General features: G+C 36.2%; 5 protein-coding genes across 21 annotated transcripts; 3 read left to right on the top strand and 2 right to left on the bottom strand.

Annotated features, from left to right (window-relative positions):
- Positions 1–38,140: 38,140 nt before the first annotated feature.
- Positions 38,141–55,238, top strand: LOC18429752 (serine/threonine-protein phosphatase PP-X isozyme 2). 8 transcript variants are annotated; one of them, XR_016042630.1, is made up of 9 exons: positions 38,141–38,402; positions 39,526–39,678; positions 49,151–49,213; positions 49,295–49,380; positions 49,590–49,665; positions 49,793–50,346; positions 50,595–50,863; positions 54,357–54,435; positions 54,540–55,238. XR_016042630.1 is itself a non-coding variant. In XM_006839035.4 (8 exons), the coding sequence occupies exons 1-8, from the start codon at positions 38,262–38,264 to the stop codon at positions 54,588–54,590; spliced, it is 918 nt and encodes a 305-aa protein (XP_006839098.1). In that variant the 5' UTR covers positions 38,141–38,261; the 3' UTR covers positions 54,591–55,238. The 8 variants fall into 8 exon arrangements, 6 of the variants coding, with proteins under 6 accessions (XP_006839098.1, XP_020520258.1, XP_088705701.1 ...); XM_006839035.4 differs by lacking the exon at positions 49,793–50,346; XM_020664599.2 differs by lacking the exons at positions 54,357–54,435; positions 54,540–55,238 and having other exon boundaries at positions 49,793–49,886; positions 50,595–50,729.
- A 32,627-nt stretch (positions 55,239–87,865) lies between these two features.
- On the top strand, positions 87,866–91,363 carry IQD33 (IQ-domain 33). Of its 3 annotated transcripts, none has more exons than XR_016042628.1 (6): positions 87,866–88,143; positions 88,819–89,187; positions 89,965–90,168; positions 90,472–90,566; positions 90,638–90,751; positions 90,852–91,363. XR_016042628.1 is itself a non-coding variant. In XM_006839034.4 (5 exons), the coding sequence occupies exons 1-5, from the start codon at positions 88,072–88,074 to the stop codon at positions 91,266–91,268; spliced, it is 1,176 nt and encodes a 391-aa protein (XP_006839097.1). In that variant the 5' UTR covers positions 87,866–88,071; the 3' UTR covers positions 91,269–91,363. The 3 variants fall into 3 exon arrangements, 1 of the variants encoding a protein (XP_006839097.1); XR_016042627.1 differs by having other exon boundaries at positions 90,463–90,566; XM_006839034.4 differs by lacking the exon at positions 90,472–90,566.
- Positions 91,364–91,897: 534 nt separating this feature from the next.
- Positions 91,898–104,263, bottom strand: LOC18429750 (mannan endo-1,4-beta-mannosidase 6). Of its 2 annotated transcripts, XM_006839033.4 has the most exons (5): positions 103,712–104,263; positions 101,259–101,456; positions 98,707–98,829; positions 92,928–93,139; positions 91,898–92,815 (listed from the first exon to the last, which is right to left on the bottom strand). In XM_006839033.4, the coding sequence occupies exons 1-5, from the start codon at positions 104,072–104,074 to the stop codon at positions 92,416–92,418; spliced, it is 1,296 nt and encodes a 431-aa protein (XP_006839096.1). In that variant the 5' UTR covers positions 104,075–104,263; the 3' UTR covers positions 91,898–92,415. The 2 variants fall into 2 exon arrangements, with proteins under 2 accessions (XP_006839096.1, XP_088705699.1); XM_088849573.1 differs by lacking the exon at positions 92,928–93,139.
- An 18,548-nt stretch (positions 104,264–122,811) lies between these two features.
- Positions 122,812–123,363, top strand: BAG5 (BCL-2-associated athanogene 5). Its single transcript, XM_006839032.4, has one exon. The coding sequence runs from the start codon at positions 122,812–122,814 to the stop codon at positions 123,361–123,363; it is 552 nt and encodes a 183-aa protein (XP_006839095.1).
- Positions 123,364–124,124: 761 nt separating this feature from the next.
- On the bottom strand, positions 124,125–141,465 carry LOC18429748 (golgin family A protein (DUF1664)). Of its 7 annotated transcripts, none has more exons than XR_016042625.1 (14): positions 141,106–141,465; positions 139,442–139,503; positions 135,338–135,412; positions 134,517–134,598; positions 132,444–132,514; positions 131,869–131,970; positions 131,674–131,763; positions 129,114–129,193; positions 128,970–129,002; positions 128,764–128,844; positions 127,556–127,621; positions 127,340–127,470; positions 125,090–125,154; positions 124,125–124,450 (listed from the first exon to the last, which is right to left on the bottom strand). XR_016042625.1 is itself a non-coding variant. In XM_088849571.1 (14 exons), exons 1-13 carry the CDS (start codon positions 141,158–141,160, stop codon positions 125,097–125,099), a joined length of 981 nt encoding a protein of 326 aa, XP_088705697.1. In that variant the 5' UTR covers positions 141,161–141,428; the 3' UTR covers positions 124,125–124,450; positions 125,090–125,096. The 7 variants fall into 7 exon arrangements, 4 of the variants coding, with proteins under 4 accessions (XP_088705697.1, XP_020520300.1, XP_088705696.1 ...); XM_088849571.1 differs by having other exon boundaries at positions 129,114–129,188; positions 141,106–141,428; XR_016042626.1 differs by lacking the exon at positions 125,090–125,154.
- Between the last annotated feature and the right edge of the window lie 2,714 nt (positions 141,466–144,179).

The following is a 144,179-nucleotide window of genomic DNA, read 5'->3' as shown; positions in this document are numbered from 1 at the left end:
ATCGATCTACACTATTTTTTAATCTTTAAATTTTATAACTAAAGATAAAAATATATTTTAAGGCTATTACAAAGATTTCCAGTATTGAAACCACATTTCTCGACACTATTTGAAGGTGCACTTTCCTTTCTATTTTGTGCAACACATGCAACTTCAATGTTGTCTATTAAAAAAAAAAAATCTAAATTTGAAGATGGAAAATGTTTATGTAGAGTTGAGGCTCTAAATAATCAAATTATAGCCCACCTCAAAAATTTCACTAGAAGAGGTTGTTTTGATGTCCAAATATCCTCAAATTGATCATCTTGACATTAAGATGCATGGACATAAGAAAAAAAATAGATTTCAAGTTCTGGAAATATTGCATCTTGTAATGCATATTTTGGGCCGCCAATTTTCAAGATTTTCATAGCTCTGATCGATCTACACTATTTTTTAATCTTTAAATTTTATAACTAAAGATAAAAATATATTTTAAGGCTATTACAAAGATTTCCAGTATTGAAACCACATTTCTCGACACTATTTGAAGGTGCACTTTCCTTTTTATTTTGTGCAACACATGCAACTTCAATGTTGTCTATTAAAAAAAAAAAATCTAAATTTGAAGATGGAAAATGTTTATGTAGAGTTGAGGCTCTAAATAATCAAATTATAGCCCACCTCAAAAATTTCTCTAGAAGAGGTTGTTTTGATGTCCAAATATCCTCAAATTGATCATCTTGACATTAAGATGCATGGACATAAGAAAAAAAATAGATTTCAAGTTTTGGAAATATTGCATCTTGTAATGCATATTTTGGGCCGCCAATTTTCAAGATTTTCATAGCTCTGATCGATCTACACTATTTTTTAATCTTTAAATTTTATAACTAAAGATAAAAATATATTTTAAGGCTTTTACAAAGATTTCCAGTATTGAAACCACATTTCTCGACACTATTTGAAGGTGCACTTTCCTTTCTATTTTGTGCAACACATGCAACTTCAATGTTGTCTATTAAAAAAAAAAAATCTAAATTTGAAGATGGAAAATGTTTATGTAGAGTTGAGGCTCTAAATAATCAAATTATAGCCCACTTCAAAAATTTCACTAGAAGAGGTTGTTTTGATGTCCAAATATCCTCAAATTGATCATCTTGACATTAAGATGCATGGACATAAGAAAAAAAATAGATTTCAAGTTCTGGAAATATTGCATCTTGTAATGCATATTTTGGGCCTCCAATTTTCAAGATTTTCATAGCTCTGATCGATCTACACTATTTTTTAATATTTAAATTTTATAACTAAAGATAAAATATATTTTAAGGCTATTACAAAGATTTCCAGTATTGAAACCATATTTCTTGACACTATTTGAAGGTGCACTTTACTTTGAATGTATAGAGCCACAGCACTATACAAACCACACCCTTTAAAGAATTAGCATTTTTATTTTTCTTTATAAATAAAATTTTCAAAAATTTTAAAACTTTATTTGCACATTCATGCTTCTATATTTCGTTTATTTCTATTTTACGTTGTATTAAATGTGAAAAGATTTTCAAAATTGCGAACAAATTTACTTAAGTTGTTTACGTATTATTATTTTACCCACTAAAATACCTTTGACTAATTTTCAAGATTTTATTGCCAACTTTTTAAATGTTTGAAAATTTTATTTGTCTAAACTGAAAAAGAAAAAGGGATTGTAAATTTTATTTTTTCTAAACTGACAAAGAAAAAGGTCACAAGTAAATTTCTAATTTTACAATTACACAATTTTAATTCTCCATATTTGTTTATTACAATGCTACAATAGAAAAAAGGTTTTAAAGTATTTATATTTTTAAATTCTAAATTTTTAGTGCTTCTAAATGTCATTGATGACTCTTTGACCTATTTTTTAAATACTGCAAGTATTGTGACAGTGAGGAGCACCATTAGCTTGAGAGAGCAAACAAAGGGCTAATCAGTAAAACCCACTGCTGTTTAGGGCAAGAGTGTGGCTTTTTGTTTGGGTAATTTCCTAGATCCTGAGTCTTATGTATCAATCTCTCTTTTTCTTGTATATGAGAATTGTCTTTCATTGATTTGGATAGTTTCTAGTTTAGGTTTCAAGGTTACTTACACTTTTAAAAGGTGCATCATCTTTGAGAAGATTTTGTAGCAGACTGGTTCACAAAAATGCTTTTTAGTCATATGTTATGGAGTTAGGTGTTTTGGACCTTTAGCAGGAAAATACAATTTCTTTGGGGTCTAATTATGCCTTTTTCGTAATGAGGATTTTTCCTAAAACCCTCAAGGGCACGGTTGAATTTGGATGTATTACTATTTTAAAAAATGGATTGGTTGAAACATGGTTCGTCTGGGGATTCCCACCTACTGATCTGGATTCCAGATCGGCAAGCCTGATTATCTAAATCAACCATTGTTGAGTAAAAAAGAAAGAAATAAAAGTTATATTAAATAGGGTGTGGTTTGTATAAGAAGTTTATACTGTAGAAGTAAGGTGTATCTAAAAAATCAACTTAAAAAGATTGTTCTAGCATTTGAAGCACTTAGGATGGCCAAAGCAATGTAAGTTGCAAATATGATGTAGATCAAGCAAATCTATTTCTATTTGAAAATTCTAGAGATAAAGATAGTTGAGGAGATAGAGATAGTTGCTGATAGTTTTTAATTTTAAGTAATCTTGTATTTGATGTAAATATCTCTCTTGATAAGACTAGATTAGTTCATCATTATCAATAACTGATTAGCCGTATACATTTACGGGACTTTGTATATTCTTGACAATTAATCAATACATAGATATTTTTCTGGAGGATTCAGAATTTTAACATGGTATCAGAGTAATCTCATATGAGCTCGTGGTCCTCTTTATCTCTGACAATGGCTCAGTCTTTAGCACCGAGATTCTAACCTAACAGAGAATGATCTCATCGAGAAGTTTGTCATTGGTGTTTCCATGGTGACTACATTGTCCTTGGCCATTTTTACCCTGCGTTGTACCAAATTTGCAATTGCTTGTGAGGCTGCTGCTTCCATAGAGAGTGGTTGTTGCTCTTCTTTTGAGCCTCGGATTTGAGCTTGACGTAGAGAGACAATTAATTTCCCGAGCTGCTTCCTTGGCGTGTGACCACCAGTTGATTTGCTAGCAGTTTGCTTGTTACAAGCCACGATGTTGACTCTCTGTTGTTTGCGAGCATTTTCACTAGGGCATTGAGCACTATTCCCCCAACGTCATCTCTTGTTTGCTTGTTTGCCCCAAGACATCAATTTGCTTGGTACGATTAGCCCCTAGATAACAATTTGCTTTGCACGATCAACTGTGAACACATGCCCATTGATACATGCTTTGCAAGAGAGCGTTTACGGATAGTTTTGTGTGCCGTCGCAGGATGTCTATTCTCAACAAGGTTAGTTGACAAACTTTTGGTTTTTAAGGGCCTCTCTGAGGCTTGGGAAGCTTGACTTTGAGAGAGAAGACTCAAAGAACAAATTAGAGAGAGATTGGAATCGATTTGCATTTTTTTTATAAAAAAAGTACGAAAACAAAAGGGAGGTGGTCCATAGGGACCATATTATGTCAAAACTCTTTTTTTATGTTCATGAATTATTTATTAGATCCAAATTCTTGATCACGTCTATGAGTTCTTATACAACTTACACATGGCTTCTGAAAAAGGAGATGTATTGGTTATAAAACTTGATGGGAAAACCTATCTCGATTGGCGGTTCCATTTTCAATTTTTTTTTGAAGGGAAATGTTTGTGGGGGTATGTTGATGGCACTGAACCTGAACCGGCTACACCTAATACTAAAGATACCCAACAATGAAATATCAACAATGCAAAAATTGTCTCATGGATCTTCGGCTGTGTAGATCTAGATATTGGAAGGCTAATGAGAGGCTTCCGTACTGTGAAAGAAATGTGGGAATATTTGAAGAAAGTTCATCAACAATCAAATATTGCAAGACGCCTATAAATCGAATATGATATGTTTTCTTATAGTCAAGGGGAGAAAACTATTTAGGAATATTATGCTGGTTTTGTGAACTTGTAAACAAAATATGAATCTGTCAACTTGAAGGCTCTCACTAGTACTTGTTGCATTAAGAGCTTGATGGAGATAAATGGTGATAGGACGGTGATACAGTTTTTGATGAAGTTGCGCCTAGACTATGAGATCGTTCAAGCTAATATTTTGAATCGCGAAACATTAGCCAATATGGATGTCATTCTCTGTGAATTGCTTCGTGAGGAGACAAGAATCACGACACAAGCCATCACTGAGGGAAAGAAAAATGTAGAGTCTGTACTTGTAGCTCAACGAGCTAGAGGAACACCATCACAAAAATACCATCTTTACTGCAATGTTATGAGTGTAAAGAATATGGTCCTATAGCATCCGAACGTAAGGTGGCCATATTATCACAGAATGTCGAAATCCTTCTCGACGACGCAACCAAGCATTTGATACACGAAAACCTTTTTACAGGAAAAACCAAGCTGCTAATGATGCTTCCAAGGGACTAAAGGTAGAGACCCCTCCATTCAACATTATTCATGACCCAAATATGACAATGTCCTAGACATCAGATGATATTCGATAGTTGGTACAAAACTATGTATCTACAGCTATCTCTTCTGCTTTCTCTGCTATTAGCTTGTCTGGTATGAACTCTCACCTATCCCATAGTGTAAATTCCCTTTGGTTTATTGACTCGGGTGCCTCTAATCATATGACTGGAGTGTACACAAGTTCGGCATTTACTAAACCATAACAAGATAATAGTTAGATTCTCACTGCTAATGGGGAGAAATTGAATATTATTCGTACTGATAATCTTTCACTTTCTACGCGCTGCATAATACCTAGCGTTGTGCGCACTTCATCAAAGGCTCAACGTCGTGTGCACCATCCAAAACTTAACGCCACGCGCATGCTATGGCATGCCCATATGGACCGCCATTTCGTATCCCCAGGGAAGTCCATCTTCAGCACTGTAGTCCTCACTCTTCAGGAAGTCGAGTCTCCAATTACGACTCTATTCCCCATGGAGTCATTCTCCTTTCCCCCACAATGGTTTGTGCTGCATGACCTTAAACTGCATAGTCGTGGTTTAGATGCACGATCCTAAACTGCATGGTCCAAACTATATAACTTTAAACTAGAGTTGAGGTCTAGTTGCACGACCTTAAACTGCATAGTCTTCATTGCATAACTTTAAACTGCATAACTGCGGCCCAAGCTATATGACCTCAAACTATAATATATGTCATGTCTGCATGACGTCAAAAGGCTTAGCATCATGGTCCAAACTATATGACTTTAAACTATAGCAAAAGTGTAGTTGCATGACCTGAAACTGCATGGTCGTAGCCGCATGACTTTAAACTGCATAGCCATGGTCCGAGCTATAAGACCTTAAACTTTAATGCATGTCCCTGCGGCAAGACATTAAAACTGTGAAATGAATGCACCTCTTATCCCTAGTCATGTTATACCTATACTCTGGATTGTTATCCCTAGTGCAGCTACACGCAGGCCACTATCCCTCATCTCCAGTAGGAGTCACATCTGTATCACAGCTCATTTTCCCCAAGTGAAGTTAGGGGCATTCTTGCATATTTAATCCCCAGTGGGGTTGCATCTTACTCCGACCTATCATCCTTAGTGGAGTTACGTGCATACCATTGTCCATTATCCCTGTGGAGTCATGTTGGTCCCCTAATCCCTAATGAAGTCTTCTCCACCGAAATCTCTTGTGGGTCTTAACCATTTTATCCCAAGGGAGTCGATTTACGAGCCACAAATCTACTCCCCAGGGAACTTTACCTACATGGTGACCCACACAATGGTCTGTGCTGCATGACCTTAAACTGCACAGCCATGCTCTAGATGCATGACCCTCAACTGCATGGTCCAAACTATATGACCTTCAAACTGTAGCGGAAGTCTAGTTGCAAGACCTTAAACTGCATGGTCCTAGCTGCAAGACTTTTCCAAGCTATATGACCTTAAATCATAGTCGACGTCTTGGTTGGATGACGATAAACTGCTTCGCATAGGTCTAAGAGGCATGACTTTAAACTTGCCCCCACAACATGCATCTTCATGTACGTCTTCCCTAACTGACCCGTTTGGGCGCGCACCACCTTTATTATCTCCCTAGTGAGTTCTTTCATTACCATCATTCATCATTCCTCAGTGAGTCTTACCCATGCTCACAAAACGGCTAGCCATCCCACCATCCATACTCGTCATTGGCTAGTGGGTCATCACTCTCCGCCGTCTATCAATACATCATTTACCTTCCATAGGTGGCCTCATGCCATTTTCCCCAAGTGAGTCAAACCACCACCATGCTCACTCCTTGGCCTCCAGAGGCTCACATCCAACACCACCAGAGTCTAGCTGTATGACCCTAAACTATAGTGCATATCCTGGCCACATGATGTTAAAAGGCTTTGCACAGATCCCAAAGGCATGACCTTAAACACGCCTTCACAAAAGGACGGACATGACGAAAACCCACAAGAGCGTCATGGATAAAATATCAAAGACAAAAAAAAAAAAAGAAAAAAATGGGCATGCATGGTCATGGTCACGAAACCGTATTAAAAAATGTCCAAAAACAAAACCCAAGCATGGTGAAAACCCAAAATGGCACCATGAGCAAAAATAGAAGAAAATGGTGAACATGGCCAAAAGGTCATGGGTAAAAGAGCCCCAAACAAAAGGAAGTTGGTGAAAACCATTTCTATGGCACCGCTTCCCCAGTTCAGTTGAAAACCCGCAAAGGGCACTTGGACCAATAAAACAGGTTGATGTAGCGCCACAGCCTCAGCCTGCACCCAATTGCCAAAACAGGCTAATTTTGGCTAATGAGGTCCATACAAAATCCTCAACTGCCAGCATCCAATCACAACACGAAATGGCTCACCTGGGAGTGAGAGCTTTACAAGATCTCCCAAACTTCAATCTCAAAATAAAAAATGAGTCCCTGATGGTGCAGGCGATGAACAAAAAATCCCTAAAAAACAAACAGAGTCCTTAAGGTGAGGACGATGACCGAAAGATCCCTAGAAAACAAATAGAGTCCCTAGGGTGAGGATGATGACCGAAAGAGTCCTATAAAAACAAACAGAGTCCCTAGGGTGAGGACGTTGACCAAAAGATCCCTCCAAAAACAAACAATCCCAAGGGTTGAGCAAGATGATCGAAAGATCCCTCAAAAAATAAACGGTCCCTAGGGTGAGGATGATGATCGAAAGATCCATCCAAAGTGCTAAAGACCCCCACGAAGGTAAGAAACTGACAAAGCTAGGCAAGAACCTGCCACAGACTTCAGGGTGACTCCTCGCCAAAATCGCTCTCTAGCTGACAGGCTCAGACCTTCAGGACAGGCCAAAAAAAATCCCCCGACTGGACCTGGTAGGATGGGACCCATAGAGGTATCCCGATTGTCAAAAGGAAACCTGGTGTAGCAGCAGACAACGCCGACCGAAGGCTCATAGCACTTGGTCGATAGGAATGATTCTCACCGACGAGGTCTATACAAATTCCTCAGCTGCCAGAATCACAAATATTCTCTTTTCCCCCCAAAGTCTCCACAGATGGATCGGAACAATGCATCCAAATGTCAAAGCATCCTAGTTTCATCATCGCGTGGATCGCTTCTAAGCGTTCACGTGGTCCTATGGCTAGGAAGAAAAAAAGAAATAAAGCTAGAGGAAATTTTTCGAATGGTGTACTTCTGGCTTCTCTTGAAGCACAACATTTGGCGGGACATATTGTTTGAAGATATTTTTTAGCACCATGAGTCCCCGATGCGAAATAAAATAGAGAAGCCGGTCAATAAAGCCTGATAAATAGTAAAAATTTCAACAGTCTCAAATTGGCCCCATAATGAGTCAAGATCTTCATAAGGACTCCAAAACGTCTCATACCAAGTTTCGTCACATTTCGATATGTCTAAAGCAGTACAGACTAAGAAACAGTTTCGACATAATCAACCTCTAACACTCTGAAACGGACCCCTAAAATTACAACCCTATTTTTGGAGAATCAAACGACCGTGTGACCACCGTCATTAGACCCAAAACAGTTGAAACACTCAAGGGTCAAATTTCAACTTAAACAGACGCTTTAGAAATAAGTTATAAGTGAAACATCAAAACAGGGGGAGCCACACGCTATTCCCATGCGGCCACCCTACAAATAATCACCATTAAAGGGACAGTCATGAATAGTGAATTTTGATGCTCATTTCTCACCCATCTCGAGTCGTATTGCACTCACATTTTGTGAGCATGTTCCTCTCGTTGAAACGAGCGTTTTCATATATGGCACATCACGTGACGACACTCGAGCACGAAGAAAAGCTAGAGAGAAGTTGTCGATCCGTAAAGCAAGTTGCAGGAAAATCAGCAGCGACATGCCCCGCTCGAGCGGCAGAATCACGACACTCGTGCATAGGATCGACGCAAGACCAACTCTATCGTGTGTGTAAGGTCCAAGGCTATCACTAGTTCGAATTCCGTACATGATGAACTGTCGGATTTCGCACATGAAGCCGGTGAAGTGACTATAAATTTCGACGTCAAAATTCTTGATTCTGGCCAAAATTCCAAAGTTGCAAAATTCTACTCCGGGCACGAAATCGAGCTGTGTTTGTTGCCAAGCGATCATGACGTCATGCTCAGTGTGATCCAAAGAAGAAATCACAAGAAATCATCAAGGAACAAGCACACCATCGACTCGAAGATTGCAAGATCCATCCAAATTTCAAGTCACATGATCGTGGCTAAAAAACATGATTAATGGCTCGAAGTTGGCATCAAATTGATTGTCATGCCGAGCCCTATAAGAAAACAATCATCTTTTGATCAACTGGGCATCAGAGCAACCCCGGATCATCCGTGGAAGATCACACACGTTCTAGGGTAGCAGCAAGAACTATTATAAAATTCCACAAATTGTTAGGAAGGGGCAAATATGTCGCTTTACACCCTATTTTCTTATTTTATTTAATTCAATGAAATCTTAATTTTCAACGATTAGGGTTAATTTTGATCAATCCACCAATATTTGGGCTTGACTTTATATATATCACGTGCTATCATTGTATTCAGAGGCGGGGAAAATCTTTTAGCAAGGCAAAGTTTTACTTAATAAAATATCTATTTCTTCTTACTGTTGGGTTATATTTTTGAGAGAGAGGAAGGAGAGAGAAACTTTTGGAGCAGTACCCCTAGGTTCAAGGTAAATCTCTCTCTCTCTCTTTCTTTTATGTTCTTTCTTTTCCTCTTCTCTTTCTTCTTCTCTCTCTTCCTTCTGTTTCTTCTTCTTCTTCGTCTGAGTTTTTCTCAAAGGCCATACACGGCAGTGGCAGTGTCGTGCATGCCTCTCTCTTTCCTTCTTCCCCTCCTGTGGTTTCATAGGTCGCCCATGGAGATGGTAGCATCAAGCGCGAGCTCTTTTTGCCTTCTTTTTGTGCGTCTCTATCTCTCGGCGAGGCCTGCAGATGGCGCTGCTCATCGTCATCCATAGATATATCCTCGACGTCTCAGCAAGGAACACGGATAGTGAAGACTATTGCCGTCCGCAGGGTTTCCACCATGTTGCATGCCTATTGCAGACGGTGATGTCCATCGCCATCCGCAAAGGGTCGTGATAATACCCATCACCATTCGCGAGCTTCTCTTTTGCACCCGGTGCGTATCGCCGCTCGCAGGCTCCTTTCGCTCGCTTAGCGCCTATCGCTGTGTGCTGGCTTCTTTTGTGTGCTTGGTGCCTATCACCATCCGCAATCCTCTTTCTTGCATCTCGCACCTATTATCGTGTGCCTCGAAAGAACTATCGTTGCACGCTTCACGAGTGGCTATCGCCATGCGCTCCACAAGTGCCTATTGCCGCCCGCGAAGGGGTGTGCTGCTTGCTCGTGTTGTCAATGGTGATACCTAACGCCGCATGTAGTCCACTGCCCATCCTCCAACAGTGAGCAGTAGTGTCTAGCACCGTCCCAAGGTTGTGACGCTGCTACTCCATGATTGTGGGTGGCGATGCCTAGCGCCGTCGGGACCCCATCTCTTCATCGTCTCGTGCCTTCTCTTTGCTCTCTTCTCTTCTCACTTGACGGAGGGTAGACTCAGTCTAGCATTGCCATAGCGATCTGGTTGTCGAGCAGTATTGCCGTCATGTTGGTTCTGAGTATCATGCCCGTCTTGCTGCCACACCAGATTATGACAGTCGTATCAACCTTGGTTTCGAGTAGTTTTACTGTCGTGCTGATCCAGAGTACCATGCCCGTCTTGCTACCACTCCAAGTCGGTCACTGGTATAGCTATCATGCTAGTCTCATCCCCTTATCAAGTTCTCCTCTTTCCTACTCCTATTCAAACCTTCCACTACATCACCCTAACTTCATCATATGAATGTGCATTGCCCTAAGATAAGGGTGGGTCCTTCAGCCCACTTGTCTTGAGAATTAACCATGTTAATGTTGTGTAGAAGGCAAGGAGATTGCAGATCAAGAGAGGTGATTTCGAACCAGCTAAAGCAGCTGGGGGGCTTTTCTAAGAGGGCGCCCGCGCAAGTCAAACCCCGAGTAAGTCACGAACCCAAGTGAGGTTTGTCCCCATCTCACATTAAAATTTCTCTCTCACCGGTTGGTACACCTGCCCTCATTTTGTGAAGGACGTTCCCGAGAGAGCGATCTAAAGTCTCGGGTTCCTTAAAACCTGAGATGCGTGTCACCCGATCACCTAGATCCGGAGGACGAGATTGAGGCACCGAACCACTTACATTGTGCTTGTCAACACCTCAAGCATTCACATATCTTTTTAATATGGTATTAGAGCTAGCTTTCAAAGATTCGGGACTTGGCGATTAGAGGTTAGTTCTTCTTTCCAATTGTTGATTATTTTTTGTAGATGATTTTTTATTGCTAATAAAAAGGGAAAAAAAGAAGAAGGAAATGAAAGAAAAAAAAGAAGAAAAGTCCTATTACCATGTTGACATCAATTACCATTGTTCCTGAAGTTTTGACCACAAGGAACTATGGAGACTGAAAATATGTGGTTAAGTTATTTGATAGGGCAAGGTCTACCGGATATATTCGGTGGGACATGCTCATGATAGACTTGTGTCATGGAAGAAATAGAATGGCAAGTTCTACACATAATTCATATCTCATGTGAGCCTGATAAGTTCTCCCACGTGAGGAACGTAGAAACAACAAAAGAAGCCCCTGATCGGTTTGCCATTCTGCATGACTATGTGAGCGGTGTTAGGAAAGCATTTATGGAAGCTGAATTACAATTATGTAAACAAGGTAATGGCTCAATCACAAAATTTTCTCTAAAAGTGAAGGATCTTTGTAATCAATTAGAAGGAATTGAGTTTATGATAGAGAATGACACCTAAGTTGCCATCATCTCTAGAAATCCAATGACCGAGTTTGGTGCGATGAGGGTGATAATTAAAAAATCCAAGCCATCTATGTGGAAGAAGCTATAAATCTATCGCTTCAAGAGGAAGCACTACTTGAAATCAAGAAATTAGAATCAAACAATTATCTTAAGAAAGTGGAAGACCGGAATGAGGTCATGTTTACTAATTATTGTAGAAGGCATGTGGTAGAGGAAGATATTGTGGTTCGGGAGGGCTCCCAAATAATAAAATGCCCCCACCACAACCTCACAATAATGAGCAAATTGAGTCTCGTAAAGCCCTAGATTGTTGGTATAACCAAGAAAATTATGTTGCCAAAAAAAAATACAAAGAGAAAAAGGAAGTTTATGAGGATAAAATTGAAGAGGCACTTCGTGTCAATGGTGGGCATGAGAATAAATGTCGATGGTACATAGACTCAAACATATTCAAACCACAGGACCTCTAGAGGCGATCTCTTTACCACCAAAAAAATCATTGTCTGATATTCTAAGAATCTTGATAGATTACAATACTACTTATAAGTCGAAGGCAAGTGAAATATTGCATTACAAAGGCCCAATGCAAATATCAAGCACCTATCCAATGTCTTACGTGTGATTGTGTAGTCACAACCTTGGCAACAACAAAAAGTTGGAAGCTCCATGAGATGGATGTGAAAACAACTTTCTTAAATAGAGAGATTGACAAATAGGCATAAATACATGAGCTCGAATGATATGAAGATCCTATGAAGCTTCATTATACATGCAACTTAAAAAAGGTTTTATTTAGTTTGAAAAATCATTGATCCAGATCATAATCACCCGATTCGAATATGAAATTATCCTAACCATTTCGGATCCCCTAATATATTGACATCCTGTGTCCCCCAATTCAACAATACCGATTCAGTGCCGGATCTATGGGATTCAACATGATTCGTACCGATTCTTTTACTGAACCTGTCGGATCTATGGGATTCAACACGATTCGTATCGGTTCTCTCACTAAACCGGCCGGTGTTTGGTTCTCTCATTAAACTGGTCGGGTCTATGGGATTCAACACGATTCGTACCGGTTCTCTCACTGAATCGGCTGGTGACAAAAAGGGGATCTATGGGATTCAACACGATTCGTACCGATTCTCTCACTGAACAGGTTGGTGACAAAATAGACATCGGATCTATGGGATTCAACACGATTCGTACCAATTCTCTCGCTGAACCGGCCGATGACAAAAAAAACATTGGATCTATGGGATTCAACACGATTTTTACCGGTTCTCTCACTGAACCAGCCGGTGACAAAAAGGACATCGTTCTCTCACTGAACCGGCCGGTGAGAAAAAGGACATCAATCTCTCACTAAACGGGCCGTTGACAAAAAGGACATCGTAGGCCACTCCAGCTTTTCGGTCTTATCGTCACAAATAAGAGTGATGTTGTCATAAGTAACTCCCCATTATCGTGCAGTTACAACTTAGGCATAAAACACATTTTTTTCAGATGAGTGAGGCGTTTCTTTTATGTATGCCTTAAATTTTTGATGTGGGACATGTCCTATTTCTACTCACTATAATTTCTATAGGGTGACCAAATGGAGGTGTCTCAACCATTTCTGCGGATGAATAAATAGAGCGAATAGAATAATAAACTTTGTAAATAATAGTAACTTATGCAAACATAAATTTATTTATTTGTTTTTATTTTTATTAAAATATGATTACAAATTTATATTTTAGGCCATAATGCATACTGGTTTTGGAGATATAGAAAAATCTTTGTTAAAAGTTTATGAATAAATGTGGGGCTTTTGATGTACATAATTTATTGATGCATATGGTGTGTGATTCAATCATTTTTCATTTTTTAATTTTCTCCAATTATATTATATTATTTTTCATTCGTTAGTGGAACATCAAAATTTGTAAGGGTTTTTATATTTATTTTTAATCTTATGATATGAAAGTGTTTCTAGTATTTTTTATGATAATGTTTGATGTAATATTATTATTATTAATTATATATCAATGATCAAATATTGTATTGTATAATAAAATAATTATAAAATATAAATTAATAATTCCAATTTTAGTATATAATAGGGAAATTATCATATATATACTTTAATTTTTGCTTAATTGGAAAAAAATCGTCAACTCTCATAAACCATGTCCACACATTTTTTCTTCAATTTTGGGCCCTTTTTTTTTTATCAAAATGGCATTCACGAAAATCGTATTACCGTGAGCACCATTACAGTAATTTAACTACCGTAATGTTTAGCGCATTTTATACGGCACTTAGAATACCGCAAGGTCTCCAACCTTTATTACGGTACTCGAATTACTGTAATCTCAGGATCCATGGAGTTTTGACTTTCATGAACAAGAGAAAGAGAGAAAGAAAGTGAATTAAAAAACAAGGAATGCGGGTGTTTTGGGTTTTCGCTCCAAAAACCCATTAATAGATAGAGATAGAGAATGGGGGCACCAAATCCAAAGATCTCACAGCTCCCTTCAAGCTTTTGCCCTTCAGCTTTTGCCCGTCTACTGTTGCTCATAACTCTCTGTGTCTCTCTTGCCTTGAAAAGGCTGTTTATGCTTTATTTGTTTAATTATCTTGCATAATTTAATCTGATAATAAGACTGATGGCTCTCTCTCTCTCTCGCTTTTTTTCCCTTTCGGTTGGTTTCAGGTTGTCATTCACGCCATTCGAGGATGTAGTTTGCACATTTGATGATAGTGTATTTGATATTTATCTTGAATTTTTGAATCTGTAATTTTAAGGGATTGGTTTCCTTTAATTTAAGTTTCATATTTATTTGGGTAGAACCTATTATTTAGGATCTAAGTTTATGGATAAATCTTACTTAAATTAGGATGAGGCTTTGAGTCCACATGGATAGGGATAAAAATCAATTTTTAATAAAGTTAAGATGTACTTATCTTTGGGGCTTTATTTTCTCTATAAAAAAATGCTTTTCTAGAGAGAGAAAGCATGTAAGAAAAAAGTAGCCGATACGTGGGTGTACTTTTGGGTTTGTCCTATCTTATTGAGATATATTGTAGAGAGAGAAAGTGCATAAAGAAAAAATAGATGGAAACTTTTGGATTGTAGAGAAAAAAAGTGCATAGAAAAAAAATAGATGGAAACTTTTGAGAGTTTTTTACAGAGAGAAAAAATTGTAGAGAAGAAAGCTTTGTGAGAGATTGAGCCTCTGGTTCTCTCAAGTAAGTTGCATTGTAATTTTCTTTTTTTGATTTAGTGAAAAATGTTGATCGTCTTTGCCCGTAGATGTACTCACATCTGTGATGAACCACGTAAATCCTAGTGTTCTTTTTTTGTTATTTATTTCCTGCTTTAAATTTATTGCTTGTTGCTTGTTTTTTTGCCGATTATTTTTCTCATACTTTATTTGTTAAAATTCAACTCATCGGGTTTAGAGCTTCCATGCATAACAAGTGATAAACACTATTTTTCAACAAGAATAATGAAAGAATTTATTTGAATAAGGATGAAAAATCCACAAAGATATTCTCATATTATGTGGGATTGAGATATTCCAATGTTATACGATTGAGATAATCCCATGTTATGTGGGATTGAGATGGGATTGAGATATTCCCATATTATGTGGGATTGAGATATTCTCATATGTTATGGGATTGAGATATTATTGGGGGATTGATATTGATATTGATAAGTTTCCTAAGGGAAATAGAAAAAACGATTAGGACTCTTGGATTTATCTCATGGTTTTGAGATATATATAGCATCAATATGAAGTTTTTTATTTAGTATGGACTTCTAATCTTATAAATATGGGATGAAAGTGTACAGAATTTATGTGCCCTATTTGGTCATCATATGAGAATGTTGGTTCTTCTAGAGAGAGAGGGAGCTAGAGCTTCTTGTGCATAAGATGCAATTTCCTCTTAGAGAAGAAAGCTTCATTTGGACAAAAACATTCTGATGATGCATCTTTTAGACTCCCGAAGATTGAGAGGCATGTTTCTTGTAGAGAAACAATTCCCATAAAGATTTTGGGTTGTTCCCTTTTTTAGTAAGAGAAATAGTCAGTTTTTCATTGCTCGCGCGTCTCTATCTAGTGCTGTCGATATTGCTAGAAATAAAGAGAATGGTGTTATCGATATTGCTAGAAGTAAAGAGAATGAATGTAGAGTTGTTTAAAAGGGTTTGCTCGATTTGGGTTTTGTTGTGGAGGTTTGTTCCAAAATATTTGATGTAACTTTCATTGGTATAATAGATTTCAACTTGTTGTGCCTGTGGGTGTAGCCCTTCTTGGGTAAACCATGTAAATTTTATGTTCTTGTGGTGTGTATTTCATATTTTATTTCTCTTACTTTATTTGTCAAATATTAGCCCATCGAGTTTAGAGCTTCCGCGCACAGCTAGTGGTATCAGAGCAAATAGAGGGAAGCGCATAGAGAAAAAATAAAGGGAAACTTTTGGGGGTTTTTCGCACAGAGAGAAAATTGTAGAGAAGAAAGCTTTGTGAGAGATTGAGTTTTTGGTTTTCTCAAGTAAGTTGCCTTGTAATTTTTTTTCTGTGATTTTGTGAAAAATGCTGATCGCCTTCGTCCATGGATGTGGATGTAGTCACATCTGTGATGAACCATGTAAATCCTGGTGTTCTTTTTCTGTTATTTATTTCTTGCTTTAAATTTGTTGCTTGTTGTTTGTTTTTTGTCGATTATTTTTCTTGTTCTTTATTTGCCAAAAATCAACCCATCGAGTTTAGAGCTTCCACACACAACACTTATATGCCCCATTATGCCAATTTACATCTCCGTTTATCTTTACTACGATTTAGACAATACTTTTTTTTTTTTTTGTTGGATTTCTCTATCCACTTCTTTCCTTCCTCACTCTTCATCTTTCCTTTCTCTCTCTTCTCCTTTCTTTTCTTCTTTCCTTCCTCTCTCTTCTACTTTCTTTTTTCTCTCTTCTCCTTTTCTTTCTTCTTTTCTTTTTCTCTCTTCTTATTTCCTTGCTCTCTATTCTCCTTTCCTTTCTGCCTCTTCTTCTTTCCTTTCTCTCTAGTTTTGCATCGTTTCATATCAATTGTGTTTTTGTGTTTGTTGAATTTTATTCTATTTTCATTTCATCTCTTGTTTGCAGAAATATTATTCCTTACATCAATAAATTTAGGAACCATCCAGTTAGTGGGGCTCCATTAAAGGTTTTTGACCTCATTCCCCTTCATTTCTACAAGAACTCAGAAGGTGTGGAACTTCATTCCCCTATATGCCTGCAACTCTCTCTCTCTCTCTTCCACGAGACTTCCAATTTAACTTGAACTCAACTCTCTATCTTCACTGGAACACACACTCTCTCTATTCACTTAAACACCCGCTCTCCATGTTTATTAATTCATTTTCTTTCTCTCTCTTATTGGTGAAAGTCAAAACTCCATGGAACTTGAGATTACGGTAAATCGATTATCGTAATAAAGGTTGTAAACCTAAAGGTATTTTAAGTGCTGTATAAAATGAGCTAAACATTACGGTAATTAAATTACCGTAATAGTATTTCACGGTAATACAACTACTGTGAAGGCTATTTTGGTCAATAAAAAGCCCAAAATTGAATAAAAAGGGTGTAGCCGAGGTTTATGAAAGTCGACAATTTTTTTTCCAATTAGACAAAAATTAAGGTATCGTTGTGATAACTTCAGTATACAATATTATAGTTAATTAGGTTGTGATAATTTTGAATGAGTAGAGAGAGTTTACAAATGTTTGATGTGATATTTATTCCACTTTATAAGTTTTTTTTTTAATTTAATAAAATAGAAGTGTTTTTTAGTATTTTTTGAATCATATTTAATGAAATATAATTATATTATACATTGTAATTAATACTTATACAGATATCCAAACAACGAAACAATGGTTCAATATTGACATATTGTAGCAAAATAATAAAAGTACATAAAGTAACAACCTCAAGAAAAAAAAATTTGAAACTCAAAAAACACTATTTTTAGGGATTTTGAGTAAAATTTTGAAGCCAAAATGGCCGATCCGGCCAATTCTCCAATCCAAATCGTCGATTCACCGATCCAACACAGTTTTCTGGGTGGCCGATCCAGGTCACCGATCCATTTATTTAAAACTTGTTTTGAAATAAGCACTTAGAGCATGGTTTAATAAAGTAAGATGGTTATTTCAATTATAAGGATAGTTTCTCTCATCAATCATTCTTCAAGATGAAAATTATTTGTGTGGTGTACGTTGATGATCTAATCAAATGAAGTTGAAAGAATTAAGGACTCACTATCTCAAATATTTCAAATGAAAGATTTGGGAGAAATTCAATATCTTTATGGGATTGAACTTAAAAGAGATGAAAGGGGCATATAGGTCATGCAAAAAAAGTCCGCATTAGATCTACTCGAAAAGTTCGGTTCAAAGCCAATTGCAACACCGCTTGAGGTGAGCCACAAGAATGATGGAGATCTCATTGCATATGCCAGATCAAATAACCTAATTTAATTAACCATAACCCGATCAAACTTAATTTATCCGTCTGGGATCATTAGTAAGTTTATGCGAGCCCAGAAACCATACCCAGATATCCTGAAGCGAATATTGAGGTATATGAAGACAAACATCATTGAAGGCAAGGCATGTTCTATGACCAATAAATTCCTATCAAGCTTGCAAGTCACTATTATGATGTCGATTGGGTACGATGCACAACCACTTGTCATTCAATATCCGGATACAGTTTAAATTTGGCTTTGAAAGGGTGTCGTCGGCAACCAAAAACCAACTTACCGTAGCATTATCGTCCACAGAAGTAGAATATAGAGCAATGATTATGGCTACACTCAAATTTGTATGGTTGATACAATTACTCAAGGAGTTTGGAGAAGCTATGGATTACAATGTTCCAATTCATAACGGATTCAGTTCAATCATGCTAATGTCGAATCGAGTCTTCCATACATGCGGGAAGCAGATCAAATTGCATAACATTATTTTCGTGTAAAGGTGTTAAGCAATAAGGCTAACTTGATCTATATTCTAACGAATGAACAAGCAGCTGATATCATCATTAAAGCATTGAATTAAGTGAAGACAACAAAATTCAAACGAGCCTCGGCACGAAAGATTTTAAAATTTTTTATCAATGCAGGGGGGTGTTAAAGTTAGGCACTCTTAAATTAAGAAGTTCTGTTAGCTGGATAATTAGCATAGGATAAAGTTTGGATCAATATGAGTTCATATGTCAAGGGTTATTTACCTAGAGTTCCAATGGGATAGGATACATAAGGGCGTCTACCTAGTCCTACCAAGGATTAGAAAAAGTGAAAAGTTACATATTGGTGATAGAAGGTGATGTGCGGGAAATTGGGATTTTGGAAAGGGAGAGACGTGAGGCAGTACACATGGGTCAAAGTTGGGATAAAAAAGTGGGATGTCTAAGAGTTTAAGAGAAAAAATAATAGAGTGGCCATTGAGCCTAGAGATAAATTATAGAGAGAATAGAGTATGTAACAGCCCAACAAAAGTCAAAGATTTTTTAAATAAAAAGTTATATTTCGGCTCTAATATTTTCTATAGTGTCCATCAACACCCAAAGTTTCCACACGTTCTTTCGACACCAAGAGCGTTAAAGAAGGCCTATAATCATAAATAAATAATTTATTCGATTTTTTCCAAACAACAAATGCAAAAATTGATGAAAACATAGCTCACTTTGCCTCAACCAATTTGAAAGACATTTCTAGCAAAACCCACTTAAAAGTCCGATCTTCAACCTAATAAATCCAAATTCCGCTTAAAGTCTTTTTTTTTAAAAAAAAACAACAATTCTCTTCCAACTATAATATTTTTTTTTTCAAAATCTGCCAAAACTCTGATAATGTGGTAAAGATAAAAACTAAATTTGGCTAAATCTCTCTCACATCGTCCAAGAACCTCTTTCTTCAGCCGAATGAAAAAAAATGCTAGCTCTCGAGCATTTTATTACAATAAAAAAAAGAAGCTAAAATGGCAAAATGACAACAACAACATTGAAACGATAAAAGTTTATGTAATAATTATAACAAAAAGACTGAAAGGAGGTAATTAGAGTCAAACAATTATCCCATGAAAGTGGAAGACTAGAGTGATGTCTTGTTTACTGATACCCTTGGGTTTTCGAGGCATTGGAAGATATCATGGTATGGGATGGCCCAAAAATATAAAGAATCCAATCCATTTTAACTCACGTCTATATTGTTCTTTTATAAAGAGTCTGGGAGCAAGTGGGAGTAATTCCCTCACCATAAAAAGAAAGAAATTACTCCCACGAGCTCCCAGGTTCAAGAACAAATCAATCGATATCTAGCAAGTCACATGCATCCGGGTCAATTACAATACGCATTATGCATACATGATGCAGGTCGTAGATGAATACTACCAAAAAAGCTTTGAAGAAGCAGACAATTCAAAGTGGCAATGGGTTATGGAAGAAGAGATGAATGCACTTTCCAAATATCAAACATAGGATTTGGTTCCTATTTTAGATGGCAAGAAAGCAACTGGATGCAAGTGGATTCAAAAAATAAAACGTAAATATAGTAGTAAAGTTAACGTTATAAATCGTGGTTTGTAGCTTTCTCAAACTTGGAAGACTATCAAGAAACATTTACAGACTTCAAAGATCCCAAGCACTTAATGAGAAAATATTGATCAAGAAAATTGTATATCCCAAGAATAAGTGCCTATGTCCTTCCCTAAGTATTAAAGCAAGAAGAGTTTGAGAATTTGAAGAGAGCATGTCAGACTTAGCAAAAAAAGGAGGTGTTAAAAGACAGCATTTCTAAGTGGACTGGGAGTCCTATTAACTAAGTAATTAGCATGGGATAATATTTTGGATTAAATTGTGTCCATATGCCATTAGCAGTACGGAAAATCCAATAGGATCTACTGTCCTACTAGGATTAGGAAAAGGTAAAGTGGTAAATAGGTGATGTGGGTGAGTCTTGGGGTTTTGGGTTTTGGAGAGAGTTGTAAGGTGAGATATTGGGGGTTTTGGAGAGAGTTGTAAGGCGTGATATTGGTTGAGAGACTAGAGAGAGAAAATAGAAGAGAGAAGAGAGTGAGGCCATCGTGCCTTGTAGAGAGAGAAAGGATTTTATACAGAGAGAGAGAGAGTTGTAGTGAGAGAGTGGGTGAGGGCAACGATTTTTTGAAATTAAAACATCTCTTTTCGCCTTTTTTTTTTTTTTTTTGCGTATCATATCGTCCCCATCAACATCCAGAGCTTTTGTAATACATTTAGTAACAAGTTCATAATAAAAAAATGAAAAATGCGTTAGTGTAATTTATAAAATATATGGTTTTAAAATCTAGATTATGTAAAATTCAAAATTCATAACAAAAATTATATGATATTTAAATTTTTTTAAAATTAGTTAAAATTAAAGGCATAAGCAATATTTAAAGCATTTAATGTTATTTAAGTAATAAAAAAATGAAAATGCGGATACATATTGATTAATTTTGTAGCAAAAGTCAATAGAATTTATGTGAAGTGTTTAATAATTCATTACAAGCATTTAAAATATTAAAGCTTGAAAGTTTTATAGACACTTTAATTTGTGTCATCATAATCATGAGGGCCTTATTCCAATTATTTGGGATCGACTACACGAATCCTATTCCCCATTCTGCTCCATCAACTGCCACACACTCAGTGAGACCATACGTGCTTATGGGAAACACTATGTATTCAAAATTCATGAATAGTTGCGGCAAAGTTTTATGCTGGTTGCCAGCCTACACAACCCTCCTTCTTTACCTAAGCTTGGGAATGGCATTTACCGGTAAGGTACACCTCAAAAAACCTAAAATTCTTAAGATGTTAAAAAGCCCTAAATATAGTATATATTGTAACACACTATTTAGACCGTCGATTTTTAAGATGTTAAAATCTTGAATCCTCAAGAGAAATCTCTGTGTATTGATTAATTGTCAAGAATATACAAAGTCCTGCATACATAGACGACTATTCAGAACTAATACTGCTAATCAGTTATTAATAATGACGAACTAATCCAGTCTTATCAAGAGAGATATCTACATCAAATACAAGATAACTTAAAATTAAAAAATATCCTCACCTATCTCTATCTCTACACTTTCCCTCAAACTGAGGTTGGGTGAACAACGTCAGTTTGTCAACAAGATAGTCATGACGAGCACGAGTCATTGCCTTGGTAAATATATCTGCAAGTTGTTGTTAGGAGGTAATATATGGGAGTGTAATTTCTACAGCTAGAAATTTTTCACGAATGAAATGACAATCAACTTCTATATGCTTTGTACGGTTATGAAACACTGGATTTGATGCAATACGTATGACGCTCATATTATCAGCATACAATGGTGTAGGAATTCTAGGAAGAATATTGAGGTCTTGTAAAATGCCTCTCAACCAAGTAATTTCACTGCAAGCTGAGAATATTGCTCAGTATTCGGCTTTTGTAGAAGATTTAGATACAGTATATTGTTTCTTACATTTCCATGATATGAGAGAATCTCCAAGAAAAATACACCACCCAGTTGATGAGCATCGAGTATCGGGGCACCCTGCCCAATCTGCATCAGCATAGGCTTGAAACTGGAGAGAAGAGTTAGAAGAGAATAATAGACCTCTATGGCTAATGACCTGAACTGCATGAGAAATATTTGGACGAGTCATAGTGAGATAAAGTAGACTCCCAACTAGTTGTCTATAAAGAGTAGGGTCCTGAAGTTTGTCTCCATCATCCTTTCTATATTTTACATTCATCTCCATTGGTGTATCTACTCGTTTCTCATCAGATAAGTTGGCCAGTTTGATCAAGTCTTTGGTGTATTTCTTTTGGTTAACTATGTATCCATTAGGGAAATAATGAATCTCCAGCCCAAGAAAATAAGTTAATGGATCCAAATCTTTCATTTTGAACGATTGATTGATAAGCTTTTTCAAGTGTCTGACATTATCAAGGTTGTCTCATGTGATGAGAATATCATCAACATATAGGAGAAGAATTATTATTCTTGAAGAACAATGATGAATAAATAACCAATAATCATGAACACTTTGTTTCAACCCAGCATGCAGAACGGCCTGTCGAAATCGTTCAAACCAAGCTCTTGGAGCTTGTTTTAAAGCGACAGCCCCTTGATGGCGCACGTGGCGATAGTCCCTTGATGAAGCTCGTGGCGATAGCATCTCACGTAGTGCACGACGATGGCCCCTTGACGAGGCACGCGGTGATAACGCATAGTGATAGCAACGGGCTCATGAGGCATAGGGGGCGGCAGTTCGTACTTGGGTCTCAAGACTAGTGCTTTTGGACCTATCACTGTCTGGAGACAATGACTGGTGCGATAACGCGTAATGATAGCCCTTGGACCTATCATCGTCTAGAGGCAATGACTGGTGCATCATTCCGAATTTGTGAGAGGTAGATTGCGGCATTGTTGAGTATGAAAGGGGAAAAACCCCATCTTACTGTTTTACCGAAAGGCAAAATAGTGAAGGAAATTTTTAAAGAGAGAGAGACGAAGCTTCTTTCAAGAGTTTCTTAGCTAGAGTTTCCAGTCAAGACCCGTGGTACACAAGCCTTCAAGAGATTTTCGACGAGCCTTGAGTAGGTCACAAACCTTCGCAACGTGCTTGCAGATGTTTTCGGAGAGTGCAAAGCCTTTCTAAGCGGGGAAGAGGGAGCTTCACAGGGCTTCACCGAGTCTTTTCCAGTGAGGAACGACAACCATTGAATCTATTTCCAACATGCGTAGGGAATTCTTAGTGGACTTCTGGCGAAATTGAGAGGGTCGCAATGGTATTCTGCAGAAGTTCTAGTGCACTTCTGGTTGTTTTGCGGTTGCTAAAGATTGCAGAAAGGTCAGGGGACTCTGACGGTCTTTTGTTTATCTGAAGAGAAGAAGGAAACACAGTGGTTCTGCTTGAAACTCCACGGTTTTTTTGACACATCAAGGATTGAAAATAAGGAAGGCAGGGAAATCTGCGGGGTCACAGGGAAACTTCCACGAGAATTCTAGTGGTTTTTCGCCAACTCTGGTAGCGAATAGATGGCGAGGAAGGGTTTCTAACAAACAGGAGTGAGTTCCCGGCGAGAAGAGGAAGCATCGATAAGAACCCGAGGCGTGACAGGCTTGCAACTATCGAGAGAAGGTGGAGAGGCGAGATGGCGAATGGTCGCCCCTCCCACATGTGGTGTCAGTTCACGTCGCTTTGATAGGCTGCATGCCCGAATTTCGAGGGTAGTGGGGTTCGCATGTGTGGCACGTGCGAATAGTTGGAGCAAAGGTGTTAGATGTAGAAGCCATTACCTCACGCCTCGTCCGGGTCTTCGAACGGTGCTTCTGCTACGGCAATAGCCATACCTTCTGTGCATGGTAATACCCTCTCAGTGGGTAGACATCGATAACTCCTTAGTTGTGAGATGGCGATAGCCCTGCCTTCTGCGAACGACGATACCTTCTCAGTGGACAGACGGCGATAGTCCTGCCCTTGGCTGCGAGACAGCGATAGCTTGCCAGCGTTACGTCTTAAGTGACTAGTCGGTGATACACCCTTGTGAGTAGAGTTTTATGTGGCCCTTTAGCGTCCTTTGGCAACGAAGCTTTTTGCTCTAATGGCCCAGCCTTTGGGTGTTATTCCAGACGTGAAGAACCTCCTGCGAGCAGGAGAACTCGGTACTTATGAATTCACTGGCGAAAGCTTGGTGAGAGGTGAGACAAATGGCTCACCGAGGCTTTATGTGAACCCAGGTGGCCTTTAAGCGTCACCTTTGTTAGTGACCCTGTCCGGTTTGGGGTGAGAGAAGATAACGACGACAATATGAATGTAGAAGAAGGAGTAGGCCTCCTGCATTGCCTGCACCGAAATGTAGCCTCAAATAGGGACTTGCTGACTTTAGGTAAGAGGATGGTGAAAACGCCCCACATGAAATGGTCCTCTGCTGGGTTGCGGGTGCAAGGAGAGCACCAGTTTTTGAAGGGTTACTCCTCATGGACCATGAAAGTGCTGAGGCATTTCAGAGCCACTTTGAGACGGGCTTCCCAAATAACCGCCCTCTAGTGCTCGATCATCTTTGGAGGTGAAAGGGTAGGGAAAGAAGCCCCACCGGCTGGGCTTCAGGAACTGTTTGGGATTTACCAACAACTCTACGATGAGCCCAAAAGGGGACGGGTCACCTTCGCCAAATGGAGAGCATTTTTCTATGGCGACTGTATAGATGAAGCTGGTCCGACACCGAGGAAAGGGGAGAAGGAGGTCCCACCAGTTTTTGAGTTGCGGAAGGAGAATGGGCATATCTTCCTGATAGCTTACCTGGTGCTTTTCTTATGCAAGTTTGCTATGGTAAGAGGGGCATACATCATTCATCCAAGTGTGTTCTACGTGGCCTGTGACATGGCCCAGGGGAAAGAGTATTCACTATGCACAGCCAGTTCTGTGCAGCATCTATTATGGCCTGGGAGCCATTTCCAGGGGGAGACTATATCAAGGAGAGGAAGGAGGGAATGGCATAGTAGATGGTGAGGCCTTCCTAAGAGATTTCAAGGCCCCTTTCCTAGTCCATTATGTTTATGGGTGGCTCGGAGATTACTTCCCGGACACTTATCTCAGAAATAGGGTGTTGGAGGATGCCATGTGCCCATTTCTTTTGGAGATTGCCGGACAGAAGGCAGTTTTCCACACACCTAGTCATGCGCGGAGCTTGTTCTATAATGACCATCTTCATATGACCCAGGTAGCCTTCCCAGTTGGAGGCCTTATAGAGCACGCATTTGTTGACAAGCTGGGCCATCACTTAGATGGTGATTTCACCAGCTAGAAGGAGCTGATGTTTATGGTGAGTGTCAGAGGCAGGGTTCTTGCCTATCGCACTATCCATAACGCGAAGCTTAAGGGCTGCTTCCCTCATCAATTCCCCCAGCAACATGGGCTAGATCAAGAATGCTCGTTCTCAGTGTTCTTTGAGAAGCAGCCTAGAAAGGCTGCTCATTAGAAGAAGGACCAATTGGGAACCCAATGGGAGACATGGCTTCCAAGGCATATTCGCACTTCTTGGGCCAAGTGCTTGGAAGCCACGAAGGTCAACAAGTATGTGTTGCCCCATTTAGGCAAGACAGTACGGGCAACCGGGGCCCACAAACTTTGGTGGCGAATCATCAGTAAGGGATATTGGAACATGGACCGCCTTTGGAAAGGGGGAGCAACCGCTGGAATCAAGATACGAAGCAGCGGAAGATGGCGATGACTCCTCCCCTAGGTGAGATATTTACCCTAGGCTTCCCTCATGATTGGTGCACGAATGGGCGACCGCGTCAGATTCCTGAAGAGAAGGCCCTGTCGTGGTTTCTCAATATGGAGGAGAAGATAGAGAGCATTTTTTACAATTTCTCTGCTATTTTCAAATGGAAAGAAAGTTGCAAGGTTGCAGGGTATGAAGGGCGCCCGATCCAAGATTTGAACGAGTTGATAGGGAGTGGCCCTCACAGCGAGCTTGATGCTGGCTCTTCTAGAGGGGGTACTTCTGAAGCTACTGCACCCTCTCAACCAAAGGGGAAAAGAGGAAGTGAGCTGCCCCAACCGTCCCTCAAGCACATGCTTGTCGGGCTTCGAAGAGTAAGAGGCCCAAGCGTCGAGTGATTTGGGAGCTGAAAGATGGCTCCTCGCCGGCTGCTTCTTCTGAGTCATATGTGTCTCCTGATATTTTTGCTTCGCCTTCTGCCCTTGAGGATTCACCTGAACTTCTTCTAGCCCTTCAGAGGCTCAGGCTGGTGCCTTAAGTTCCACCACCTCGATCGAAATTGCTTCTGACCAGGAAGTGACGTCCATGGCTGAAGGAGAGGGCCCGATTTCGATGGAGATCAATGGGGCTGGTGACGCCAGCCTTGATGAGGCAGTCAAGGTGGAGAGGGCTTCCGAAGCCAAGGAGATCGCTGCGTCTACCAAGGAAAGGGAAACCCCAATAGAGCTTGTGGTTACAGAAGAGGCTGATGCCCCGGGGACTGAAGAGGGGCCACTTGAGTAGCAGGAAGTTACTTCCCCAGGTAGTGCAGCTGTGGGGGATGCAGAGGCAGGACACCCTCAGGGGTCGGACTTTGAGGGTCCAGAGGCGGTACCCTTGGCTGTTGAGGAGGCAAGCCCTGTGGAGGAGCATGTAGCCGGAGTCGTTCCCCCAGAGGACAAGGGCGACGAAGGAGAGGGAGGAGGTGTCGAACCTATCACGAGGGAGATGGCGGTTGTGGAGGAGGGGGAGCAAGGAGAAGGCATAGCCGCAGGAGAGGAGACTATCGTGGTACGCCATAAGACGGTAGCTCCCAGCGGGGAGGTCACCCTTGCCTTAACTGAGGTTGCGGAGCCTACAAGGGGTGAAGCTGCAACACTTGACCCCAAGGGGGTCGAGTCGAAAGAGGCCATGGGGGAATATTTGAGTGGAAAGGTTGTTGCTGAGGTACCAGGACAGCCCGAGGTTGCCCTTGAATCTGGGGATCCTGAGACCTTAGTTGCAGTTGAGGATTCTTCTGCTGCGGGCGCTCCTACTGTGTTGCCTAGGCTCACTGTCAACGGAATTTTGGGCATCATTTTTTAGATGCTTCGAACGGGCCTCCAAAAGCTGAAGGAGTTGTCTCTCGAAGAGCTTCAAACAACGATCCTACAGCTAAGGGGGATCGCCTTGGGGAGTGCGCTGAAGTCCTCCCTTACTTTGACAGCGTCGCCAATGAGTTGGGGGATGGAGGGTGGCTTTGCAGGCAGCAAAGACTGCAACGCGACTAAGAGGCTCACAGCTAGGGTCATTGGAGGCTTTCCTGGCACAGAAGCAAGAGTTGGAAGAGGCCCAGGTAGGGGAGATGGATGCTACCATGTCCCAAACGTCCACCCTTGCCGAGAAGGTTGTAACGCACCATAACAAGGTGTAGCCCTGAAGGCGAAGATCGCCAAATGGACACTGGAGCTTGACAGGTTGGAGAAGGAGACAACAGCTTGGGAGGCCAAAGATAAGGAATTGGGCCAGAAGCTGCTGGACTTCGAGTATTCCTTGGGAGAGAAGCTAGTCCTAGTGGAGCTTGAGGCTGGGCTGGTGGTCTAATTGAGAGTGGGCATCGAGCGAGCAAGAGTCTCGGTCGAAGAGTGCAAGGGGAAGGTCAATGAGATCATTGACTGTTTTTTACAGCACTTTCTTTCTATTCTTTTTTTTCTTTATTTTAAAGAAAAGACACCTGTAATTTTCTTTTTGATGAATGAAATAGTCATTTTCTCTGTCTATATGATGAATGTCTTTTATTTTCCCCTCTTCTTCATTGTTTTTGTCCTCTCATCGCTTGTGACGAAAAAGGATAGCCTACTCCTTACTTCGTCTTTTGACAGCTTGTTGTGGCTTCAATGACCTCGAATGAGGCTGCAATTGCTTCCTCACCTCTCAGCTTTTGATTTGACAGGGGTTCGAAATTCATGGTTCTTATGATTTGGTGAGCCCGTTTGCTGTAAATACTCCGATGTGGGGGAGCTTCTGCTTCGATTCGAGGTGCATTGCTTTCGAGCTCGTCATAGGTCTTAGTCTAAAAGACAAAATCCTTTAAGTGCTTTGAAGCCATGCGCATAACCTCCAACTGATTCTGGAGGCTATGAACCATGCTTCTCAGCTCTGCCATGGGGTCTTGTTCCTGAGAGCCAGAGGGCTGACTCTTATCCACCTGTACTTCTTCGAGAACTTTTGGGAAGTGTAAGATCTTTTGGTTGCTGGTAATCTCCTTGCCCAAAGAGGATGGGATTTAGAGTACCCTCCTTGGTGGTTGCTAAGCCAATTCTGCTTCTAGGAGAGCAATGGGGACGTGCAGGACCTTTTGCTGGTTCGGCGTATAGGTGACCCTTGATGCTGAAAGGTCTACCTCTGAGGGTTCCTCGGTCTTAGGAGCTGCTTCAAGCTCGTCATCTTGTTCTGGCGAACTAAGAGTAGAGGTAGAGGGGGAGGGTTCTTCTCCGGGGTATGACATCATGACCTCAGAGACATGGCAAGGTATACTTGGGCAGATAGGAGTCAAGGGGAGGACTTTGTCATGTCTTTCCTCCTTCTTGAACATATATGTGATCATTTGCCTAAGGTCTTCGATGTCATCATGAGACGAGGGTCCAGTCTCTCGCACAGGCTTCCAATCATCATCCTTTAGCCTTTCTAGAGTCGAAAGATCTGTGAAATAGTATTTGGCGTCGGCGTAGTGAGTCTCAGCTGCAGGGAACGGTCTCTTATCAGCGTAGACTGTGTGTTGTCTCCCATCTCGACTGTACTTGAAGCATTGGTGGAGCGTGGAAGGAACCACCCCTTGATCGTGAAGCCAAGGGCGTCTGAGCAAAACATTGTAAGAGGTGTCGATGTCAATTACGTGGAATTGGGCGTAATCATTCAGGTCACCGATTTTGAGGCAAAGGCGCACCATGCCAGCTAGCTTCTCTCCTGATTGGTTGAACCCTTGCACTGTAATGTGGGTAAGAGTGAGGTCGTCAGATCCTTACCCCAGTCGGATCAGGATCCTTCTTGGGATCAGGTTGACTGTCGACCCTCCATTCAGCATAATCCGGTTGATAGGGCAAGCTTGTAGTTCACCATTCACGAAGACAGAACGATTGTGAAACTTACCTCCCAACTGCAAATCATCGTCAGAGAAGGTGACCGCCAGGGACCCACTCAAGATGGTTGAGTCCACCTCAATGGGCTCCAGCTTGGTCTCGTACACTTATGAGTTGGAAGGGACTTGAACCAAGGCCATACGGTAGTCTCTAGACAACAGAATAGATACTTAGAAGGGCTGGAAGCTTTTTCAAGTGCCCAATTACATCATATTTCACCTTATCCTCATCGGCCTTCCGTGCTCCTGATCCTGTCAGTGGTTTAGGTGTAGGAGCAGGTTTTGATTGAGTTTGGTTTGTGACACTGGCTGACTTTGTTGTTCAACAGGTGCGGTCTAGACTGATGGGGAGGCAATAGGAATTTGGATTAAGGATGTGGAGGTTTGAGTTTGAGACTTAGGGGAAAGTGCAGAATCAGGAAACTTTAGGACCTTGAGCTTCTGAGGTGTGGGTTGTAGCTTCTTCCCCAATCTTAGGCTCATTTACCCTGTGCTGGATAGTACTTCCAAGATTTGCACCATGTGGGAAGCCTCTTTGGAATGGGAGTTTGAAGATGGCTTAGACTCGGCTTAGGCTGTCAGGGCGTCGGTGACTGTTAAGAAGCCAGGCGCCTGGGCAAGCATCTTTCTCAGGCGCTTTCGATGCGGTTTGCTGATATTGGTGCATTCGAGCTCTCTGTTTAAAGCATCGAAGTCTGGGCACTGTCGAGCTGCACTTGTGGAAGAGATAGAAGAGGAGGGAGGAGAAGAAGAAGAAGCAAAGTTAGAATGTTCTGGACAACTTTTTACATCATCACCAGGATTGGAAGTGTGCAGAGGGTATTTTAGGTCTTGCCTCGACTCTGATCATTGATGGATGCTTTTAATGTCGTCACTTGTATTAGCTGTGCCCTGAGCAAATGATGACTTAGGGACCTCCTCCTGATTTGACGAAGAGATAAGGCGAGTTGTGGCTGGGATGAAGTCCCGCAAGGTCGGGAGTGGAGGAAGGGGCTTGAAAAATTCTTCCCTGACTGGGGGAAGAGGGATGTGGTTCCTTCGGTGAGCTGACTTGGGTGCTCGTCTCTTCTTGGACCCCTTGGGAGGTGTATGGTCCATCATGACTGGCTGATGAGTGGCCCTAGCTTAGCGGACTTCTTCAGGGTTCAGAGACTTGAGCCTGCTTCGCCCATGGGAGACCTCCCATGCCTGGGAGGTTGAGGGCTCAGAAGGGTCCAGAGTGTCCTCGTAAGGGGCTTGTAGACGGGGGTGATGGCTTGAAGGAATTCTAGGAGGATGGCATAGACAATGTAACCTTCTAAACCATCTCCGTAACTATGACTCCGAAGCCAAAGCATTCCCTCAGCTTGTGGCCTCGTACCTACTGATATGGACACCAAAGATTTTCTGTCCCCTGTGCAAGACGGCGAGGTTGCCTAGAGGGCCTGGGAGTGACGAGACCCTATTGGAGAATCGCCTCGAAGAGGTCCTGTAGAGGCTTAGCACCTTCTTGGGCTTGGGTCGGGAGGTCTTCTTGTACTGGTGGAGTAGGGACCTGAGGACGTCCTTCTGGGTTGCCATGAACTTCTTGGCACTGCTGCAACTTCTTTGCCAAGATCTCATGGAAGCCAGTACATTCGCTCAGGTCGTGGCCTCGTATCAGATGATACAGACACCAGAGATTTTTAGTTCCTCGGGGCAGGAGCTTGGGTTGCCTTACGTGCTTTGGCGTGATGGGACCCTCTTCGATCATCATGGAGAATATTTCACGGAGGACAGTGGATGCTTCGTCATTCTCTTGGATTGTCACCACATGAGAGGCCTCAGTTGCCTCGAATCCTCTCTTTAGCTCCTCGAGCTTTATTTGGCCCTTGTTGCTGAGGGCTTCAATAATGTCCTTGAGAGTGTAGCACTCTTGAGTGGGGTGACTTACTCTCCTGTGATAGGCATAATATTTCTCGTGTGTTTCATGTCCGGTCTCTCTGGGGTTTTGACTTCTGGCAATTGGATCATGCTCTGCTCCAATAGTAGCTGAAGCAGTGTAGGGACCCACTCCTTCTCGAAGGGGTACACCTTGTTCTGGTGCTGGATCCAGTAGTTGCTTCGATTTAGATTTTTAGGGGGTGGGACCTTATTATAGGACTATTGTGTTGCCTGTGCCTTGGTCGTGACTACCCCTTTAGAGAGATCCAGGGTTTGAGGGGCAGGTTTCTTAGCGTCAGTCACGGTAATGGCTGCCCTAATCACCCCTTTTTGCTGGTTGCCTGATTGTTGGAGCGAGAGTTACCATTGCCCCGATCATTTCCCGAGCTAGAGGACTGTTGTCGGGATCCACCATGGTGTTTGGACAGACCTTCAATACGAACTGCCTTAGAGATGAGCTCCGACATGGAGGTTGGATTGAAAGCCTCTATGTGTAAAGCCATCTCAAACACCATATTCTGTATGCAGGGCTGAACCGCTTCTTTTTCGGTCATGGGAGTGGCATGATAGGTTGCCAACTCTCTCCATCTGGCGATGAACTTGTCCACTGGCTCGTCAAGGTCTTGAGTCAGGGTAAGGAGCTCGATGGTTTCTATGTTTCTCTGGATCTCATAGAAATGCTGGTAGAACAACTTCTCCATTTCCTGCCATTTGCGTACCGAGCTTGGAGGCAGCCGAGCATACCGCTGAAAGGTTGGCCCTTCGAGAGTCTCGACGAACTGACGAAGAAGGAGTCACTCATCAGTTGCCGTTTCTCGACAGGCTGCTTGAAAGTGGGCAATATGTTGTTGCGGTGACGTAGTACTATTGAACAGGGGGAGCTACCCTTTCTGATAGTTCGGGGGAAACGGCACCTGGTCAATGTACGAGGGGTAAAGATTTTGATAAAGCGGCACCCTTTGGATGCTCATGACCTTTCTCTTGAGGTTGTGGGTCACCATGGCATTTATGTCAGCTTGTGAGACCGTGTGGGGAGCTGAGCTATCTGGGGAAACCGGTGGAGAAGCTTGTGGAGCTGCATCCTCATCAAGCGGGGAGTCGATCTCATGGAGAGGAGAAGAGGATATGGAAGCTTCTAGACAATCCATCTTCTCGAGAATGGACTGCACCAATTCCTCGAACCTATTCATACGCTCCTCTTGGGCGTCAAACGGGGCGTCGATGGCCATCACACTGACCATTTCTTTTGGTGTTTAGAGCTATGTGAAGTAGTGGACTGCCAAGGTTAGCAAGTTGTCCTTGGCAAGTCAGTCTGTAGGGGCTCAGCATGCCCCGACTGTACCTGGGTCTTGTAGGCTGACCGTGTGAGAACCGGTTCTTAATGATCTTGGGACCATGCCTTCTTGATAGGTCGGTCCTTTTCTGTGATGGTCACCACCGAGCAACGTTCTCTTACCTCTGGTTCAGGTTTCAGAAGTCGAAGAGGGGAAAAGGGGTTATAAGACAGGTGGTTATGAAGAAGGGTAACCTTGACTGCCTTGGGAGGCTCTCTACTCAAAAGTTGCAGGCCTCTCTTCTGCTTGATCGCGAGGCTACAATAAACTCCGCTCTATAATTGAGCCTGGGATCTGGATTGCCTCGTCCTTCTAAAGCACATGAGGGTCGTGTCCAGCAGCTGGGGCAGAGAGTGCGGTCCAGGGATAGAAGGCATTTTGGGTTGTTGCCTTGGAGGCCTACGGCCTCTATCTGCCATTAGACCATTGCCCCGAGTTCCCTTGTGGGGTCTGGGTGGATGTCTAAGCAGGGGCGACTGACTCAAGATGGTATTCTTAGGGAAAACCTTTGAGTACCAGGTCTCGAGATGTTTGCCTGGTGAAGGGAGGGTGATAGGAGAGGGAGCTGGCTCACGGCTCTACTTGAGTCAGGATCGGGGAAGAACCTGCAAGGCTGGTTCGTGTGCACCTTTAGAAGTAGCCATTCGGGTGACTTGGGGGTCAGCCTGAGCTCGATCAGCTGGTTCGGCTTTAAAAGACCAAGACCTATGAGCTTGTGTCTACGAGGGACCAGGTACGAGCTTGTCTCTCATAGGGTGAAGCTGTGTGTGCTGAGAGGGGGGATGAAGTGATCGACCCTCATGTGCTCGAGCTAACGCAAGGCTGGCGTTGCCCGAAGCTGTGGGATGCGGACACATAGTGTGCACAGGGTTTGGCTCGAGAGGGCTTGACCATGGACGCGAGCTCAGGGCAGCGTGTATGTTGCCCCGAGGTGTTGCTCGAGTGGGTGGACCACGAGCCTTTGGGTGTGTGTGAGAGGTGGAGGACGCATGGTCTCTGCCTTGGTGCGTCGAGCTTCAAAGAATAGGAGCTTGAGGTGGTGAAGGAGCATGGGGGGTGGCCCTGTGACGACCCTCATAAGTGATGGCAATCTGCTTGCTTTTCACGAAAGTAGATAAGGCAGCCTTTCGGCGTACCTTAGCAATGTGACCGACAGGGGACTTGTCAGTAGTAGGGTGCATGCGGTGTGTGGTAGCAGATGTGCTACCAATGCGAGAAGTATTGGTGGAGGGTACACCAAGGCTAGCAAGTGGGGAGTCAGGGACCTTAAAGTCCCATCTCGCGCCCATCCAAAAGAGAACCTGGGAGCCGGACTGCGAGTCCTGGCTCAAGAGGAGTGTAGGAAATGAGACTTGAGAGGCTCACTTCCCCAAGATAGTCATGAGTACTGGGATAAAAAAATCCCCAACTCGGATAAACTGGTTGAATAACCCAGATGTCATGAATGCAGTACAGAAAGTGAAAGGTGATACCTGATCAAACAAGGGCGAACCGACGAAGGGGTAGCAAGTCCCTAGTGGAGTCGCCAAGCTGGTTAGGTGCCTCGATCTTGTCCTCCGGATCTAGATAATCCGGTGACATGTGTCTCAGGTTTTTAGGGAACCCGGGACTTGAGATTACTCTCTCGGGAACCTCGTTCGTAGAACGAGGGCAGGTGTACCAACCAGTAAAAGAAGAATTTTAACGTGAGGTGGGGACTAATTTCACCTGAGTCCGTAACTTACTCAGGCTGACTCGCGCGGGTGCCCTCTTAGATCACGATGGAAAGCCCCCTAGCAGCTTCAGCTGGTTCGAAATCACCTGCCTTGACCTGCAATCTCCTTGCTTTCTACAGAACATTACCATGGTTAATTTTCATCACAAGTGGCCCAAAGGACTCACCCTTGTCTTAGGGCAATGCACATTCACATGATGAAGTTAGGGTGATGTAATGGAAGGTTCGAATAGGAGTAGAAAAGAGGAGAGAACTTAATAAGGGGATGAGACTAGCATGATAGCTGGACCAGTGACAGACTCAGAGTGGTAGCAAGACGGGCATGGTACTCAAGACGAGCACAACGGCAATACTACTCGAAACCAAGGCCAATACAACTGTCTTAATCTGGTGTGGCAGCAAGACAGGCATGGTCCGTTTCAGGGTACTAAAGGTTGCTTCTGCCGAAATTGTTTCTTAGTCTGCATTGCCTTAGACATGTCATAATGCAACGAAACTTGGCAGGAGACTTTTTGGACTCCTTTTGAAGATCTTGACTCATTCTGGGGTCATTCTGAGACTGTTGAAATTTCTACTGTTTGTCATGCTTTATTGACCGGCTTCTCTATTTTATTTTGCATCGATGGCCCATGGTGCTGAAAAATGTCTTCAAATAGTGACGCACACAATGAAAAATTTGGGCTGGAAGAGAACTTTTTATTTAAAAAATATTTGGCCTTGGTAGGCTGTTACATACTATTTATGTCTCAATAGTTTTCTTTCTAACGTCATTGGTCTCTCCCATATTTTTTTCTCTAACTCTTAGATGCCCTACTCTCTTAACCCAACTTTAGCTCTCTTATAAAATCCATGCACATTACCTCGCAATTCTCTCTTTCCAAAACCCATATTTGACGATTTTTCATTTTTTCTAATTCTACTACGACTATATAGATCCGCATGCTTATCCTAATCCTAATGAGACTCAATCTAAATAACCCTTGGAATGTAGATTTATCGTGATCCCAACTTTATCCTATACTACTTATCCAACTAATAGAATTGCTTAATCTTAGCAATGCCTATCTTTAACACTTGGAAGCAAATATGTGCTCCTCAAAAATCATGTTGTTGCAATAATTGCTTTGAAGGACACGAGGAGCGCTCTCTTTATAACTTCAAATGCTCTTTTGGAGCACAACTTGTGTTGTACTGATTTACATGCCGTTGGCCACGTTTGCCTTGGATGACTTCTACAACCTTGCCATTGAAATCATCCTTGTTTTCCTTGATTTTCCCAGAGAAATCTAAGCCAAAGTGAAAACAAATAGAGGTTCATAGCCATAGGGGACCTTGAAAAGGTGAGGGAGCGAGAGATGCCTCTTGTTGAGTTTGAAGGGTTGCATAGCTTGAATTTCCAATGCCAGAAACCCCTGTATTGATCAAAAGTTCTGCCTCCTAATTATGAAATTTAAAGCTGCAAAATAATACACAAACAATTGAAAATTTAGAAAATGGACCATTCAGATGATGTGTTGTAAGATGCACTGTTTTGTTACTTGATATCCTTTTTGTATATCCATATACATCGAGATTGATTGGAGGTCTTCAAAGGAAACCTTTTTGGTTGAATTTTAATGTGCACATTCTTTATAGCATCAAGTTAACACCCTATTTAATTTGATAGAAACCCGCCTCAAGAGAAAAAAGATTAAAAGGATAGATGAATAGTTAAAAATGAGGACATATAGTATGCTCTAGAGGGAATATACTATATGTAAATTTACTGCTTTGTGCGAGAGAGCTACTTAGGAAGGCTTTTCTTATTTGGAGATTTTAGATCTACCCACTAACCACTAGATGATTATTTTCAGAAATGGGTTGGATTTTGGATTGTTCAATACTTAGATTTCACCTTCCAAAAATTGGAAGGCTTTTTAATCTGACATATTAGTTTTTCAGGTACATGTAAAACTTTTTGTTGAGTTAGTCATTAGACTGGAGATGTTACGTCTCCAAAATTTATGGTGTTATGTCTTCCCCTACAGCATAGAAGATTTATATTTTCCCTACGATCTAACCGTCCAATTTTGATCAAGAGAGCCACTACCGTTTGATCTTAGATCCGACGTCTCAAAGCATTTTATTTTTATTTTTTTTATAACGATTGTATGAATATGAAATTTGATATGTGTCGTCTTCTCATTGGGGTGCACCTATAAAAAATATTAAAAATAATTTTTTGGTAAAATATAGTGACCAAAATATCCCTTGAAACTTTCAGAGGTATTTTGGTCATTTTATTTTAATGAAAATATATATTTTTATATATTTTTCGCTAGTGCGAGTTTAATAAAGGATTGGATGTCCAAAATTTGGTGTCAAACTAGTTTATAGAAAAAAAATTAAAAATAAAATAGTGTAGAGACATGACATTGTGATTGGGGCAATCTTAACCCCTCCATTCAGAATAGACGGTTGGATAAGGGGAAGTATATAAGTTTTATGTTATAGAGGAATCATAGAAAGCTTGCACTTGTATATTTACTTCCTTTTAGCAAAAGAGCTAGAAGACTTGTTTTCAGTTTTTTTGGGATCCATTTAAAACGAACCTAAGTGAATAGTTTTAAATCCTAAAATTCAAAATTTGACCGGTAAACGCTTAGATGTGCCATCCAAAAATGGGTCTCTCGAGTGTCCTTGAGAGTTTTTTTTTTAAAAAAAATTGGTTGCCAAGATGTTTAGGTTATGTCTCGAAATTGCATGGCATTTGGTGACTAGTGCCTAGGATTAGAATTGGAGATATCCAATTTTGAAACTTTGAAGGTAGAAAATTGAGTACCTGGTAATAGAAAATACTGTGTTTTGTTAACAGTCTATGTGGGGAGTTTGGAAAACTATCTTTGGTTTAGGCTGACATTTCATAAATTAGGAGATTTAAAAATTAGCCAATTTCGACCATTTATTAAGGTTTCCGTTAATGAGAGGGTAATGTTTATTATATTAATGAGATTTCAAAATAATTGCTCATGCATGGTAGGTCCAGTGAAATTGGGACTCTATAGCAGGAAAACAAAAAATTGTATAACGTGAGAGTACATCTAAATATTTCAATTTTATGTTTTTGTAAATCAAATTGAGCTAACACCTTCGACTTCTAAACTTTTTACCATCATGTAAAGATTATAGAGACATAATTTGGAAAAATAAATGATTGAAATGTCCTCATTGACAGTTAAGAGCATATACCTAAGTGTTTCAATTTTATTTTATTTTTCTATAAATTAGATTGAGCTAAAACTTTGAGCAACTATGATTATACAAGAATGATTATACCTACAAAAGATAAATGGTCTCTTTGTAGATAATTCCGTATTAAATCTCTATATCTAGTAATAGCAATGTAAGAGCAAATTTAAGGTGCAATATAAACAATTCCATATTAAACTATGGAATCTAAATGCAATGTATTTCTCATGTTGTATCTATAAACACTAGTCAAACAATAACACTCTGCATGTAATGTATTACGCCAGTAATATATTTCACAGACAATGTATTTCCAGGTATCAAACGGCCAGTAATATATTTCATAGACAATAGATTTCTAGATATCAAACTGCCAGTTATATATTTTGCAGGTAATATATTTTACTGACAAAATATTCCAAGTATCCAAACAGCCAATAATATATTTCAAAAACAATATATTTCTAGATATCCAAACGACACCTAAAGGAATAAAAATAAACTATACTTCCCAATTGAGCATAGTATACGTATCTCACAACCATATTTTATCCCCTCGTTGGGAAACATAATTTATCTCTCCTCCCGTAATCAAAAGATCTATCGGGAGAGATTTTTTTTTAATTTGAAATTTTAAAAACTAATTGAGAATTACTAGATGATTACTTTTAAAAAATATTAAAATTTAAGGTTTTTAACACTTAGATGTCACCATCTAAAAATTGGACGGTCTAACTTTGGTTTTATCCGTTGGAGAGAAGGCCGAAATGCTCCCGCGGTACCACATAATATTTTGAATTAAAAATTGATATAGGGGGCATAAAATAACTTTAGACCACAGTTTGGATGCGTATATAGTATATACACAAATCGATCAGGCGTCCTTCTCTTCTCTCTCTCTCTTACAGAGCCTCTTTCCGTTTGCCTCGAAAGCTTTCGAGGTTTAGAGAGAGAGAGAGGGGCTCGAAAGCTAGGGTTTTAGAGAGAATGTCAGACTTAGACAGGCAAATAGAGCAACTTAAAAGATGTGAACCCTTGAAGGAATATGAAGTGAAGGCACTGTGCCTCAAGGCCATGGAGATCCTCGTTGAAGAGAGCAACGTTCAGAGAGTAGACGCCCCAGTCACAGTATGTATTCTCACAAAACGAAACCACCCCATTTGACTGATTTATAATTTCTTCCTTGTTTACTCTGCAATTTTCTCTTGAGTTTGAGTTGAGTTTTAGGGTTTCATTACTAATGATGGGTATTCTTTGAATTTTTTTTTTTCTTGTTTTATTTTACTAATGAATAAGAAGTTTTAGAATTAGTAGGAGCACTACTGGTTGGATGACACTAGGTCGTGATTTTTGATAATGAGAATTCATGCATATTGAGAAATTGAGAGCTTTGTTTGAGAACAGCTTTAAAAAGTTGGGATAGGTAGGACCTACCTTGTTATTATTGAATAAAAGTACTAGAGCATGCAAATATTTGAACAAACAAACACAAATTTTCTGCACAAAATAGCTAGAGAAGGAAATCCACCATTAAAGAAGAACACAAGCACCCAAATAGAAAAACATAAACTCTAAAGTAAAAATCTCCCTTTCCTTTTTATTGAAACAACTATTTAAACCAACTACAAAGTACTAAATATCTCTACAAGATATTAGACCTTCATTGCTTCAAACCTCACCATCGGTTTTTAATTTACACTTGCTAATACGTGAATTCTTAGGCCCAATTGACCTCTAAGTCCCTAAAGTATATCCCATACTCCCCACTCAAAGAAAAACCCTAATTTGTCATAATTTGTCAGTCCAGGTGCGTGCATCAGTGAGCTGTCATTTTTTTGGGTAAAAAATTCAACTCTAGATCCTTGGCCTAAAAGAATAGCTCTTACCTTTGACCTTGCTTTCTTATTTTTTCGTCTTTGCTGAGTATTGACATTCACTTCCTGTTTTTAGGATATTGAAAATGTATGTTCCATGTTTGTGCAAGAGTATTGTTTTTTTTTTTTTTTATGTTATGGAAGTTTAGTAGGAATATTACATAAATTGGTAATGTCAAAGTTCCATTGGGTTTGGTGATTTAATATCAGTTGAATCTCTATTTTGGGCATGGTTTGATTTGTTAAATAGCTCCCTGGCATCTTGTCGTGTATGCAATGGCATCTTTTAAAACCTTGTTTGGTGATGTGCATATTTCACATGATTTTAGATAAATTATTTTCCACCTTGTCTAAAGTGCTTATGAATTTTTCTTCAGATATGTGGGGATATCCATGGACAGTTCTATGATATGAAAGAGCTATTTAAAGTTGGAGGGGATTGCCCGCAAACCAACTACTTGTTCTTAGGAGATTTTGTTGATAGAGGCTTCTACTCTGTCGAGACCTTTTTGCTTTTACTTGCTCTGAAGGTATAATATGCTTTCCATTTGAACTATGTAAATTCCATTTAATGGTCTTGAGATGTGATGGATGAACTAAAAGATAGCCGATGCCTCTTATTCTTCTTTTCTCGGGTCTTTGTATTACAAATAGTGAAATATGATTGTTATAGCTTAAATGTGACTTTTTAATGATGAATGAGAAAAAATTACAAGCAGTAGTATGCATTATACTTGTTACCGGGTCTATATTCGCTTTAGTTACGATCTTGGTGTGAAATATGAATCACAAATTTTCCCCCTCTCTGCCTGGCATCATGACACCCTCAATAATTACCATCCTCGAGCCTATACTGCTAATTGTACACTATTCCAGGGCTCCTTTTCTCACTCTACAAGAATCAATTTCCTCATCAAATAACCACCCCCACCCACCCAAAACTAAGAATAACTGTATTAACATTTTGTTCAGCACCTGCAATTTTTAGTTACCTAGGCATGTAGGAGTGCTCGTCCACTCTAGAGTCCTACTAGAACCCATCAAATCCATTTCAATACCTTCTTGAAGGGCCATGGCCTCTTGTTACCTCCTTGTTACCTGTAACATAAAGTCCATGTAGAGAATTGTACTACTATCCTTTCTGTCCTAGTCATGTCGCCTTGTGCATTTCATACCTGATGCAGGATCAAGGGGGTTGGCTCCTACAGGAGTGTGCCATGCGAAGTGGGTGTAGAAATAAAGATCTAGTAAGATGCAGAATTCTAAATTATGTTACTACTTAAGAGTTCTAAATTAGGTTCCTACAAAAATTAGGACAGCAGGGTGTTGGCCTTATGAAGGTTTCTAATTAGGGTCAACTTGTATAATGTTAGGTATAAATGAAATAGTACTAGGGTCTCTGAAAGGCTTTAAAGGTTACTGAATTCAGTAGGTCCAGCAAGATAGGAAGATCATGAGATGGATTATAGGGCTGAATTAAGTAAAAGTATGGTTTAAATTTAAGTTCGAAGGCTATAGAGACCAGGTATATTGTTGCAATAGCTATTGTACTAGCTTAGGATTTGGTGAGGTTAGGCTAGCCTTTATGGAAAGGTTTGAATGGGTTTGTGGGGTATCTTGGATGATATGACACACAAGAGGGAAAAGAAAAAGGCTCATGCATATGAGGAAATAACTTCAAACCCACATGCTAGGGTTTTGGAGAATATCTTCATTGATAGAAGATGAGGGGCTGAAACTTTTGGGAAGAATCTCCCAAATCTAGGCTAAAGTTATTGTCTCACTCTTTCTGCAAAAGGAATTGAGAAATTTTTCCTCTAAAGGTGGTTTCTCACCACTGGCCATAGGCCTATAGGGGTTTATATAGAGAGGTCCAAGTTCAATTTGCCCTATACTTGGACTCTTGAAAGCGTAAAAGATAAATTCCTAAAGATTTTGTGAAACTATGCAACTTAAAGGGTGTGTTTGATCACAGGAGTTGTAGTTTCTCTTGGAAACTGGGGGAACTGGGAGGCTTAGAAAATGGGAGGCTTGGAAAATTGGTTGGCTTGGAAACTGGGGACCATTGTTTGGTAACATATCTGGAATACAAGGTACTGGCAGTCTCATTTGTTGGTGATTCAATTAATCGGTAACTCTCTCTCTCTCTCTCTCTCTCTTTCTCTCTCTCTCTCTCTCTCTCTCTCTCTCTCCCCCTCCAAAAACGAAAAAACCAAAAAAAAAAATCCCCACGATCTCTCTCTCTCTCTCTCTCTCTCTGTATATATATATATAGGAAGATACTACAAAACGCCTATGGGCGAAAATGAACAGTGATTTCGCCTACTCACCGTTCAAAGTTCATCGCACGATCACAGTTGTCCAGTAGTGTTTCAATTTTCATTTTTTTTTCTATAAATCAGAATGATCTGAAATTTGGAGCATGTGTTCATAAAAAATAGGCGAATCTATGAAAAATATTTTAAAAATATTTTACATGAAATGAATTGACCAAAATACCCCTGCAACGTTTCAAGGGTATTTAGGTCAATTTTCTTCTCGCGAATTTTTTTTTATATATTTTTATTAGGTGCGTCTCACTAAGATGTACACATGCTCCAAAATTCAGATCATTCTGATTTGTATAAAAAATGAAACACTACCAGACAATCGTAACCGTGCGATGAACTTTGGACGGTGATGAGGGTAGGCGAAAATCACTGTTCATTTTCGCCTATAAGCATTGGGAAGACTTTTCCATATATATATATATATAATAGTTTGTTTTGGTGATTTTATTTAGTTGGGTCTTTTCTTATGTAGTACTCATACTTTCAACTCAATAACTATGCCAAAGATTACTTTCGAATGCTCTAATAATAAACAACAAACTATCAAATTCCACATACGAGTTAAGTGAAGAGAGAGAGAGAGAGAGAGAGAGAGAGAGAGAGAGAGAGAGAGAGATCCACACACAATACACCCTCAATCATCACCTGCAATCACGGTCTTCCTAATTTGAGAATTGATCACCATTGGTTTAATATGTTCTTTGTTGTCATATGCTTCTTTCATTGTTGTCATGCCTGAAGCTGGAATATTGACTTTTTAGGAAAGTTCTATGAAGGCATCATTTGGATAAAGTTGCCTAGTATAAATGTAGCATTTGCAATCTTGACCTTTGTAGCAAATGGATCATAGTTGTCGGGTGCGGGTGCGTTCCCGGGAATGGGAGCTGGCTCGGGTCCACAGAACCGTGGATTGTTGGAAGCTCCTATGGTGAGGATCGACGTTTGTACGATCCTATATCAAGGGACCGGGATCCTTGTCATAGGGAAGCGCAATTCCATGAGGAAGGAATCGTCGTAATAAGTTTTAAGGGATTGCGAATGATGCGTGGGTTCTCAGTGCCATCGGGCACAAACATGAATCAATGCATATGAATCAGTGCTGAATAGATAAAACATCATATGCTTTGAAATTTACACTTGAGAACTGCGGTTCAAGCCCATTGGGAACGAGGATCACAATATAGGGATCCGTGTTCCGTCCAGGATCCCTAGCTAGAATTGTGGGATCGAGGTTCCGGAGCGGGTCCGTGACCTTTCCTACAAGGGTCTAGCAACTATGAAATGGATATTAAAATTGGCTCTTCAGGATAGGAAACTTTGCTTTCCGTATTCGAAAATTGCTCTCCACCACAATCAAATATTGAATGACGATATTTAAGTAACTCTTCCAGCATCCTCAGAGATTGAGTACGTACAAATTCACCAAAGTGGTATTGTATAGCACGATGCATGGCCTTTAATCTGCACATGATAGGGCAGCCTGCATCTACAGGGCAGTATTTTGCTACACTGGATTAGGCCAATTTGGTGAATAGGCATTTGACCGCAAATTTTAATCATTGTGAGCTTGAGTCATTGTTAAAGGATGACTCTTGAATTGCCTTGTATAAAATTCTCGAGTCTGAAGTACAACCTTCCCAACCTGCTAGTACATACTAGGAACACATGTAAAAGTTAACTGCTGCCAATGCATTTTGGGATGGGTCCCCCTTTCCTTTTTCTATGGGTAAGTAATGGGTCCCCCTTCTTATTACAGAATTGTCCATATGTTCACCTCTGAGCCTAAGCTCAGATCTCTGTGCCATCCAACACAATTCGAGGGAGGCAATTTTAAGTGAGCACCAGTTAACAATACTAGCACCATGAATTAGTTCCTAATGCTATAGAAATTTGTCGTATTGAAATATGGGAGAGTGTCTGAGAGCTTGAGAGTGCTTAAGAGAGAGGAGAGAGAGTGCTTAAGAGAGAGGAGAGAGAGTGCTTGAGATAGAGTGCCTGTCTTTGATTGGAGACAACCCTCTCGTGAAGGGGTTTCCTGGATTTTTCAAGAAAGGCACACACCAAGTTGAAGCTGGCGTGCAACTTTCCAAGAAAATACAGAAGTTGGGAGCCCATCTTCCCCTTCTCCTTAAGAACATTACTTTCCCCCATATCAAATGGGAAAAAATAGCAAGGGGGTTGGTTGGAACCCAGCTCCGACTTTACCCATTATCAAACTCCCCCAAAAGGTCTCTAACCCTTTGTCCCTGATAAGAGTGCCCTGTATCAAATGGGGGAAAGTAATAGTAAGGGGGAAGCTCTAACTTTCCTTGGTATCAAATGCCCCCAAAAGGTTTCAGAAAATGAAAAGAAAAAAACCTTACACGATAAGGAAAATAAAGTTGGTCAATGACTTTTCCAGCAGGCTCTCATCCACGATTTGATACTTAAAACATTCAAATCACAAGAACCCATAGAGATAAGGGTTGTAGATCTTGAAGAGATCTTTGAGTTAAGCTTTGATGGCTCCAATCGGATATCCGAGTGAATAACTACATCCTTCGAAAGTGGACTGCATCATTCTCGCCTGGTTGGAGATGACTCGTCCTCGACTTTTCAAGTGATCATGGATGGGTCCCTCCTTGAATCCACTACTTTCTTTTCAGTCCTATTCTTTGTTGCTCTTAACACTTCAAAGTGTATCTCATGTGATAAATAAGAAATAATTAAACTCTTTTGCAAACATTTCAGAAACAGGATCTATGTATGCTGACAAGGAATCAAGATGAGTACGTCTAATTCGCTTAGGTCTTCAATAGTATTGTCTTCCTCCTCTGACTCAATAGTCTTTGAGAAAGGGAATCGCATCCTTTACTTCTTTCTGGGCCAAGGGGTTAGTTTCCTTCATGATCTCGATAACATCATCTCCTACAATTTTATTGTTTTTTCACGTCATCATAGAGGACATCATTATTAGTTTTTTCACGCCATCATACATGTGTCCTATTAAATCGATATTGGATGATTCAAACATGTTCTTTGCAAAGACACCAGCAGACAAACTTCTTCCCATGTCTTCATGAGCTTAATCAAGAGCTTGCTGCGAATGGCTTAAAGCTCCTTCTTGACCAACTACTTCTTTAGGGGCATCTTCATCAGACTGCTCTTTGAGAGGACAAATCTCTTTGTTTGTGACCATTGGGATTATTTGACGGCTGGTTTATATTGGTTCATTCTTCAACCAGTACACTGAAAATATCTTGTATGGTGTTTATTTGATTCATCAATTGCAATTAAAGATCCCCGCTTTGCTTTTGGGAGAGATGAGAGCCGTATGTGCGACCCCTTCGGGTTCACATGGTTTAATGCAACAAAAGCGCCATGGAACAACTTGCTTTTATATCAAAACTGATGTAGACACCTACAAGAGTGTGATGGTGGGCATAGGAAGAAAGTGTCTGGTTATGACTAATAAACCTAGTCAAGTTAGGGTTTAGGAGTTCTATACAGTTTTAGGTTCCTATAAAGTTTAGGACGACATGGTCTTGTGCCTTTTGGAGGTTTCCTAATCGGGATCGAATCAGATTTGGGATAGGGATTGGGTTTGGGACCTCAAGATCTTGACAAGTAGAAATATCCCTATGGTAGGGATTGCAGTCCATACAACCTGAAATCTAGGGATCTCGATCCCAAAATGTGGGGATGCTTGATCCAAACTTAATCGGATCGAATGATCAATTATGCATGACCGAACTCCGTATGGTTAAAAATTAAGCCCCCCAAAGCACACTTATAATGTACAATAGTGTACATTATTATACATTACTATATTGTTATACTATATCAGAATTTTATGCGATATACTATATGCTACTATACTTATAGGGAAATGATCCGGTCAGCCTAAGTTATCTTCTCTTAAAAAAAAAAAAAAAGATCCTGGCAGTCTACTAGCTGATGGTCACGTTTTTTCTACCAATCTAAATCGCATGAAATTTGGAGCGTCCACTTCTTATCAAGGAGCACCTAATAAAAATATGAAAAAGTTATTCATAAAAATAAATTGACCAAAATACCCCTATAACTTTTAGGGGTATTTTGGCCATTTTATTTTTTGCAAATTATGTTATCTTTCTATCAACAGATGGAGTTCCCGTCCCCAGGTAATGAATAAATGGGCTAAGAATCCACCACTAACTTCCTCTTCTCTCCCCGGTGATGGGCCAAGGGAATCGAAGACTCTGAATCTCGTTTTTAAATAATTTTTTTAGATTTGCCTATTTTTCAATAGTAGACACTCAAAACTTCAAGTGAATTGAATTTGTAAAAAAAATTAAAATTAAAATATGAAATGTAATCGCGTCTGTTATATCGGTCTAGATTGGCTGTTGGGCATTTATTGTAGTTGTCAGGTAGCGTGCTAACCTCAAATTCTCCCATACTTAAATATACTATAGACAACTATATAGTTGTATGTATTACAATATAGTATATATGATCATACTGTACCACATTGCTAGACTATACTATATTGCGATACTATACCAGATTGCTGTAATATACTATACTACAATGCTAGGCAATCTGGGTCGCATATTACTCAAGCCCTTGGTCCCAAATAGGAAGGATTGAGATTCCAAATTTAGGAATCGCAGAGTACCGAGGTCCTTTTCCTTGTAGCTCAGGATCGGGATTTCGGAGGGAATCAACACCTTGGTAGGTGGATCCCGTTAAATATGATTCGCTCCATACTTGACTCCTGAAAGCATAAAAAATAAACTCCTAATGATTCTAGGAAACAATGCCTCTGAGAGGCTTCTAATCCAACTGGGATTGAAACCTGGCTTTCTAGAGACCTAATAACTAAAGGAAACTAAAATTGAACAATAAGGACTCAATAATGAAATGAAAGACACTTAAGAAAATAAAATTTCTCACAATTTAAAATAAAATTTCTCACAAATTTTTCTAGGAGTTCAATCACAATTTGAAGCCCCAAAAATGCTTAAATCCCGAGAACCCATAGAGACCTTGATGAGTTTTTTAAGTTGGGCTTTGGATCACCCCAGACAAACATCTAAGTGAAAAGTTGCGTCCTTTGAAAGCAGTTGATGTGAACTCTACTGCGTCTTCCTCGCCACCACGAGATGCATTAAACCCCTTCTATGTAGTCTTCCTTCTACAACTTGATATGATGTCCCCCTTTAGGAGTCCTAGCACCAGAAGATGTACAACTTAAGTAGATTCTATCCTGATGTGATAATTTTTTGCTATTTAACTCTTTTCAATGTACACATTTTACATGTTCTTTGTAGCATTAAGGGAATCCATATAAACACCCCTAACAATATCGTTGTTTTTTTTCTTCTGCCACTACTGCTAGCCGTATGCTATGGGAGTGTATCGATGGAATAGGCACTAACGCCATGTAAATGAAAGACTGCAGTGGTTTAATGATAAATTTAAGTTCCCCTTTTCATCATGGCCCTACAATATATTTCCTTTTCTTTTCTCCCTTTTTTTATAGAGTCCATTAGAATGACTTGAACCCTATGGAATTCTCTTTGTGCATGTCTATATTTAATGCTAAAAAAATAAATTAAATATTGTACATCTGTTTTACTACCACACTGAATTTATGTATGTATAATGTATGTGTGTGTGTGTGTGTGTGTGTGTGTGGTGGTGGTGGGGGGGAGAGCTTCCTAATGCTTCCACACAGTTATAGTTTAAGTACACAAATGTATGGGCCCTCCTGGCCACTCCCTGAGAAGCACTCACTAGGTGGGGAACTTCAGCCATGGGTTGGTGCTGCCACCCCTTCTCTGGCTTCTTCTCCCAACAATTATGGTTAAAGCTCAAAGCCTTCTTTTTTTCCATTTTCCTTCCTACAATCAAGATATGGGAACTGATGAAATACATCCCTGCCTGTGAGCTTTGTTACCATAAGCATATATTTAAGTACTTGAAATACCCTTGCATTGTAATGCAAAACACTTTGGGATAGGGTTGGTTTTGATTGTTTGCAAGGGTAAATGCAAAAGCATATGGAAAGGATTGCACAAAGGAGCATATGATGTGCAATAATAATGATAGATACATATTTATTCCTGCACTTCACCTCCCTTCCACCCAACTGCTTCTACTCTGTTGCTCCATGAAAGCCACACCTTTGGGCGCCTCCTGACTTATGCAATTGCTCCTCGACCAGTTTCTGTCCACTTACTCATCTGCCTCATCCACTGTTGGGCTACAGCTGCTTTTACTTATTAGTGGGTGGAGATGAGAATTCTAACTTCTCTCTGATGTATACTCATGCTACCCCTTTTATTCATGATGAATGCATCTTAATATGTGGAAACTGAGAATATTCCATACTCCATATGGATATGGAATATGGTACTCGGGCACAACATCCACTGTCCATATTTATCTAAGGGTGGTGGTTGATGAATTGTTGCTCATTTTTAGTCATCTGTTCGTTTAGTGGGAACAATGAACTCCCTGGATTTGCTATGAACAACTGATCTTTGGTATGAGTACCCAAAGAGTGTACTCGTACAATGTATAGTATCCGGTCCCATGTCGAAAAATACAAATAGTACAGTGGTAGTATACACTATACATGTAGGAAGATTGTAGAGGAATGGAATTTCAAATGGGCAAGTTCTTGAGGAACCCCCCATCCATCAAACTGCGGAGTTAGTGTTGATTTTGTCCTCCCTAAGGATGTGACAGAGAGAGACATCCATTTCTCTCTCTCATCTCCATGACCTCTACAATACCTACAATCCTCTGAGGCAGTCTCAAGAGATGTCTATTACATCGAGTAAATCCCTTCCTCATGGACTTCCTCATGGAGGTACTGAGAAAGTGAATATAAAAATAGACCTCACTAATCCCATTTGGAGGAAATTCATTATTCCTTGTACACTTCTACTCTCAAATAAGACCTCCCTGACCCCCTAAGAACTATCCTAGTGGAGTTAGCATGCACCAAGAATCTCTGTTGTCATCACTGCCTGACTCCAAAGTTCGCCTTTACTGATCTTAGTGAGAACACCCTGTGCATTTCCTAGTTATATACTAGTTTGTCCCCTCTCAACAGAGGGATGAAGAAATGCTTTGATTAGCTCACATAAACTTGCCAACTTAAGTACACCCATATCTCCCTCCAACCTCCCTTTAACATCCTGGCTAATCTCTTAGAATGTACTACAAATCCTCAATTGAACAAATTCTATGAGATCAACTTTCTACTTTCTGCTAACCCAAACAACCTAAGATTCCTTCCACAAACAATACATTTCTTTATTTCTAGTGCTACATTCTATAGTCTTAACCTCTCAACATTTTTATTGGCTGAATTTTGAAGATTTTGTTGGTTTATTCTACAAGTTTCTTGGTATTGTGACATTGTTGATATTCTTTTGCCAAAAAACTTTTCTAGTATTTTGACATGTTTTCTTGGAAGTATGTATTACTTGCAACAGTTAATCATACAAGCATAATGTTTTAGTTTCTGTTTTTTGTTATAAAAAAGTACATGGCTACATTTGCGTAGGAGATAGGTTATCATTCTTACACTTGAGTATATTCTCTTACTTCTTTGTGTTTCTTCATGGTCATGTTCCTGCTTTTTATGGGTTATTGGTGGTTCGCTTGAATTTCTGGTTGAACTTGTCTTGCAAAGGTGAGATACCCAGATCGGATAACACTGATACGAGGTAACCACGAGAGCCGTCAGATCACACAGGTTAAGATCTCAAAGCCTCATGGTCATTCTGGTATTGAAAAAGTTATGGTACTCGAAGCACTGATTTTTTTCTGCTGGCAGGTTTATGGATTTTATGACGAGTGCCTTCGTAAATATGGCTCAGTAAATGTGTGGAGATATTGCACTGACATATTCGACTATCTGAGGTTATATTGCACCTCTTATTTAGATATTTGTAAATCCAGTCCTAGCCATCATTCTTTAGACGCCTGGTTTATTTATTCTTAGGTGCTCATCTCAATCTATTCTTCGTCTCAAGTTACTCCTCTGAAAATGAAAAGGTTTGTTATTTGCTGAATTCTTCTTATTTTTTACTGTCACATTTGTTTCTTATAAATCTGGTACTTCACTACAGTTTGTCTGCGTTAATCGAGAACCGGATTTTTAGTGTTCATGGTGGTCTCTCTCCTGCCATATCCACATTAGACCAGGTCTGTCATTCTACTCCTTAGAAATCTTCCCCAATCATCATTCCTTAGATGATTATCGTGCCTATCATTTACAAAATTGCGCTTTATATATTACAAAAATTGTCACTTTGCTATTAGTTTGTATCAGAGTTGTTGGGATTTGGGAGTGGGATCAGCATCGAGAGCAAGGCATTGTGAATGACTAGAAGATATCTATGATTGGAAGCACCTGTCCATACCATGTACGTGTTAGGGATTGAGATCCTCAAATGTTGGGAATCTCGATCCCAACCCTGTCAGGATATTGATCCTAATCTTTTGGGATCTAGATACTATCCTTTTGGGATCTCACATCCTTAAAGAGTATATATGTAGTCTGGCTATATATACTCTTTATAGTCTGGATCTCCTTATTTATTGCCAGTAAGCAATGCAATTACATTAAAAGTATAGTTTCATTGCTGGCTGGCGGTAAATGAAGAAAAACATCAGCTTGATCCTTATTTTGGTCTCTAAGGTGGGGATTGAGATTCCAAAATCTAAAATCCAGATCCCTTGAAGATCACCCTTTCCCGAAGCACCGGAGCAAGACTCTGGAGCAGGATCGCTGCCTAGGTTGGGAGACCCCAGCAACTATGATTTGAATAACTTATATCAATGCCTATTCCCTTTCTTAAATAATGTAGCATATTTTTTTACCAGGTTTGCCCTCTTCATGGTTCTTCAACCATGAACTTTGTTTTTGGGAATTTATTTTTCCACTGCATTTTTTTACCTGTAATAAACAAAAATAACTAAATAAATTTATCAATTGTGGGTTCATGGAAGCATTTTGATAAGCATTTTGATAAGTTTTGGTTCTATAACTGTGTTTTTCAGTACTACTAGTGCTTATCAATTTCTGGATACAATGAAGCAGTTAAATAAGCTTTCCTTTGTAATTTGAGCAGATCAGAACGATTGATCGGAAACAAGAGGTGCCTCACGATGGGGCCATGTGTGACCTCCTATGGTCAGACCCTGAGGACATAGTCGATGGCTGGGGTTTGAGCCCTCGAGGGGCCGGCTTCTTGTTTGGGGGCAATGTTGTCAGCTCTTTCAACCACTCAAATAGCATCGATTATATATGTCGAGCCCATCAGTTGGTCATGGAGGGTTACAAATGGATGTTTAATAACCAGATTGTAACTGTGTGGTCAGCTCCAAATTACTGCTACAGGTCCAGATCATAACCCTCTGTATGTGTGTCATCTGTGTTTGTGAGTGTGTGTGTGTGAGAGAGAGAGAGTTCACTTCTTTAGGCTAATTTTGTATGTGTGTTGTATGCGTGTTATCTGTGTTTGTGTGTGTGAGAGTGAGAGAGAGAGAGAGAGAGTTGACTTGTTTTAGGCAAGGAGAAAATTTTCTCTGTGGATTGTTTGAGAGAGAGTTGTGGTGGTTTCTTTGGCCTAATTTTGTGTGTATGTGTGTGTGTGTGTGAGAGAGAGATGTGGTAGTCTTTATACGAAACTGTGTGTGCATGTGTGTGAAAGCTATGCATACATACATACACACACACATATACATACATACTCTCACATAATAACATATATATGGTAAAAGCTAAGGTCAACCCATCAGCTGATGGAACAATGTAAGCCCAACAGCTCAGATTAAATCTGGGTCGATCTGAAAGTCACGACCTTATTTCGTATTTGAATTTTAGTTTTTTTCTTAAAAATTGAAATCACTCAAAATTTGGAACGATTATTCTAAAAAAAATAAGAGAATCTAATAAAAATATCAAAAAATAATTCGTAAAAATAAATTGATCAAAATACCTTTGAAACTTTTCAATGGTATTCTGGTCAATTTATTTTTATGAATTAATTTTTAAATATTTTTATTAGGTAAGTCTTTGATGAAAATAATAGACGCCTACAATTTTATGTGATTTGGACTTGTATAAAACATATTTAAATTATACTGCAAAATGAGGTCGTGACCGTCAGATCAGCCCAGATTCAATTTGGGCTGTTAGGCTTACAGATTTAAGCTGGTGGGGTGACCTTAGTTTTTTCCTATATATGTATATATAAATTTTGGACACTTGTATTGTCTTGTTTTGTAATACATTATGTTTGTAGTAAGACATTTTTGGTCATTAAGAGGGGTATGACATCATCTACATTGGGTGTGACATCACCCACATGGAGTATTAAATGCCACTAGTGTGTTAGGTGATGTCACACCTCATGTAGATGATGTCACACCCCTCCTAATGACCAAAAATACCCTTATTAAAAAAAATGCTCCATATACAAAACAAAGGTATATCATCATCATTATCATTTTAGCTTTTTTCCAATTAATTGGGGTCAACTACATGAATTTTGATTCTCCATTCTGCTCTATTAAAGGCCATATCTTCAGTGGAGCCATAAGTTCTCTTATCTTTTCGAACCATTTCTAACCACATCATTTTAGGCCTACCTTTTTACTTTTTTCAGTCCTTCCTCTTGAACTAACTCGTACTTCTTAGTAAGTGTTGTACTTGGTCGGCACCACGTATGGCGAGCTCCCTTAAGTCTACTCTCTCATGTTATCACCTATTAGTGCCACACATAAATTCTTTTGAATAGATTTATTTTAAATTATATTCCTTCTTGTCTTGCTACTCATCCATCTCAACATCCTCATCTCAACTACATTAATTTTATGGGTATATTGTTTTTTTTCTGCCCAACATTCCACCCTATAGAGTAAAGCTGGTCTCGTCGTTGTCTTATAGAACTTGCCCTTTAGTCTCATTGGTATGCGACGATCACACAAAATTCCAGTTGCACATCTCCACTTCGCTCAACAAGCTCTAATTTTGTGTGCGACATTTTCCTCGATCTCTCTAGTTTTTTGGATTATCAACCCAAGATATCGAAAGTATAGTATTTTTTGTACTTTCTGACCATCAATCTTAACTACTTCTTCGTCTCTATACCTATTATTATAAAACAATGGTGTATAAGTGTCAAAAATCTGTTGAGTACAATTATAAAATGCTCTATATAGTATGAGCACCCTAACATAACCCGTATAGGTTACGTTGAGAAAGGGGTGTGAATTGTTTAAATTATCATAGTTGTCCTTTTAATTATTCCATGTCTTTAAAATGAACAAGGTCAGTTTTGTCATTAGAGAGGTTATTTGTTGATAATTTACTTAAATAACAAGGGTAATTATGGAAGGGAGTACTAAGTAGTTTATTATGCAAATGCTTATGTCTTTTAATATTTCAAATATGCCTTTCTCGAGATGACAAACATACCTTTTGCCATAGAGTATAAATATCATCATGACCCTTCTTAATGACAAAAATACCCTTATTCATTTTATAGAAATAAAATTAAAAAAGGGCCTACTCGAGTAATATTAGCACTTCACTCTTTTTTAAACTTAACCTATAATGAAACAACCTTCAAAAATCATATTAGACCCATTTGTTTAACCCTAATTTTTAAATACACACTTTTGTAATCTAATGAACAATCACAAAAAAGTAAAATTTGAAAAATTTAAAAGCACACTTCAAAAGATGCTTTTTGAGCCCAATTAATATGGGTCGTCTATTTTAATGAGATGCTTAGATCTAGGATTTTAGAAGCATTTTTTTTTCTTTCCAAAATTTTTAGATAGCTTTAACATCATTAGATTAACAATGTTAGAAAAGAGAAAAATGATTTTGAATTTGTAAAGATCTAGATCTTGAAATTCACCAATTGTATAGTCAAGATTCATTGTTTGGAGGGCACTCATTTTGACCAGGGTGCAAATTGAATTTTAATTTTTTTGGTATTGATTATTGGGACAAAGGGAGTTTATGTGCAAATTTTGAGGTCATACAAATGTGTCAAATATGATTTAATATGATTTAATATGATTTTCTAGAAGTGTGGTTTCATTATATTACAATGACACAGGGACATGAAATCATTCCTATATATATATATATATATATATATATATATATATATAAGAAGAGTTTTAAAAACGGCTATAGGCGACTTTGAATTGTGTTTTGTCCCGCTACGGATATAGCATGTCCGTGACAGCTTATCAAGCGGAATTGCAACCGATGGTGCCTTGTCCATGGCGGTCTTGAAACCTTGCTGTCCGGAAAAATCGATAGGCATCGAGCCTATAGGTGAAATCATTGTAGCATTTTGCCTATCGACATTGTGTAGTGGCTTCTATACATATATATGTGTGTGTGTGTGTGTGTGCGCGTGCGTGGCGAAAATGAACAGTATTTTCGCCCATAGGCTTGGCATGTGTGTGCGTGCAGGCGTGCGTGGCAAAAATGTACAGTACTTTCGCCAATAGGCTTGGCGCGTATGTATGTACGCGTGCGTGGCAAAAAATGAACAATATTTTCGCCCTTAGGCTTGGCGCTGTCCAATTTTTTTGGACGGGATTTTTTTTAATGCAAAATTGATGTAAAAAATATACGAGGACTGCCGCGGCTCTTATAGGTCCGTGGTAATTTTTAGGCAAAACTGTTACGAACATAGCATGTCATTGACGGGGGCGAAATACTGTAGCAATTTGCTTGTAGGCGTTTTAAAGACATTTCATATATATATATATATATATATATATATATAGAGAGAGAGAGAGAGAGAGAGAGAGATTCATTGTGACCTCTCTAGTCTAATTATTAGTCATGTGCATGCACTCAGATGTGGGAATGTGGCAGCAATACTGGAGTTGGATGAGAACCTGAACAAGAAGTTTCGTGTTTTTGAAGCTGCATCACAGGTGAGTATTAGGCTTTCCTTCTCTTTCAAATTCGTTTTGGTTTTGGAGTTTCATGCATTTTTTGTTGCACATGTTTTCTTATTTTTTTGAGTGTCAAAATGCAGGATGCAAGAGGGGTTCCTTCGAAGAAACCAGCCCCAGATTATTTCCTATGAATGAGGTGGGGATGTAGTTGTTTGTTTATATACCATACACTGGCACCAGTCGAGAGAGATAGAGAGAGAGGGGGGGCGTGGGGGCGGTGAGCGAGAAAGGAAGGGGAGGCGGGGTGTGCGGTGATTGCCGGCTTTGATACTTGTTAATGAGTGCTTGTGTTTATGAGAGAGAGAGAGAGAGAGAGGTGTGCAGGTTGAAATTTGTCTCCAAGTGAGTGTTTGTGTGAGAGAGAGGAGAGAGGATGCTCGCAGATTTTGAAATGGGTTATTGTCGTTTGTGTTTAAAGTGTCTGAAAGAACAGAGAGACTGCTCTCTACGGCTGTGAAAGGGGTCTTTGCCACTTTTTAGGGTGGAAATTGGCATCAGACCCCAGATTTTATAATCAGGTGTTGTAAGGTGGTTTTCATTGGTTTTCATTTTATTTTACTTTTTTGAATTGTATTTGAGCCTTTTGGAAGAATAGAAAAGTTTCTTTGGATGAAGGTGTGTTGATGAGAAAACCACATATCCTGTTAATTCAAGACACCCCATTTCCATACGTGAACGGATGAATTCCAGGGTTATAGTGAAACAGTGTCTCCTCATTTGTTGTTTAATATTTACCAACACTCCATTTGATATACACGTCAATTTATTTGTTGGATCAATTGGAAGAGTTGTGTACATGGTACCGGTGCTGGTGCTCATATCCTTCGTTGTAGACATCACTTTTTTGAGTGGGAATGGATCTTCTCCGCTACTAAGGACCTGTATGGATGGTAGATTTATGGTGTGAGTACCATTTATTATTTATTTATTTAAGGGTAGCATAAGATGTTCAATTAATTGAAAAAGTATATGTAAGGGTGTTGTTTTAAATTGTTGAATTAAGGTGCTTCTCTAAAATCTATCAAGAAAGGTTAGGTTGTTTTGATGTTGAAAGAACATCTAATTGATCTTGACATCAAGATTTCTAATTTCCTAAAATAGTACGTCTTGCAATTCAAGATTTTTTATACGTTTATAGATGTGGTTGATTTAAATCATTTTTTTAATTTGAAATTTTATATGCAAGTGTTGTATGTAAGAATACAAGATTGTTATTTACAAAATTGTTATATGCAAGAATACAAAATTGTTATATACAAGTATTGTATGTATGTAGGTCTCGCAATGGTCCGGGCTGGGCATTGGGATTTTGGACGGGCATGCTTTCAGGCCGTCTTTTGCGACTTTTTGGCCTGGCCTGGGGTGGGCTGGGCTGGGCTGGGCATAAAAGGAACTGATTCCATTCTGAGCCGGGCATAAAAGAAACGGATTTAGTTTTGGGCCAGTTGTACCAGGCCTTCGAACCTGTAACTAGCCTGAAAGCTTAAATCGATATAACCTTAAATTTAAGCGATATGCCTGTAACTAGCCCGAAAGCCCAAATTGATATAACCTTAAACTTAAGCGTTAGATCGCTCTATCTCTCTCTCTCTCTCTTCGTTCTCTCAACTTGCTCTCTCTCTCTCTCTTCGTTCTCTCAACTTTCTTTCTCTCTCTCTCTTCCTTTTCTCAACTTTGCCTAGAGTCATTCACCCATAAAAAATTTTACCCTCCCCCCCTCTCCGCATGTAAAATTTTACCCTTTCCGCCCCCTCTCTCGCTTTAAACACTAATGAACCATCCCTTTCTCTCTCTAAACACTAATGAACCTTCGCTTTCTGGCCTTTTACAAGGCCCTCTCTCTCTCTGTAAAATCAGCTTACCAGCAAAGCGTATGCTTTTTTTATTTGGTTCCAAAAATTGGCGTAAGCTTTTAATTCATGATTAATTGACGGGTTTTTTTTTTCTCTTTTGCTTTTTTTGTTTGCTTTTGTTTCTTTTGATAAGTTTGGTTTATGGGCAATGATTTCTTTTTTGTTTTTGCGATTTATTTTTTGGATGGGCAGTTGTTTTTTTTCTGAGAAAAAGGTTAAAGATTGTCTTTAGATGATTCTGTACGCTCATTTTCGCAGCTTTATTACTAGTAGCATTTTTTATACAAGCTATTTATCTGTCTACTTTTTTGGGTTTTTCTTCCGGTCTTTAGATCGTTACTTAAAAAAAAATCAGCTTTTTATTTAGAGTAATGATCCAATTTAATCTCGAGGTTCACATCCAAAACTAACGGCGATCCTATGGGGTCCTACACATATGGGTGGGAGAGGGTCCTATAGGATCATTACTATATTACTAACAGTATTTTTTATACAAACTATTTATCTGTCTACTTTTTTGGGTTTTTCTTTCCGGTCTTTAGATCATTACTTAAAAAAATCAGCTTTTTATTTAGAGTAATATCCAATTTAATCTCGAGATTCACATCCAAAACTAACGCTGATCCTATGTCCTACACACATGGGTGGGGGAGGGTCCTATAGGATCATTACTTTATTACTAACAACATTTTTTATACAAGCTATTTATCTGTCTATTTTTTTGGGTTTTTTCTTTCCGGTCTTTAGATCGTTACTAAAAAAAATCAGCGTTTTATTTAGAGTAATGATCCAATTTAATCTCGAGATTCACATCCAAGACTAACGGCAATCCTATAGGATCCTACACACATGAGTGGGGGAGGGTCCTATAGGATCATTACTCCCATAATTATTCGCAATATTTTTTCAATGTTATCAATTATTATAGGGTGTGGTTTCCATAAGGTTGCAACCTTAAACAATCCAACTAAGGTGCACCTTCAAATTTTGTCATAATATATAATTTTGATGTAAAATGTTCTTAGGATTATCTCATAATCTATTTTTATATCTAATTATAAAATTTTAAATTACAAAAATTATTAAAGTCAAGTAGATCTATAAACATATGAGAAACTTAAAAATGGACGGTATAGATAATATGTTGTAAAATGCACTAGTTTTGGGACTTAAAATCCTTTTATTTTTCATGACCATATATCTCGATGTCGAAATGATCAATCAAAGGGTTTTTCAACATTAAAAATACCTTTTTTGATGGATTTTTGAGGCGCATCTGTAGTTCTACATGATAACGTTGCATCCTTATAAACTTTTTCCATTATTATATGCTGTTTTATTTTTGTTGTTGTTGTCACCAGTATGGATTTTTGTTAGATCTTCGGGACTGGTTATGTTAGGACTTTTCGTGAATTGGTGATTTAAAAATCTTTATTTATTTAGTTTCTTGTTGTTATGTTAGAACCGATGACAACCTACTTAGATGATATATGATATGAATTTTATAGAGAGAGATAGGAGTTGTTTTGATGAGGCAAAATTCTTGTGATTCTTGTCTTACACCAATAAGCTCTAATTGGTATTGTTATTTGTCATGGTTTCCTATTGTGGTTATTGTGCTATGTTTATAGTCACATCCACACATGGATTTGAGCTGATATTGAACCTGTTCTTTAAGTGTTTTTGGATTAATTACATGTCTTCTAACACTAAAACAGAAGAAGAAGAAAAAAATGCACCTTAGCTCTGTATTTTAAGGTGTCCACCTATATATATCTTTTTCTATATATGGTTATTCTAAAATGGAAAAGTTTATAGAAGTTTGACAACTTAAAATATAGAATTAAGGTGCACTTCTAAAATCATTCCAAAAAGATTGTTAAGATATTGGAAAATATTGATTGAAAAAAAGAGATTCTCCAAGTCTTAAAAATAGTACATCTCACAACACATTATCTTGACCGTTAATTTTCTAAATTTTCACATGTTTATAGATCTCATTGATTTGAGCCATTTTTAGAGTTTAAAATTTATAATTTGAAATAAAATATATTCTCGCACTATCCTAAAAAAATTTTACATCAAAATTGTATCTCATAACAAAGTTTGGATATACACCTTACTTTGATTTTTTAAGGTTGTAACCTTATGGAAACCACACCCCTCTGGAATATAACACACTAATGGCGTACTTAGAATTTACTACACTAAAACTTTTGACCACAAAGTGCCCTTATGTATTCAAAAAAGACTTTCGACAATAAATAGGTCATGTATTTTAGGAATGTTATATCTATCTTTTAAAAGTCCTTCCAAAACTCAATTTCAAATTAAAAAAAGATTTTGTTGACTTTTAAACAATGAATGAATAATTAAAGAAATTTACCTTTGTATAATAATTTTTTAAAGTATATATATATATATGGATATTCTAAACTTCACAACCTTTCAAATTACAAAGGTTTAGGATAAAGAGAGTTGTGAAAGGTGGATTTATTAATCTTGTTGTCTATTTTTTTCAAAAAAATTACTTTTGTGGGCAAATTTATAAATGTTATTACAAGGCAAAAGATATTTTTGTCATCTCCATAAGGGGTAAAACTGAAATTTTAATTAAATGACAAGGGCACTCTACAAATAAAGTTTCAGGACACTAACTTCTAAAATATCATTGTACTTTTATGAAAATTTCAAATTTGCTCTTAGTTAATGATAACGTTACCTATTTAAATAACTTTTTAATAAAAAATAATGATTGTCATCACAACTCCTTCTAACTTGAAACTTTGTATTTTGAAGGGTTGTTAATTCTAGACAAACCCATATATATTTTGATTGATTGGTTTTAGGTTCAGGTCTATTATTGCTGATAATAATCAGTAATGTAACAGAGTTATAATAAATAAGTAAACAGCAAGCTGTTATATTGGATTAATGATTGTAAAATTCTGTAGTAATTTAAACAGAATAATATGATTCCTATGAAAGGAATTATTGAAATATCAAGTACAATCCACTGAGCGTAACTAGTGTTACCTATTTTAATATTAAATAAAATTTTAAACTGCATGGAATTTTCTCAGAAAAGTCACACTAGCATCTTATTATCATTTACAGAAAATATTACAGGGAAATATTACAGAGGAAATAAAAGCAGGAAAGCAAGAAATAAAACAAAGAGCGGAAAAGCTTTGAACAAGAAAGAAAGCATATGACTTACTGGGTACATATACAGTAACTGGAAAAGAGTTTCCAGTGGTGAGGACAGTAAGAAGGCAAGTTATTGATATTGCAATCACACATTATTAAGAGTAAGGTGAGAGAGAACCTGGTTCAGCTATGAGGGCAATGATAGCTGTGAATAAGAACAGTTGCAGGGTTCAAGTGCAGGTGTAGAGCAGAGGTGCAGGTTTAGAACGGAGATGCAGGTGCAGAGCAAAGGTTCAAGTGGCCTGAGGTTACAAGAGGTCTGAAGTTACAGAAGGTCTGAGGTTGCAGGAGGTCTGAGGTTACAGGAGGTCTGAGGTTACAGGAGGTCTGAGGTTACAGAAGGTCTGAGGTTACAGGAGGTCTGAGGTTACAGAAGGTCTGAAGTTCTAAGGTTGATGAAGGCTTCTGGTAAGGTTTGAGATGTTTCAGGTAAGGTTGAAGGCTTCAGGTAAGGTTGAGAGGCTTCAGGCTTCGGGTAAGGTTTGAAATGTTTCAGGTAAGGTTGAAGGCTTCAGGTAAGGTTGAGAGGCTTCAGGAGGGGAGAAGAGGTTTAGCTCTGGAAGAGGAGAGGAGTGAGGCCCTGCCTCTGAATGAAGGAAGTGCTTCCTTCTTATAGGAGTCGGAAGGAATCCTCCTGGCTTTACAGCTGGCCAGTATTATTAGAAGAGGACAAACAATGAGGTGGATGCCATTGTCGGCAGAGAAAACAGCTAGCAAGAGGACAAATTAGGTAGATGCTATTGTCAGCCATTGTTGGTAAAGTAAGACAGCTGGCAACTATTCGAATAGGACAAAAAGGAAAAGAGAGATGTCATTTGTGGACAGCATATGTGGACAAAGAAAAGAGAATCTCTGGTGCATATGGACAAATGAGAGGGGCCCAGATGTCTGCAGATATGACAAGAGGAGGTGTCGGTGGAATATGACAAAAGTGCTAGTGGACAAAACATGAGCATAGGGGGATGCTCTTTGAAAAATAAAAAGTAAAAAGTAAAATATCTAGGCTCTTTTGGCCTTATTACAATGAGTATCCTTCTTCGGTGGTAGGACCCATATTATCTTTCCTTTTGCATGGTGATGATGATTGTCATGGTCTCTGGCTGAATTCATCTGGATCGTCTTCTTCTGGATCTGTTTCGTCTGGATCTGTTTCTTCTGGATCCTTTTGACTGAGCTGGAGATACCTATTGGTGTGTAGTGGAGAGGACTGAACTGTTTCTTCGGAAGATGTAGGTTTTCTTCCTGCTTCAGCAAAAATCTCCTTCATTTGTTTTTCAAGTTCGTCCTTGGAAGCATGAGGGTTGGTTTGAAGCATATTTCTTAAATAGGTAGGAAAGTCGAATGAAGTGTTTGGAGTATTTGGGTTTTTCTGGTATATAGGTGATTCAGGAGGTATTCTCTTTGGAGTGGCTTTAGTGAGATCCATTTGGAAGATATCCCACCATTTGACAGAGATGGTCTTTCCCAAACGAGGGATGTAAGTATAATCATTTGAAGTATTGGGTGAGATGGTATAATCCCATTTCATAATCCAAGGGATTTGGTATAAAGCTATGAAGTAAAGGTGAGTGTCAACTGTATTATTGGTATTATTGTATTGTATAAATTGTTTCTGCAACTCCTTGAAAGCAGGAGGTAAAATCATAGCAGTTGATCCCCACACAAAAAACCAGTTTTGAAACCAAGTGGGGAACCTTTCGAAAATTGGTAGCCGGAACTGTAAATACCAGCTATGAGTATTGTTGGGGTTTTGGTAATAGAAAAATTTATGCCAAGCTTCTATATACTCAGCGTATTTGAAATATTTGTAAGAAAATTCAGAATTTTGTAATTTCTTCCCATGTGCGGGATTAGAACCCCACTCAGTGTAAGGAATGAGCTTTTTTTTCTGTACCTTTGAATAGGCTATGATTCTGGTATTTTGTTGGAAATAATGGACAACAGAGATGGATCCTGTTTCCATTAGAATTGCTTCATAGTATTCTCTGGTCTTAACCCCATTGATAGGATTAAGATGATTTAATAGGTATAATGGTGCAAGCTTGGTTGGGTCCATGTGAACCTGTTGGTGCTCAATGGAAATATCTATTAGAAAAGCTCTTTCAATGTATTCAGATCTGGGAGTATTGGTAGGAAGAGTAGACTTGGATTGAGCAGGTGAAAAAGTGGGAGTTGAAGTACGAGCTTCTGGGTATGTAATTTGATGAACTGGTGATTGAGATGGTGAACGAATATTCAGGGGTGAGGGTTCCCCTTCATATGGAACTAAAGAATGCATGGGTTGTTTTCCCCGGCGAGTATTGCCTCGGGAGCCCATATTTAAGGATGAAAGATCCTTATCAGAGAGATTATCTTGGAATAATTGAAGTGCAAGTGAAAGTGGTGATTCGTCGTTGGCGTCAGTGTTGCCCCCCCTGCAAAAATTCTCGGGTTAGAAAATCGGGTAAAGAATTAGAAGACCCGGGAAGATGTTCAATGGAGAAATCAAAGGCAGAAAGTATTGCCTGCCATCGAGCAAATATTTGTTTAGAAATCAAATTTTTAACATCTTTTTGCAGAATATCTTTGGCTGCCTTGCAGTCTGTTTGTATAAGAAAAGGTTGGTTTAAAATGTCACTTTGGAATTTGGTGACACAATGAACAATGGCTAATAATTCTTTTTTAACCATTGAATAATTTAATTGGGTGGAATTCCAAGCCTTTGAAGTATATCGTATTAATTGTTCTTTGGAATCTACTTGTTGTTTTAATATACCACCAAGTCCTTTATCGGAGGCATCACATTCAATTATTTTGAAAGCAGTAGGATGAGGAAGAGAAAGGCATTCAAGGGTTTTTACCTTACTCTTTATTACCTTTATTGCTTGAGTATGGATGTCAGACCAAGGAGGAGGATTCTTCTTGAGTCTATCATATAATGGTTTGGAATCCAAAGCAAGGTTAGGATAGAAATCACTTACGTAATTGAGTCATCCTAAAAACCTTTGTAATTCAGTTTTATCAAGAATCTTATCAGGAAATTTATCAGCAAAAGCTATAGATCTATCTATTGGAATGATGGTGCCATGATGTATCATATGTCCTAAAAATCTGATATTGGTTTTGAAAAGTGTAATCTTTTTGGCGGAAACCACTAAACCTGCTTGGCTAACAGCATGGATGAATGTATTTATGTGTTTAATGTGTTGATCAATTGATTCAGAGAATATTAAGACATCATCAATATAAACTATCATAAAAGGGTAGTAAGAGTTGAAAACATCATTCATTATTTTTTGAAATTCTGATGGTGCATTTTTTAATCCAAAAGGCATTACATTCCATTCGTATTGTCCAAAAGGAACATTGAATGCAGTCTTGTATTTATCTTGCTCCTGGATCTGGATTTGCCAGTATCCGGATTTCATATCAAATTTTGAAAATATGCAAGCTTGAGCAACTCTGTCTAATAAATCTTTTTTATTAGGAATTGGATATCTAATCCATTGTAATACTTTATTTAATGGTTTATAATTTATTACCAATCTAGGAACTCCTCTTTCTTTTTCAGCATTTTTGTTAACATAAAAAGCTGCACAGCTCCAAGGTGAAGAACTTGGTCTAATGAGCTTTCTCTGTAGGAGTTCTTCTATTTCTTTTTTACACATTTCTAATAAAACAGTATTCATTTGTATTGGCCTAGCTTTTGTAAGGATGTGGTTTTCAGTGAAAGTTGCTTCATATGGTAAGCTGATACTATGTTTTTTCCTATCCCAGAAAGCATTAGGATGTTCGCTACATATTGATATTTCTATTTGCTTTTGTATTGATTGAATCTTTTGTTGGGTTGAAGGCATTTGTAATTGCTGTTCTATTACTTTGTATTTAATTTCTTGTTTAAGGGTGCAAAGAAATTTTTCTTTACCTTGTAATTGGCTTTTGTATGAAATTGAAATGTATTGGAATATTTTGAATTGTTGATGAAATTCCTTTTTCATCAATAGTTAGAGGATAAAGCAATGTTAGGAATGGAACTCCTAGAATTACTGATTGGCTTAATCCTTTAACCATAATAAATGGTGTATCAATACATTGGTGATTATTACATACAGAGGCGTTGGATAATTTATATTTAATAAATAACCTACTACCATCTGCTGTATTTAATATTTGAGTAGTTTTGTCAAAATATTTGGAAGGTACAAGTCCTTCGTTTATACAATTGAGATCAGCTCCTGAATCTATAAGGGCTGATGTTTCAAAACTATAATTTTTTGCAACAATAATTTTGACTTGGACAAACCATTTTTGTACCACTATTTTATTTATCAAATTAACTGAAGGATTTGGTATTGTTGGTATTTCGCTAGTCTCAATGGGACCAGTGGTTTCTATTGGGTTATCTGTTATCAAATCATTGAATTCTATTTCATCTGTCTCAGAATCTTGTTGAGACATTTGTTGTAATTCTAATATTTGAATTCTTCCTTTCAATTGTACTATTTCGGATTTTATTTCTTTAATCTCTTTTTTGAGATCAGAGATTGTAGGTTCTTTTTGAGAAGTATGTTGATCACTTACTCTTTTGATAATGGCAGAGAAATTATATTCATCTGGATTTTTGAGAATAGGTGATTTTGATTTATTCTTGGTAATATTGATAAATTGGGTGATGATAGCTCGTTTTTCCTCAGGATCAGTTATTTTATCTATAATGTCTAGTATAAAATTATCTTCCTGAGTGAGTGTGTGAACATTATGCTGAGGTAAAGGACAACTACAATCTTCTGATGATTCTGTAGTAGTCTCAGTAGTAGTAGAAGAACTATCTGAACCTATAAGATCAAGATCATTACTATCTATTTCTTCAGTATAAGAACCACTAGAAGTAGAGGAGGAAGAATCATATGATATTATACTTTTTAATTTTGCTTTAATTGAATCATCTAGATTTAATGAATCTATTTTCTTTTTTAATTTACATTGGTGTTTATAATGTCCTATTTTACCACACTTATAGCATACTGGAAGTTTTCTCTTTTTCTTTGTATTTGGAGAAAATTTATTGATTAATTTTCTCTTTGATTTTTTATAATACTCCTTATCTTTATTCTTCTTTTTGGCTTTAATATATTTTTCTTTTTTGTATTTTTTCTTTTTCTTTTTGACGTAGTCAGGCATATTTTTTCTATCTAGGTAATAGCCAAATTGTTCACAAAAGTCTCCAAGTTCTTTTTTCTTGGTGAGCTTTTGTTTGTCTATTTGCCTTTTTAATTTCATATCAGTACAGAGGGCTAAGCCTTCTGCACATATTTCTGCGGAGAGTTCTCCGAGTGTATATGATGAATATACTATTATTCCATTGTGTTTTTTGCGAAGTCTTTCTTTGACTTTTTCTGCAAATAGATATGGAAGACCAGCTATGAATTTTTCCTTCCAATGGTCTAGCTGGCAATCTTCACGTATTAAAAGCCTTGAAAAGAATACATCTTTATACCATTTATAATGAGAAAGGGTAGGACAGCGTAAATTAGATAGCAAGTCTTCTGATCTTGCTGCAAGTAATGAAGTACTGCCTACAAAATGTAAGGTGATTGTGTATATCAAGGTATTAACAGCATCACTTTCTGTATATATAACTTCTTGGTTTTGTTCATTTCTTCCAGTCCATTGTCTAGTATTGTTTAAAATCCTTTGTTTGGTGTCATCATCCACATAAAAATCCCACCATCCTCTTAACCATCCTGTGAATCCATTTACTATTGCTTTGGCAACTTCTTGATCATGGTTGCCTGCCATTTTATTTGCAGAGGCATACATGGTCATGTGTCTCATGACATCTAATATTTTTAATTCAGATAAACCATCGATCTGCCAATTAACTATAGATCTTCCAGAATAAGATACTGCCTGTTGTATTGAATCTTCTTCCATCTGAATGTCAACAGGAGTAGGTCTCTTATGATAGGGTAAGGCTGTTATGGGTTTCCAGTATTTCCCATAAGCTATTTTATTGATGGTATCCATTAGAGGTGTAGTATCCATAAATGCTTTTTCCTGATTTTGGATTGTATCCTCTATTATGGGTTCTTCCTCTGTGAGCATCATAGTTTCATGCTCAGGTATGACAGCTTTACCTTTGTCAGATGACTCAGGTATTTGAGAAGTGATAGTAGATGGAGGAATATGGATTTGAGGTGAAGGTACTCCTTTCAGATCTAGTTGGGATAGTTTGGAGATTAATTGATCCATAAGGGATTTGTTATTTTCTCCAATGTGGAATTTATTCTTATTTAACTCAGGAGGTGGTTTAAATAATACTGACTTAGGTATGGGAGATACCGTAGGTAGTTCCTTGGATACTATTCTTTCTATTCTTTCAGTTTGCTTTCCAAGGGATTGTAGATATAGGTTTGTATAATTATTTTGTTCTACAATATGGGGTATGTACTCTTGTTTTTTATTGATTTCCTTAGGTATGGCTTTATATGGTGTAGCCACTATATCATAGAATGATGAAGAGTGTACAGGCTCATTTTTCTTTGGAATGCCTGTTTTAAGTATAATGCTTTTCTCCGGTGGATGAATACTAGCAGTTGTAGTACCATCAGTACTTATATATGTTTTTTCTTCTATGGTTTGAATTTTTTGAATTTTATCAAACGAGGGAATAGTAATATTCTTTTCTAAACATAGATCTTTTAACCAATGAAAAAATCCTATATTTAATCTTTCTTTGTGTAAGAATTTATTATATTTTTTATGTAATAATTCCATTAATCTAGGTGGTTGAAATCTTTGTAAATACCATTCTCGAATATCTTTATTTTCTTCTGATAAATAATCTTTTTAATAAAAGCTTTATTTATTTTTCTTTGTTTCCTTTCTAGCTTGGCGGCTAGATAGGCTGCTATATATTCTTCTGAGTATTGAGTAGGATCTTCTTCTTCAAGTTGTAAAGTACAAACTTGAAAGTCCTGTAATTCTTCTATACTTGGTTCAGTATTAGAAGTTGTAGGATGAGATGATGTATATGTTGGGATTACAATATTATCTCTGGTTCTATGTGTTCCTTGAAATTGTATATCTGAATTAGATGAACTTATTTGATTATTGGATGAAGATGGATGACTTGGAGGAGGTAATATAATAACATTTGGAGTATGAGAAATTGATTTTCTACTTGGTATCTTTTTCTTATTATTTCTCTTTCTATTGATGTCAATATCATCCTGTGTTTGTAAATCTGTATTTTGGAATTGTATTTCTACATTTCCATCTGTATGTTCTATGATATGATTAGGAATATACTGTTGAGGAATTTCTCTTGGCTGATTAGCATTTTGTAATGCCCATGATTGAGGTAGAATTATATCTGACCATTTGATAGTTTTTGGGACTATCATATTAGATTTTTCTATATTTGTTTGGAACAAAATTGTTTGATCTTTTTGATCAAGTTTCAAGGTATTGGGACTTAATGTATTCATAACCTTATAGTATATTCTATAGACTATAGCAAGATTTTGTGATCCTTGGATCATATTAAAACCATGTGTTTTAAGATTTATTGTTAATATATCTAAGATATTGGGATCTGTTAATGAAACAGAAAACATAGAGAAAATAATTACAAATACCTACACATTGGCCTAATTCAAATAGCCGTGAAACCTTTGACCCCGACCAGGGTTGAACACTTCTGTGCTTGTATGCCTAAGAGATACAAGACACAATATCTTCACAGACTCTCTACTAGGCATGGTAGAATCCAGCCTCTGTAGCGGGCCAATATATTTTAACATATATATATATATATATATATATATATATATATATATATATATATATATATATATATATATATATATATATATATATATATATATAACTTGAACCTTTGTATTTTGAAGGGTTGTTAACTCTAGACAAGCCCATATATATATATATATATATATATAGAAAATCTTCCTGTTAGCCCAAGAGCTTACTGGAAGATATAAGCCCAATGGTCCAGATTGAATATGATTCGATCTAACGATCACAGATGCCTGATAGTATTTAGATTTTAATATTTTTTATACAAATCCAAGTCATTTGAAATTTTTGGTGTGTGTTCATAAAAAATAGACGAATCTTTGAAAAATATCAAAAAAATATTTTACATGAAAAACATTGACCAAAATACCCCAATAAAATTTCAAGGGTATTTTGGTCAAATTTGTTTTACAGATTATTTTTTTTATATTTTTATTAAGTGCGGCTTGACAAGTGATTTGGATTTGTAGAAAAAACATTAAAATTTAAATACGAAATGAGGTCATGATTGTCAAATTGGCTTAGATTCAATCTGGGCCGTCAGGCTCATATTTTTCTGTTAGCCCTTGGGCTAACAATAGTATCTTCATATATATATATATATATATATATATATATATATGGAAATGCCTTCCCAAGCGAAAATAAACAGTGATTTCGCCTACTCTCATCACTGTTCAAAGTTCATCGCACGGTCATGATTGTCCAGTAGCATTTCATTTTTCATTTCTTTTCTTCTACAAATCAGAATGATGTGAAATTTAGAGCGTTCGTACATCTTAGTGAGGCGCACATAATAAAAATATAAAAAAAATCAAACGTGAAACAAATATTGACCAAAATGCCCCTGAAATTTTTTGGGAATATTTTTGTCATTTTTTATGTAAAATATTTTTTTGATATTACCTAACAAATTTCAAGTCATTCTGATTTATAAAAAAAAAAAAAAAAAATGAAACATTACCTGACAATTGTGATCATGCAATGAACTTTAGACGGTGATGAGAGCAGGTGAAATCACTTTCTATTTTTGTCTATAGGCATTTTTGTAGTATCTTCTTATATATATATATATATATATATATATAGATATGGGATAATCTAAACTTCACAAGCCTTCAAATTACAAAGGTTCAAGATAGATAGAGTTGCGATGGGTTATTAATTCTGTAGTCTACTTTTTTAAAAAAGTTACTTTTGTCATCTCCATAAGCGATAAAGTTAAAATTTTAACAAAAAGAAAATGACACTTTACAAATAAATTTCCAGGATACTATCTTCCAAAATGCCATTGTACTTTTGTGAAAATTTCAAATTTTACCTTGCGTGACGGTAAAGTTACCTATTTAAATAATTTTTTAATAAAAAAATTATGATTGTTTTGATAAATACACACATTACAATCCCTTATATCTTAAAACTTTGTATTTTGAGGGGTTGTTAACTCTAGACAAACTCTATATTATATATATATATATATATATATATATATATATATATATATATATATATATATATATATATATATATATATGTGTGTGTGTGTGTGTGTGTGTGTGTGTGTGTGTGTGTGTGTGTGTATGCACTTTAGAACTTTCTCTGATAGTCTTTTGAATTTCAATAATTTTTTTACAAATCATAATGATATGAAATTTTGTAGGTGTGTGCGTCTTAGTGAGAAGTACTTGAATAAAAAAAGAGAGAGAAAATGATTCATCAAATTCGATGTCTCTCCCTCAATAATCGAATGATACCTTTTTTAAAACAAAAAAGTGAATGGTGAATCGGCCAACTCACATTATTCTTGTACGGTTTCCCTTCAGAATATATTCCAAAGATATATTTTCAATCCAAAATTTAGAGTTCAATAATCTCGACCATGACAATGATTTAAATTTTGAAATTTTCTTTTTTTTTAAAATATAAATATTATTTTAAAAATGTTATTTCAGAAGTTTATTCAATTAAAAATATATCATATCACTTGCAACGCTAGTATATGTACATATATTGAAATTTTTGTGTGGTTTTCCACCTATGTTCTCAATCAAAATTGACTGTTTTGCTCATCATGCTTTTTTATCAAGGTGTACCACGTTACTAAATACATAAAATATAAAGATAAAATTACTCAAGTACAACAAACTATTATGAAAATTGAGTGCATTTTTTATAACCAACTATTTTTAACTTGTGCAATGCAATACTGTAAACTGTTGAAAAGATTTATATTAAAAAATTAAACTACTATAGACTATAAAGTTATATATAAAAAATTATTTTATTTTTAATATTTAAAAATAATCCTATATATTACATATTTTATACTCAAGCCCCACTTTTTGAGAGTATAAAATATATTTTAATGTTTTTTTCTATTCATTGGATTAATATCAAATTTAGTATGTCCATGTTTCTCACCATCACATACCAATAAAATTCTAAAAATAATTCAAAAACAATAATCATAGATCAAGGGCTATTATTGGTGGATAATTAACTCGTGATAGAGTTTTGAAGATTACACATCCTATCTTGTGTAAACAAAGTCTTATATACTTATTGAATACAATAATCAAATAATTAAAACTAAAGATTACAAATCATACAATAAAAAAAAAAGATGCAATTGGCATGAGGCCAAGCCCGCACATGTAGAAATGCTGGCTTGGCAATAAATATATTTTGATCATAATTTTAGAGAAAATATAATCTTTAACATGGAGATCATAAGTATTAATAAATAAATAAAATTTAAGAATTAGAAAAAATAATTATATTAAGAAAATATTTGGACCGTTAGTTACAATTGCTTTTAGATAGACCACCTATTTGCTTACATATTTAAGATGGATGCTTTATACCTCTGGACCTCATATTGTACAAGTGCGGTCTAGCCCGCATCAAAACAATTGTTCATTAAAAATCTCTACTAAAACATGGGACCATAATAAATATTGTTGATGAGCGGATTTACATGGAGGTGAAGTCGATTGCGAAAAACTTATTCAGTAAATCTTCTCAAAACAATGAGATCTCTATTTTTTTTTTTTATATATATATATATATATATATATATATATATATATATATATATATATATATATATATATATATTCTCCTCAAACACGAAGGATTTCTCACCTTCTTTCTTGAAATTACGCAGGAGAGTCCAGATGTCATGCACATGTGACATCCACAGTGATATAATTATATAGGTCATCAACGAGAGACGAATTTTGACCCAAGGAGAAATCCTTAGATCGTAAGGGATGCTCGTAGTGGGCCTCCAGGATTCTGGATATATATATATATATATATATATATATATATATATATATATATATATATGAGAAATAAAATGATACTATGAGACCCTCCCACATCCATGTGAATAGAACCTCAAAGGATTACCTCTAAATTTTGACGTTTATCTCTAAAAGAGATTTAAATTCACCGGGAGACCTTCTCGGCAACAAGTTGCCTGGTCATAATTCTCTCTACCCATGCCCCTCTCTCTCTCTCTCTTTGTATTACTTTATCTTTCAATTTATAACTCTCTCTCTATCCCATGCCCCTCTCCATTTCTCCTGACCAGAACACAAACAGGCAGCTTCTCTATCCCGTGCTTCTCTCTCCATTTCCCCTAACCAGGAAGCAAAATGGAAGTAGCTTCTCTAAACTTCCTCTTACGTTACTAATCTGTCCATTGACTCTGCTTTTGTCTCCCCAAATCTCTCGAGATTGTGTTTTGTGATGCTTACATTGACTCTGCTCTTGTCTCTCCAAATCTCTCAGTATTGTGTTTTGTGATGCTTGTGCTTTGTGATGTATTTGCAAAGAAGCAGGTAATATGTATATTGGCTTTGTCCTTCCTATTGCATTGATGCCAAAAGTGTTTTTTGCAACATCGATTCATGGCATGAATGAGCAATCGGGCTTTTGTTTATTGTTGTTTCCCTACATTATGATGGTGGTTTTTGTATGTGTTTTCTTGCAGTTTTCAGTGAGGTGTTGATACGTTTTTTGCTAAAATTATGGGCTAGGATTATTGTATTGAAGTGAATCGAGATGGTGGCCAAAACTTAATTCTAGGTTCAAAGAAATGGCAAGGTCCTAAGCCCTAATTTCATGTTCAAGAACCCTAATTTAGAAGTAGCTTTCTCTAACATGTACTTTCTCTCTCTAACTCCCACTTTCTTCATTATTCTTTCCATTGCCTCTGCTATTGTTTCCCTAAATCTCTATGTGACTTGTATCCCCTCAAGCCTGTCGCTCTATCTGATTAGCAAAATTATTTAGACTAGAGTTTTAATTTTTTATTGGTTACTGGGGGAATGCAGGGGATTCTGTGCTCGATTTGTGTTGTGCTTAGGAAAGCTTGGTAAATATTTTTACGTGTTTATTGGAAATTAGCTACTTTTTTTTTTGTATGGTTAATGGTAGAAGATGTGATGGATTTTTATTTGTTTAGTGGAAGTTGATAACCATAGTATTAACTTTATCGCTTAAATTTATTTTCTATAAACAAGTCCAAGAAACAATGGGTTATATAGTGCTTTGCACACAAATAGTTCAACAATATCAAGATAGTTCCCATTATCAGTTAAGATATGATCCATGGTAATTATAATTTTAATTTCAACTTGCAGCTAGGATAGATCTTTTGATTGAACTATTTTTTTTAAGAGAGGCCACACTCACCTGTAAAACATGTTTAATGTCACATACGAAATAAAGACTATTACGATTTATTTTTGCATTGGCAAGTCATTGATGCACATAAACTAGAAATGATCTGGCAATCTCTGTCCATACATTGACATAAAACAAAAACATAAAGGCAATTGGTCCAATACTGTAGTCATGTGCAGAGCCATGTAAAGAGATCATAATTTAGTATTCCGCTTCAAAAAAACAATTTAGTAGTCACTTTAATGTGAAATACTATTGCAAGTGAAACCAACACGAGTAAAACCAACCAACTAGATAGAGCTTACGTTTTACTTGCATTAGTATTTCACATTAAAGTGACTGCTAAATTTTTTTTGTGAAGCGGAACACCAAATTATGATCCCTTGACATGGCTCTGGACATTACTATAGTATTGGATCAATTGCCTTTCTGTTTTTGTTTTATGTCAATGTATGGACAGAGATTGCCATAGCATTTTCTAGTTTTTGTGCATCAAGGACTTGCCAATGCAAAAATGAATTGTAATAGTTGTTATTTCGTATGTGACATTGAACATACTTTACAGGTGAATGTGGCCTCTCTTGATAAAGTAGTTCAATCAAAAGATCTATCCTAACTGCAAGTTCAAATTAAAATTGTAATTACTCTGGATTATGCCGTAACTAATAATGGAAACTATCTGGGTATTGTTGAGCTATTTGTGTGCAAAGCACTATAACCCATTGTTTATTGGACTTATTTTTAGGAAATAAATTTAAGCCATAAAGCTAATACCATGGTTATCAAATTCCACTAAACACATAAAAATCCATCACATCTTCTACCACTAACCATACAAAAAAAACGAATCAAAAGAAGTAGCTAATTTCCACTAAGCACAAAAAAATGTTTACAAAGCTTTCTTGAGCACAACACAAACGAGCACAAAATTCCTAGCTTTCCCCTACAACCAATAAAAAATCAAAACCCTAATCTAAATAATTTAGCTAACCAGATAGAGCAACAGGCTTGGGGAGTATACAAGTCGTAGAGAGATTTAGGGAGACAATAGCAGAGGTAATGGAAAGAATAGTGAAGAAAGTGGGAGTTAGAGAAAGAAAGTACCCGTCAGATAAAGTTACTTCAAAATTAGGGTGTTTTAGTATGAAATTAGGGCTTTGGACCTTGCCATTTACGTGAATGTAGAATTAAGTTTTGGTCACTATCTCGATTCATTTCAACACAATAACCCTAGCCCGTAATTTTGGCTAAAAAGGTATCCACACATCACTGAAAATTGCAAAAAAACGCGTACAAAGACCACCATTGTAATGTAGGCCCGATTGCCCATTCGTGCCATGAATCGATGTTGCAGAAAACCCTTTTGGCATCAATGCACTAGGAAGCACAAAGCCAATATACACATGACCTGCTTCTTTACAAATGCATCATAAAGCACAAGCATCACAAAGCACAATATCTAGAGAATTGGAGAGACAAGAGCAGAGGCCATGGAGGGATTAGTAAAGTAAGTGGTATTAGGTGAGTGTGATCATTAAAGGCCTTATGAGTGCTTGTAAAATGAAATAATATAGTGGAACATGAACTCAATGGGAGTGTGATCCCTTGTAGACCATACTATGCAAATGATGTTTGCAGATATCAGACTATGCTTGACGATCTAGGCCAGTTGATTGGGAAAAACCCATGTTACCTATGCGTAAAGAACAAACCGAGAATCTAATGGGTCATCCCTTGATTAGATTGGAGCATATGCCCAGATGAGTGAGTCGAGGGACTGTGTGACCCTTGTGTGTGATGGTGACTTACAGAGACGAGGGTCAAAGCCTCATCCATGGACCATCACATGATATGCATGTTGATAGATCGTTCGGGAAAACAAGTAAGTCACTTTTCAGGGTGAAGCGTATGCATATGCAAGAGATACCCCTATGCGTCATAGAGTTGTGGTCATATCAGGTCTAAGTGACCTTGATTCGTCTCTAGGGGAGGACCTGAAATTCACAGACTGAGATTATAACCCTTTAGCTCATCGTCTAGAACTTGGTGACCCGTTAATGATCTCCTGCTTGGACTGTGGGTCATGAGAAATACTGGGTTGGTCAAATAAAACAAGTGTGGTCAGTAGTCCATAGTTAAAGGTGGATTGCCCCATGATTGTTGATTCCTAAGCTATATGGATCATTTTCCCATCATGTTAGTTTAATTATGTTTGTTTTATGATATAAATTATTTTAGAATTATTATTTGAATTTTTATGAACCACTGGATATTTTATTTATATTTTTTGGATTCATAAAATTGAAGATATTGATATTATAATTGTTTAAATATTCAAATAATATTCTAAAATTATTTTATTAATTTTAAAAATATAAAAATACTATGGAAGCCCATTGAGCACATGGGCCCACCATATTTCTAGAAGGTGGGACCCATGACTGCCTCCCTTGGTTGGCACAACCCACCCTTATTCTTTTTCTTATTTTTTGGTGATATGGTATGTGGCCATATGGTTGGAAGTTATTGACTAAATATTGACTTGGTATATATTTGATAGATTTTGTAGAAAGATTGAGTAGACATGTGCTATTTTACGGTATACACAATATTTTGATTATATTTAATTTATTTAATTTCTATTGATGGAAAAATGATTTAGGAAAATGGGATAATGATTCATGCATCTTCCATAATATTGATGGCCCATTTATGGAATGGATGAGTCAAATCTCTCACCCCCAGAAGTCACCCAAGATCAATGGATCATATTCAATCTCACAAACACATGCAAGCCAAAGAAAACCTTAAGAAACACTAATCTTGTTCAAACCCTATAAAAATAGATTGTCTCTACTCAAAAATCTTTACACCTTATCTCTTGTACCTAATTCCATATTTCTCTCATATCCCAAAAAGATGGCACACCGCACTATCTCATCTTTGATCTCTCTCCCACATTGAGAAAGAACCTAAGGATTTAGGCTATGGGTTTCTCCTCTCTCCCATCTCTCAAGTATAGATTTATGGTTAAGGATTTTAGGGTATAACAAAAAGAGAATCCAGCTTTCTCAAACTAGGTTTCTAAGAGAATTCACCTAGGGTTTGAGTTTGTGATCACAGGTAGTGTAGCTCGGCCTAAATTTGCTTTTCTTGGTTTAGATTGAAGGTTGATCATTGATCCGCACCATCGGATGTTAGTGACTAGGTGTGGGGTATAAATAAGCCCAGTTGAGATAATCTCCAACACTCTCTTTTTGTTTCTTCTCATAGTTAATTATCTTGTATTTATATTCTCAAGCATAAGAATTGTGGATATTTTTATTGTTTAAAGAAAATTGGTTTAATGACATCAATGTTTTTAAGATCTTGGATTTGTTAGTTTTATTTTCTTTGAAGCAAAAATTATTGTAATAAGACTACTTATAAGTGATCTTTGATAAAAGTAAAGAAAAAGAAAATAAAATGGATGAAAATAAGAAAAAATATCTATATATTCCCCGACAAGATCGCATTAGTATTTCTTTCATTGGTATCAGAACTATTGATACTTGATGTCATTATTTGTCTTTTCTCTTTATTGAGTCTAGATCAAGCTTGGGAATGATATATAAGAAAGCTAGTGACCTTTGTGGTCAAATAATACGTCCCGGTTAGAGAATTATTGGAATATTCAAATAACAAAACTGCATTTTATATAATGGGTATTCTGGGTTATTTTGGATAAGTGATATGAATAAGATAATAATATATTTTTCTATTACATACTTCAGTGATATTGTGTGTATTTGAGATTATGACCTGCAAAATTTCAGTAGGAGATCCCAAGGGAATTGAGAGTTATGAAATCATAAATGAAGGGTATCAGTTTTGACCCTGCAAAATCCAGGAACTGTCTATTGAGTTTTGTGATTTTTCCTACCAATCATATGATTTTATTTCTTATTGAAATTTTACTATGATTCACAAAATTGAGTTTACTTTTAACAAAAAAATGTTTCTTTATGAAATTCCTTATGATTTTAAAGATATGATTAATTTATTTAAGGGTGTGTAATTGTTGTTTTCTATAATGAAAACTACTTTCATGATTTGGAAATCATGATTTTATTTATATTCTTAACATAATATTTTATGGCTCACACTAAGCTTTTAGACTTCCATTGTGAGTCTAGTTTCTAATAAAATTTATTTGAGAGAGAAATACCTATGGGAAGAGAAGAATACAAACTTTCGATTGAAGAGAGGTCATCCTAAATTTTCTGCATTTTGTTATATTCTTCATCGAGACATGAATAACTATATTTATCAAGCCTACTTAATAGAGTGATATAAGGCTTGTGGAAATATATGTGTTACTATAGGTATCTACTTTCAAACAAAATTGGTTTGAAAGGAACTCTATAAGGGAAGAGATAAAAAGACAATTTTACTAGATAGTGTTCATCATGAAATTCTGCAGTATGATTTATTTTGTAACGTGAATGTCACTTATTTATTTCTCTGAAAAAAATTATTATTTGGATTCATATCATGATGTTATGATTTGGTTTTGAGACTAGTTTTCGATACAAAAGATTTCATGAAATTCTTTGAGCATTGAAAGAAACAAATTTTTTATTGAGAGGTGTTCAACCTAATTTTCTGCAAAGAAAATTGCATTGTGACGTAAATGTCACTAAAATGAAGACTCACTAAATTGTATGATTTAGGGATGAAATTGAGCACTATTTTATATTTTTGAGTCTATTTCAATACTCAAAAGGATTCAGAGATAAACTCTGTATAAGTTGAGCGATATCATATTTTTATCATGGGATGCTCATGTTCTATTCTGCATTAAACTAAAAGATATGGCATGTTAAAACACATATTTGGATTTCTAATTATGGTGACTTTTTTAGAGCTCATTTAAAAGGTTTTATAGTGTGCTATGAGTTTCATAGCAAAACTTCAGAGAGAGATAATACAGAGTTGACGGGATAAGACACAAGTGTCCATAAGTTGCGTGCTCTTCCAAGATTACAAAAGCTTGTCAAACAAGTAAAAGCAATGAATTAATAAAGCCTAGGTACCACACTACATGGTTTTGAGATATGCAATTTATCTCACATTACATGGTAAGGTCATATAGGGAAAAAAGATTCAATAACTTTTTATTTTTTGTTTAATATGCTTTGGTTATATTTTAGTTAATTGTTTTATGAATATGTATGGAGTGTATGGACATTAGGTGATAGGTGCCAATAAATTTGAAAAAGTCAATGTTTTAATACCTTGTGTTTTAGTGCCTCCTTGTGCTAGAGTATTAACTACTTAAGGTAGTAATACACATGGAGATGTGATTTGATCAAAGACTTTGAACCCTAAGGATGAAAAACAAGAGATAGGTGCGGTTCATTCAAATATGTAAGCACGAAGGGAGTGTTCTGATGGAACTCGGTCTTAGTAACCATTATCCCAATAATGTCTATAATATGATGTGTTGCATATGATGATGATCTCTTGATAAAGTCTCCATATGGATAAAATCTATAAAAGCCTAGGTACCGCACTACGTGGTTTTGAGGTATGAAATCTGTCACACATTACATGATAATGTCATATAGGGAAAAATGATTCAATAACTTTTTATTTTATGTTTAATATGCTTTGGTTATATTTTAGTTAATTGTTTTTTGAATATGTATGGAGTGTATAGACATTAAATGATAGGTGCTAACAAATTTGAAAGAGTCAATTTTTGAATACCCTGTGTATTAATGCTTCATTGTGATAGAGTATTAATTACTTAAGGTAGTAATGGACATGGATATGTGATTTGATCAAGGGCTTTGAGCCCTAAGGATGAAATACGAGAAATGGGTGTGACTTATTCAAATATGTAAGCATAAAGGGAGTGCTCTGATGGAACTTGGTCTTAGTAACCATTATCCCAATAATGTCTATAATATGATGTGTTGCATGTGATGATGATCTCTTGATAAAGTCTCCATATTTACCAAAAAAAAATATTTTGTCAATGCTTTAATAGACATTCTTTAGTTATGCTTTATTTTGGATAAAATTATAAGATGATATTTACGATTTGTTTTTGTGGCCATAAACTTGACTTGGTAGGAAATTAAAAAAGAATGCGGTAAAATGATTTATGAAGGCTAAGCATATATTTTAAAATTAAAATTAGATGATTTGAGAAAAATCTAAGTCTATTAATATGATTTTGAAAAAACCACATAGTATTGCAAGATCCATTAAGTCTTTATGAAAATCATTTTAAACTGCCATGCTATTATATATATACCAAGTCAATATTTTTTATTAAAGATAACAACATTGTGTCTTAACGATATTTATGAAAATGGGAGAAAAATTGTCATGCACTGGTTTTTAAATACGCATGTGCCTTGACCCATGTTCTAGTTATTTAAAATCATTGATTACCTAAAACCTTGAACCATAGGGAATGTTGAAGGAATGCTATCATGTTAGGCTTCCTTGACACATGTTGTGTTGATTAGATAATTTGATTTGTATGGATTTACTACTAAGATGACTAGTGTGGTTGAACCTTTGTGGTTCATGAAGGTTTTACATATTGTGAAACTAATGGGTATTCAATTACATATTGCATAAGACTTGTTATGCTACCTCATGATATATACATAAGACTGTTGATAATGTATATGTTATATGTGTAATAATTGAGTGGGAGCTGCTACAGTCCCATGTTTTTTTTAGCTGCTTGAATATTCAGATATACATATACAAGCTATCTTACGGATCTAGATGATGCCAAGTCTACATCTGGATATGTGTTCATGCTTGGAGGGGGTATAGTTTCTTGGAAATCAAAGAAACATGATGTCACGAAATTGTCCACCATGGAGGCAATAAAGATTTTATGTGATAACACGATGACGATATGCATGTCAAAGGAGCTACGATTCCATAATTACTCCAAGCATATAAAACCATGTTTCTATCACCCGAGGAATTAGGTGAGATTGAGAAAGATCGAGATCCAGATAAACTAAATATTTCAGTGGGAGCACCTGCTAGTATTTGACAGGTCAGATGTAATAACAGACTATAATGTTGTTCACCCATAAAACCCATATGTGTGGTGCTGGTTGTATGGCTACAAAAGGGAGCAGTTTATTTGAAGAACTCTTTTGAACCCATGAACATACGGGTCTATGTGATGAGGGTACGTAGTGGTCTTCTGCAACAACATGTCTGTGATTCGCGATACGATATGAAAAATGGGCTACGACTATTTTTGGGATATAATCCGAGCAGGTAAGAGAAAAAGGCATTGCCTCTATAAACCCTTTTGTGAAAGGATTGATAATAGAAGCCATGATTAATGTATTAAGAGATAATAAGTGAAAAATGCTTGAAAGATAAATTGTAATTGAGAAAGAGAGATGAGGATGAGAGAAAGTGAGGAAGAGAGAATCTAAGGCCTTCAAAAGCCAAATGGGAAATATTGTGTGCGTGTGGCCATTAAAGGCCTTATGAGTTATTGTAAAATGAAATAATATAGTGGAACATGAACTCAGTGGGACTGTGGTTCCTTGTGGACTATACTATGCAAACAATGTTTGCAGATATTGGACTGTGCTTGAAGATCTAGGCCAGTTGGTTGGAAAAACCCATGTTACCTGCGCATAGAAAACAAACCAAGAAAGGTTCTAATGGGTCATCCCTTGATGAAGTCGGGGCATATGCCCGGATGCGTGAGCCGATGGACTGTATGACCTTTGTGTGTGATGGAGGCCTACAGATACGGAGGCCAAAGCCTCATCCATGTGTCGTCACACAGCATGCATATTGATAGATTCGGGATAACAAGCAAGCCACATTTCAAGGTGAATCGTATGCATGTGGGAGAGATGCCCTAATGCGTCATAGAGCTGTGGTCGCATCAGGTTTAGGTGATATTGACTCATCTCTAGGGGATGACCTAAAATCCACACACTGGGATTGCAACCCCTTGGCTCATCGGCTAGACTTTGGTGACTCGCTAATGAGCATCTACTTGGACTGTGGGTCATAGAAAACACTGAGTTTGTCAGATAAAGCAAATGTGGTTTGTAGTCCACAGTTGAAGGTGGAGTGCTCCATGATTGTTGATTCTTAAGCCATATGGATCATTTTCCCATCATATTAGTTTAATTGTATTTTTTTTATGATAGAAATTATTTTAGAATTATTATTTGAATTTTTAAGAACCACGGGATACTTTATTTATAATTTTTAGATTTATAATATTAAAGATATTGATTTTACAATGGTTTAGATATTCAAATAATATTCTAAATTTTTTTTATTAATTTAAAAATATAAAAATACCATGGGGACCCACTGTGCACATGGGCCCACTATATTTCTAGAAGGTGGGGCCCATGGGTGCCTCCCTTGGGTGGCATGCCCCACCCTTATTCTCTTTCCTATTTTTTGGTGATATGGCATGTGGCCATATAGTTGGAAGTTATTGACTAAATATTGACTTGGTATATCTTTGAAAGATTTTGTGGAAAGATTGAGTAGACTTGTACTATTTTATGGTACACACAATATTTTGATTATATTTAATATATTTAATTTTTATTGATGGAAAAATTGTTTAGGAAATGGGGATAATGGTTCATGCACCTTCCATAATGTTGATGACCCATCTATGGAATAGATGACTCAAATCTCTCACCACAAGTCACCCATGATCAATGGTTCATATTCAATCTTACAAGGACAGGAAAGCCAATGAAAATCCTAATCTTGTTCAAAGCCTATAAAAAGGGATTTTTTCTACCTAAAAATCTCTACTCCTTATCTCTTGTAGCTAATTCCATATTTCTCTCATGTCCTAGAAAAGGCGCATGCCCCACTCTCTCATCTTTGATATGTCTCTCCAACATTGTAAAAGAACCTAAGGGTTTTAGGCTATGGGGTTATTCTCTCTCTCATCTCTCAAGTATAGATTTATGGTCAAGGGTTTTAGGTTATAACAAAAAGAGAAAGTATCTCTTTCAAACTAGGTTGCTAAGAGAATTCACCTGGGGTTTGAGTTTGTGATCAAAGAGGTTCATGTTCTATTGGTGTGGCTTGGTCTAAACTTGTTTTCCAGATTGAGATTGAAGATTGATCATTGATCCCGTACTATCGGATGGTGGTGACTCGTTGTGGGGTATAATAAGGTCGGTTGAAGTAATCTCCGACACTCTCTTTTTGTTTCTTCATATATTTAATTATATTGTCTTTATATTCCCAAGCATAAGAATTGTTGATATTTTCATTATTTAAATAAAATTGGTTTAGTGGCATCAATGTTTTTAAGATCTTAGATTTGTTAGTTTTATTTTCTTTGAAGCAACAATTATTATAATAAGACTACTTGTAAGTGATCTTTGCTAGAAAAAAAGAAAAAGAAAATAAAATGGGTGAAAATAAGAAAATAAAATAAAATAAAAAATAAAATAAAATAATATATATATATATATATATATATATATTCCCTGGCAAGATCGCATTAGTCTTTCTTTCATTGAGTTTGTGATCAAAAGGGTTCATGTTCTATTGGTGTGGTTTGACCTAAACTTGTTTTCCCGGTTGAGATTGAAGATTGATCATTGATCCCGCACCATCGGATGGTAGTGACTCGTTGTGAGGTGAAATAAGCATGGTTGAAGTAATCTCCGACACTCTCTTTTTGTTTCTTCCCATATTTAATTATATTGTATTTATATTCCCAAGCATAAGAAATGTAAATATTTTCATTGTTTAAATAAAATTGGTTTAATGGCATCAATGTTTTTAAGATCTTAGATTTGTTAGTTTTATTTTCTTTGAAGCAATAATTATTGTAATAAGACTATTGTAAGTGCTCTTTGCTAAAAAAAAGGAAAAAAAAACAAAAGGGTGAAAATAAGAAAAAAATAAATAAATAAAAAATAATATATATATATATATATATTCCCTAGGTAGATCACATTAGTCTTTCTTTCATTGAGTTTGTGATCAAAGGGGTTCATGTTCTATTGGTGTGACTTGGCCTAAACTTACTTTCTCAGTTGAGATTGAAAATTGATTATTGATCTCGCACCATCGGATGGTAGTGACTCGTTCTGGGGTGTAATAAGCTCGGTTGAAGTAATCTCCGACATTCTCTTTTTGTTTCTTCCATATTTAATTATATTGTCTTTATATTCCCAAGCATAAGAATTGTTGACATTTTCATTGTTTAAAGAAAATTGGTTTTAATGGCATCAATGTTTTTAAGATCTTAGATTTGTTAGTTTCATTTTCTTTAAAGCAAAAATTATAGTAATAAGACTACTTGTAAGTGATCTTTGCTAAAAAAAAAAGAAAAAAAAATAAAATGGGTAAAAATAAGAATATATATATATATATATATATATATATATATATATATATATATATATATATATATATATATATATATATATATATATATATATATACATGGCAAGATCACATTAGTCTTTCTTTCATTGGTATCAGTGCTATTGATATTTGATGTCATTAGTTGTCTTTTCTCTTTATTGAATATTTATTGAGTCTAGATCAAGCTTGGGAATGATATATAACAAAGCTAGTGACCTTTGTGGTCAAATAATACGCGTCGGTCAGAGAATTATTGGAATATTCAAACACCGAAAATGCACTTTATACAATGAGTATTCTGGATTATTGTGGATAAATGATATGACGAGAATAATAATATATTTTGCTACTGCATACTTCAGTGATATTGTGTGTATTTGAAATTATGATCTACCTGCAGAGAGAGAAAGTACCCGTTGAAAAACTACTTCCCTTTTTTCTTCCGATAAATTCATATATATATATATGAACGCACCTTACACGACACATGAAGGGAAGAAACGGAGATTTGAAGAAGTGAGATAGAGATTTTTGGATTCAAGTAAACTGTTGTTGAAAATTAAAATTAAGAAAATTATCTAGAAAAATGACATTTCTATATAAAAAATGCCACATTTTCAAGTCTAAACATGTCCCAAGGCATGAACATGATACTGGACACCCATTGGCCATGTGTATGTTCATGTGACACACGTGTCGGGACCCAACATGGCTGTTCATGTTTCATAGTTGTGAATAGATATGGAAATTGTTTTGGCTAGGCTTAAGGATATTTGTTTGGGAAATGTTACACGTGGCATTACTCACATGCATAGATTCTGTCATCAAATCTAAATGGATGGCTGAAATATCTTCAGTTCCATCATCAGCTTTTGAGCGGCAGATATTGATTCAATAGATTAGAATATTTCACTATTATGTTTTATTATATAAATCATTTTTCAATAAGATTTGGAGTGGGCACACAACAAATTTGAGGGGTGTTTTATGACCAAATTTGCGTTGGGCTTAATCCAACTCCCTTGTTTCACAAAACACCCTTTTAAATAGTTAGTACATTCAAGTCCTACTACAACTAAAAGCTCTCTCATTATCTTGCATATCCTCTCTCCGAAACTCTCTTATTCTTTCTCACAGAGACTCTTGAATGTACTTAATTTTAAGGGCAAGGGCATTTTTTAGACAAAAAGAAAAAAGGAATTCGGTTTAAGGGATGGGGTAGATGAAAAAAATAATAATAATAAAATTGTATGGTGTGAGATTATTTATTTATTTATAAAAAAAGTCACAATCATTTTTAACCATTAAATGTTAAATCTGATGGATTAAAGTGTGTCATAATAATAAAAAAAATTTAAGTTGAACTTTGTGCCGACATATTCCCAACCACCTGATTTCAGGTCTAATTATATCAAGTAAACGTCTTATTGTATATATTTCCTTCTTAGCAAGTCGCTTGAATGAAAACAAACATGGTTTTGCCCAAAAGATTTCGTGCTCGCACGAGTATACTGCCCATTTGCACCCTAGGCAAAACCCAATCTAGTACGTGTAGGAATCTAAATTTTGAGGGTGTAACGTCTTTAACTACCAACTAATACCGATTAAAAAAGGAAAAAGTTTATATAGAGACGAGGCTCTAAACAATCAAATTTAAGCCTACCTAAAAAATTTGATTAGAAGAGGTTGTTTTGATGTCCAAATATCTTCAAATTGATCATCTCGACATTACTACGCACGGACATGAAAAAAATATAGATTTCAAGTTTTAGAAATAATGTATTTTGTAACGCATTTTTGGACCGTCAATTTTCAAGGTTTTCATAGATTTGTCGATCTACACTATTTTTGAAAGCTTTAAACTTCATAAATAAATATGAAAATATATTTTAAGGGTATCACAAAGATTTCTAGTATTGAAACCATATTTCTCAACACCATTTGAAGGTAGGTTCTAATTTGATTGTTTAGAGCCTAGGCTCTATACAATCCGCACCCATTAAAAAAACCTTTTTAAATCACTCTCTATGCGCTTGAGAAAATTCTAAAGATTGAATAGAGAAGAAGTATGTTAGAAAAGATTGAAATCCCCATTTTTAAGGGTCAAATATGAGGATTCCCTTGTAAAACAAAACTTGTTTGTACTTTGCACCAAGTTTTTCCAGCTTGGCATACCTGCCTCACCTACAGTAAACCCACCAAGCAAACCTAACGAATTGGACCACACATCCTAAACAACCCTTCCATGATTGAAACAAGGACTTTCTAGGTTATGGTGACTCCAAAATTCTTTTGATGAAACAAATCCTCCATTGTAGGTGTTCAATTTACCAAAGGGAGCAAGTGTACAAAGTGGTCCCCTAGAAGTAAACTATATACACAAGCCCTCGAAAGAAAGTGAGAAAGGTCTGCACGGTTATGTCGGTCCTATAAGCTGAAACTGTACATTTGGTCCTATAGGCAAAAACCAGCTATGGGATCTTCCATGTTCTGAACTTTTACAATCACCTATGAGTCGTTCATTGTTTAATTTACATCGGCTCTTGCAACCTTAGATTCCATTGTCCATAGTGGATAATTAAGTTCTGATCTACAGTGAGATTTACAATCATTTTTAGACATTGGATATGCAATCTAATATATTGAAATGTGTCACAACATTTAAGAAATTTTATTGTATACATTATACCCAATTGATGCCACATCTTCAACGATTTCACATTCAATGGTTAACAATGATTGTGGCCTCCTTGTACCAAAGTAAATGACCTTATGGTGTATGTTCATTTTTTTAGCCTCATTTTTCCTATGATAAAGATCACTTGAGAACTTTGTGGTCCAATTAACTCTATGTAACGTCCTTTATAGGCTGCATAACCAAATATAAAATGGAAAAAGTCTATATAGAGAGGCTCTAAACAATCAAATTTGAGCCTACCTAAAAACTTTCATTAGAAGAGGTTGTTTTGATGCTCAAATATCTTCAAATCGATCATCTCGGCATCAAGATGTTTGGACATGAGAAAAAATATTGATTTCAAGTTTTGGAAATAGTGTATTTTGTAAGTATTTTTGGACCGTTAATTTTCAAGATTTTCATAGATTTGTCGATCTACATTATTTTTGAAGCATTAAACTTTATAAATAAATATAAAAATACATTTTAAGTCTATCGCAAAGATTTCTAATATTGAAATTACATTTCTCGACACCATTTGAAGGTAGGCTCTAATTTGATTGTTTCGAGCCTAGGCTCTATACAAACTACACCCATATAAAATTGATCCAAAAGGGCATAAATTGTCAAAAAATATATATATATGTTAAGCTGAAGGAAAATTGTTTCATGCGGGCTGGGCCGCATTTTTACAATATGTGGTCCAGATCTATAAATCATGCATCTTAAATAAGCATGCAAATAGGTGGTCCATCTAAAAACAAGTATAACTAACCATCGAAATATTTTCTTAATATAATTATTATTTTTAATTTTTAATTGTTTTTTCCATATTCATAATCTCCATGTTATAGATCAGATAAATGATCCTATAGGACCCTCCCCCACCCAGGTGTATAGGATCCCAAAGGATCACCATTAAATTTGTCACGGATGTATAGAAAAGTCAAGTCCTACATCTATGTGATAACTTTTTTAGATATTCATGCTAACTTTAATGGTGATTCTTTGATATCTTACACACATGAGTAAAGGAGAGTCCTATAGGATCATTACTCTATAGATTATATACTCTTTAAAAATAAAGATAAAATAATATAAAAACCTTGTCCTAAATTGAAAAAAGCCTTATAAGAAGTCTAGTCACCATAATTCTGTACTCCCCGGAGTGTACAGTTTATTACTCCGCTCGTATAATACCCAATCGATGCGTACTTGTAGGACTCAGATTCAACTCCTGCACCCAAATTTTAGAGAGGGGTGTTGTTGCTATAAGGTTTAGGCCCTAAACAATCAAGGAAAGCGTACATTTGAATGGTGTCAAAAGATGAATTTTCAATAGCAAAAATCTTTTTGATAGCTCGAAATTTTAATTTTTGTCTCTTTTTATAAAATTTAAAGTATAAAAAATAGTGTAGATCAAGCAGATCTATAAACACTTAAATTGAAGACTTAGATAATGCATTACAAGAAGTACTATTTCCCGAACTTGCAATCTATTTTTTTTCACATTTATACATCTCAAGGTTGGGATGATTGATTTGAGGGTTTTCGACATCAAAACAACCTCTTCTAGTCAGTTTTTGAGATGCCTCTTACTTTGATTGTTCAGAGCTCAACTTTATATAAACTTTTCCCTTTTCGGGTGCTTATATAGAGTGTAGGCTCTAAACAATCAAATTAGAGCTACAAATTTAGTGTCGAGAAATGTAGTTTCAACATTGGAAATCTTTGTGATAGCCTTAAAATATATTTGTATATTGATTTGTAAATTTTAAAGTTTCAAAAATAGTGTAGATCGACATATCTATGAAAATCTTGAAAATTGACTGTCCAAAATCCATTACGCAACACACTATTTCCAAAACTTGAAATCTATTTTTTCTCATGTCCATGCATATTGATGTCGAGATGATCAATTTGAGGATATTTGAGCATCAAAATCTCTTCTAGTGAAGTTTTTGAAGTAGGCTCTAATTTGATTGTTTAGAGCCTCGGCTCTATATAAACTTTTCTCTTTCCTAAATGGATGACCTCTTCAATTATTACCTTAGTGAAAGTAAATATTCAAATCTCAGTGTCTATGTTCCAGAAAAGAATAACACCTGGGCCAATATTTGGGGGCCTATATCTTTATGAACAACTCAAACTCTACATTGTTTTTAAAAAATAATTATCCACTGATTTTTAGGTCGAATCCTTATATAAAAAATAAAAAATAAATATCAAATAGCTCATTCACATTAGGTGAATATGAAATCCTCATATAAATAAAATAAAATAAAATAAATCAAAATGCTAATTCACAGAGGAAGTAAGTGTACAGCATGCTCCCGCAAAAACATAGAACACAATCAATCCAGTAATGAAGATTCTTGTTCACGCCTTCAAGTGCATGAACATTGTGCTCTGGTGGCCAACCAAAATGTGCACACCCCCTTAAATTATTCTCTCCATTTTCTCAATCTACCTTTCCATTTAAGCCAAGTCCAGCTCAAAAGCACTGCACCCTCTGCAACACAAAGCAAGAACATAACGAGCTTTCATCATGACTCTGCCTTTACTTTTATCTTCTCTCCTCTTTCCCATCGCACACTCTTCAACCCAACGTGCAGAATAATGACCTTTTTCTTTTTCTTTCTTTTCTCTAACTTACAGGTTGTTACCTATCTTCTCTCTCTACAATTTAATCTTCTCTCTACCTTTAATTGTGGGGTAGTGTTCCATGCTCAAATAAATAGGTTTGGGAGTTTGTATAGTTCTTGTAACTGTCTGGTGGGAGATTTTATTCAGATAGAAATGTGAGGTATTTGATGAGAGAGAGAAACCCAACAAGAATTTGAGGCCAAGTTTTATGAGAGAGAGATCCAAACTGTAATTTGAGGTCAATTAGAGAAAACCCACGTGAGAATTGAGGTCAATTAGAGAAAACCCAAGTGAGAATTGTGACCGTAGTTCGTGAATTTCGTGATGGGTTTGACAGGGGAATTGGTTAAAAATGTGTTTGTGAAGAGCCGACATGTGGCTTCGAGGAGCAGCAGTGTAAGATTTTTGCACACCCACCCTGTTTTTTTCATCCAATCTGTTTGTCAATTCGTTTTTCTCTTTCATAATTCTTGAATTTTAATTTCGGGTTCAATGTAGATTGCGTTCTCATTTCTTGTATGCATTTACTTTTTATTTGTTCTTCAAGGATAACTGACTGATTATGTAGAACCTTTTGGTTAACTTCCGTTTTTTGCTACAACACTTAACTTGGATTTCTGATTTTTCACTTACTGAGTTCCATGATTTTGATTTGATTCTTCGAATTTTACTTCTTTTGATGTATCTAAATCATTTCATGGATCTCCTGTTCCATGGCTTTGGATTTAATGGTTTTTCATCTTCCTAATGTACTAAAATTTCTGGTTCTTGGTGAGTTCTTCAATTTGGTTTTCATCTTCTTTATGCATACCAAGTTTGTGGTTTTTCTCTGAGAATTCATCCACTGGCTTCTAGTTCTTGATGCACTCAACAGCTATTACTTCTTTGAATGTTCTTAGCAGTAAATCTGCTCTGTTTTCTCAAAATCAGGCTTTTCTTCAATGGCTTTCCAATTAGGTTGTCATCTTCATTACATGCACAGTTTTTAGTTCTATGAGAGTTCTTCAAATGGGTTTTTGGTTTTTTTAACCCTGAGTTCATCAATGAAATTTTATGAATTCCTTTCAACAGTCAAAGGGTGTGGGGGTCGATAAGAGTAAATGGAGCTTGGTTCGGTCGTACTTGTGTGGAGACGACTTCAATTCAGTTCTCGCAGAGGAAGACACTGAGTCAATAAGGAGCTCAGAACCAACTGTAACACAACTTGTAACAGAAGAAGGTTCTGAGATTGAACAAAGTCAAATTCAACGCAGCGAGTCGATCAAGAGTTCTGAGGCCACTGTAACACAGCCTGTGATAGAACCTTCAGATACTGAACAAAGCCATGCTCATGTTTCTGAGGAGGAATGTGAAGATTTGATGAAGGAAAAGTCAGCAATTGAAGGGCTCAAGAAAGAGAAAGCTGCACTGGTTATCCAAGCGGCATTTAGAGGCTTCTTAGTAAGTGAATTCAATCTCTTCATGCCTCCGTGTGTGTATCACTGAAAAAAGGGTTCTTCTGTTAGGACCTGAATTCTCTCCCTACTCTCAAACTGGATAGGCCTACTGTGGCAAGTGTCAATGAGTGATAATTATAATGATCATCATATCAAGTAAAAACATTTTATTAGGAATCGTCACTGATAATTATATGGAATATGAACAGTTTACTTATTCTTGAATATCAATTATCTCTAATGTTAGAGTAATTACATTATCAGTATCTCTATTTTTAATATCATCACTATAGTTAGAATAATCGCTAAAATAAAACATCATATGCAGAAGCATTATTGTACACATTCTTACTTCCTTATCAGTAGTTGGTTATGTTAACCCTTGATAGTGCCATCTATGTTGATTTATATGTGGTTCGTTATATAAATTTAGTCACTCATGTTTTATCATTCCTCCACTTTCTTGTATCTCATTCCTACCACCATGAAAGTATCATTCTTAATCTTGTTTCTAGTTATAAGATCATGTATCCTTGAAAAATCTGGTTAATATTATTTGCACATGCTTTAAATATGAGAATATTTTCTTATAAATAGTATGCTCCCATTTTCCCAACATATTTGCCTTCAAATAGTGTGCTCGCTGTGTGCGTGCATATCCATCCACACATGTACGAGTATACAGACTTACAAGATATGTCTATCTAGTTTTTGTTTGTTTCTCACTGGTTTCAGCAGTTTCATGGTTCTTTTTAACAATATATTGGTGTTTGGTTTTAAGACTACCCGCCAACAGAGAGAAACAAAAGAGTTGGATTCTGTAAATGAAGTGGAAGGAGAGGGAAATGCAAACATGGAGACAATGGGCAGTAGAGTTGAAGCTCAAGTGGGGGATTCTGTTTCCTTTCTTAATGTTCCTTCGCGAAGTGGGACTGTAAGACGCCGGGTGCAACATAAGCGCCAGATCCATGTCCGAAAGATCAAGGTAAATTATATTTTTTTCTCTAATTATTTTAGTATTTATCAATTGATGCGATGGCCACGTTTTTTTAGAGAATGTAAGGCACCAGTTCCACAGTTAGGTTTTGGTGCTGTGTCTGGATAGCCAACTAGGAAGGTTTAGTGCGTCAGTTATGTTGTTTAAGAAACCTCATTTATCTAGTAGATAAACTTAGCCAGTTATGTTGTTTAAGAAACCTCATTTATCTAGTAGATAAACTTAGCTATGCACTGGATGGGGTTAACATATACTTTTCTTTTGTGCTTATTATTCGAATAGCTTGTGCAGCCATCTATTTTGTGAATTGGAACTGCCTACAACTTCTGAAGGAAATTGTTTCACCATTCACATTGACATTCACACTTTCTGATTTCAAAGGAACAGTAAGCATATGACCAACACTCTGTATGCTTTCATACTTATCATGTGAGAACAATATTTTTTCTGGTGGCAGGAAGACTGGGACGACAGCACAATGAGCACCAATGAGTTAAAGTTAAGAATTCAGAATAAACTTGAAGCAATGACTAGACGTGAGAGGGCCTTGGCATATGCCTTCTCTCAGCAGGTAAAACCATGAATTACTTGAGGATACCCAGTATGCTTATCTCTTGAGTATTTCATGTAATTCGTCACCCTGAATTTCTTCTTTTGTTAATCGACCACAGTTAAGAACTTGCACAAAGAGGAACATGGTCAAAACCGAGAGCTCGGATCAAAACATAGGATGGAGTTGGTTGGAGAGATGGATGGCCACCCGTCTTCGAGAGAGCTCAAAGATTGATGCATGTAACTTTCCTGAGCCAATCTCTCTTGATAAGAAGCTCTCAGTGAAATCCACTGTGGATGAAGAGAGAGAGGCAGTGGAGAGCTGTGCTTCAAATGATATCTCCAATGCTTACGATTCATTTATAAAAGCAGCTGATCAGACAAATGTAGATGGATATGGACCACTTAGGAACCGGGCTACAGCCACAAGAAGTGCATCAAGGCATCAAGTGGCACCTAGCTACTTAGCTACTACTCATTCAGCGAAGCTTAAAGCCCATGATATGTCTGGTGCAAAATGTATCTTAAGTTCATGAGTTTCTTAAGCTGAATGTGTAGTTTCTCTTAAATTTCTCAAGTTAAAGCTGTTTCATGGATCTTCTGATAACTTAAGGAAGTCTTTTCAAAGTGAGATGCCCTCTAGAAAGCATGTTTAATTTTTTGCATATACATGAAGCAAATCACTTCATATGAGTTACAACAGCATAAAGCCCTCTAAAACATTTGTTTTTCACTTGGAAAGAGGGCGAAGAGTTCCTGCACACTGCAATTCTTATTTCACTCCTTTTCCTACCTTGATGCTAAGCAGAATAATTGCAATACGGTGATACTCCGGATTTTTTTTTTATTCTTTTTTTTTTGCCCTTCTGTGCATTAATATAGAACAGCATGAATTTGAATCATGCCCCATGAAAAATTCATGCCCCATGAAAAATTCATGCCCCATGAAATACGTACAACCAAAACCTAGCAACAATATCATGGTAAAATAGTGAAACTTGGTTACTTAAGTCTGGCAGCCCCAAAACCAATTCATGGAGAATACAGAACTTGGTAGTTTAAGAGTTGCTACAGCACAAAACCCTGTAATACACAGTTACATGGGCATGGAGGCAAATCAAACCAATAGCCTGAAATAATAAACAATTTCCTTCAAACAGAAGTATAATAAACAATTTCCTTTATACGGAAGTACTGCTAGCTGATACACAATATGCCAATATAATTTTTTTCATCGATAAGTTAATAAACAAATAAATTTTACATTATGCTGTACAGAAGTGTCCTCTTCTGTTCATCCCCACCCTACCTATCAGAGCATTATTACTTCTCCCAAAAATCCAACAATTTAAATAGATAGTCCTGATTGGATAAAACAATCGCTTCTCTCTAAATATTTGAAGAATGAGATTTCAAATATTTCACCAACTGGAAGTATACCATAACCTAATCTACTATGGAAAACCAGAGTTCATTGGGACACAAAATGGAGTGTGGAACCCACTGAATCATGTTCGGTATGGTGCATCCCACTCCCCATCATCATTTGTCATTTCATCATCTGAAAATCATGATCAGAAATGGACTACAGTTTCCTGTAGTCCATGGGACCACAGCATACTTTCCCAATTACCAGTCCTTCCCTTCCTCCTTTCACATCTATCCCACATCTAGTATGTCAGATCATGAACAAGGAGCAGACTTGCTAATCTTGCTACCCATTTCAGATCCCTGGCATAAAACTTTTAATCGACAAGATTGTTCAAGCATCAGTTTATATATTGAAGGTTGATCCCATGCTACCAAAGAGAACTCGTCTCCATACTTATCCAAGCCTTGGACGGTTAACTGCCACACCAAGGCTCCTGCTCCTGCTTGTTTCTTCCGTGCTGACTCAAATATCTTATCATATACTATCTCCAACAAAACACCACCACCATGAGGGTCATGCATATTGCCACGCAGTGAACCAACTTCAGTGAAAAGCACTGGTTTCTTCAGAACATTCTCCCCGTCATTTATATGAGAATCAACCCACTTTGAAAGATACTTGACCTTCTCTTCCAGCCTGGCATTCGGGATCCTAGTAGACAACAAAAAAGATAAAAATGAATAATATAAATGAAACTAGTATGAAAAAAAAGTATATATAATGGTGGATTTTTATGCAGATTTGGGGTTAAATTTTCACTAACCAACTATCAGGATAGGAGTGAACAGAAGCAAAATCAATGTACTCCGACTTTGAGTCCTGAATGAAATCTGATCCCAAGGAAGCTGCCCAGCTGCCAGGATTTACATTTGATTTTTCGGGTGTTGTGGGCCCATAAAACCCTTCAAGGCCAACAGTTACAAGATGCTTATGGTCCAAAAATTTAATATGTGCTGCCATCTCATTGATCCAAGCCTGTTAACAATAGAATATTGACATCAGAAAGAACATGTACTAAACAGACTTAATTTGATAATGAACTCACCAGATTGATACCTATGGAGCTAGGTACAAAGTGGTACATTTTTTTTGTGATAAATTACGATCTTGAATTCTATTGATGAGATTGAAAGTGACAAAATTAATGCACATGTGTCCTATGACAGACTTTATAAAAAATTAGGAACTATTACAAAAATAGGAACAATTTAAACTATATTTCTCTAGCTATAAAAGGTGGATCTATGCGTTATTTCTTTGGCTATGTGATCCACAAGTATGTTGGAGGGTGACACTTAAGCCTTGTATGTTGTCTTGAATCTCACTAAAAAGTTCTTGAAGTTTCCAGTTTGAGGAATCCTGGGGCCATCTGAAACCATTAGTGAAGTCTCCTTCCACAATAAGAGGGCCTCACTCAGATTTATATATTCTGAGACCAGCCAAAAGGGCCTTCACTTGGCTTCACAAGCAGTGCAAGTATCCCCTGGACCAAAGTACAAGCATAGACCTTTCCCCTGGTCATTCCGAAAAGGGCTTCTTATACCTAATGTAACTGGGTTGCCCTTAGAACTGCATCAGAATGTAACTTGATGGTGTTTGGGGGAGGTGGGATCCAACTTTGAGGTCTTTTGTTCTTTGGGGTTGAAGCAATATACTGTGGGGTTGAAGCAATATACTGCCAATGTAGATGAAGATCTTGGTGTGTATAACACCAAATGCTATTTTTACAAGAATGCAGTCAATCACACAGCCCAAATCTTTTCAATAGTTACAACTGACTAAGAGTATTTACCTTCTAAAAGGTCATTGCATTTCATTCCAGACAAAGCAGCCATAGCATAGGCAATAAGCCAATGTGCCAAAGAATGAGGCCCAACGGTGGAAGTGGGGAGGAGGCCCATTGTTGAAGAAATTCTTCCACTGTTCTTGGAAGAACCCATGTAAAACCTACAATAAAAGAACATACTGACTGGGCTACTTTACAATGGAGAAAAGATGGAACACTGTTTCCCCTCCATTCCCACATATTAGGAATAAGTACACTACAGTCTCAGAGATGGTTAAAACTTAGAAGTGAGTGTTTTACCTAGTATAGCCAGTCATCCAGAAACCTGAACATTTTGTGGAGCTGAAACAGCCCATACCTTTTGCGCTGTCACTAGTGGAGTGAAAAACATGCCGAAACCCAGGAAAAGGACCTTACTGAGAAGATTTCCTTGCTTCTCGGGGTCTAAACCCGAAACAACTTAAAAACCCATGAAATTGGGATGTATGCCCGCTGGAGAAACCTTTGCAGTTCGATGTACTCTGTGATCTCGTCTTAGAGGTTCTGCCTGATAAATGAGTTCCATGAGGGTCAACCACTTGTTATTTTGAAGGACTAGGAAACCAAGATTTTGATGTTGGAGGGCAACTAAGACAAAGTAGGAGATCTCTCAGCAAGTACTTGTGCACCTAACCAAAAGTCTAACAAGAACGAATTCTATGCCTGGAACCAACCATGAATCTGATGCACAATTGTTGGGACAGAGAGCGAGATCAGGATGGAAGCGGGGATCATGAAAGGCTAGAAGATTCCTATAGTTAGGAGCACAGTTTGTACAATGCATATGTCGGGGGATCAAAATCCCCAAATGTTAGGGGTCTCATTCCTAACCTCTTGGGGATCTTGCTTCCAACCTTAAAGAGTATTTATGGTCCAGAACTATATATACCTTTTAACGTAGAGACCTCTTTATTTATAGCCAGCAAGAATGCAATATATTATATATATAGTTGGTTGTAAATAAAGAAAATCATTAGTTTAGTCATTATCTTGGTCATAAAGATGGGGATCAGGATCCTTAACAATGGGGATCGAGATTCAAAATTTAAGAATCAAGCTTGAAGATCCCCTTTTGGGAGCTCTGAAATATACCAGCACTTCCAAGAGCCTAGGCATCTCTCAAACTTCTCATTGACACTATCCAAAGTATTTTCTTCAGTTCACTCACACAAGGGGACAGGCCAACATATCTACTGGGCAACAGTTCGATACTATACCCCAATGATTGGCCAAACCTTTTAGGGATCAAATAGATTGAGATCCACTCCAAACAGTGTTGTCTTATTCATGTTAACTCAGAGTTGAGAGGCAAACTCAAAGCACCTAAGAGTAACCAAAAGCAATCTATCTTGGATTGATGATGCAGAAAATCAACATATCATTGGGATACTTAAGATGTGAGATCAAGGGTACATTGCAGCTAGCTTTGAATCCTTGGATCAGCGTGGCAGCATATAACAAGAGATCATTCTGCTGAAATTGTCAGCTATAACCTAGAATAGAAAAGGTGATAGTGGATGCCTTGACGAAAGCCTCTAAAGCAAGAGTAAAAGCCACAAGGAGTTCCATTGAGAAGGACATAATCTAACTGATGAGATACAGGCAATGATCTAGAAACACCATTTCTTCCCGAACCCAATGAGGGACATGCTTTGATCTAGGACCATCCATTCTACATGATCATATGCTTTTTCTAGGTTCAACTTACAAATGATACCTGGAGTTCCTAGTTAGCATCTTTGGTGAATCCATTCATATGCAATCAATGCACCATCAAAGCTCCTTGGGATGGAGAGGTTACTTCATTTAGGACCTCTCTTAACCTTGAAGGAAGTGCCATAACAGGATCCTATAGGTGCTACTTAAATGGCTAATAGGTTGGAGATACCTACTTTCTTCAGCCCCCTCTTTCTTTCTTTTTTTTTGAAAATAGCACTCAAGGCCTTCTGAAAGTGCCTCTAGAATGGAACACCAAGAAAATTTGCATGTCTTCTATATAAAAAAACCCATGCTTAAAAGCCTTCAAGTCCCAGAGCTCCATCTTAGCCTAGACTAAAAAATGGCATTATTCACCTCTTCTCTCTCTCAAGGTCTCTCCAATCAATTCACAGTAGCCTCTGATAATCTGTTGAATTGAACATTATTCATTCTAGGTCGCAATATCTATTTCCGCTCGAAATAGATCTTCGAAAATTTGGATGCATACAACTCCATCCAAAAAAAAAAAAAACTTCGGATGCATACATTCTCTATTTCGGACTTCTCTATTTCGGACTTCTCTTAGTAGACCTTCCCCTTGACTTGATATTAGAGATAGCTTTATCCGTTCTTCTGCAATCGGCAGTTTTATTCAAAGAATTGGCAGTTCTATTGAGAAAAAACTCATGTTTCAGGCACCTTTTTTATGAGCAATTTAATCCATGATCTGTCTACCAAATATTTCTCTTTGTTTCCAAATCTCTTCAAAATCTGCTCTTGCATGCAACCTGCTTTGGCGCTCTCATAATTTCAAAGTTTCTTACTTCTTCGACACCATCTGATTCAGATATCTCAGAAAGCAGGCCCCTTGTTCTAGATTTTAAGTTCCCAAAGGATGATTTATTCCATTATATGAGCTTCCCTTTCAACAGCTGAAGCTTCCTACAAATTTTTAATCCCATCCAGCAGGAGATGTCAAAGGAATTCCACTATGTTTTAATTAGATTGTAGGCATATTTATCTTTGAGACAAAGAAGTTCAAATTTGAATTGTTTTGGTCCAGATGTTCACTGACATGTGTCCAAGCACACCGGGAGGTAGTCTGAGGTGAGTTTAGGAAGCACAAAGGAGTGATAACCTGGAAAACAGATTTCCTGTTTGCGGATTGGAGAAACTGATCAAGTTTTGTCAAGGTGGTTGTTCACAACAATTGGACCATGTGAAATTTGTTCCATTCAAGGGAATGTCGAGAAGGTCATGAGGGTTGAGGAAAACTGAGACTGGGTGTAATTCACCTATTTCTACTTTTACAAAAGGTCCAATGAGATGCATTGAAGTCTCCTCCCAGCAACCAAGGTAGGCTGAAATTGTCAAGATGGAATCTCACTCAGGCCAAAATGATTCTCTCATAGACAATTTGGGATAATATCCTTGGTCTAAAATAATATAAATATAGAAAACGTAGAGCGTTCACATTTGATGTTTGTGAGATATTAGGCCCGATAGTACCCAGACATCCCCCGAGCTTCCTTAGGCCGGGATAGCTTCCCACTCCAGTGGGTTTCTACCCCACAGAGGTGATTAGTCTGGGGTTGGGGCATCCATTTTAGTTTCTTGGACGGCAAGAATGTAAAGCCTTTTGGACCGCTAAAAGTTCAGCAAATCCCATTTCATTGGGTCCTCTTCCATGTCCTTAGATAGAATCATCACGTTAGCAGGAAAGAGCAATAAAGACAATAGCAGCCGTTTTCCAGTTGAAAGTGGGAATATGTTTCTCATAGTTCTTTAATTCTCTGGTTCCCAGGCCCTTTTCCTTTGCCCCCATTTGTGATTTCTCAGAATTCTTTCCTTCTTTTCTTTGGCGGCATTGGCTCAAGATGCATCCTTAATCCTGCCTACGGACAGTTCATGAGTGAGGCCATGGCAATTATCATCCCCTCAAGGGAGTCATCAGCAATTATACTTCTTTCCTCAGCTGCGTCAATGAATCCCACTGATTCCCAATCCAAAGGAATCCATGTGGTACTTGTTGCAGGGTGAGGTGATTGTCTAAGCGAGGTGTTGGCATCCCATGGAGCATCTACAGCAGACGGCTGGAGGGCGACCAAGACAGGATGTAGGTGAATGAAAACAGCAAGTTGATGAAACAGAGATCATTTGGGAGGGAGAGGTTGGGAAGAGAAACAGAAGGTTAGGTTAGAGAGGGATCAAGCATGTAAATTCTTTGTTTGAAAGAGAACGAGAAAAGCTGGATAAAAAGGACTCTTAATTGCTAATATCACATGATGGATCATTGGTGGTGCATATAGGTTTGGTTTCAAATTGTCACCTTGGTGCCAAACTGATATTTCTATAAAAAATGGTCCTAATAGTCCTCTGCAGGAGCTATTGTCCAGATTTATATGGTTAGTGCAAGCAGAAGAGGATTCTGAGGAGTATTCTTCAGATATGGTGCTTTTGTTTTTTCTTCCCTGATTTCTGGTACTCGGCCTTGGTGGGTTTTTAAGCACGGGGATTGGATGCTTTGGCAAGAATAATGATAGAGATTGGAAGGCTGGCAAAGACTTTGAATTTCTGCTTTACTGGGGGTAATACATTTCTCATGGTAAGTATTTTTGTGGGTTTTCTCTGGCTTGAGGGTCAACGCATATGGAAGTACAAGGTTTGTATGGTTTGCAGCATGAATATATTCTTGTTGGATGTTGCAAGGTAGTAGGGTACCAATTTTGTGGCAGGGGTCTGGAGGGTTCTTTGTGGGTAGGATAGTAGATTTACATAGCCAAGGCCCTTGCTAGGTGGCAGCATTGAATGGGGGAGCTTGACAGACATTGCTAAATAGGGTGATGGTCAAAGGAAACAAAGCTCTCAGACGAGGGCCTTGCGAGGGAAAACAGACTTGCAGAGGCGTTCATCATCCTCAGAATTTAAAAAAATAAAAATCTATTAAATAAGATCAATGCTTGAACATGAAATATTCAACAGGGATGCACCATGTGAATGAATCCTCAATTCTTTTTACCTGGAGAAGAGGGGCAGATGAATTGGAAACACATCTGGGCTCATTAATGAGTTCCCAAGCAAATATGGCAGGCTCCTCAGAGTACCTAACCCCACTGAAACTGTTTTTTCTTGTCAGTATTGTCTGTGGCATGGAAACAAGAAGAAATCCCACATTAGCTTAATCTTTAGCAGCAATTAGTTACAAGACCATTAAAATAACATCAGTCTAGATCATAAATAGTGACCTTCAAACAATAGAGAATATATGCATAGAAAGAGATCCCTGGTCCAATGCATTGGGAAAATACAAATATCCAGCAGCTAGCAATCCTGTTCTCGCATATTTTCAGTTCAAATTTTTTTGCATACTTAAGATTCTCTGAATCCATGTATCTTTGCTTCAACAAACAAACTAAGCAACTTGATGATGCTTGAACCAGGTGAAATACGCTATGAACTACACACAAGTTTCTGATTCAACAAAATTTTGGTACTTTATTTATACTTGGAATACTTGAGGCATTTTTCTTGGTATAAAATTAGGTGAGGAAAAATAGTTTCACTACACTAAACTATCGATAGTATATTTTTTTCCCCCCTTTGGGATATCATATTGTTATCAAACAGCTATATTGACATATTTAAACAATTTTGGATCATCTTAGAGTAATCAGGAGTATTCAACTTTAAAAACCTTGAAACAATAAAACATTTATAAACTACATTATGTAGTTTCTTTTCTGATAAGCGCCAATATAACTAGTGTAGATAATAATAATACATGCAGTCAATATACTATATTTATATACATTTTTCTTTTGGGCAAGTTAGCTGAGATTTGAATCTCATGCATATGTTGCAGCCCATTATGTCAAAGCCAGGCATTTGTTGCAACCCATTATGTCAAAGTCAGAACACATAGCCAAGGTCCCAAATCACAATTTAAAAATTAACTTTGATGAAAATGCGGAGACTTTTTGTAATTTCACAGAATTATTAAAAGAAAACCAGTTCTTAATCCATAAAAGATAATAAAAATAAATAGTTACAATCATTCAGCTTCTTAAAGGAATCTCAGTATTTATTTTGACAGTCGTCCAACAAGTTTCAGACGGCTATTCTGTGCAGCTGATTTTGCTATAGGTAAAAAGACCTAATGCGAATCGAAGTTCAAATCCACGTATCAGGTGAGTTTCCACCTAAAAACGTATTAATTCCAAGAAGAGGGCAATTTGATGGCTACGTCGTTAACCAGATTCTTCTATTTCGTCCATATTTGGGAAGTTTGTTTGCAAAATTTCAGTGAATTTTAATGAGTTTCAATTTGGGATTTGGCTTTGGTAACAGTAAAACAAAAAGATAGCCATTCTAATTCTTCATTGCTATATGAAGAAAGCATAGATTCTCTAATCATTTTTTGCCATGAAAAATCGATCCAGTGTGACCCTTCTCGAACAATCTATTAAATTGTCACTATGTAGTTGACAAGGGGTAACTCGCTAAATCATACTGCAGCAGTCATTTAAGAATTGCGACAATAATATTCTTCATAGCCATAGTTGAGAAAGGAACCAGTCTGAAACCATTTTGTAGCATAAGCAGATCAAACCAGAGTGATCCTCCTTGATCAAATTGTCAATAGAAAACCTATTCTTGACAATACCATGAAGTGTCCTATGCAGTTGAGTGTGATGTTTTTGACTCGCAATTAAGCAAAGCTAATGGGGGAAATGGCAGCCAAACTAACCCCAACCACAAAGTGATTTAAATGCAGTTTGTGAAAATCTAGCAGATGGCTACCTGCATTTTGAAAAGAATGAAGATTCATTTTTATTTGCAACCAAACAAGGGTTACTTGTTGAATTATAATTTGGCAGTCATTCAAGAGTTCCATGATAATCTCCTTGTCAGTCCATTGCTGTAGTCAAGTAAGGTGTAATCATTTTTTACCATGAGCAGATCAATCCAGAGTGATCCTTCTAGATCAAATTCTTATTAGCAAACCTATTCTTGGCAGTTTCACGACGAGTTTCTGTGAAGTTGAAGTGTGATCCTTTTAAATCGTCATTAGGAAAAACCATTCATTCAAATGCAGTTTGTGAAAATCCAACAGATGGCCATCTACATTTTGAGACAAATGCATATTCATTTTCATTTGCAGTATAACTCATTGAAGCATAACTTGGCAGTCATTCAAGGGTTGTCATCCGTGTGTTGACACACACACGTAGCTTCATTGCTTCAAAGTTAGATTTACGAAATTGGATTTACAAAATCCTGTACAAAATTGGATAATTGATCCCTATGAATTGAAAATTTTGACTTCGAAGAATTGCCAAACAATCATTTTCCTCTACTTGTTGATTTTCTGAAGGGTAATTTTTGTTATTTTATAGATTTCAAATAAAGGTAACATAGAAACAACATGAAGAATCGTTAAAGAACAATGTAATCGAATAGCAACCAGGATAAAATAGTCACTAAACCTCAATGTACCTAGAAATGACAAAGCAAAAAACACAGTTATTACCACTTCCGGATAGTAACACGTGACAATTTCACAGAATTTACCTTGATATAATCCTTAAAGTAGCCCTTTATTGTCAGATCTGAGAAAAATGAATCATCTGAGAAAGTCACATTAACTCCATCTTCTTGTGCCCATTTCACATACTGACGCTTTCCACCAAATGCGTTCAGATTGTTTACTAAACTAAGAATCAGCCTGATCTTGTACTTCCGTGCTTCAACGATGACAAAGTCCAGTGCCTGGAATCAGAACTCCATGATTGAATATAGTATTTCAAAAAAAAAACAGAAGAATCAAAACCAACTGATGCTTGAAGAGCACCATCCTTTTTGGTTTATTATAGGCAAATAATGAATAGAACACCACATATGCGATACAGATACTTCACGCGATCCATAAACATCTGGCATGATAAGTTCTAAATTCAAATAAAATCCCACAGGTTCAGATAACACTCGTCAACAAAATCATTGTGTTAAAATAAAATGTAAAGGATTTGAGATGGAAGGGGATATTGGGCAAAAGTTAAAAATGGACCATGCTACAAGCCAAGTGAAAGATATGAAATAATTAATAAATGGCACCAGGTGAAAGTATAGCTTCAAGGCATGAGTTCTATGTACCTCACATTAATGTCTTGCTCAATGTAGTCAGATTCGCTTTGCTTCGGCTGAAGAGGCCAAAGTCTTCAGATTTTCGGCCTAGAACGAAGCGAAGCAAAGCTGTAGTGCATCCGTTTCGGCCTGCATCAGGCTGCTTCGGGCCACTTCAGTTTGATTCGGCCTCTTTGGGCGAAGCACAAAATTGTCCTTTAAAAAGACAATTATGTGCTTTGGCCTGCTTCGGTGTGATTCGGCCTCTTCAGCTGAAGCTCCAACCCCTTCGGCCGAAGCATAGAATTGTCTTTTTTTTCTTATTGAATTTTTTATTTTTGAAATATTTATACATATAAATATATACTTTATTGATATTAAAAAATTTTAAAAATTCCAAAGTCTTCCTCCAAATCAGCCGAAGTACCGAATTGCTTCATTTTCCCACCCAAACCGAAGAAGACTCGGAAGCGAATCTGGCAACACTGGTCTTGCCCTTGAAAGGTTTTACCTATCTCATTACAGCACATTCAAAGAGCCAAATGAAGGGCAAAGGCAAACTGCACTAACAATTCTTCTTCCAGGATGATATTCTCACCAATAATTCGACTATTCCCACCCAAATCATGGAAGGCAGTATCAAAGAACTGAGTCAATAATTCTTTTTGAAGATTTGAGTCAAGTATTGCGGCCCATGTTTTGGGGGTGAAATAAGCAAACAAGAGTGACAATAGCACCCCCCTTTCTCTAGTGAGCTTGCATGATGCATCAAGTAAATTGTGTTGAAAAATGAAAACTTGATCACTCCTAGTAATTGAATCTTCTCAATCCACTAATGAATTACACCCAAGAAACATGATATTACAATTGACAAGCATCCATGGGATCATGTTCATATCAAGGTGGAGCTTGCCACTCTCACCACTCAGGTTTCGTGAGAAGTGGGTCAGGACGACTTTGTTTCAAAGGCTATAGACATGCATAGTTGTAAATCAGTTGAGGATTAAATAGGTAAGGGACTACAGAGCGATAAACTTGTGCAGGTAAGCCAAAAATGTTTTTGGGTTTGAACGAGAGTTGAGTAGCAAGGGCCTTTCTCTGAAAGGAATGTAACACTCTCTTAGATATGAATATTGTCTATTTGATTTCCTTGGCCTTTTTCTGCCAAAGATACACCACAGTTTAACATCACACAAGAGTTTTATGCCACAATTCGAACTCCTCAAGTTGACTACAAATAACTTTAGAATGGAACTACAAAAGAAAATAGGATCAAGAGACTGCATAGCAATAACAGACATATTAAGCCCAGTTGAATTAGAGTATAAAATGTCATGTCTTTCCAGTCCAAATTCAAGAAACTAAATCCACAATGAACCACGTGCAAATCCAATAACCACATTTTTTGTTTCTTTGAGTTGGTCAGAGGTTGGCTTGCAACCCTAGTCCAATGATCACTTCCTTATTATAAAATCCAACAATTTGAATGAATATTAAATCATCCCTCAATCAAACACCATTCATATAACAGCAGATCATTGAGACCTAAAGTCCCATCCGAAAATTATGTGTGCATCACAGAAGGAACGTAGGAAATTCCAAAATAATCTGGCTCCTGACAAGAAAATTAAAGGAAACCCCCCACCAAAACCAAAGAAATGTTAGAACAAATCCAAAGACAAGCTAAAAAAATTTCAGACTGGATCATCAAACACCCACACATAAAACCACCTCCAAATGGAAAACCATCTTTCAATCAGAGATAGAAAAACAGTAACCCAATTAACCCAAAACAAACATATCTTTCAACGATTACTAGGAAATGAAATACAAAAGATGTCAACTACAGAAAATACGCAATCTCGAAAGAAAAATAAAATAAAATCAGAAGCCCCACTTGCCTCGAACACTTTCTCATCGAAATTACGAGGAGAGATCTGCAAAGCATGGGTACCGCCATCATTAAAAGCCCAAGTTCGACAAACTGTCATGCCCATATCAGCAGCTCGCCGGAAGATCTTCCTGACCTTTGGTCTAGAAGAAGGCCAAATGCTCTGCTCCATTAACCAGTACGAATTCCACCCATTGACATACAGAGCTCTCCCATCAACTGAGAAATGGGTATTGTTGACTTCAACAAAACTCATCTTGGGTTGCCATAGAAATGGGAAATACTGGCTGAAATCACCCCCAAAATTTAGGTAGATCAGAGCACCAATGGAGAGAGCACCAAGGAGAGAGTGAAGCCTCTTGTCGCTCCACATCTTCTATGTCTCTCTAGGGTGAAGAAACCTCTTCTCTCCAATGGCAGTGGTTTTTAGAAGGGAAAGTAGCTTAAACTCAACTTTCTTTTAAATGATTTTCCATTTTGTACTATTCACATTTGAACCTCTGAATTGACAGACATTCTCTCTGTACATCCCTCTTTATTCACCACTACGATTCAATGAAAATCAGCAAAGTGGGAAGGGAAATTCAGAGAAGTTTCCCATGGATCAAACTCTGTGCTCACTGCAGCGACACAACCGCTAAAAACTCTTACATCTTTTTCACACACGCACATGCACACATGGACCGTCCGACACCTAAACTCTGATGTGTGACTGCACGTCCGTGTGTGAAAAAGAGGGAAATTACAGTGAAGTTTTCATTCGCACCTCCAAATTATATCATAATATATAATTTTGGAAATTACAGTGAAGTTTTCATTCGCACCTCCAAATTATATCATAATATATATAATTTTGGGGGTCGTACGTAATTATGACCTCACAATTATATACAAGGAGGTCACAATTTAAGATTATTTGAAAATCTATTTTTATATTTAATTATATAATTTTAAATTTCAAAAATCATTAAAATCAGGTAGATCTACAAACATATGAAAATCATAAAAATGAGAGGTCTAGATAATGTGTTACAAGATACACTATTTTTGAGACTCAAAATCTTTTGTTTTTTTCTTTTTTATATTCATACATCTTGACATTGTCAATATTAAATAACCTTTTTTGATAGATTTTTCATGGGCATTTACAATTCTACATTTTAAGGTTGCAACATTATATAAACTTTTTCCTTATATATGTCCTTTTTTTTAAAAAAAAAAGACTACTTTTTTTTGTTTTGTTAGGAAAAGTATATAATGAGACCATTTATCTTTGGTACAAGGTGGTCACAATTAATATTGACCATTGGATGTGAAATTAGATGGTTGCATTTATTGTATTGACCAAACTCAAACTTCAAAAAAAAATTGATCGAACTTTGTGACACACGCAAGCTATCAGATTTCACATCAGATGGTTGTATGTAATTGTGACCTCCTTGTATCAAAGATAAATAGTCTCATTGTATACAATCTCTTTGTTTAAATGTTTTGGTTTTTTAAAATTTGAAAAATAAGCTTCTTTCCTTCTTTTCTTTTTTTTTCAATTTTTGAAAAACCAAACAGTAATCGAATTCCGTTTTTCAAAAGCCGAAAATTATCTTTTATTTTTCGGCAACTTACATGAAAATTTTCGGATATTTGGTTTTGAAAAACCGAAATTGTCGTGTTTTTGGTTTTTCAAAAACCGAAAACTATCTTTCATTTCCCAGTAACTTACTGAAAAATTTATTGGAAAGAGACAGATTTTTTGTTCTTGAAAAACCAAAAATGTTGTGTTTTTAGTATTGCAAAAACCGAAAAATAGATATTTTCGACTTTCAAAAACTTAAAATTATCTTCCATTTTCCAGTAACTTACTTGAAAATTTACTAGAAAGAGACACATTTCCTGTTTTTGAAAACCGAAAATGTCGTGTTTTCGGTTTTTCAAACACCAAAAATTGGAATTGGATTACTTTTTGCTTGTTGAAGGAGGAAACCCTATTTCAGTTTTTGAAAATTTGAATTGGGTTACTTTTCGGTTTTCAAAAACCGAAAAAGCTTATTTTTCGATTTCTCAAAAATTGAAAAACTTATTATTTCGTTTTTGAAAACCCGAAACGGTTAGACATTTCAAATTTTCAAAAACCGAAAAGGGCAGTTCCATCTTTTTTAAAAAATTGTTATAAAGTTGAATAAACATATATATATATATATATATATATATATATATATATATATATATATATATATATATATATATATATATACACACACACACATAGTAATGATCCTATGAGACTCTCCCACACCCATGTGTATAGGACCGCAAAGGATCACCATTAAATTTGGCACATATTTTTATAAAGTTATCACATCGGTGCGGGATTTGACTTTTCTTTGAGATATGTGTCAAATTAATGGTGATCATTTGAGGTCCTACACACATGGGTGTGGGAGGATCACAAGATCATTTCCGATATATATATACAATAACGAAAACTTCATAACGAAAACTTTGTGGTAATTCTGTAATAACCTCCAAATTACAAGGAAAAAAGAGAGAAAAAAGACCGACCGACATGACTAAACTCTAAACCTTGAAGACCTTACACTACCAACCAATGTTAAAAAAAAAAGAAAAAGGGATCAATGGGGTGGATCGTCCACCCTCAATCCTGGTTCGGATCGGTTGGATCGATGATCCGGATCATTCGTCTACATAGGCGATCCAAAAAAATAAAAAATAAAAATAAAATTAAAATAGAAATTTATAAAGTGGGGATTTAGTGGCGACCACAAAAAACATTAGATGAGTTTTTTAAAAAATGAAAATGGGGTTTTATGGGGCACTCATACTATTTTGGAGCCGGTTTGGTCCCAACCAACTCTTCATCCAAATCGGTAAATCAGATCGAAAATCATCTGGTTTTAAAGCACTGCTACCAATAAACTTAGAATCCCTACTAACCGCTTCAAGCCACTAAGGCCCAATCTTCTATAGTCCCTCAACCCGAACCCTGATCACTCACCACCACTTCTAAGCATCATCCCTTCTACAATAAGCACAAATACTGGAGTTGGGGCCACACTCAAACAATGATGGCATCCAGACATGGCAGCATCTAAAGCATGTCAACGCAACCAGCAACAAGTGGGATTTAGAAAATAGAGCAAGAGAGTAGTGAATGGGATGAGAAACCATAAAAGGAGAATGGCAAGGAGATAGAGAAAACGGTCACAAACACATTCTCTAGGATACTATATAAGGCCATCAATATGGAGAGTGTACTCCATAAGGAGCAAAAACCTCCACAACAAGGCTCAATACTACCTCAAGTAGACCTATCTCGTCCTATGTGTTAACCTCAAATTGCCAAATACAAGGAATTTCAGGCTTATAAAAAAAATTCAAAGGCCTAGAGAAAACGAAATACCCATTGAAAAGAAAAACTCCATATTAGGTGTTACCTTTCCTAGAAGAGATGAGAGTCAAGGAAAAAAGAAGGTATTCAAAAGTAAAGATAGATTTTTTATTAAATGTGAAAGATATGGAGGGAAGGGTAGAAGAGATGAAAGGAAAAGGAGGGAGGAGGTAGAGGAAGGGACTGAGCTCCAAAAAAAAAAACCTTTGACTCATGCATGTTATAATTTAGGCCGAGCAATGAGCCAAGCGGCACGGCCTGGCTTGGTTAGTCTGGCCCTCGAAAAAAGAGGCCATGTGTCATAAAATGTGGCCCGAAGGTCAGGCCAAGAGCGGGCTACCAGAAGCTAAGTTTAACTCCTTAGAGAGTATATATGAGGCTTAGGCCTTATAGAAAACAGTGTAGCCTCACTTCATCATAAATTTCTATGAGAGCTTAAAACTTTATTTTTATACCTGATTATAAATTTAATATTTATACCTTGTGGATTTGTTAATACTTAAAAATGGATGGCCTGGATAATATGTTTCAAGATATACTATGCTAGGGCTTGAGATTATTTTGTTGAGATTGTATTTGTGTCAAGATGATCAATAAAAGAGTTATATGACACAAAAACTGTAAGTCAAGATGATCAATAAAAGGGTTATATGACAAAAGAACTGTAATTTGATGTTAGATCTGTTGTGCCAATATGCTTTTTCCATAAAGCATAGGCCTTGTTCTAACCTTTTTCTACTCCAAATGGCGCTACAATGCAATTTATTTCAATTTGATTTGAAAGAGAGCTATGACGACATTGAACTTTTCTAATGTAGGTCACATTATCAAGAAATTTATCACCTATAGTATTAGTTATTCTATATTTCAGTTTTTATCAAAAGATACCTAAAATATCAACTTTATGAGTATGTTTTTCTTTTTGGTGATGCAAATCGCCCCAAGGGGCTGGCTAAAACAAGTTTTTATTTTTTCTTAATTTGAAGTATGGACTTTCTAGAATTGTATCATTTGTTAAGTTATACGTGTTGTGATATTTTACTTGTTAAGTATCATTTTGAAATTTATCGTTAATGAGTTGTTTTGAGTTCTAGTATAAAGTCTAGGGTAGAACAGAGTGCTATAGATTCCCAATGTAGTCAACAAGTCAAAGTAAAATTAATGTTGTTTTGAATGCCCATAAATCAAATAGTCAATGATGTAAAATTCTTATATATGGGAATTTGGTTGCATGAATGAGAACTTATAAAATGGTAATTAGGTTGCATGCACAGGGATTTAATTGTATGGGGAATAGGGTAGAAGGGTAGGTTAGTAATTCCATTATTTTGTTAGAGATATTTTGGTCAATGTCTAGAGCCCACGAGTGGGTTTTTATATATTACATTGATGTAAATAAGCAGTAGTTGATGATTTAACTAATGAAAATAGTACTTCCTCCTACATTGTGTTGTTCAGAAGGCCCTACTTTGTATAGAAGTGGAGCCCTCCTTAGATTGGTGGCTTGATTAAGGCTAGAAAATCCTTGTCCTTTTCGCTTCTTGATAGTTATCAAGGAAGCTTTCTTCTTGTCTTGACTAGTGTGATCAATGCATAGTTAGCAAATCTCCGTTTTGAACACATATTTTATAAAAAATCTCTAATTTTTTTTAAAATCGATTAAGATATTAAAAAATCACATTTTTTTAATAAAACCTAAATAAATCCTCATTTTATCTTTTTTTTAAAAAACTTTTCAAAAAAACTTCTTCCCTATAACTTTATCTCTTCATTAATTTAATATCTTTGACTTTTGATTTATAAATAGGCATCTTAAAAGTGGAAGTACATCAAGAATCTTGATTTAACAAAATTTCTATCAAAACATTTCCTCAATCTGTGTCCTTTAAAAAAAAGTGCAATATATTCTCCTAAAAATAATATATCAAAACAACCATATATATCAAAACAATAGTTAGAGTTAGATGAAGAGTAACTCAATGAAAAAAAAAAGTCTTTGAATATATAGTATCATTATAAAGAACAAGAGAGAGATTCAGTAACAACTACATATTTTGGTAGCTATATTTGTATTTGCTTAAGCATTTTGTTACTTTCCTATTACATACAAAAGTTTGATTAATTTCACATTTTCGTTATTATATACAATATAGCAATTCGAATGGACCACTATTTTATATTTTTGGGTTTTAGTTAAATACAATCTTATAAAGAAAGTCATTTTTGTTTTTTTCTTCCAACAATAATTCCATACCTTGGGTCTCATTCTTGTTATTTGCTAATGTAGATCTTGTGTTTAATATTGATGTTGTTGTTTTATTATATGCCCAATAAATTTATCATATGTTTTGTGTCGCGACAATTGTGTAAACATTGTTATTGTAGATATTGAAAGTTTAGACACAAAATTGTCAATTATGACTCTAAAGATACTAGATAAGGACATAAAAATTATAGTTCAATAGTTATAATGAATACATACAATAATAGCAACTCATAATCTTATACTATGTTATCTTTACATATCCAATTTTCACTGTGTTTTTTTTTAGCCCAACCCAAAATATTCATGATTCTCTAACTTAAATAAATTTTGACGATCCATACTCTTGACTGATTTTTTGCCTCAAACTTTTTAGAGCAAACCTATTTATCATAGATATTTTGGTTTGCCGATATATTGTTTCTTCCCGACTTGCTAACTATGAATCGATGGGTGGTTGTTGTTGAATCGGTCTTAAAAGTCTCCTCCATGTGCCAGTTTCATACCATTTGGTATCAGAGCCACGTTTTGTGAGCTTCATCAATTGTGATGGCTGCTCATAGTAGAGGACGAGGTTGAAGATATGAAGTTTACAAGTTTGATCTGTTAGTTGAAAAGACGAATGAACTAAATGAGATAGTAACCTTGCTTATGCATGTTCGAGATCAATGTAGGCATTCTCCATGCATGATAAGGTCTCTATGGATGAGAGCAACCATTATGGGTTTCTTTGTTAAGCATCATGAGTCAGAGGAGTCAAATTCATGGTATGATCATAATCAAGAGTTTAGTACACAATGTCATCAACCTAGGTGCTAAATCGATGATGATTTGAGTGGGTGTTATGGATCTCTATTCAAGGATAACCATGGAGAGGCCTTGTTCTCATCAAATAGTTCCCCAAACTAACAAGTCATAAATTGGGATTCTCCACCAAGCTTTGATATACATCATGATGAAGATTCCAGTATTGAAGAAGATGTGGATGATAATGATTTTAGCGGTGTTCCAATTATTAAAGAGGATCTATCCTTGGTGAGAATTTCATGAATCTTATCCTTGATGAAGTACCGAGTGGATGTCAAGGAGTTAATCTTAAAATATTTGAGATAACTTGTTATTTTGTCCCTGATGGAAGTACTAAGAACAACGATATTGACGATAGAGATGAAGATGTAGATGAGGAGATAGTTAGAGGGAAAGGCTATGAAGAATTCCTTTCTCTCAATGGTGTTGGCAATCCTTTGTATTTTGACTCAAAGGACTCCACTTTCTAGCCATATGTTGTTGAACTTAGTTGTTTCATAGCTTTATATGTCTTTCTTGAATTTGGGGTTCTATGGGAAATATGCACCAAGAAGCTAAAGTATTTTTCAATGTCGGTTGTAATTGATAAATTTGTTAAAAAGAATGTCCACCAAAAAAGGTATGATATAGCCTTCAATGCTAGAAGGACGCGTGAGCTATTGCTTTGCCTTGAGTAGAAGATCGCGATAGTAACTCACCAAGTTTGAATTGAAAAAGGTTTTCGTTGTAATGTAAGATTCATCTTAACCCATTCAAAGTTTGTGGGTGATTTTTCACATATGTGTTTAGGACTAATATCATGGACATGCTTTACAAAGATGACAGTTTCTAATATGTACAAAATGTGTTGAATGAGATATCTAGAGGCATGGTACTTTGGTATACTATAATCTTAAGTCTTTTTAAATTGGGACTCTTCATCCAAGAATCACAATTCTTTCATGATATTAAAACCTATTGATCTTCTCAATATAACTTTCCTTTTATGTTACTACAGCATTGTACGGAAGAAGTTTGATAGTGAGGAGTCCCACAAATCCAGTGTTTGATGTTGTGAGTCATCGAGTCGAGGGTAATTATGAGGTTGTTCTAAGTGGGTTTATCTCTGTTGTTACCATGGCATGATTATGCTTGAACTCAAGATTTTCAGTTTTGAGTCTGCGAGTTTATGGATTAAAAGTTAAGTCATTCTTAACCTCAAATACTTAAGCAAGGAATTCTTGTGTTACATTCTATTCCAAGACTGGTTCATTAGAAGGTGCTTGGTTCTCTTTTAAGGCATTATCAATTGGAGCTCTCTGATAGGAGCTTGTGTTGTCCATGTCCATGGAGGTATTGATTTATGTTTTAGAATTAAATACTTTAGGTATAAAAATAGATAAATTAGCAACTCCCATAATCTTGAGCATGTAAAGAAAGCACAATATCTCATATTGAGTTTTGAGACGTCAAGTGGGTTTGAATCAGCTATTGGTTTGTTATGAGACAATATGTGTTATAGATAGCTATTTAAGCTCTTTCTTGAACCATATTGTAATTTTAATGGGAGTTTTAATTAGCCTATTACTGGCTATGCAGTCAATGGATATGTGAGAGTCAAGGGAGATAATATTTGTGTTGACATTTGCAATGGGTAATCTTGATATTCTTTGTGCCCTTACACAAGAGTTCGTCATTGATTTGGATGACGTGTGGCCCCAATTTTAGAGTTGCAAAGGTGGGATTCATCGAGCTCACTTATGCTAATGGCTATGCACTAGCTATCATATCACCAGGAAAGGAACCAACCTTTAACGGCCAAAGATCAGTTAATTACTCCCTTCTCTTTAATAAAAAGAGAGTCATTGCTATTCACCAGAATTGGGTGCTGAAGGTTAATGGCCTAGCCTTTAGTTATGTTCCCATGAAGCACTTCCTCAAAGTCATGATAAAGAGGTTAAATCATATTACCTTACATTCTTGAGCATTTTCTGTCATTGCTCTAGGCTAAGTTCACATATGGCTTTTAAGGAGAATAATGTTTGCAGTACTCCAAGTAAATTGGTCTTTTCTTGAGCTGATGCCTAAGAGTGTTGCATGAACTTTTGAAGTGGTGAGAAATGATGTTTGATTCAAGGAGATCTCTCTTGCAATTTTGTTTAGATCTCACAAGTGCATTGATGGATTCATGTATGAAGAACTGGGCCATGTTCAAATACTAAAACTAGGGCTTGGTTTTGACAACATTTCAGTGAGTTCTTTCCCTCCTATGCATACTTATTATGAGATGATAGAAACAACTTCTTCGATGGGAAGTAAACCGTCATTAGTTGGAATTAATATCTTTTTTGCTATGGTTTAAACTACTTTGATTGATAGTGACTCTTCTTCAGTGCCAACATCACGCTCTAATCTTTTCATATGCAATATGTTGCCTACCATGTAAGCTAAATGTTGTTTTATATATATCTATATATATATATATATATATATATATAAGACTTTCAGAGGTTTAATTTTTTGTTACAATTTACATTAACTTAAAATTAGGTCATATACCCTTGATTCAGGCCCCAAAGCCTATCATACGATTCTACGAAATAAAATACACCGACATATATGTAATGAATCAATACCCAACTAAATGCAGGGGTACTACTTGTATGGTCTGCTCCTTCTTCGATATCGGGCTTCAGGTGAGTGTAAACTTAATAGCTTCTCTCTCTCTCTCTTTATCAGATTATTGCAATACAGTTTAGAAAACAACATCCGTGGATTGTTTCTGTGATAGATGAATAAAAGAGAGTGACTGTATCATCTGTTAGTAAAGAAACAATCCACGGATATGTTGTTTTCTAAACAATCCACGGATATCTTTTCTCAAAAGATTAAGGATATTATGATAAAAGAAAAAATAGGCTTTTTTAGGGAGCAAAAAAAAAAAAACCATTATAATATATATAAAAGATGTTAAGAAAGACATAATACTCACCCCTTTGTAATCATGGGAAGGAATATCTAAGAAAGATATGGGTCTCCAAGTAAGAGATATGGCCTCCTAAGGAGAGGTTGTTTTCCCATGATGATTTGGGTCGATAGTTTCCACTTCTAGTGAGAGTCCCTTGGTTGCTTTCAAGGCTCTTTTTTCAATAACAGAGTAGTGATGGAAAAGACGACTTGAATAACGGTATTACTCGACTTCAAGGGCGGATTTAGAAGCGAAGATTGTTGAAATTTTTGCTGATGTTTATAGAAATGTATATCTTGTAACCCAAAAGAGTAGTTTTTATATAAATAGAGAATTTCTACTTACTGAGGCTGTGGACATAGGCATATGGGGTAAACCATGTAAATTGTGTGTCATTATTGTGGGCCTTTTGCTTTACTTCTTGCACTTTTGTTTGTCGTTAAATTTATCTATTTCCCATCTAGCCAACTATGTACATCATCTTAAGTACGATCCTAATATTTGAGGTTCCTAGTTCTCTAACAAGGGATTTCTGATGAACCTACACTCATTTATCATATCTTTTGTTTAGATTATCATAATATGAAGCACATATTGCCTATTGTATGCATATGATTAGGATACATAGAAAGAAGTGGTTGTTCCATGTTGATCTTCATCATCAGATAGTAGAGATTACAATTGTACCCCAGATGTAAGTCCATAGTTTGTTTATGATGACATAGAATAAATGATCGATTTTCTTTATTGAAATAAATAAATAAATAAATGACCAATTTGTGTAGCCCCTACTGTATAATTTAGTCAAGGTGGGTTTGAGGTTTGAATTATTGCAACAAACCCATTCGAAAATAGAAAGAAGTAAAATCTTGGATTTGTTTTGCATAAAAAATACATCATAGTATATGTGCTTGTATTATCTGCAATCTTTTGTCAAACTTCTCAATAATTTTCACTTGATCAAAAGAATAATTAACATCTGTCATTCCCTATTTTGTCACAAAATACATCATAGTGTATTTGCTTATATTACATCATAGTGTACGTGCTTGTATTATCTACAATCTTTTGTCAAACTTTCCACTAATTTTCACTTGATTAGATGAATACTTAACATCAGTCATTCCCTGTTTTGTCACAAAATACATCATAATGTATTTGCTTGTAGTACATCATAATGTACGTGCTTGTATTATCTGCAATCTTTTATCAAACTTCCCACTAATTTTTACTTGATCAGATGAATAATTAACACCAATCATTCCCTATTTTCAATGGATAGATGATGGTACAGGTGTTTGGTACATCTACCATAGTTTACAAGCTCCTAATTAAACATGATAGAATATCAAGCTTTCTGAAGAGAAATCTTTGTGTATATTGATCATGAGGAATATACATTCTCTGTATAAATATACAATAAACATGGCAAGAATAGAAAGTTAATAATACTCCTGCAATACAAATTAATGACACCTATAATATACAAATCTTACCATAAACAGAAGATATTATATCTACGTAATATATACTTTCTATAACACCCTCCCTCAGATTCATGACATTTTAAGAGCGAGCAGTTGGGGTTTGGACAGTAAGTGACGCAAACAAATGCTTGAATACGCCTTTGTGAGAGGATATGCTAATTGATCATTCAAGGAAACAAAGGGTAGGGCAAGAGTACTCTGAAGAAAATAATGACAAACAAAGTGATAATCAATTTCAATATTCTTTGTACGCTTATGAAGCACATCATTATGAGGACTCTGAATTGCACTTTTGTTGTCACAAAAAAAGTGTAGTAGGACCAATTTGAACAACACTTATATCTTGAACAAGCCACTGCATCCAGATAATTTCAGTAGCAATATGCACAAGAGCTTTGTATTCGGCTTCAGCATTTGAGCGAGAAACCACTCTTTGTTTTTTACTTTTTCATGAGACAAGTGAATCACCCAAGAAAACAAGAAATCCAATAGTAGACCTATGATCAGAGTAACATCTCTTGCCCAAACTGCATCAAAATAAGCATGAAGTTCAAGAGCGGAAGTAGAAGACATGAGTAAAGTTTGATACAAGGTAATTCGAAAATAACATAAGATGCGAATCACAAAAACATAGTGAACAGAGCGAAGGGCAGACATGAACTTACTCACAACACAAACAATATGATTGATGTTAGGGAAAGTGATAGTTAAATAATTAAAACCGCCAACAATCTGCCTGTACCGTGTAGGATCAGAAAGCAATTCCCCATATGTAGGGCAAAGTTTGACATTCAATTCAAGCGGAGTGTCAACAATTTAGTTATTTGTTAGAGCGGCCCGAGATATGAGATCAGATACGTACTTCACTTGAGACAAAATATATCCACGAGTTGAAGAATCTACTTTAATGCCAAGAAATAACAAAGTTGTCAAAGTCCTTCATTTCAAAGCACTTGCTTAAGTACAATTGAGTATCACGAATGCTGACAGAATCACTACCAGTAAGTACCATATCATCAACATAAAGAATCAGTAGTGTAAGACTGTGAGCCCAATGTCGAACAAAAAGTGCTTAATAATGAGCACTTTGAATAAATCCCAATGTGATGATAATAGAGCAAAACTTCTCAAACCAGGTACAAGGTGCCTGTTTGAGACCATATAATGCTCGTCGAAGCTTGCAAACCTACTGAGGCTGATGGGAAAGACTAGGATGAGGTTTCATATAAACTTCTCCATGCGAGATGTCATGAAGAAAAGCATTCTTGACGTCTATTCGATACATGGGCTAACCATGGATAGAAGCTAAAGTAATTAAGGTCAGCATTGAGGATATCCAAGCAACTGGTACAAAAGTCTCTTCATAGTCAATCCCATACTCTTGAGTGAATCCTTTTGTAGCTAATTGTGCTTTGTACCGTTCAATTATATCATTTGCATTAGTTTTAATTTTGTAGACCCATCGACAACTGACTACAAACTTTTCAGGAGGTAAATCAACAAGATCCCAAGTACAAGTTTTATGTAAAGCATTTAATTCATCTGTCATAACTTGCTGACAGTTTGGATCCGATACAGCTTCGTTGTCTATCTTAGGCTCATGAAGAGAAAGAAAATGGTTAGGAAGCAGTGAAAATCACAAAGATGTTGCTGTGCAGAGCACTCTCATTTGGGATAGCGACGTTCAATGAGATGAGGCTGTATATCACTCTAAAGAGACATAAAATTAGAACATGGCATATCAAGCTAGGGCTGACATAAGATACAGGGACTGGTCTCTTTAATATATTGAAAGTTCTCTTAAAAGTTGAAAAAATAGACATTAGGTACTACAAGCTCAACCGAGGAGTCAATGAAGGGTCAAGATATTGACTGGAATCAAAAGATGAATGGGCGAGATGACGAAAACGCGGAAGATAATATAATGATATACTTTCCCATAAGGTCACATGGCGTGAAGTACGCAGTTTCTGTGAAATGGGATCATAACATCGAAAACCCTTTTGTTGAACAAAAAAATACACAAATGGCTAATTTCTTGGGCAACTTGTTTTGTTCAACTTTGGATAAGAGAACAAAAGATGTTGATCCAAAAATACCAAGTTGTGAATAATTAGTACTACATGGATAAAGTTGCTCAAAAGGAGACATGCCACTTAAAATAGATGATGGAATACAATTGATGACATAAACAAAAGTGTATATAGCCCTTCCTCAAAATTTACGCAAAATAGAAGAGGAAAGCAGTAAGATACGAGCCGTCTCAATGATATGATGATGTTTACATTCTGCTATACCATTCTGCCATGGTGTGTCAGGATATGATAGTTGAGCCAATGTTCCATGAGACTTGAGAAGACATTTGAAATATTTTAACAAGTATCCTCTACTAGAATCATAATGAAATATTTTAATAGTTTTTTAAAACTGGGTCTTGATCATGGTAGAAAATTCATCATAAATTTGATAAAAGTTTGACTTACAATGTAACAAATAAACCCAGGTGTAACGAGAATAGTCATTAACAAAAATAACATAATAACGATCACTCTCATGGATGGAACAGAAACATGACCCCACAGATCAGAATGTATGATATCAAAATGGGAAGAAGAAATATAAATGTATATATACTGCAACCAATAATATTTGTGGTTTGTACAAATCTCAACTTGCTAGTTGACATTAAATATTTCAACCTAGGAAAAAAACCATGGCCTAACCTACTATGCCAAATTGAAAAGGAAGACAACGAACTAGCTAAATCAACGAGTAGAGAACCCCTAGGATGCCGTGGAATATGCAAATCCTCCAAAACAAACAGTCTACCAACCTTACGCCCTATCCCGATTTGCTTCCCTATCAAGCAATCATCTATAACACAACCTAAAAGATGATAAAATAATATCAAAGCTTTGGTCACACAAGTGTCCTACAGAAATGAGATTCAGTGATAAATTGAGAACCAACAAATTAGGGAGGGACAATTGAGAGGATTCAACTGAACCAAATGAAACTAGAATCAAATGACATGTGGTTAGAGGCATCAGAATCAATGAACCAATGTTTTGTACCTAAGGCTCTTGGCAAAGCAGATGCAACAACAGATGTATTGCTCATAGCAGAGAGAGCTTGTCAGATCATTTCTTGGACGTCTTCTATTGTGATATGGCTTGGAGAGGAGAGGTGCTGAGATAGAGTCAATGTTGCCGTGAGACCTGGTAAAATGGGTTTGTTAAAAACAGGCTTGAAGAGGATAGGTCCTGAGCATTGTATTCTCTTTCTAAATTCCTCCAAGGAAATGACCTCAAAATCCGATCTATCTCAATCATGAACACCAAGCCCACCTCTAAATTTATCGAAGAAAAAACCTAAGATCAATGGTGCTCTAATACCATGATAGAATATCAAGCTTTATGGAGAGAAATCTTTGTGTATATTTGATCATAAGAAATATACATGTTCTGTATAAATATAATATACATGATATGAATAGAAAGATATCAATATCCCTGCAATACAAATTAATGACACCTATAATATACAAATCCTACCATAAATATAAGATATTATATCTGCATAATATATACTTTCTATAACAAAACATCATCGTTATATGTACATCAAAACCATCATCTTTATCCAAACCTTATCCCAATTATTTGGAGTTGGATAATCAAAGTACCAAATAATTTGTTCCAAGTTCTAAGAAAATAATTTGAGGGAAAAAGCTTGGAACTACCCGTTGTTTCCACCCTCAACTTCTTGATGGTTCTCTGGAGCATGAGCCAACACTTAGAAACATAAGCATACAACACTCATGTCACTGCTAGTGCCAACCCTTCGAGTATCTTGAAGAGGCACTCAAATTTTAGACAGTCTCCTCTGATTGTTAGTAGTGATACAAGACATTTTGAGAAGGGCCAAGAAATGGTACCATCATAAACTTGACTCGGACTCGAGCCTTGTGTGGGTTATTGTTAGTAGTGATACAAGACATTTTGAGAAGGGCCAAGAAATGGTACCATCATAAACTTGACTCGGACTCGAGCCTTGCGTGGATTGAGTAACTCAGTATGTCTGAGTTGACTTGTAAGTAGTTTATAGGAAAAAAAAGAATTCCTAAAAAATCAAAAATAGAATTAAAAAACTCTCTCTCTCTCTATATATATATATATATATATATATATATATATATATATATATATATATATATATATATATATATATATATATTAATGATCTTATGAGACCCTTTCACACTCATGTGTGTAGGACTCCAAATGATCACCATTAAATTTATCACAAATATTTAGAAAAGTCAAGTTTCACACTCATGTGATAACTTTTCTAGATATCTATGTCAAATTTAATGGTTATCCTTTAAGGTCCTACACACATGAGTTGGGAGGGTCTCATAGGATCATTACTCATATATATATATATATGTATATATATATATATATATATATATATATATATATATATATATATATATATATATATATATATATATATATATATATATATATATATAACAACATAAAAAATCTAAATAAGGAGAAAAAACTTATAATAAAAAAGATTTAGAAAAGAAAACTTAACCAATTAATCCCGGTCTCATTTCCTAGCCAAAAACAAGTTGAAAAACCTAATCAACAAAATAATAGAAAATAAAGAAGGGTTGTCGCTAATTTCCTAAATCAATAATTTGAACCAGTGTTTTAAAAAACGCCGAGTCGAACCGGACTCGCCCGGTTCAACTCGGAAATCGTAAAATGTAAATCGTATCGGCTAAAAAATCGGAAATCGTCCGGTTCTAGAGAGAACCGGACGATTTTGTATAGTGACTCGCCGATTCACTGTATGGATCGGCGAGTCCAGTACAGAATTTATTTTTTTATTTTTATTTTTTATTTTTATTTTTATTTTTATTTTTTTTTGTAATCCATGATAGATTTTTTTTTTAATACTTGATCGATTTTTTTGTAATCCATGATCGAATTGTTTTTGTTTTTTTATAATCCATGATCTGATTTTTTGTTTTTTTGTAACCCATGATAGAATTTTTTGTAATCCATGATCAAATTTTTTGTTTTTTTTTTTTTTTGTAACCCATGATAGAATTTTTTGTAATCCATGATCGAACGTTTTGTAATACATGATCGAAATGTTTGTTTTTTTTTGTAATCCATGATCGAAATGTTTGTTTTTTTTTTTGTAATCCATGATTGAATTTTTTGTTTTTTGCTTTTTTTGTAACCCATGATAGAGTTTTTTGTAATCCATGATTGAATTTTTTGTAATCCATGATCGAATTGTTTTTTTCTTTTTTTGTAATCCACGATTGAATTTTTTGTTTTTTTGTTTTTTGTTTTTTTTTGTAATCCATGATCGAATTTTATGTAATCCATGATCGATTTTTATGTAATTCATGATCGAATTTTTTGTAATCCATGATTGAATGTTTTGAAAATTTGTGATTTTTTTTTTTTTAATCCATGATTGAATTTTTTTTTGTAATCCATGATAGAATTTTTGGAAAATTTGTGATTTTTTTTTTTTAATCCATGATCGAATTTTTTTTTGTAATCCATGATAGAATTTTTTGAAAATTTGTGATTTTTTCTTTTAATCCATGATCGATTTTTTTGAAAATTTGTTTTTTTTTTTTTTTAATCCATATTATTCAAAGAGAAAATGAGAGAGATGATGATTCTGAGGCCACCCTATCCCAGCCATATTATTCACATATCGAGTCCCAACAGCAATAGTGTAGGGATGAGCACGACAGTGCAGGTGAGCATGAAAGACGGACAATCTTCGGGGATTTTAGATTGGGAACACAACAAAACACTAACACTCAGGGATTTGAGAATAGTCAGACGCCTGCTAATATCGATGATTCGTTTTTAGATCGAATCAATGAATTGTTAAACAAATTCAATCGATGGCACCAGCGTGACCAAGAAAAACAATAACGTCGTCTATCATTTTATTTTTAGATCATATGTTACTAATTTTATGCTTTATTGTAGTCCATGTATGTTGATATACTTATTCCATGATAATTATATGTTTATGCTTTTGTGTGATGTAATTAAATGCTGAATGGCGGTTCATGCAGGGAAAGAATATATCAATATTCACATATTCATTCAAAAACATGAAAATTCTTAATGGAGTACCCTCATTTCTTATTGAATTTCTAAAAAAAAATATTTATAATGAATTTTAATAATTTTTTCGGATTTTTTTTAAGCTTTATTTTTACCGATTCACCCGATTCCCGATCCTTATCGCCGATTCGTCGATCCGGATGGGTTTTTTGGAAGCCTGATCTGGGTCACCGATCCGTTTTTTAAACCATTGATTTGAACCCTAAGTCGTAAAAAAAACTAGAAAGCAAAGATAAATCCAGACCCAAGTAAAAAAACCACCGATCTCCTTCAAAAAGGAGTAGAGAGAGATCCCTCTTTCATTGTACATATATCAACAAAGTACATAGGATCAAAATTTAAGTCGACCTAGATCTGACACAAAGGGCTTGTAATTATCCTGAAAGAAAATGGAAGGGGTTTTTATGTCATTCATGTGAGGGGCTCAAACGATAATTTCCCCAAAAAGAAGGCATTTCCCCAAACGATAATTTCCCCTAAAGAAGAAAAAGAATAGCGCAATACTACTTTTGCATGCTCGCATTGCAATGCATTTTGCTAGGAAAGGACACGCATTATCTTATGGAAAAAGTTTATATAAGGATGCTACCTTATAATGTAGAACCACGGATGCCTCTCAAAAATCTATCAGAAAAAAGTAATTTTAATATTGAAAAATCTTTCGATGGATCATCTCGACATCAAGATATATAACTATAAAAAATAAAAAAAATTTAGGTCTCAAAAATAATGTATTTTACAACATATTATCTACAATGTCCATTTTCAAGATTTTCATAACCATTTTTGAAATTTAAACTTTTATAATTAGATATAAAAATAGATTTTGAGATAATCCTAAGAGCATTTTACATCAAAATGATAGACCTTAATAAATTTTGAAGGTGCACCTTACCTCTACACCTACGGATGCATCCGTATGCAAACTGCACCCTTATCTTAAACATGTGCCGGTCCGACAGAGCCGGTTTAATGTTCAACAATGTGCCAGTTTGGCACCCACCGTTTAAAATTAAGTTGGACCGGCTTCATCTTTTAAAAATAAATAATTGCGTCGAACTGACTTCCATCTTTTAAAATTAAACCAGCCTGACACAATGAGTGACAAACCAACACATTGTTTAAAATAAAGTCGGTCCAGCAAGCCTTCATCTTTTAAAATTAAGCCAATTTGACACAATGTATGTCGGATCCGCACATTATTTTAAAATAAAGCCGGTCCAATACATATATCTGTTGTTATTGTGCTAAGCTGGACTAATTGAATTTTGGGGTGTGGTTTCTTTAAGGTTGCAATGTTAAACAATCCAATTAAGGTGCACCTCCAAATTTTATCATAACATGCAATTTTAACGTAAAAAATTCTTAGGATTATCTGAAAATCTATTTTTATATTTAATTATAAAATTTGAAACTCAAAAAATGACTGTCTATAAATATATGAAAGTCTTGAAAATAGACGGTCTAGATAATGTGTTGCAAGATCCACTATTTCTAGAACTAATTTTTTTTTTTTGATATTCATATATCTCGATGTCAAGATGATCAATTATAAAGTTCTTCAACATTAAAACAACCATTTCCGATGGATTTTTGAAGTGCATCTTTAATTCTACAATTTTAATTTGCAACATTATATAAACCTTTTCCATTTTTTTGTCTTAAAAAATATAATTTTTGACGTGGGGGCATAAACTATTTTGGGTTTACGTTGCAAAAATTATTTCTTCGTGGGGGATAGTGGGTGTACTATGCATTCATTAAAAAATAATAATAATAATAATAAGTAAAATTTCCCCATTTTCCTTTTCTTAGAAAAGGGTAAAGTTTTCCATAAAAAAGGGGCTTTCAAGCCAAACCGGACCTCACTTCATGATAATGGGATACAAACCGTCCTACCCAATAAAGACATGGGCAATTTTAGACTTGCACCCCATCATACAAATGAATGACTAAAATAGTCTGTGCAACACTTGATATAAACCCATCTCAGTTCGAACTCAGCAAAGTTGGAAGAAATAATGGAAGGAGCAGCTTACTTCTACTCTTCCTCCGTCTGGTTTACTGCGGGAGATCCCTTGCCCCGAACAAAGCACCAAATCCCAATCCAGTCCTCAATCGAAGAAGGAGCAATCCCCATCCACGTCCACCTCAACATAGCGTCGATCCACGCCGCCGCATCCAAGATCCAAGCGTCGTACCGCGGCCACGTGGCTCGATCCCAGCTGAAGACGATCGTGGCCGTGAATTCAGAGGCCGACAAGTGTACGGCTCTGATGCAGCGCCAGGAGACCGTGGACAGGGTCCGAGTCGATGAGAGAGAGAGGGTTCGGTTCAACGAGCGGTTGATGGCGCTTCTCCTTCGCCTCGACGAAGTGCACACGCATTTTCCGGAGATCAGGGAGCTGAGGAGAAGGGTGAGCCGTCGGATCGTGGGGTTGCTGGAGATCCTGGACGCGGTTTCCGGAGAGGAGATTGAGTTTTCCGGCCACTTTCCGGCGAGTTGGTCGGAATTTGTAAAGGAGTTTGAAGAGAAAGCAGAAGAGGGGTTTGGAGAGAGCTGCGAAGGTTAGGGTTTCTGGGTATGAGAGGGGCTTTAGAGATTTGTGAAGGCCAAATGAGGGAGAAATTGAGGAAAATATTGGGTTGAAGTAGTGAGAGAGTAATCTGTGGATAAAAAGAGAGGCTCTTTTATCTCTCTCTCCTTTTATTTTTGTCGCTTTATATTCAGTGGTTGGGGTGTTTATAGAGTGTAGATTACAGAGAAATAGAATTTCAGACTTAGGGATAAATGGATATAAATATTTATTAAATGGAATGATGATTTTATGTTTTTTTTCATGGTGTGGGTTTTGTTGTACTTGTCGAGCAATGTATTAGGCATCAAAGAAATTACAAAATTAAATTGAAGTACAGAAATTGGCAAATAAATATTATTGAAGCACATCTGGGGTAGTGAAGTTCACGATCTCAAATTTGATTGTTAAAAATTACGGTTTACTATCTTTAAGGCAATCTTTTTTCACTACTGTTAACCTATTTGTGGTCCGCATCTACAGTAATGCTCTATAATGGCTATGGGAGATTATAAATCCACGTATCTTTTTTCACAACCATTTATCATGTTTTTTTTTTTTCACAACCATTTATCATGTCCTTTTGGATGTATAGTTTTTTTTCTTTTTTTTTTTTTTGGTACATCCAAACTAACCACTTATTTCGAAAAGTAAATTGACAAAGGGAAGTAAGAGCCGTCTACCCCGAACTGTGTAGCTTCAAATTTTTGGAGAGACAGAGGCAGTAACCTAGTGTATTGGTATAGTAGTAATTGTTATAAACCAACGGACTGAGTCCATAATTAAAAACCAATCTAAGAGTATACAACATAATTAAAAACCAATCTAAAAGTATACAACACGTATCCTACTGCAACTAGGCCTACGCATGTTCAACAAACACCTCTTCATTGTTTACTACCATGACCGAATCTTCATCACTTCTAAGCAACAACAACAACCTGAAAAAAGATGATTCGCCTCTCTACTTCCAGTGTCTTGGCGAACCAATTAAAACCAATAACTATACAAAAACAATCAACTGCCAAAATCCCAAATAAACTAGAAATGGGGCCCAACAGAATTCTACACTGGTATTGTACTCCTGCAAACCCAAAAACAATTTTATTGAATTATATATGAAGAAACATAAACACCAGGAAAAGGGTGAAAATTAAAAAAAGCAATAGCAAGAAATGAAACAATATTGAAGAAGGTTGAGTGTTTACAAAAATTTTAGAAAATCATATTAAAGAGAGAGAGTTGACACTAAAACTGGGAATAAAGGAAACTGAGATGAACCAGAAAACCCGGGAACAAGGGAAACTGGGATGAACCAGAAAACCCCAGAGAGAGACCCCTGTGGGGCTGAAAGATAGTTGGGCAAGAAAGACAGAGAGAGAACCATGTTGGGACAAGAGAGACGGAGAGAGAGAGAGCTGTGTTGGGCGGAGAGAGAGAGATAGAACAATTGATTTAGAGGGAGAGAGAGGGTGAGCTGAAAGTGAATCGGACAGAGAATAAGAGTAAGTGAGAGGGAGGGGTGACTGGTTTTAGATAGAGGGTGAGCTGAGAATGGATGGGAGAGAACGAGAGAGATTGAGAGAGAGGGGGGGCAAAAGAAAGAGAGGGTGAGCTGATAATGGGTAGGTGGGAGAGACAATGAGAGATGGAGAGAGAGGGGCATTGAACAAGAGAGGTGTCTGACATGGAGGAATTAAAAAGAGAGGAATTCAAATCTCACCTTGAGATTAGGATCGAAATCGACGGTGATAAGTTGGGGTCCATGCATGTAGGTGGGGCAGGGTCCTATAAGATCGTTACTCATATATATATATATATAAAAGTGATTTCATACAACAAATGTATAGTACTGCAATGAAATAATATTAAAAAAACCATGTTACGGCACCCAAATTTTAAAATATACACTCTTTTCATTCTAATGAAAAGTCGAAAAAAATAAAAATTTGAAAACACAATTTAAAAAGTATTTTTTAGCCTAATTAACATAGGCCATCCATTTTGGTGTGATACTTAAATCTAGGCCATAGAAGGATATTGTCTTTTCAAATTTTTTAGATAAATTTATTATCATTAGATTAATAACAGTAAAAAATAAGAAATTGATTTTGAATTCATAAAGGCCTAGATCTTGAATTCACCAAATAGACGGTCTAGATTCATTAATGGAAGGGATTCATTTTGACCATATATAAGGTGCAATTATTATAATTATTTTAAATTGATTATTGAGACGAGAGAGTGTGCAAAAATTTGAGTCACACAAATATCACATACATCGTTTTCCGCAAAAAAATACTGCTATGGGATTCCTCACCATGGGATTCCTCCATGAAGATAGGCAGGTGGTGTGAGGCGGTATGGCCATACACACGAATAATGTTATCTTGGACCCAATTGAGAATGGAACTCTAAACTTCATGTTGCCACCCATGTTTTGGGTGGGGAAATCAAAAGCAATAGGTTGATATCGCACAATGAGTGGTGAAATGTGCTTCCATTGAAAATAATCAGATATCTAAAGGGCGTGGTTTTCATAAGGTTGCAACTTTAAACAATCTAATTAAAGCACACCCCTATATTTGATCATAAATGTAAATTTTGATATGAAATTTTTTTAAGATAACTAATTGTAAAATTTTGATCTCTAAACATTGTTCAAATCAAATAGATCTATAAACACATAAAAGTCATAAACATAGATGGTCTAGATAATGTGTTACGAGATACACTATTTTATGGACTCGAGAATCTTTTTTCTTTTTATATTCATACATCCCATTGTCGAGATGATCAATTAGAGGGTTTTCCAACATCCAAACAACCTTTTAAGATGGATTTTTGAAGTGCATCGGTAATTCTACATTTTAAGATTGCAACCTTATATAAACCTTTCCATATTAAAATTCTTTATGATAAATGATTCTTTAGGACGGGGTCCTACACGTTTCATGCCTGCTCTCCGTTGTTGGATCCTTATCATGGATGGCGTTGATGGCCCCATAGCTCTCCGCACAACGCACGCTATATTTAGCCAAGTAAATCTATGGTCATATCGTAGCATTGGAAATTATTGTTGTCAATTTTGTTTTTATTTTTATTTTTTAAGTAATTTTGCTTTTATTTTTTCTTAATTTATATTGAGTTCATCCTCGATGAAACCCAAGAGGTCCATAATCACGGAAAACTGATGCCAGTGTTTAGCAACTGTGTAGTAACTCGGGCCACATAATCCGCCCTTTCTCAAGGCGAGTTACTAGGGTGAGTGAGTGGACAAACACGAGTACTGCATAGGGCAACATTCCAGAGAAATTTTTTAAAAAACCAAAAGCAACCTTAAAGAGTCTAAATAAGATTAAAACAATATATAAAAATTAATTTAAAAAAATTAATTTATTTTAAAAATCTAAAAAGGGAAAATTTAAAAAATAGCCATTATGGCAAAAAAAACTGACCAATTTTTTCTAGAAACATCCAAAACAAGAAATTTATGAAACAATCCAATATTTTTACCTTCTTTTTGGGATTTTTTAATTTTTGACGTACACATACAAATCAGGACAACTCAGTCTCGCCCTATTGAGAAACATGGCTGAGTCCTAGTAGACCTGATTAAGGCTGGTAACACAAAAGCCAATTGTCCCAACCTTCAAAAGGTCAAACAGTCTTTTTATAATGGGGCATTAAGTCATGAACCTCATACAAGCATAGATGCAAAAAATACATTTTATTGATCAAACACACAAGACTACTTTTTTTTGGGTAAGTCACAAGACACTGACAGAACTATTTGGCGCATTGCTTGAGCTCAAACAGTTACAAATGAAAATAGCTAACGATGCAAAAAATTGAAAAAATTATGAGAAATATGGATACAAAGACTTTAACAATCACAGCAGTTGGATAAAGAAACAGGTATCATCAAGACACCTGATTCTCCATCATAAAGGAAAACCCACTTAAGCCTGACCTGTGAATTTTTGTCCTTGTAAATACATTGGTCTTTTTTTGTGGGTCACTAAAATCATTCTGCAAAGTTGTGCTCATCTTTGATTTCTCCACTGTTCCAGACTCTACCGTCTCAGCAATGAATTGGAGACCCTGAAATAGCCGCTTTCAGATAATCTTATCATTGATACATCATACAGCCGACAACATGAAAACCAAAATATACAGAGCAGTATACCTTGAGCTGTTGCTCCCCTGAAAAAATTGGAACTGATTGATCCAACTCCTTTTTAGCAGTAAAATTCTGTACAGTGCATATAAAACAATTACAAATCATGTATTGCGTCATTTTCATTCTTGTGAATTTGTTTTCAAGTTATAGAAGTAATGTGAAATACAGAACTGGTAAATTAAGAATGCAATGTTAGCCTGGATCTCAGAAAGCCCCCGGAGATTTCATAATAATTTTGGAGGACCAAGTTGAAGCAGTCTCGATGATAATTAGGTGGCTTACCAAACTTCCATAGGCATTTTAGCAGATGAGAGACAATTTAAAACAAAGTAAATACCCAATCAACAAAGACTTCAAAACCATTAAATAAAAATAAGACATGATCCAAGGACAAACTCTCCATATAATCCAATGGGTTTTTCCCTTTTGGCCATTAATCTTCCATTCATCAGGATTAATCAACTCCAATTTTATAGTCAGTCCTTTGACCAGATGCATTAATGTAGGCATCTTACCGAATATTTTATAATGATCTGGGTAGTTTATATGCCCCCAATTTCCAGATAACTACGAAATTTTCCAAGTCCAAATAAAAACAGTCTTTTATACCCCCTTGTCTGCTTCTGTTAAGTGCATTGAGAGAGAGAGACAGAGATTTGTCAAAATAGTGTTATTGGTCATTTGAAAGAGTTATGGGTATAAATCTCTGCACTTTTAACCCTACTGCACAAATGGTTACTATTCAACCAATACCTCGGTATGTAACTAAGCTGGAGAGACGAATTATTAGACAGCCTAACTTGTTTTTCATGCTCACATGTAGGTCATTCTCTAAAGGAGCTTTGCATGGAAGTATGAGAAATTTGGGATCTCTCCTCCAAGGGCAATCCTTACTAGTAACCATATTTTTTAAACTGCACCTGTTTGTCCTCATAAAATTATGGATCATAACTTAGGTGAACAAAGGAAACCACAGATATCATACCTTAGGTGCCAGATTACAATCGCAACACTCCCTATGAATGCCTAATAAAGAATATTAATCTACTAAAATAGTTTCAATATGCTTCACAACAGAAAAAATCAATGGAATATCATTTACAGAAACATGTTTTGGAATATCACATACAGAAACATGTTTGAAACATGTTTCATATACTAAATCAGATTATCCATCTATCTCAGAACACAATTCAAGACGTAGTGTACAATACCTGAAAAAGCTCAGCAATACGCATATCTTTCATACCCCCAGCAAATTGGCATAGATACCAAACACCTGCATTAGCAATATCCTGCAAAATAGTACTAAATGCTTCAATCCAACTCAATCTCTCATATTAGACTTGCTGATCTTTGTAATCATCAAATGGGAGAAAAAAAAACAAAAGGTCTATGCTTGCAAAGAGAAGGATGTGACCTGTTTGTCTTCAAGAAGTTCGATCTTCCCTTCCTATAAAGTGTAATAAAATCAGAAAACCAATATGCATTCATCTGTTATAGCAATTGTAAGGCTAACATGCCAACTAACATAGAAGAAATAGGTATTGAGAAACAAACTTACTAGGCCAGAAACCATTCTCTGAATTATCTCAATATCCATTCCAATTTGAGATAAATCAGACTTGACATCGTCAACCTATACTAGAGAGTCAAGGAAAAATTAGAGTACATTAAAATTTGAATGATGGGACCTTGCAAGGCTTCACAGTTAATACACAAGATAAAAAAAGGTGAAAAGGACTTGAGATTGTTAATGCATCTGCTTCATTCATAGCCAACTTGGAGAAAGAGATTAAATTATTTGAATACAAGGTGTATACATATGTATTTTCAAAGGCTTAAAATATACCTAGGCTGCTCTCATAATTTTGTTTAAAGCGCATATCACGGGTCTTTAACCTTAATGTAGGCCAAAGATACTTGAGATATTATGAGACATGAGACAGAAAAAAAGTTTCATCATTTATTAAATGTCGGGCAACTACAAGAGGATTTTCTGAAATGATATCCCTTGATTGATAACTAAAATAAGAAGGCTGGAATTCAGTCAATAGGATATGAATGAAAATGATGAAACAAGAAGTTAAAACACAAAAAGGCGATTAAAAATGCTAAGTAAATTGCACAATAATTAGCAAACGTAAGTGGAAGTACCAAAGTTACCAGAACAAGACCCCAATGCCTTGGTGATGCAGATGAAAGCATAACATTAGAGTACTATCCATAAAGTTACTAAGACTAACCAGTTTTGGCTGTGTTGAAGTACAATTACAGAAACCAGTATGAAAGAATAACTGAAGAGCTGCAAAAGTTAAGAGACTTCTTAAAGGAAAGGTATACAGCCCTAGGTTTAAAAACATGGATTGGTGACATGGATCGGCCACCCTAAAAACCGTATCAAATATGTGGATCGGCGATTCGAATCAGAAAATCAGCCGAATCGGCCAGTCTCAGACAAAAAAATTTCAAAAAATACTATAATTTCTCAAAATCTAACTTTTTAGGTTTCTAAAAAAAATAGTGGCAATTGCATTATGTTTTGTTCATTATTATATCAAAATTATGTAAATATTGAGACTCTATCTTATGGTGAGTGTTTGTTGTCCATTAAGTTCATTTTATAGTCAAAATGACTATTAAAAGGGTGCAGTTGGCATACAGATGCATCCATAGGTGTAGAGGTAAGGTGCACCTTCAAATTTTATCATGGTATATAATTTTGATGTAAAATGTTTTGAGGGTTATCTCAAAATCTATTTTTATATCTAATTATAAAATTTTAAATTTCAAAAATGGTTAAAATCAAGTAGATCTATAAACATATGAAAATCTTGAAAATGGACGGTGTAGATAATATGTTGTAAAATGCACTATTTCTGAGACTTTAAATCTTTTTATTTTTCATAGTCATACATCTTGATGTTTGAGATGATCAATCAAGGGGTTTTCAATATTAAAACTACCTTTTCCGATGGATTTTTGAGGTGCATCTGTAGTTCTACACTATAAGGTTGCATCCTTATATAAACTTTTTCCATATTAAAATGTAACTCATGACAAAAAATGAATCTCTCTAACTCAATTTATTTATTTTTGTATTAACTTAAGAGTTCTGACTTTTAAAAGAAGCCATATGGAACAAATTTAGTGGAATAGGTTGTTAGTAGAAAGAGAGATATAAAGAGAAAAATTTAGCGAAATTGATTGTTTGTGGAGAGAGAGAGAGATGGATGCCAAGGAGAGAGAGAGTGATGGATGCTAAGGAGAGAGAGAGAGATGTATGCCAAGTGGACAAAGAGAGAGATAGATGAGCGAGAGCCAAAGAGAGATGCCAAGAGGGGAGAGAGAGCTGGATGCTAAGAGAGAGATACAAGAGAGGTGGACGCCAAGAGAGAGAGAGAATTTGCGTCAGAGAATTATGCAAGGTAGGCTTCGAGAGAGAGAAAGAGACATTGCACAAGTGAGGGTATTTTTCATGTAGTGAAGAAAGGTATTTTCATGTAGTGAAGAAGGCACAAATAAAGTCCCACATTAGACGAAAAAAAGGTTATAAAAGGCTTAGCCACCCGCCAATGTGTACCACATTAGTCACATGGGCATTGCCTCATGGTGACCTATACGAAGGAAATGATTGGCCCCCAAGTTGTGTTGACTTTGAGAAGGCAATAAATTATGTTGTGGGCCACAGCTCACTTTTCAAAAAAATTTAAAAAATTCAAAACTTCTGAAAAAATTCAAAACAGGATGATGACGTCATAACCGATTCACTGACATCATAACCGGTTCTGCAGAGAACCGGTACAAACTGATCAGAATCGACCAGTTCAGAGGGGGTACCTGGCCGGTTCGCAATATATGACCGGAGCCGGAATGCCCCAATTGATTCCCAATCTAGATCACCAAATTTTCGAACCTTGATTTAGCCAAATGCTTTCCTAGTGAATTATAAACCCCAAATTTCAAATTTTTGTAATTACTAGTTTATGTATACTATGTGAGGTTATATGCATGAAGCTAGAAACATAAGATACGCCATTTTAAATGACAAATACCACAGTTGAAACACTGTCCCTTTACTTCCAAAAGGTCTTGCTTCAGAAAGGCGGTAATCACTCACATACCTCATTTTTGATGAGCTTCGACATCTCCATTTGCTCATCCATCTTCCCATCCAAGTTTTGAAGCCTTTGAGTCAGATGTCTTTTTGTATACTGAAAATCAAGTTTAAGAGCATTCAAACTTTAATATGTACTAATAAGAATCCTTTAAGTTCAAATTTGCAAGAATAACATGATATTTGAGGTTGCGAAACTTACAGCTAAAGCAGCAGATACTTGTTCCAACTGTTTTGAAACATTTGCAACAGCATTTGCCATATTACGCTTCGTAACATACATAAAGTCAGATAAGGATAATCCCTGTATAAAATGGATAAAAGACAAAAATGAATCTTAAATCCAGATGCTATACTCAATTGCTATAATCATGAAGAACTTCAAAAGAGATATTATCTTCATAAAAACCCCAATCATAAGGTATTTCATCAATCATCATCATCATCAAATTTTTTTCCCAACTAATTGGAGTCGGCTATATGAATCCTGATCCGCCATTCAACTCTATTAAGGGGCATACCCTCAGTAAGGCCATAAGGTATTTCATCAATACTGTTACTTATTAAGGTTTCAGTACATACAAAAGTGAGTCAAGAATTATCTTAGAAAAGATAGAAGCCATTTAAAGGACTTCAAATAAAATAAATAAGTAATTAAACATAGCAGTAGATTGTCACTTTCCAGCATGAGAGGCTCTATGTAGCAAAATTATACACCCCAAAATGTGAAATCATAAGAATATCTAGTTTTTCAAGTTACCAATAAAAAGAACTTGCCTTCCACCACATATAGCAATATCCCAGTGCTCCAAGCGCAGCTGCTGGCATTATATAGGATGCTAAGTTCCCTGGATACATAAGTGAGAGACCATAGAACATCAATAAAAATAGTATTATCCAGTTTTTGATATGATATTTGAGTGACACATTAATGAATTGATATGATATTTGAGTGACACATTAATGAATTGATATGTTATTTGAGTGACACATTAATGAATAGGAAAAGGAAAAAAGACATTATAAGGTAATTCAATTTCAAAGTTACAACAGAAAGGACCATATTATTAGAAATTTAACTCATGGAATGATGTACAGCAACAACAACTTCCAGGCAAGCTGAGCTGGCTTAGAAGATGGTGGCCAGCCTTCCCAGAAATTTATACCAGTACAAGTGGCATCCCAACTTCATGGACTTTGGATGTAAAACAAAATAAGCAAAGAAAATGAAAGGAAAAGAGCCAAATCAAAATGCCAATTTCATGAATAGCATGCAAAGCTTAAGTTTTTGGTTCCATTGTTTAATGAACCCTGGCTGACTTTCATTATATACGAGACTTATAGGCACCAAGGAAAAGTCCAAGAAGAATCAACTAGGGAAGTATAAGGAACAGAGTTAGAGCTTGACAGTGAGAATGGATTAAGATCAATAAATAGATTCAATATATCTATTCCCTAGGGGTATGAGCGATCAAGGAGTTTCAACTGGTGCTGAATTCCATTTCATCAAGGAAGAAAGGGATAAAAAACAAAATGAAGTTACAACCACATCTCTGGCATCTCTAGTAACACCCTTATGATTCATGGAAAGGATATAATAAGTCCTACTACAAATGACCTAATAAAAAAACAAAATTATCAAATTTTGCTCTCAGATTTATATATAATCAAACACCTCCCAAGCTGGAGTCTGGTTTTATATTGCAAACCTCATCAATTAAAAAGATTAATTTATATCCAATGTCTTGACTGAAACTGAGTGCATTGTAGTCCTTGTTGAGAAGAAACGGAGTCAGGATGAGTCCTTTAATCTTCTTTCAGATGAAATGGTAGTGGACTATGCCCCAGGCACATGTGGAATGTAATGTGAATGATATTTGCTGCCACAAAACATTGTCATGGACGGAAGGAAATAGAACAAACCAAATTTCCTACAGATAACCCGTTGCCTTTGAAGATCAAAAAACCCAATCTCTTCCAAGAGATTATTAGTTCGCACCATCTATCTAAGATTAGAAGATATAATTTGAGATGCCACCCCGAGTTGCCTATAGCTTGTCAAAGTAAAGTAGCTGCTAGTATTTTCTACATTCTCGAAAAACTTTTTTTTCCTTTTTTTTAGTAAGTTATATATGAGAATCAAAACTTAGATGCCTCCCTGAGCCCTATGAATTTAAGAAAACTATCATGACCTATGAAAATCTATTAGGTTTCACTCTTAGATGAATCATAGAGATAACCTTTGATGAATAAGATTTTGCATTTGATTTCTAACAGCATTCCAAAAGAGTTTCATAATCAGAAAACTTGCAGTTGAGAGTACAAACTGAACTAGAGCTAAGGCTTAAGTTGATCTATCTTGATGTGCAAAAAAGGTTTAAAGAGGGTGGTTATTGTACTCTATTGACTAATGCCTCACATTGAGGCCAAGGCTAGAAATAAATACTTCCAGTATTGAAACAAAAAATTATATTAAGAAAGTTGTAAACCTTATGCTTGTGTATCCTTTTCAGAAAATCTTTCTTTCTCCTAATCAAAGATTAGTGACTCTACACTGAATTTATCTTTATTTACATTTTACATTGGGAATCTAGATATCTAAATTTAATTTCAGTCTTAAACCAAAGCTCACGGCATGCACAAACGATTCCAATATTATAATACTTGATTTTATCAGTGAATGGATACTTTTTTTTGTCATCTGTATGCTGCAAATCAGAGATGCATACAAAACTAATATATCTTTGCTCACAAAAGATGGTCTTTGTCTGACCCAGGCTCCGAAACTCCTGGATCCTAAAAGGAGAATACAGTAAACATATAATTACACAGAGAGATGCAACTACATACCCTGAGAGGCAGAATCCCCGTTTATTATGGTTACAGGTCTAGATAAAGTCAGCTCCCTCACCTCTTGTGCCAAACGACGAACCTTCAGGTAGAGTCAAATGAAAAGTAAAGTTGGAGCTAGAAAATTATACACAAAAATAAAAATAAAAAGTAAAAATAGAAGTAGGCCCTTAGTTCTAACAGCAAATGCTGCCATGAAATTGCATGGGAACAGACACCAGATCCTCAGAAGCCCTGTCTAATAGGGATTAGGGACGTGTTCTGTTTTCAAGTTTCTTCATTATTGATGTTTCTTTTAGTCATCCCTTAGAAACTGCAATGCTTATTCTAGTTTTATGCCACTATCATCCCTTGTAGTATAGTCAGATGTATTGAATCTGGTGACCACAGGGAGTACACCTCTCTATTGTTTGAAACCGTAGTTTTCCCAAACTTATAACAGGAACATTCAAGGTTCCAGAAACTCCAGCTATGGTGTTAGCCATTTCTCATGTCTTGAGAAATACTTCCTCACCATGAACATAAAAATTTGCTAAAAAGAATAGCTTCCTAGCTGAATATAAAATCGAAGGTCAAAAGAAAGCCACTATCGACATTATCATAAGAACAAAAGGAAAAAATTCAAATTGTTGAAACAATTTGTAAAGCCACGGGCAAATAAATCAGTGAAACATTAAATCTCTAAAGCATAATACAACAATAAGAAATTGAAGAAACAAGGAACCTAAACAAAAATCATTGTATCTTAGTGCTTGCAACAATTGTCGATTAGAATTGATAACCATTAATTGTCATGCAGGAAAAGAGTTAGAATCAGATACCTGAGCTGCAAGAAAAGCTGACTGATCAAAGCCATGAGGAGAGACAGTTGCCTCATTGAGACCCTTTATCAATGCCTACAACAAAAATCAACCACCTTGCATCAGAGGCATCTTAAATCTTCAATATCAATTTCCAAGTAAACATAAAAACAAGCAAGTCCAGATACTACCGTAAATGTTATCATATTATCACACCCATATGAACAAGAAAAGGTGAGATATGTCCTTGAACTCTCTATAAGGCAAAAAACCTAAGTTACTGTGTAAAAATTGGTAATACCATATCTCGTTACTGTAAAAATCTCAAGTCAAGGGAACAAATCAAAATACAACCACAGCTGGTTCCTCACTCAATCAGGAAAGGGACTCATGTTCTACTTTAGAGAACAAAAGTCATGCCTCTTGAGCATTCTATCATTTGTCTCTTCACTGCAGTTATCTAACCTGATTATAAACATTGAGGATGGTGGGTTTGGAGAGTTTATACATTTTTATTTTGTGAGGCGTTGTCATCATTTTCCCCCTTTTGCTCATTTATTGTAAGTGAATAGTGTTTCTAAGACCAAAATGTCCGTCCCAAGTCATAAGCCTGCAAGTCTATAACAGTTTACTTGAATGCTAATATGGTCCATCATTAGAGAGAGAAAAACCATGGATGTTTTCTACTTACCAAGATTATGAATTTATAGAAGGTATCAAAGTAAGGTCATGCCTAAATTTGAAGAACTATTCTATCCTATTGAAGCTTCAGAAGTACAATTGGATTAAGACAGAAGATGATATATTAACATTTATCAGCATTTAAATATATTAGGTGGGAAGTCACACCTCTCTTGGATCATTAACATCAAGTAAATGGTTGGAGTCGATTTTTCAGGCAAAGAAGTCCAATTTAAAGAGGAAAAAGACGAAGAATATTTCATATTTTTCCCCTTTGATTTTTCACAATATACATCCAATTGAAAGACAAAAAATTAAAAGAAAAGGACTCAAAGAGTAGAAATAATATTTAATATTTTTTAATGAGTAAACATTTATTCAGAAGTCCCTTGTTTCTTCTAGTCCAGTCACTCTTCTCTTGTTGTTGGTCATCTGTGCCAATATTGACATCCAAAATGTCAAAGGCATACGCAATCTTAACATGTCCAGAACTATTCAGTCCCAAGGTGTTGTGCTTGAGAACCTTGGAATCTTGGATTGCATATTATCATTATTAGCTTGAATGAAAATTATTATCTACAATGGCAAAGATTCAAAGAAAAAATATTCTGTATATTTGGTTGACTTGGAGTATCTTTGTTATAGGTTCCTCGGGCTCGTTGAGTTTATCCCATGTTTCCATAGCTGTTTTTCATAAATATAGACAATCTGTAATGTGGATTACCACTGAATTTGATATCCAAGAGGTTACAAGTTCATTGCCTTTGGTTTAGTGATCTTACGAGTCTAGCTCTAAAACTAAAAGATCATGGTTCTTAAATCATAATACCTGTTTCAGTTATCCGTAAGCCACAAGAGGTTACCCAAACTAACCAAATATACAGATGTAGTTGGGTGTTCTTGAATCTTGTGTTTGCAACATTTAATAGACGTCACAGCACCAAAGAGAGGAGGAACCAGTATTCATCTACGGATGGGGTGAGACCAGTGTTTGAAAACTCGCCGAGTCGAGCCGGACTCGCCCGGTTCGACTCGGGAATTGTCAGCTACCGAGCCAGTTCCACGAAAAAATCGGGAATCGCCCGTGTCCAGAGAAAACCGGGCGATTCTTGGCGATTCCCAATAGTAAATCGAGTGTCTCACCGAAAATTTTTGGGTTCACACGTGGCCGCCTCACGAGAGCGACACGTGGCACCTAAAAACCCTCCACACGTGGCACCTAAAAACCCTCCACACGGGCAATTCACCTCACTCATATGCCCCCTTCGCTTTTCTACATACGTGCCTGAATGACTAGTACACAGCACTTTATAGAGAACAAAAGGTCTCTCATCCTTCGATGTGGGATAATTCCCACAAAAAGCCATTCAAGCAAGATGATTCAATATGTATTATATTATAGTTGCTAATGAAACACATCAGGCGATGTAGTAGTGTTGGTTGAAAACCTTGAATTTTCGGGCAGGCGTCTTGAGTTCGAACCCTGCTCGTCGTCGTTTATAATACAACATTTTTTTTAAGATAAAGATAAAAAATAGAGATAAAGATGAAAAATAAAAAAGCTTTTCAAGATAATGAATAAAAAACTTGAAATAAAATAGAAAAAATAAAAAGATTTTCTTGCTGTAAAAAAAGCTTAAAAAATAAAAAATAAAAAGCTTTTCAAGATAAAGATAAAAAATATAATACAACATTTTTTTATTTTTCTTGTAAAAAAAATAAAAGGTAATATAAAAAGTATTTCTTGCAAAAAAATAAAACAAAAGGCATAAAAAAACTTTTTGACAACAAAAATAAACAAAGGCAGAAAATACTGTTGTAAAAAATTAGAAAAAATAAAAAATAAAAGGCTTTTCAAGATAAAGATAAAAAATATAATACAACATTTTTTTATTTTTCTTGTAAAAAAAATACAAGGTAATATAACAAGTATTTCTTGCAAAAAAATAAAACAAAAGGCATAAAAAAATAAAATGTACTTTGGCAGCATCAATTTTTTTTTTTTCTTGTAAAAAAAAAAAAAAAGTAATACAACAAGCAAAAAAAAATGTAGTACAACGTCTTCTTCTTTTGTCAAAAAAAAAAAGAAGATAATGAACAAGTATTATATTTTTCTTGTAAAAAAAAAAAAAAGATAACACAATAAGTATTTCTTGTCAAAAAAATAAAAAGTATTTCTTAAACCTAGGAATAAATGGTCTAATTATATTTTTTATTTTTATAACATGATGGTCTTTAACATAAATTTAGTAATATTAATTTAAAGATAGGATTCATACAATGAAGCCATTTAAAATCTCTCTTTCTGCTAACAATCTTTTCTACTAATTTATTCTAGAAACCTAAAAAATCAAAGAAAATTGGTACGCATTCTAGTAATTTCTACATTGATAACCAAATCTTTTATTTTATTTATTAATTTTTGTATTATAAATCATGTAGTGTACTATTTTTCTTACAGTTGTCAATAATACATTTTAAATTAGATGATATTATAAAATATTTTGGATTTGTTATTATTTATATAATAAAGTAATTATAAAATATTGTTGGTATATAATATTATAGTTAGTTAGGTTGTAATAATTTGGGTTTTTTTAGCGGATTAGGGTTTTCTGCCAATTCGAGATTTTAGTGGCCAAATTTTCATTGCTTTAGTCAACTCTTTATTGTAGTCCATATATAATTATATAATTAATCCATGATAATTCTATGATTTCTTTTGTGTGATGTAAATTTAATGGTCAACATAAGTTCATACAGGGAAAGAACATCTCAATATTCATAAATTGATGAAAACAATGAAAGTTAATAATGTATTACCCCCATTTCTTATTGGATTCCTAAAAAACAATATTTATAATGAATTTTAATAATTTTTTTGAATTTTTTTAAGGCTTAATCTCACCGATCCGTTTTTTAAACCACTGGGTGAGACTGACATGTAATAGAATAAATGTTAAGATAAGAAACTTACATATAAGTCGAAAATGTTATGTCCCTACATACCTAAGAAGAAACCCTTCAAGGATCCAAGGTTGAGATGAACTTAATCTGAATATAGTACCCATTGCTTGTGGTGGCCAAAAACTTTGCTAACTCAGCAAATTACTACAAATATCAGAATAAGATTTTCACCAACTAAAGATTCCTTAGTATTAAATCTAATCCTGAGGTCCTCAATTGTTAGCTGTAATTTATAATCCTAACATTTCCTTGTTTCTACATTGGATACTCAATGGACACTTTTTGGTATAAAAAATTTTGAGTTTGGGAAGGCAGGATAGATACTCCAAAGTCAAGATAGTTCATTGAAAAATGATAGTTCATTGAAAACTGATGGGAAACTTGTACAGGTTCAATTGTTCCAAAGATACAGGAAACTGATGGGAAGGGTTCTCGACAACACAAAAATGGGCATCAAAGAGAAGGACAGCCCATTACCTGAAGCTCAAAGATGATGTCAGACAAGTGACCGCCCCTCAAAATAATTGATCCAGTTAAACCTATACAATTTAAGAAATAAGCAAAGCACAAGTCAGAATAAAATAAACATCTTAATAAAGAAAATGTATCGTGATATAAACAAACATCAATAGTTAAGCAACAAAAACAAACATAAGATGCTTTCAGAAGTGAATGTTAGGATCTTTATGTGATAGAATTGATGTGAAGAAAGAAAAGAGTTCCGATTTACTTTAAAGGAAAATCTCATTGCAAATGGGTTATAGGCAACTGAAAAAAGCAAAAATCAAGATGATCCCCAACGACACCAAAAAAAAGCATAATGTGATCTTAAATTGGGAAGAAATAAAAAAGCAAAATAAGGAAAGCCTCAATAAATTTGTCATTCCATAAAACTTTAGTATGGAAATGGAAGCATCAATAGAGAAAGTAAATTTGTGATATGTATGCATGTCTGTCTTGATTCTAGCTTCTATACTAATACTTTATGGTGTGCTGCTCCTACGAGCAGTATTTCTTATTTGAAGCAGTATTTCTTATTTGTTAGTTCCCCAAAAGTGTTGCTTTTTAAAGGTGTAGTCAATGAAGTAGAAAACTTTTGGAATGGAGTGTTTACCATTAAGCACAAATTGCTGTGTATTCCAAAATATTGTCACAATAACTCCACTGACAAAGGCTTCTATGCATGACAGACAAAATAAGAGGCACTCTTAACACAAGTCTTGGGATTTTCCATTGCAAATATGGACAACAGAGGAGGAAATGACCAGGATTTTGAAGGCAAGGAGGAAAAGATCGACTCCAATTCTTTGATAATGGACATCAATATCCTATAGAAGACGTTGTTTCATGGCATCATTAACTTGGTTAAGTACACTGTGGCTAGAAGGGGGGAAATAGTATTATTTGAAGGTTTTAGGTTTCAGACATGGGCACGTGAAGCAAAAGACCATCAAGTACTAAGCAACAAAAGCAGTACTATCTTTAAGGATAATAGCCGAGGGGGTGTGCAACAGTGCACGTAAAATGGCCAAGAGAACTTCTTTGGTATATAGCTCTTTTGAGCCTAAAACTTGCAGCAAAGGATTTCCTGAAGTTTCCTGACCTAGTAATGGCACAAATGGGATGCCCATTGTTACTTGTTATGGGTTTCCTGACATAGTAATGGATTTAGCAGCAAACTTTGAAATCTTTAACAAAGGAAATACATAAAAAAAACAAATGAATTGAAATGACATCCAACCATACTCCTGCAATAAAAACCTGCCAGTAAATCCAGATTCCATTAGACATCCATTCTAATGAGGCATATAAATAATTTCCAACCAATATCAAGGTCCAGAACAATACTAACGCACAAAAACCACCACCTAATCTCCGTTCATCTATTTTAATCCTCATTCTTACTGAAGGAAATCAATTTACAGGACCCAGAGTGAGAAAACGGATATCATATATTTTGCATGATCACAGAGAAACAGCAGAATTATGTAGTTACAGAACTGAATTACATAGACTCATGATTCAAGCATCGTAATTTAAAGAACTGATATCATTTGAACCATGAGATTTAGGTCAAGAGATTGATCACAAAAAGGAGGGGATAAATGCATAAAGAAACATTATATAATGAGAGAAGATACCTGCTCCAACAAGGATTAGGACCTTAGAGGAAGCGAGCCCTGAGTGCATCGCCATGGTTGGCTTCTTTAGAAATGTGGAGAGAAAGCTTGCCGCCACTGTCTTGACTTTTAAACCGAGGAACGTTTTCAACTTGTTTTTTTTGTTACGGTGCAATTTCTGTTTTTTCTCTTCTTTTTTTTTCTGTTTTTTCTCTTCTTCTTTTTTCTTAAAAAAAGTGCAAGCTTCATGGGGATTTTGTCTGAAAACTAGAAGTTGGTTGTTATCAAGAACCTGGAAGTTACTTCTTCGTGTGAAGTTGGATGTTCTGGCTCCTAGTACCGAAAGGTATTGTGTTTGGTACCTTGTCGTCAATTTAGAGGGAGCCTGGAAACTTGGTACCACCTAGAAATTATCAAACCTCGAGACATGATAATTAACCAATTTAATCCATATATGAAAGAATTTATATTTGGGAGTATTTTTTAATGAGAATCTAATAGATCATCAACAATAGATCAAACAAGAAGGATGGATTTGTACGTTATTAATGGTTTTATAGCGATTGATTGTATTATTTATGTTTTATAATTAATTCTATAAAAAAAAAACCTCTTCTATCCAAGCTCCTTGTATATGAAAATGTAATTCTTAGTGTGAATTGGATTTGTAAATTAATGTTATACGCATCAAATTGGATTGGTTTAGGCTTTAGAGAGAGGGAAGTAGAGTCCATACATGATAGCTTGGGTTAAAGTATGAGGTAAGATTGAGCAATGATTTCATGCAACCGTTGTATAGTAATATGATGCAACAACTTTAAAAAACCATCTTATGGCTATTTGTTTGATCCAAATTTTGAAATATATACTCTTTTCATTCTAATGTACAGTCACAAAAAAAGAAAAAATTGAAAACACAATCTAGAAAGTATTTTTTTAGCCCAATTAACATAGGCCGTTCATTTTGGTGAGATGCTTAGATCTAGGTCTTAAAAGGATTTTTTCATTTCCATTTTTTTTTGGATGACTTTAATGTTAAAAAAAAAAAAAAAAGATTTTGAATTTATAAAGGCTAAGATCTTGAAATTCACAAAATGAATGATCTAGATTCGTTTTTGGAGGGGACTCATTTTGACCGTATCTAGGGTTCAAATTGAACTTTTTTTTCTTTAGAGGATTGATTATTGAGATGAAGAGAGTGTGTGTGTAAAATTTGGGATCATACAAATACCATAAACATGGTTTTCTATAAGTGTCGTTTCATTATACTATGATACAACGTTGCATTGGATCATTGTTCGGTAAGATTTGCTTCATTTCTTAATATCAATATTAATTTCCTGCATCATATATTCTAAATTAAGAGGAACACATAGATTAAATATCCCAAATTCGATGGTAAACCATTCTACAAAATACTTTGTTATCGACCATTAATCAAATGTGCTATGAAGGTCCCATATCACCAATTCATAGTTCTCAAATATACAAAGATAACGAAAGACATTTATTTCCATATGATTTTTTTTATTTTTACTTTTTTTAACGATTCACATGGTCGTGGCACAATTGGGATGCAATTTCATCTCCCAGTTGTACTCCTTCGACATGGTCCTCAATACTTTGGGTTTCTATTGGATCACCGTCATCTACCTCATTGGTTATGATCTCAAAAATTCTTTCTGAAAATCGTAACTCATGCACACCACCCACTCCTCTCATCGTCATGATAAAGTTATGCAAAACAGCCGTTGCAAATTATTATTTTGATTTGTGTGTTTAATGGATACTGAAACTGCTTTTTTAGAATTGGAAAGCATGCTTTCCATAACCCAAAAGTTCACTCCACAGCATTTGCCCTATTGCCGGTCTCGAAATTACTTATATGGTAGCGAACCAATTGGTAGGGAGCAAGGAAACCCCGAATGATCGAATAGCCCCCATCCACAAGATAGTATTTTTCTGCACAAGTTGGACAAATATGGTTAGTTACTTAACTACTGTCCTGCTATACATAAGAGTTCGTTACAAAATTTAGCTACCTGCAGGTATTGTTAATTGACCGGTATCCCTTTCCAAAGCATTGTATAAGATCTTGGAGTTTGATGCAGATCCTTCCCATCCAGCAAGTATATATTGGAATTGCAAATTGAAGCCCACTGCAGCCATCACATTTTGGGATAATACAGCTTCCTATTACGAAATCGTTTATGCATGTGGCTCTTAACCCACCCTGCGATATGTGTTCCATCAATTGCGCCTACACAATGCTGATAGAAAATGTAATGAATTTTTTAGCTATAGCAATGAAGATTTTTTTGTTAAATTCAATGCTACCAATTTTGCAATGAATTTTAAAATTGAGTACTAATAGTTACCTTGAAATATGTGTCATAACTTTCATTACCAGTTATGTGAGCTAGTTTTTCTATCCCTGGAGGTCGTATAAACATTTTCCTATAGCCAAAACAGCCCTCGGTACTTTATTGAAGTAACAACTAATAGTTTGGCTAGGGTGCGGGAAACAAATTTGTGTCATCCTATTATGTTCGTCATGTGTAATAGTGCTTATGAATATGGCTACTTGTTCTTCAACTAACACAAATCTAGTATTTCATAGTGTGGTCTCGTCTCTTAAAAGCCTACAAAGTTCAATGAATGCAGGACGTTCCATACGCAATAGATCAAAGCAATTTCACTCATGTACCTCTAATATATAGGCAACAAACTATGGCCATGTAATGGAGCAGTGTGGATGCTCTTCCTCATTAAATATATATTGTAGTATGAAACTGTCACAAAACACACAACATATAAACCACATAGCATTGTATTGAATCTAAGCCGCTCGAAATGATCCATATCATCCATAACTGGAAATTAAAGTTGAGATGACATATATAAGTTCAAAGAAGAAAGTTTCACATTCTACAAATAGAAAAACACAAACACATCATTTGTCATCAAATAGATAATAACATACTTTATACAAAAGGAAAAATAAAATAGTAAAATATTTTCACCAAATAGAATTACACATGCATATACACCACGCATGAACATAATGTCAGCATTTTCATTAAAAGAAGAACGTC

Source organism: Amborella trichopoda, chromosome 10 (genome assembly GCF_054954075.1).
Source record: "Amborella trichopoda isolate Santa Cruz 75 chromosome 10, AtrichopodaSantaCruz75HAP2 v2.0, whole genome shotgun sequence".
NCBI lineage: Eukaryota > Viridiplantae > Streptophyta > Magnoliopsida > Amborellales > Amborellaceae > Amborella > Amborella trichopoda.
The sequence above is the reverse complement of the archived record's forward strand: the minus strand, read 5'-3'. Positions and strand labels throughout refer to the sequence as shown.

Bases quoted from the DNA above. Each gene is read 5' to 3' on its own strand.
- LOC18429752 (XM_006839035.4), top strand. From the start codon at position 38,262: ATGTCAGACTTAGACAGGCAAATAGAGCAACTTAAAAGATGTGAACCC. The intron at 38,403-39,525 runs GTATGTATTCTC...ATTTTTCTTCAG, and splicing joins GAGTAGACGCCCCAGTCACA to ATATGTGGGGATATCCATGG. The intron at 49,666-50,594 runs GTCTGTCATTCT...TAATTTGAGCAG, and splicing joins CCATATCCACATTAGACCAG to ATCAGAACGATTGATCGGAA.
- IQD33 (XM_006839034.4), top strand. From the start codon at position 88,072: ATGGGTTTGACAGGGGAATTGGTTAAAAATGTGTTTGTGAAGAGCCGA. The intron at 90,169-90,637 runs GTAAATTATATT...TTCTGGTGGCAG, and splicing joins TCCATGTCCGAAAGATCAAG to GAAGACTGGGACGACAGCAC. The intron at 90,752-90,851 runs GTAAAACCATGA...AATCGACCACAG, and splicing joins CATATGCCTTCTCTCAGCAG to TTAAGAACTTGCACAAAGAG.
- LOC18429750 (XM_006839033.4), bottom strand. From the start codon at position 104,074: ATGTGGAGCGACAAGAGGCTTCACTCTCTCCTTGGTGCTCTCTCCATT. The intron at 93,140-98,706 runs GTAAAAAGAATT...TATTGTTAACAG, and splicing joins CATCTGCCCCTCTTCTCCAG to GCTTGGATCAATGAGATGGC. The intron at 92,816-92,927 runs GTTAGTGAAAAT...GTTGTCTACTAG, and splicing joins CACTCCTATCCTGATAGTTG to GATCCCGAATGCCAGGCTGG.
- BAG5 (XM_006839032.4), top strand. From the start codon at position 122,812: ATGGAAGGAGCAGCTTACTTCTACTCTTCCTCCGTCTGGTTTACTGCG.
- LOC18429748 (XM_088849571.1), bottom strand. From the start codon at position 141,160: ATGGCGATGCACTCAGGGCTCGCTTCCTCTAAGGTCCTAATCCTTGTT. The intron at 129,189-131,673 runs GTATGTGAGTGA...TCTCTAGTATAG, and splicing joins CGAAGCTCATCAAAAATGAG to GTTGACGATGTCAAGTCTGA. The intron at 128,845-128,969 runs GTCACATCCTTC...ACTATTTTGCAG, and splicing joins AACTTCTTGAAGACAAACAG to GATATTGCTAATGCAGGTGT.